This window comes from Kogia breviceps, chromosome 11 (assembly GCF_026419965.1).
Source record: "Kogia breviceps isolate mKogBre1 chromosome 11, mKogBre1 haplotype 1, whole genome shotgun sequence".
NCBI lineage: Eukaryota > Metazoa > Chordata > Mammalia > Artiodactyla > Physeteridae > Kogia > Kogia breviceps.
In genome coordinates, this window is record NC_081320.1 from 34,779,247 (window position 1) to 34,923,425 (window position 144,179).

Here is a 144,179-nt window from a genome sequence, read left to right on the forward strand (position 1 = left end):
TGCATGGGCTTCTCATTGCAGTGGCTTCTCTTGTTGTGGAGCACAGGCTCTAGGCACATGGGCTCAGTAGTTGTGGCTCACAGGCTCTAGAGAGCAGGCTCAGTAGTTGTGGAGCACGGGCTTAGTTGCTCTGCGGCATGTGGGATCTTCCCGGAGCAGGGCTCGAACCCATGTCCCCTGCACTGGCAGGTGGACTCTTAACCACTGTGCCACCATGGAAGTCCCAAGGTATAAGATTTATAACATCTTATTATTGGATTCTTTCTGAATTCTGATTTTATCATCCAACACATTATTCTCTCCCACTGAAAACTGATCTAGCATGTGTGTGTGTGTGTGTGTGTGTGTGTGTGTGTGTGTGTATTTTTGGGGGGCGGTGCTGTGTTGGGTCTTCGTTGCTTGTGTGTGGGCTTTCTCTAGTTGCGGCATGCAAGCTCTAGAGTGCAGGCTCAGTAGTTGTGGCACATGGGCTTAGTTGCCCCACGGCATGTGGGATCTTCCCAGTCCAGGGATCGAACCTGTGTTCCCTGCATTGGTAGGCGGATTCTTAACCACCGGACCACCAGGGAAGTCCCAAGCATGTATATTTTATCTTCACTCAAATCTTCCATTCATTTACAGGACTGAAGAATCTTGCAGCATACCTCACCTCTCTCTAAATTGACAGGCCTCAGGCACATAAGCGTTAACTTCCTAACCACGTGCTATCATCAAACTCACTTTCCTTTATTTTTCCCCACAAGACATAATTGATCAAACCTCTTGCTGAAATCCTGATACACTGGGTCTTTGTCAGACTCTGATCTACTAACCCTATAGAAGAAAAAAAAAGTTCAGTTTGCCAAGGACCAAAGCCTTCGTGGAGCAACACTATTACCAAATTACCTCTATTCCTGTTCAAAAATTACCTGTCTAATCATCAGTTCCAGAATTTTGTAGAAAACTGACATCAAGCTCACTATTCTATAACTGATTTTAAATTTGTGAGGGGATTAAAAAGTAACAAAATTATTCACTTACTTGAACATAATTGATAAAGTCTTCCTTAAAAAGAGTTCTTTGCTATATTCTGTATTCTAGATCTGAAGCCTTTTTAATGATAGCCCTTAGGAGAAAGCCATTTAAAATGTAACACTTGGGCTTCCCTGGTGGCGCAGTGGTTGAGAACCCACCTGCCGATGCAGGGGACACGGGTTCGTGCCCTGGTCTGGGAGGATCCCACATGCCGCGGAGCGGCTGGACCCGTGAGCCATGGCCACTGAGCCTGCGCGTCCGGAGCCTGTGCTCCGCAATGGGAGAGGCCCTAACAGTGAGGCCCGCATACCACAAAAGAAAAAAAAAAATGTAACACTTGAAACAAGAAGTTAAATAAATAACTTTGGAATTTTTAAAGTATTTTTAATATATTTGAAACATCTATTTGCCAAAATATATAATTCCCAAATAATTATCCTTCATAAGCAAGTACATATTCTTTTATTTTATAAATTTATTTTTATTTTTGGCTGCATTGGGTCTTCATTGCTGCCTGTGGGCTTTCTCTAGTTGTGGTGAGTGGAGTCTACTCTTCCTTGCTGTGCAGGGGCTTCTCATTGCGGTGGCTTCTCTTGTTGGGGAGCACGGGCTCTAGGCATGCAGGCTTCAGTAGTTGTGTCTCACAGACTCTAGAGCGCAGGCTCAGTAGTTGTTGCACATGGGCTTAGTTGCTTCACGGCATGTGGGATCTTCCCGGACCAGGGCTCGAACCCGTATCCCCTGCATTGGCAGGTGGATTCTTAACCACTGCACCACCAGGGAAGTCCCCATATTCTCTTACATAATTATCTCTGTGTTCTTTTTTATTATTATGAAAGTATAGTTGATTTACAATATACTAGTTTCAGGACTTCTGTGGTCTTAAGGGCATGAAGATGTACCTTAAAACTTTCATGAAAATCACCTTAATCGATTGCCAGGACCACTGACATTCCCACCAGCAAAGTAAATAATGTTAAGTAGTACTTTACATTATTTATATGTGGTATTAGTAGAGATTTCTTTTCCTCCAAATTCAAGTCACTTGGGTTTTAATAATCATCAAATTTCTTTCCTAAATCCTCTTATTTCTGAATTTTCAACAGGTAGATTTAAAAAAAAAAACCTACATTGTCTCTACCTCTATCACTACTGCAAAGGGCTTATGGGAGAAGACTCACTGTATTTAGCTAAGGAATGAACTAAATAGAGTCCACTCTTATTAAAGAGTCCACAATATGTTGCATTTCATAAACAAATGTTTACTTTAAGGTTCCCATAGCCAAAGTACAACATTCACAGTCATTGTAAAATGAAGAAATAGTCACAGTAAACCATTAAAAACTATTATACAAATTAATGAGTAACAACTATATACTAGTTGTTGGCTAAGCCCTGGGGTAAAATATAAAATCGAATTAAATGATCCCCATCTTCAAGTCTTGTTAGAATTATCTACTCCTCCTGGGCTCCCACGGCTCTCTGTTCACATCTCTAGGGCAGTACTCAACTACAATCAACTTTGAGTATGCTGCACTGTGATCAAAATGTTTCACTTGTCTGTCTCCCCCACAATACTGTGTCAGGGCAGCTAGCTCTTGATGGGCGGGTATCCTGGTTTTATCCCCTTTATAGCCTCAGAACCCTTCATGAAGAGCTGTCAATATGTTTGAGGGGTAAATGGATGGATCACCTTGCAATGAATGAGAAATTAGTTCTGGGCATCATCAGAATCTGGAAATGGGCTTCTACCACATTAAAAAAAAATAAACACAACCCAAGTGCCCCCTATCCCTGACCCCCGCCACACACACACCCCAGCCTCCCCCTACCCTCCCCAGCCCTTCCCCTTCCTCCGTTCTCTCACTTAATCTCCGCACAACTGAACAGTCCAATGCGCTCCAGCTGTTGCAATTCGGGGAGTCGATCCTCTATGCGTTCCTGAATTATCTCCGCCATGAGGTCGAACTCTACAACCTGGAAAAGACCTTCTCACAGCCAAGACGCGCAGGAAGCTCCCACTCCCTATTCCGGGGACCTGGCCTTGATGCTCGCACGTGTTGATGTAAGGTGCGCCCCAGGTCCCGCCTTTTCCGCTTCCGCCGCCTGGCCGTTGGACAGGGAACCCTGGCTCTCCCCCTGGAGGCTGACTGTGGGTTTGCAGCGAGCACCGCCCCCCTTCTCTGGAGGACAGGAATCGAGGGGTGGGGCTAGGATGGGGGCGGGGCTCAGTGCGCGGGATCTGGGATCGCGAAAATCACCTCGGGTCTAGAGGGGTTACCTGAAAGGGGCGTGAAATGCATTTTCTGCAAGATATTGTCTCCTTTTATTCTGCTTTCCAACACCAAGAACCAAAATACAACCAAACCGGGGCTTCCCTGGTGGCACAGTGGTTAAGACGCTGCGCTCCCAATGCAGGCGACCTAGGTTCCATCCCTGGTCAGGGAACTAGATCCCACATGCATGCCGCAACTAAGAGTTTGCATGCCACAACTAAAGAGCCCGCAAGCCACAACTAAGGAGGCTGCTTGCTGCAACAAAGACCCAGTACAACTAAACAAATACATAAATATTTTTTTTTAAATGCAAACAAACCGAAGGGAAAGGCTAGAGGATATCCTGAAATTATAGCAAACATTTCAATGAGGCATAATGAAAATTGTAGGGGGCGCTAAAACGGATCAGGCTGTCCCAAACACTATGTCTTTGCTTTCAACTAGATTTAGTAAACCAGTGTGATCCTGGTTTTCCATGTGCCAATTAGACGGCTGGTTAATTTTTAAATGGGGAGACATTTTTATTACTTAAAAACTATACTGGCTTTGTAGATGCAATCTTTCAAAATATGGCCCTGGGTGCGTATCAGAAACTGTATTTTTTCAGAAGAGGGAATCTTGGTATTGAAAAGTTTGGGAGTTACCCAAAGAAGAATCAATACGATATAGACCCTCCTTCAACCTTTGCCCAAGCAACTTAGCATTTCTAAGAGAAACGTCAGACAACCGAGCTTGAAAGCGACATTGCTGGTGTAATTACTAAACCTAAAATATTAACTACATGGCTCAGTTCTTTTTAAGTTCTGAAAGATGATTTAAAAAAACCACAGCTGGAGTTCTTGCTAGACCTGTTTACTTCAACATTGGCATTAGCACCTTGATCCTCCGTGTGATTTATTAAAGAGGAATATATGCTTAGCAAGAGTTCCACCCTTGACCCTTGTGCCTTTCCTTTCCACTGGTCTCAGAATTTAGGCTAAGGTTGGCTTGATTCTTGATTCCCTCAGCTCTAAGACATGAGGGAAGTGGATGTAAAACAAAGATGGAATTTCTTTGTAATAGGAAAGTCTTTAGGGGCCTGTGTTAACAGTAAGAGCAGGAATGCCACTAGAAAGTAAGGTCCATATGGGCAGGGGATTTGTGTTTGTTTTGTCTACTTCAATACCTGGGCACTTAGAACAATGCCTAAAATATAATAAGCACTCAATTAGTAAAATCATGACAGAATAAGAAAATGTACTAAATGTTCTTTAGGTCCAAAGGAGTCAGCAAGCTCTGAGAGATTGTAATCTTTCCTTTCAAGGCAAATTTGATGGATAACTACATCAAATCAACCCAACTATAAACACTTTCCTCCCTTATTTTCAAATTTAGCTTCTATGTTTATCTTGCTCTAGGAATTATCATAACGATAATGGCAAAAACTTCGTGCCTCTTCTGCATCTCATAATAATAGCTATCACTTATTTAGGACTTACTATGTGCCCAGCTCCTATATGCACTGTTCTAAGTTTCTTATATATTAACTCTTCTACTCCTATCACAAACATTTTAAAATATCAACACAAGAAGGAGCTCTTGAAGAGGTAAAAAGCACCTTATAGAGAAAGATCAATACAGCAGAAGAAACTGTCTTTGCATAATGGCCACTGGGTCTCAGAATACTTAGCTGAGCACACCTTCTAAGTAAGGAACCCAAGGGCCTGAGAAAAAGTGCTCTTGAGTCTGGAGTTCTAAGGTGTACCTCAGAAAGCTTGACATATCTTTACTCCTTTATTTGACCTTTAAAATTCACCATAGATGTCAGATTTGTAAGCAGGTATGGACTGGTAGGGGGCACAAGGGCGCCTTCTGGGTGCTGGAAATTTCTATATCTGATCTAGGTGGCCATTATATGAATGTATACGTATATGAAAATCCATCCATTGAGGTATACACTTCAGATTCATGCACTTGCAGCTTCCCTGGTGGCGCAGCAGTTAAGAATCCACTTGCCAATGCAGGGGATACGTGTTCGAGCCCTGGTCCGGGAAGATCCCAGATGCTGTGGAGCAACTAAGCCCGTGCGTCACAACTACTGAGCCTGCGCGCTACAGCCTGTGAGCCACAACTACTGAGGCCCACGTGCCACAGCTACTGAAGCCCGCACACCTAGAGCCCATGCTCCACATCAAGAGAAGCCACTGCAATGAGAAGCCCACGCACCGCAACAAAGAGTAGCCCCCGCTCGCTGCAACTAAAAGAAAGCCCGCGCACATCAACAAGGACCCAATGCAGCCAAAAATAAATTATTTATTTTTTAAAGTTATAAAAATTATTTTAAAAGATTCTTGCCTTTTATGAAAATTATACTTTAAAAGAAAAAAATTAATGACCAGCTCTCTCTTTGAGGATCTTCAAGAGCTTCAACTATTATTTTTAGGAGTGTGGCAGGGTCAAAATACTGAAACCCAAAAGACAAAAGCCTTCTCCCTCTCTGAAAGACTTCATTTGAATTTTGCATTCTAGCCCACGATAGATTAGTATTTGTTCGAATATAAATTATTGTGGGTTTTTTCCCAGCTTGTCAAGTAAGATTAATCCCAGAAGGATGTAACCTGCTCACCCCACGTTGGAGAAACACTTGGCCCCATTGCAATGCTCGCGAGACAGTTTGGAAAATAGTAAAGAGGGGTCTCAGTTAGGGTCCCAAGACAATCTTTTAAGGAGTCTGGCAGATGAACAGTACCCAGATGTTTGCAAATCAAGTTAAAATTTCTATTATGGCCTTCAAATTATTTAAATGTTAATTTCAAAGTAAACTTGAGCTCTTCCCTAGAGTATTCATTGTCACGTCTGAAGATTAAGTTCACCAACAGCTCAGTGGTTAAAAACAGCAGAAAAGGTAATTCCTTGGCAGTCCAGTGGTTAGGACTCGGCACTTTCACTGCTGGGGCCTGGGTTCAACACCTGGTTGGGAAACTAAGAACCCAGAAGCCGCGTGGTGCAGCCAAAAAAAAAAAAAAAAGAACAAAGCAACAACAGCAGAAAAAGAAGGGTTCCTCTCTTTTTTCCATTATTCCTATTGTTATTATTATTAGGTGAAGAGAAGTACCTAATTTCAGTGATAATGAGAGGAGAGACGCCTGGAATCCCATCCCCCTACCTTGTTCAAAGTCCCCTGCCTGCTTCTCCCACACAGAGAACCCTGGTAGACTTCAAAGTCAGAGCAGAAGTGATAGACAGAGTCTGGTCTTTGATGCCTAAGAACATCGTATCCCTCAGTTTGATGTGAATGCAAAGTATCTGTACCTTTCAAACCTTTCATGTTACCTCACAGCTGCTAACAACAAAGCTGAAAAGTTTGAGGTGACACACATCAAAATATTTGGAAACAGGAACTTTTCATTTCTTTTTCTATCATATATAGCTTCTTTTACTTTGTGAACCACACTGGATAGTAAATTACTTCTGGCATGCAGCCTTGTCAGCTTGCCAAATTTCAACTGGAGCAAGTTTTTACGGCCGGGCTAATAAGCCCTGAAAATTAGGAGGTAAGTATAATGGAAATAATGACATGGTCTTTAACTGCAGGAGCCTAGAATGACAACGTGAGAGTGTAATAGATTCTACTTTTCAAAGTTTTTTTTTTTAATTCTAGTGAAATCCTTTTAAAAAATTTTAGGTTCTTGTAGTTCAAAACACATGTAAATGGAAAGAGTGTCTTTTAATTGGTGAAAAGCATTTTTGAGGTTTTTTTCCCCTGTGGCTTAAGTTATTGCTTTTTGCAAACTCAAAACAAACAAAACCAAAAAGAAAACCAAGAATATGGTACTTTGAGGATAACAACCTACTATTAAAACAAACTAAGATCTTGAAAAAACATGTTTGGAAATGATTGGCTTCCAGGATGGGGCCTGGCAATTGTTTGTGTATGAATACATTTCATCAAAACCATAGCTCATTAGTTACATCAACTTGTTTTCAGTTTGCCCCCAATCCAGATAGAATCCCCAGTCCCTGCTAAGTAACTTTCAGGTCTTTATGGAACAAATCTTCAAAAGATGGAAAATTAATATCACACTTAATTGTTATCACTGAAAGAAACAGGTCGTATCTATTGCAAGGTAGTATCCATTTCTCTAAATTTAATTCTTACATCCATTCCCCTTGCACAGTTTACAAATGACAAGGAAAATTCTTTTTCCCCTTCTCGTTCTGCCCTCCAATTAGACCTGGACTGTTTAGCTTCAGCATCACATGCTCAGTCCCAAACTGTTTAAGCAAAGAAGAGGTTTGGAGTTGTGTTGTGTGTGTGTGTGTGTGTGTTTTTAACTATACTAAAATAATATGGCCTTGCTCCAAAACTGCCAGCTCTCTTATAGCTCCCCAACTATACTGTGCTGTTTTATACTTCTATTAACACTCACTATTCCCTGTGCCTGGGATGTCTTTGTCCCCTTATCCACTTGGCAAATTTAGCTCATGGGAAAAAAAAAGGAAGCCTGCCCTTAATGCCCCACTATCCCATCATCACCACCAATTTGTGTACTTATGTATATACATTTATATAATGGGCTCAGTCTTCCTGTTTTGTTTTGTTTCTGGCTGCACCATGAGGCTTGCGGGATCTTAGTTCCTTGACCAGGGATTGAACCCAGGCTCCAGCAGTGAAAGTGCCAAGTCCTCACCACTGGACCGCAGGGAATTCTACTAAAGGGTTCAGTCTTTGAACCTCTTTTACTCCGTTCTCACTAATTCTCTAGGTCCATAAAACAAGAAACTTATCTAGGTCCGTAACATCAGATGTCATCTTTCAGTGCTGTCCAATAGAATGCCAGTGATGATGGGAATGTTCCACATCTGCACTGTCCAATACAAGAGCCTCAAGCCTCATGCAGCTGTTAAGTATGTGAAATGTGGCTAGAGCAACTGAGAAACTGAATTTTTAATGTCATTTAATTTAAATTTAAATTGCCACATGCAGCTAGTGGCTGTCACATTGGACAGCATAGATCTATGTGACTTCCATATTTCTAACACCAGTTCATAACTGTCCCCTGAACTCCAGACTCATGCCAGTATACACAACTGCCTACTCAGTATCTCCACTTGCAGATCTTACAGGCATTTGAAAATTAGTACATTCAAAACCAAGCTACTGATGTTCTCCCCCAGTATCTGCTCTTGCTGTAATCTTCTCCATCTTGGTTAATGGCAATTCCATTCTTCTAGTTTCTCAGACCACAAACCTTGCAGTTGTCCCTGACTCCACATCTAATTTGTCAGCAATCCTCTCTGTTCTACAAAATATAGCCAGAATATGACCTCTCCCCAGCATTACTACTGCAATCATCCTAGTGTACACCACCATTATCCCTCACCTGGATTATTGCTAAAGCCTCCGACTCTTGTCTCCCTGCTTTCTTCCTGGCCCTCTTGAGTCTGTTCTTAACAGGAGTCTATTCTTAAGAACAGCCAAGGGGCTTACCTGGTGGTGCAGTGGTTGAGAGTCCACCTGCCGATTCAGGGGATACGGGCTCGTGCCCCGGTCCGGGAACATCCCACATGCCGTGGAGCAGCTAGGCCCTTGAGCCACGGCCGCTGAGCCTGCGCGTCCGGAGCCTGCACTCCGCAACGGGAGAGGACACAACAGGGAGAGGCCCGCGTACCGCAAAAAATACAAATAATTTTAGAAAGAACAGCCAATGTTATTTTGTTAGAATATAAGTTAGACCACATCACTCCTCTGCTCAAAGCTCTGCAGTGGCTTCATGACTCAGAGTAAAAACTAAAACTCTTCCACAAGCCTAGAAACTTCCTATGATCTGGAGCCCTGCCCCTCCCTTTCCTTTCTGACCTTATTTCTCACCTGCTCTAGTTTCCTCCACTGCAGATACATTAGATTCCTTGGTATCCCTCCACAGGGCAATGCAGGGCCTTTGCACTGGCTATTCTCACTGCCTGGAATTCTCTTATGCAGATAAATTCTTAGCTCATTCTTTCACCTCCTTCAATCTTTCTCAAATATCACTCTCTTGGGGAAGCTTTTCATATTTAAAATTGCAGCTCCTATCCTCAACAATCCTTAATTCTACTTTCTTGCTTTTTTTCCCTCCATATCACTGATCACCATCCAACATGTTACAGTAGTGTTTATTATTTGTGTCTCTTCAGGCTTACACTGAAACAGAAGCTCCATGGAGCTGACATTTTTTGCTGTTCAATCTCCAGAGTTAGGTGCATAGTAAGTGCTCATTACATATTTGTTGAATAAATGAATGAATATTTGTGCAGTTTACTACTTAGTGTGTGCTGTAACTTTTTTCTTTAATCTATGTCTACCCTGTATAATACTGTGACTTCCATGACAAAGAGAACAAATATTTTATTTATCTTTGAAGTCCCTAAAACCTAGTGTTGGAAAACATTAGGTACTCAATAAATATTCACTGAAAAGAAACAACTCTACTAACACATACTATCTAAGAGTCACTCGCAGAGTTTAATATGCCCAAAACCCTTCCTGCAGGAAACTGATCTACCCACAGCTACTTTTTTCTTACCACCTGACCCTGGGCAATTTGCCACTACTGCTCAGACCACAAGTAAGCTCTTGACTCAAGAACAACCCTTCCATTGGCTGGCCAAAAACCTATAATGTACCCTGGCATGAAAAGATGAAATGAACTAACTTAACTTTCCCTCTTTGGATTCTGAATTAAGAAGTAAAAAGAGAATTACGTGGGGCTTCCCTGGTGGCGCAGTGGTTGAGAGTCTGCCTGCCAATGCAGGGGACACGGGTTCGGGCCCTGGCCTGGGAGGATCCCACATGCTGCGGAGCAACTGGGCCCGTGAGCCACAACTACTGAGCCTGCTTATCTGGAGCCCGTGCTCCACAACAAGAGAGGCTGCAACAGTGAGAGGCCCGCGCACCATGATGAGGAGTGGCCCCCGCTCGCTGCAACTAGAGAAGGCCCTCACACAGAAATGAAACCCAACACAGCCAGAAATAAATAAATAAATAAATATTTTTAAAAAATTACGTGATGGGAACATGTGAGTTAAAACAAAAGAGAATCCAAGAATTAAAGATAGGAGCTTGAGGAGCCTGGCAAGGCAAAGTTTTAAGGTAGCAGAAACTACATTAAGTAGAAACTCCGAAATATAGAAAAGGTGTACAGAGTAAAAGGGGATGGGGGAAGGAACACAATACCTAAGAGAGAGTCACTGAATAACATTAATAAGCGTGCCCTGGAATGAGGATCCACAGACTCCGGCAATTGAAGTCCCATTTGAACTGTTTTGAATCCAGTACTCTTGAAATTCTGGGCCCCTTCTTGCTCTCTGTGTCACGATAATGCCCAGTTGCTTGAGGTGCCTTAAAGAGATTGTCCCTGTAATTTACAACCCTCAACCTAACTAAAACACCATTCTTGGTTCATACAGTTGCGGTCACCTGTCAAAGAGTGAGAGTATTGCATTTTCGTATTTTCTACCAAATGATACACTTGAGATGTTCTTCAGAGCCTTTGACAATTGACCCTTTGAGCTTTGAACCTTTATTGGGAGGCACAGGGACAAATGTTCTCTTCAGAGCTGTTTGGTTTCCCTTAAAGTCACCCTCCTGTGGCAAGCCAGGATCCACGTATACTGTGAATGTACCTTGCTTTAAACAGATTTGAAACTCTGGATTTACAGCAATAGATTATTATGGGGTCACTTTTAACAATCTTTAATTTATTTATTTAATCAGAAAAGTCACATACTGTTAGAAATTCAAAGCATATTCTTTTCAATAGTGAGGATTTATGAACCACAAGAGAGCCACAAACCTCAAGTTCCCTTGCTATGTTTCAGGGACTACCATTGGCTTGGGTAAACACAAAGCACCCAAGGAAAGGTGCTTTCTGCTTCAAAGACTTGGTCACAATCTTTCTCTTTTTCCTTCTCCATGAGTAGCCCTCCCCCATGGGTCCACACAGCTGCCACTACCCAAGGAAGCCAGCTATTTCAAAATGCATTCACTACTTTGCTCAAGGGGCAGTGGGGCATAACCGTTAACACAACCAGCTTTATTTTGAATACGTTTTGGCAGTATCTACCAACATTTTAAACATGCATGCTTAAGGCCCAGCCGTTGATGCCATTCTGACACCTACAAATCTATCCTACAGAAACACTAACGAAAATGCACGAACATATACATATAAGCAGGGTCACTGAAGCAATGTTTGTAATAGCAAAACCTTGGAAAGATCCTACATTGTCTATCAGGGAAGTGGTTAAATGAATTAGAATACGTCCATACAATGGTATACTAGGCAACTATTAAAGAGAATGAGGAGTGTGTTATGTAATGAAATGGAAATAGGCCTATGACACGTTGTTAAATCTAAAAAAGGCAAGTTGCAGAACAGCAGTTATTGTATAATCCATTTTAAATGTGTGTATGTGCGTGTTAGGAGCAAAATAAAAAGTTAGAAGGATTGTCCACCAAACCATTCACACATTGGTTACCTCTGAGAAGTGGAATGGTGACTTTCTACCTGACTATATTGTGGAGCAATATAGCAAAGGTGTATTATTTTTGTCATTTTTATTTAAATAAAACATTTCAATAAAGAGAAAAGAAAAATGAAGGAAGAGGCTTCAGAATCAAACTCTGGTTCAAATTCCAGCTGTGTCATCTTTTTCAGGTTATTTGGGATATTAAAACGAAAACGTGCTTTATCTTACCTTCTGACTGACTTCACAGCAATTGCTTGAAATACCTCAACTTTTACTGTGCACATTGTTTTTAAACACCAGAGAAGATTCTGCCTTAAGGGACTTAGGATCCGTGTTTCACGTGAGGAATACTTTTTGTAAGGTGAGTAATTTCATTCCTTAAGTTATCTGTTTGCTAATAAGGTATTCATAATAAAGAGGGCATATTCTGTTGCTTTCGAAAATCCAGCTCCCTTTTCTCCCCTTCTCACCCCAAGCCTCCACAACCTGGGAGCTGTCCAGGTACAAATTAACATGTACAAAGACCTCTAGGTGTTCACACAAGCAGCTCTATTATTGCTCTCTCCTTTACAGCCTTGGTCTGCTCAAAAACCCATATTCAAATAGGATCACATCCACTCCAGCCCTTCTGCACACAGGTATTGTGGCAGAGAGGCTGCTTTTGGCTGCAAACCCCTTTATTCACTCTAAAATAACTTCATTCATAAGGTTCATTGAACAACTAGCTTGTGCCCATCACTGAATCTGACAAAGCATTTTTGCCTACCTGTCACACTAATCCTTACTGAAACTCTGTGGGTGGGTGAAGCTTCATTTCACAGATGGGCAAACCAAGGTTCCAGAAGGTGAAGAGACTTGCCCAAGTTCACACAGCTAGTCAGTGGGGGAGTCTGCTGGGAAATCTAGGCTTACTGAAGGTCTCCAATGGTTCTTTATCTTTTTCCTTTTTTTGAACTAACTAGTTTTAAAAGTCAAATAGTACTCTAGAACATGTAAAGGAAAACAGCCTTCCCCTACCCCACACGTCCCCTCTCTCCTATTCTAACGTGCCTGTGCAACTACGTGCAAAGTTTTCAGCTCTGTCTACTGGTTTACCTCCAGATTTCTAGATAAACGCATGACCCGTGTGTTGCACAGATTTAACCACGGTATAACCAAAACACCACTCTACCGTCCACTCCCTTTGCTTGCTCTTGGTTCCTGGGGTCCCCCACCCCGCCCAGCTTGGAAACTCGATCGGGGCCCCTCTCTTCGCTCACATAGTCTCCAGCACCTCCGCTGCGGTAACTAGGCTGGCCAGGGCCAAGGGACCACCATCGGGACCCGGGCCGGGATGCGGGCTGAGCTGTCAGCCTCCTCTGGCCCGGCCAGGGCTCACCCCAGACCCCTCGAGGGCTGCGGACAGGGAGGGCTCCGGGCGGCGGTCGGTGTCTGTGAGCGAGGATTGGGCGGGGGCGAGAGGCTGGGGTCGCAGGAGAGGGTCAGGGTCGGAGGGTCGGAGGCCCAGGGCCTGGCCCGCGGGATGAAGATCCGTGTCAGCGGGAGAAGAAGGTCTGGGTGGGGGGCCGAGGGCCGGGGTCAGGGGACAAGGAACAGAGTCAGGGATAGAGGGCCCAGCGGGCGCAGCGGCGGAGATGGGCACTGGAAGGGAGGCGGAGCGGAGCGGAGCGGGCGCCTCCCCACCGGGCCGCGGTGGCCCTCGGGGGCCTCCTGCCGGCCGTCGATAGAGCGGCCTCAGCCCCGTGGACAGGGCGCTGCCCTCCGCTCCCGTCTGGTCCCCGCAGCTACTCGGCGCCGCAGCCCGGGCCCAACTCGCCAGCCCTCCCCTGCTGCCCGCAGGCCGTTGGCCTCCCAGGCCACGGATTCGCCGCAGGAGGCGGCCCGGGTCGCAGGTGGCGCGAGTCAGGCACCAGGGCTCCGGGTTTCCCGGCCCCTCGGCCCGAAAGCCGCCCCCGAGTTCGGGGTCGAGGGTTGCACCCCTGTCCCTTCCTCGGGGGACGAGAGGGTCCACAATCCCGCAGCCTTGCTCCAAAGAACTGCTGCAACCAAGCCCTCCATTTTTTCCTTCTGGCCCCGTTTGTATGTCCTTTCTCAGACTAAAGGGGTCCAAGACTTGAGCAGTTTCTGAGGGAAATGTCCTTTGTTTATGGAGGGGGCAGTCTGTTTCCCGTTCAATGTGGTATCCTCTTAGCAGTCTCTCACCAACTCTGTCCCCTTTTCTCCACACACACTCATCCTCCCCACACCGTGGGTTAAAACAATTTTAAATTTACATTATTATGCATTGAAAATACTTTTCACAGTGGGTCTGAGTAATACACTATGATTGTATCTCCTGTCTAGTCCCTAGAGTTAATCACTGTCTCAGTTCTTTGTTAAGCATTCTACATGCCGTATCTCACTCATTTTCCCCCAAACTGTAAATCTCCATTCATTCATCAGGTAAAATACATCTTATTTTGTTTTTTCTCGGGAATCTTCCCCCCATTCCAATCTTAACTGTTGCTCACTAAGCCAATTGCACAGCTGTTGTTCTGGGCTTTCCCTTCATCGTCATCCTGGGAATTTTCCTTACCTTTTTGTGTGAGTCCCCTGTGTCCTGGATCCCATGTCTCGTTTTTTCTCCCTCGTTTTGGTGCAGCACATCTTCTGCTAGCTTCCTGAGAAGGAGTGTAAAGGAGGTAATTTTATTTGGGATCTTGCATGTCTGAAAATATCTTTATTTTACCTCCTCACTTGATTGAAGTGATAATTTGTCTGGGTATATAATTCTAGTTTGGAATTCATTTTTCCTTACAACTATGAATTGTCTTCTAGCTTCCAGTTATCTCAACAGTTATTGTTGAGAAGTCTAATGAAATTCTTACTTTTGTACATGACCCATAGTCCTTTGTGTATTACTGTATTTTATTTCTGGAAACTTTGATTATCTTCTATCTTTGGTGTTCTGAAAATGCCCAATGATATACCTTGCTATACATCTTTTCATTCATTGTGTTAAACACTCAAGGGCCCTTTCAATTTAGAAATTCTTGCCCTTTAGTTCTGGAAAATTCCTCACTTTTCTTTTTTTCCTTGCATTACTCATTAGATCTCTCCCCTCCACACACACATACTCTGCTCCATTCCATCCGGATGTCTTCTCTGTTCTTACTTTCTCAAACTTCTCTTATCTGTACATCAGACTCTCCAAATAATTCTAATTCTCTCATCTTTTCTCTTCCACTTCTCATGTCTTTATTTTCCCTACTGTCTGCAGATTTCTTCATCTCTATTTTCCAAACTTTTCATTACCCCTTGGCCAATTTTGCCTTCTAAACAATGGTGTGCCAGTAAATGACTAACAACCAACTCTCCAAAGGCGGGGTGTGTGTGTGGGGGGGGTGTGGAGCCTTGATTGGTAGTGCTTGCCCATTTTCAAAGTGTAAATATTTGCACAGTGGCTGATTTTAAGCTACCAACATTATACCATTGAATGCAGAATTGGGAAGAGAAGCACAATAGTATACAATTTAGTATTTCTATAATATAGATACAAGAGACAATCTCAAGAGCATAGGTGATCATAAAATATCAATAATAAAATAATTTGGAAGTGATGGGTTTTGAGTATTACTTTTATTTTTAATATCCTTAATTTTAACCTTATATAACCTAATTTTAAATAACAACTGTGTTTAACAAATGGCTTACAAAATTCCTCAAGATCCACCAGTTGGCTCTTGCAAGCTGGTATGAGCCAGCTCCTGCAAATTATTGTTTCAAAATAAAAAAACCATGGTCTCGAATGTAATAAAATTAAATCAGAGTAATCCTCCATATGCAGTTCTGATCACATCATTCCCCTGAGTGAAACTCTTTATTGCTTCTCTGCCCTCTGAAACCCTCAATTCAAGGCTCAATTCACATTCTACCTTTCTTATTTGTTCATCCAAAAATATTGATCCGGTATCTGCTAAGTTCTAAATTAAAAGAGGCTGAGGATCCAAGGATGAATAATATAACACTACTATATTTAACATAGATAATTAATGAGAACCTTCTGTATAGCACAGGGAACTCTACTCAATGTTCTGTGGTCACCTAAATGGGAAGGAAATCTGAAAAAGAGTGGATATATGTATACGTATAACTGATTCACTTTGCTGTACAGCAGAAACTAACACAACATTGCAAAGCAACTATACTCCAAGAAAAATTAATTTTTAAAAAAGGATGAATAATATACATTTCCTTTCTTTGATGTAGTCCCAGTGTAGTAGGAGAAGCAGAAACCTAAATACATTCTATAGAATGTGGTAAGTACCTTTAAAAAGGTATGTACAAAGTACTATAGGAATGTCTAGCAAATGAATAATTCAGCCTGGGTGATCTACCAAGAAAAAACTCAGCATGTTTTTCCTTGTCTTCTAGGTCTACTAGTGGGTCAGGTTTTTAAATTTTATTCAGCATTATATATTTTTCTCATCACAAGCTCTAAGGGTAAAATGGAGTTTTGATTTTGAAAAGTGCTAGTGTATTTTTTTTTTAGCTACAAGAGATGTCCTCAGAATAAACTGCTGGTTAATCCAGTTAAGTGCACAAATTTTAGACTGAACTTACAGAGGATTTTTTAAAGCTATGTATGGGAAAGATAGGCATATTAAAGTATGTGGTGCTAAGTTTCTGGACCATATTTACATGTATGAATAGAAGAAATGTCATAGAAATAATGTAAAACATAAATGGAAGTAATAGAATATAAGGCAGTGGATGAAATACACTTAAAAGTTGTAACTGAGCTCTAAGAAGCTTTCAAGAAATCATACAGGTAGAATTTCATAGGACTAGCAATCTTCTTATCAGAGGATCACAGAGATTTTTCTGACCCAAAGTATTTGAGGCTATGATCTCATTCCAGACTGAGAATAACTGATCCAGCGGAATCTTCTAATTGTGTAAAGAAATAGGCCCAGAAAGTTGAAGCGACTTTTCTAAGGCTATGTAGATGTTGGTTGAGCTAGGATCCGAGAAGCTAGGTGACTTGGCTCCCACTTCAGTGTATCTTTCCCTTTAAATACTTTCAGTATTTACCTAGGGGCAAGCTCTGATGTCCACCAAGCAGCGCTGAAGCAACTTTATGTAGATATATTCATTTTTTGTTAATTAGTTCAACAAACATTTATTGAATGCCTTTTCGGCAATAGGCTTTAAAGATACACAGATGAATTAGATGTTAGCTAATAGGGTAGACAAGCACATACACTATGGGTAATTTATTCTATCTGGCAAGATTAGGCAGTATTTTCATGTCAGAGATGACATCTAAGTGAAAATGATAAATGTGCAGAACTTTGATGAGGGAAGGGGGGAAGGCATTCCAAGCACAGTAAGAAAGTATAGAAGTGCTCATGGAATAATGCTGAAACCAGTATGACTGGAGAGCAGGCAGTACAGCCAGGAATAGAAAGAGATGAAATATGAAAGTAGGAAGTGTTACAGACAAGGGTTCTTGGCCTACCCCAATCAACAGAAATTGACCAGAGGCCAGGCAAGAAATTCAGGCAAGGCTTTATTGGGGCCCCTGCTGCACCAGGGGGGAGTGAAAACAAGTAACAGGTTCCCTTGCTTGCTGGCTCCCTGAGGGGGAGCAAGCTTGTTCCTTATACCCGGTGAGGGTAGGGGTGTGTCCAGGGGTGGCTTAGGTGTTTTGCTCACTCCTTAAGTGGTGTTGTGTGCAGGGGGAGTGCGCAGTACCCTGCTTTTGCTCCAGGCTCTTCAAAATTGGCAGTTGGGTTTTTTTGGTCTCTTTGTATCTTTTGGATCCAGAATTTGCCCCAGCTGTGCCTGCATGCAGTCCCATATAGTTTCTTTGTATTTTATTGCTCGAGGAGAGGTGTGTCCATGTGCAAACACTGCAGCACTGCAGCAAAGGGTCCCAGGTCCCAGCCTGTCTCAGAAGGACTCTAATTTTGCAAGCCATTTTCCTGAGAAATTAGGGGTATTTATTAACTTTGCAAAAGGCCCGATCATAGTGTTGTTGGAAGCAGGATTCAGTAGCTTAGGCACTTGAAAAAGTCTTCAAGACTCATGACTTTCCAGACTACTCGCTATATGCCATACTCCTCGATGAGATACTCTTGAATTCACAGTGTCAGGAAACATTTATCCCAGAGTAAAACAAGTTCCCCAACTCTGTTTGGGGTTTCATGGTGAAGTTCCCTCTGTTCAGGATATATTCTGGGGCTTCCCTGGTGTCGCAGTGGTTAAGAATCTGCCTGCCGATGCAGGGGACACGGGTTCGTGCCCCGGTCCAGGAAGATCCCACATGCCGCGGAGCAGCTGGGCCCGTGAGCCATGGCCACTGAGCCTGTGCGTCCGAAAAAAAAAAGATATATTCTGTTCTCCCTTCTTCTGCTCAGACACGTCAGTAAAATTTTAAGATTTCCAAGAAATGAAAACTAGCTTCTAACGAGAAAGAAAAGGAACTCTTGAGTATATAATTGAGTGTATAAGAAACATAATTAGAATCAGAAAGATATAACTGATACTACAATTTTCCAGGAGCCCTTAACGTGAGAAACCTGAAACATGCCCCTTATGATGGGGACTCACGTTAAAGTAAAGAGGAAGCCCCCAGTCTGGAGAGTGAGCTCTGCCAGGAAAGAGGAAGGATAACTGAGAAGTAGACCTTCAACTAGTTTGCTGTCCCCATTGCCTGTTTCTCTCAGTGTTTGCTGGGAAGGGCAATGAGCTGTGCCACCCTTCCTTTTACTGGGGGATTTGGTTGTCACCTCTCTCCTCTGTAACATTTCAAGTTTCCTGGGAAAATGAAATTAGTTCTTTCTCCAGCATATGGCTGATTCACTTTGTTGTGCAACAGAAACTAACACAGTATTGTGAAGCAGTTATACTCCAAAAAAGATCTATTTAAAAAAATGAATATCATGTTATATGTCAATTATATCTCAATTTTAAAATAAATGAAAACCTGCATGTTGCAAAAAAGAAAAGGTGGTAGCACCTGTTAAACACACAAGTAATTATATTAACAGCACCATCTGGAGCTTCTTGGGGTAAGTGCTCAGGAAAGGGAGAGAGATTGAAAAGAACACGACTACTACTATTGAAAAGCAAACATTAAAATAAAAGAAATAGAGTCTGAGACATCAGTACAAACTCAAGTTTAGCTTAATGTAATAGAGATGACAGGCAGAAATAATGACATATTTGTGTGTATGCACATGCTAGAATACATACACATATATCCTATCCACTGAGAGGGCCTAGAAGAAATGACACCTCAGAAGCTATAAGCACACCCAGCACCCACATCTTGGTTTCTCCATCATTTTATCATAATGAAAGGAACCAGAGGTCCTTAGAGAAATGGCTGCTCTAGGACTGGGGTAGGGAATATACAAGATGAGGCTGGCACTTGTCATAGTACAAGAAAGTAAGAAATGGCTAAAAGCAAAACACAAATGATGGTGCTGTGTCAAAGGGGCACATCTCCCCAATGGCCAAAGCAGCAACGATCTGAACAACAAATTAAATGGTGTAGTACTGAATATAGCCCAAAGTATCCAAGTAAATATCCATAAATAAATGATTGCATAAATACAGAAACGAGGGAGAAAAGTCTTCTATACAGAGGAATTGTAAATAACTTACAAAGCTACTCCCCCATCAAGGAAGTGGAGCTTAATTCACCACCACAACCTCTATCACCACACCTGAGTGTGGGCTTCACGTGGGGACTTGCTTTCAAAGAGTAGAGTGGAGAAGACTGTGAAATACTTAGTTGTTCTGGTGGCTAAGGTTAACATCATCAATGACAATCATGTTGATAGCAGGTACCCTGGATATGAAGTGATGAAAATGGCAATTCGTCTCTGGGATCTTCCTCCCCAAGACCCATAACCCCACTCTATTAGAAAAACATCAGACAAATCCAAACTGAGGAATATTATACAAAATACCAGTACTCTTTAAAACTGTCAAGGTCATCAAAAACAAGGAAAGTCTGAGAGCTGTCACAGGCCACAGACCAGAGGAGACTAAGGAGCGTGAGGAACAAAAGTAATGTGGTATCTTGGATGATGACAGGTGGATTGATAGGTAGACAGATATAGATGATTGACTTTATTTGTGTATGTGTTTTCTTTTCTTTTTCTTTCTTTCTTTTCTTTTTTTTTTTTTTTTTTTTTTTTGCCGCGAGTGGCTTGCGTGGATCTTAGTTCCCCGACCAGGGATTGAACCCAGGCCCCTGCAGTGAAAGCGTTGAGTCCTAACCACTGGACAGCCAGGGAATTCCCTAGATGATTAACTTTGGACACAACAGAAAATATCCATATTATTGAAACATCCATGGAACATTAAAAATAATTGACCATTTGGGGCCCTGAAAAAAAGACTGGGGACTTCCCTGGTGGCACAGTGGTTAAGAATTTGCCTGCCAATGCAGGAGACATGTGTTCCATCCCTGGTCCGGGAAGATCGCACACGCCATCATGGGGCAACTAAGCCCACGTGCCCTAGAGCCCACGTGCCGCAACTACCGAGCTCATGTCCTGCAACTACTGAGGCCTGCGTGCTGCAACTACTGAAGCCTGTGCACCTGGAGCCCATGCTCTGCAACAAGAGAAGCCACTGCAATGAGAAGCCTGAGCACCACAACAAAGAGTAGCCCCCACTCGCCACAACTAGAGAGAGCTTGTGCGCAGCAACAAAGACCTAACACGGCCAAAAAATTAATTAATTAATTAATTAAAAAATAAAAAGAAGTAAAGGTAATTAAAAAAAAGACTGAACAAATTCCCAAAAGCAATTTATACAGGGCTTTTTTTTCTTCTTACCATAGTGTAACACAGAATTAATAGAAGATGGGTTATTGTGCAATTCACCTTCTTACCCGGCACTATTCTGCACCATTTGACATGTTTTGAGCTGAATTTGTTAACCCTTTTTTGCTCCATTGGAGAAAAGATAACACTATTTGCCTTTTGTTTATTGATCATTCAGGAACCAAAAGTAGAACCCAAGTTTTATGATTTTTACAGAAAAGGAACATTAGGATGAATTTAACTTTGTTATAGCACACTAGAAGGTGATTTCTGTGATTTTCTTAGAATTAAAGAACGGGGATAACTTTAACAATAACCTATATCAGTGTTTCTTGATTTTTTTCCCTCGATATCTAATTTGATTTTTGAAAACTTCCTATTCCCCTACCCCTGTAACCCATGTCTATCTTTATAGGGAGATGTGCCTTAAGAACACTGATATCTGGAAAACTGTCTATCTCTTCATGTACCCACTGATACAGAACTTTATTTTCACTGATTATAGGGTAAAAACTGCAGATAGCTTTGTTTTTGCTTTCCAAAAATAAAATTATAATGTTGAACATGATTTTCCACATTACACATGATCTACCTTCAACTTCCAGGGATTCTGTTATGGACAAAAATCACTGGTCTAAATCAATCCTTAATTTTATATTTGAGAAAAGAAAGACCAGAGAACGTAAATAACTTTCTCAAACTCACACTGTGAAATAATGACCAAGTCAAGTCTTGATTGATAGTATAATGTTCTTTCTCCTAAGTTTGTTGCAAAGTGGAACTTGAGGAAAAAAATAGATTTTAAAAATAGAAATAGAGCCAGAAGCATTTCTCTCCTAGTAAGAAAATTCTCCTCGAAGAGTACGCTCTGAAGACAGCTCAACCAAATTAAAATTCGCCTCTGCGTGTCAATTTTGATCCTGATACACTAAAAGTACAGAAACAATTTATCTTGATATCAAGTTGAAGTCACACTCCCCCAATCGCTCTCTCTCTCGTCACTTACAATGCCTCTGTGATAGAAAATGATTACAGAATTCTGAAATCTATTGTCAAATGCTTTTATGACCTCAATGAATTTTTTCCAGGCACGTAGAGTACTAACTATCCCAGTGGCAACAGGTAAGGTCTGTGCTGTTCTATCAAAAACAGCTGCTAAAGCACTCTGCGGTCTCTTCAGGACACCTCTCTTATTCAGCTCAACCATGAGGGTGGCAACTTTCGCAAATTAGTCACGTGAATAAGTTATTGTAGGAAGCCTTGAGTATGAAGAAAAAAAGTAGTTCAACCAGGAATAACAGCAATGTTTTCCCAGGGTCTAGTTCCACTGAATAGTGTGCAAGCAGAAATAAAATTCTGAGTCGAGTAAGGTGGATGAGGACTTTTTTTTAATGAAGTACATACCAAACATCCTAAAGAATACTGAATGTATAAGCTAAGAGGCAGCTTTTCCACAAATATTTAGCCCTATAGATTCTCTCTCGGCATATACTTAAACCTCCTGTGTGATCTTGGCAAATTAAACTGTGGAACTCAGTTTCCTCAGGTGTATAAAAAGAGGCTTAAGCTAGATACTATCTAAGTTTCCTCTAGCTATAAAATTTGTTTTCATCTAATAAATTAAGTTATAAACAGTAATTGCTAAATGTATCCTACAAGCAAAAACCATATCATGGAAAGAAGAACAATATTTGTAAAATGACAACTAGCTAAAACTAAAGACCTGTATCTCTTAATTTGTTCTGATTAAAAGTAGTAATCAGCAATTGTAAAATGAAGGTGAACTTATAAACTTTAAATGGAAATCCAGACTATACCATTATTATGGAAGTGGTATAATACCTAGTTTTGTTGATATTATTTATGAAGAATGGTGACATAGTAATGCTCTTTTTTTCCTCAGAAAATGAAGGAAACATTTAGTTTGGAAACAATCAGTTCACACAAAGATAAGGGGTAACAACAGCAAGACTGAATTTTTTTTTCTGGGCAGGGCATGCGTGAGATATACACAGATTTTTTTCATCTATATTTCATTACTATTAAAGTAACCTTCATTACTCTTAGCATACTCTTGTTTTTAATGGTGTCAAATTTTGAGGTGAGTATAGCCCAGAATGCATTATTAGTGTCATTTTAGCTCATTGTTTCTCATTATCAGGCTTGGGAAGGTAGCTGAGTGTAATGCGGTGGTTTTCAAAAAATATTTTTTCAGCAAGTAGATCCATTATCTTCAAACAAATTATACACACATAAAAGCAGAACAGATCTGATTGAAGATGAACAAAAGGGGAAGCAGAGTCCACACTGTTTCCCTTGAGGTAGATTTTTGAAACTCTGGGGCTTCCAAAATGCTTCCTAGATACCTTTGTTATACTGGAAAACACATGGGGTTTTGAGTTCCCTGTAACTGGGTTCAAATCTCAGCTCACCCACTTAAAAGCTGTGAGATGGGGAGAGAGTTACTGAGATTCAGTTACTCATGTGTAAGAGGCTAACAATAGTAAATAACATAACTGTTTATGATTGTTGTATGGATAGAATGCTCAATAAATATCAATTCACTCCTGCTTTTGTTTAAAATTAAAGATAAAACCACCTGTCCTATAGTTTTAAAAATGGGCATAGTAGCTATCTCCAGATGTAGGCCTCCCAAAATTCAGGTTTAGATATTTCCAATTTGTCTCAGGTGGTTTTTCCTCCCTCAAGTTATTAGTGTCAAGTTTCTTTTTGTCTCAGGGGTTCTAACTATGCCTTACTAGCACCCTTATTATATATAGTTAAAACTAGATAAACACACACACACACACACAAATCAGGGGTTTATTATGAAAACCCCATAATACACAGTGAACGTTCCATGGTTCTTATAGTTTTCTTTTCTAGACAAAGGAAACAAAAATGTGCAAGCTTTTGATTTTAAACTTCAAATAGAACTGTTAAAATTGTTCTTTCACACTAACTTGTATTAGGAGGTTATTAGTATTTTTACTTTGGAGGCCATTCCTTCTTAAAAATCAAATTTGATTATATCTCTCCAAGAATTTATCAGCAAATATAACTTCAGTTCACTCAAAGCAAGACTTAAACATATATATTTTTTTTCTGATATAGCTTTTGTTGGCTTAGATTCAGTGCTTAATCTTAAGGTGATGGGAGTGGATGGAGGACAGAAAGACACTATACAAGTAAAAAGGAAAACTGATACCTAGGTTATTTTTCAGCAAATGCATTCAATACTGAGGATCATTCATTCCAGTGCATCAGAGGCAATATTTACTAATTTTTCTTGACCTAGAAATGACACGTGCAATATTTTATATCTCTAAAGCTCTCCAGTTTCATGGCATGATGGTCAAGAGTGAGAGCTCTGGAAGCAGATTGTTTGGGTTAGAATACCAGCTCCATTAATTGTCTTGTGCAAGTTACTTAACAAGACTTGCCTTTGTTTCTTCAACTATAAAATGGGAAAAATAATAGTTACCAACATCAGAGGGTTGGTGGGAGGTCTGAATGAGTTGGAATTGTTAAAAGCTTAAAATACTGCCTGGCACATAGTAAGTACTTAATTATTATTATCAGTATTTATATTTATGCACTGGTGTCCATTCCTATTTATCAAAACTCATTGGATGAGCCCCTCTTCTATGCCAGGCACAGTGACAGACACCTCAGTTGCTAAAACAAATCACCCATCATCTCTGCCCCCAAGAGCTTACAGCCAAGTAGAAAGAAAAAGACTTGATGCTGTGACGCCAAGTTGTAAATCTGTATCAAATTCAGGGAGTCCCCGAATTTAGAGGAGAAAATAAATTACCTCTTTATGTACATTAACCTCTAACTGAAATTTAGCATTTCCTTCAACTACTAATATAGGTGACAAATCACAGTAGTGTTAGCAATGCCTGTGGCTTTGTTTCCAAGAGAAGTTACAGATATTTTCATATCACATTACACTTCTTGCAGGTATCTCAAAATATTATTTGCCCTCATCACTGCTTTGAAATTATGATAGTCATAAGACTGACCTGCTGCTAGATCTTATTTAGTAAATTTAAAAAGAAGCACCTATATTAACACATCACAACTTTGTTGGTTTCCCTTATAATCCAATACATTTTATATTTGTGCATTTACAAAAGAAGTTTTCATAGGCTCCATCAGACTGCCAAAGGGGTCCATGGAACAAGAAAGGTTAAAAATCCCAGCACAGAAGTCTCTGTAAGGCCAAGTGGGGACACTGATGAAAAAGGGCACAATAGGAAGGAGTATAAAATGATTTTTTTGGGTAAGAGAAGCTAAGTGGTCTTCAGTTTTTAAAACATACTTAAAAACCATCAACTTGAGATACTAAGGGTAACTTTATGCTGATTGCAAAAGTGCATAGAAATTGAATTTTAAAAACCTGGGTCCAGGGACTTCCCTGGTGGTCCAGGGAAGTGGTTAAGACTCCGTGCTCCCAATGCAAGGGGCAGGGAACTAAGATCCCCTTTGCTGCAGGGTGCAGCCAAAAAAAAAAAAACAAAAAAACAAAAAAACAAAAAAAAACCTGGGTCCAACTCACAGCTCTGCCACTAAATGAGCAAATCACTTAACGTCTCTGAGACTATTTTCTCTTCTGTAAAATGAAACTAGTACCAATTTCATAGGATCATTATGACAAAGTGAGGTAATATACATAAAAGCATACTCACAACTATAAAGGTCAAAATGATTGCTCTTCTTCTTTCCTTGCATGTATATCTAGTCCTGTGCTAGGAAATATAAAAGAAATGAACAGGGGCCTTTGCCTTTTAGGAGTTTACCAATTCCAAATATGCATGAAGGCAGAAACAAAGGAAACCCTGGAAAGCAATTCAAATTCAGTGTGAGTTAGGGGACTAAACATACACCTGTCTTTGACAGTGAATTGGCATCGAAAGTCTCAAAAACTGTTGCCACACCAACCTTCAAAATAACAACACAAAATAAATAAGCTGGCCACAGAAGTGACCAATACTGAGGTGATATACAGACATTTTACCTATAGGACAGAGTCTGATTAAGAGTACTGTAATGTAACCAAGAAAACCCCTCAATTAATTCTAACCTGTCCGAGGGTATAAGGATTTTTTTTAGTGTTCTACAAAGCAGACTACAAAAAGGGAGAATTTGTTACTATGCCCCTCCCATAGAATGGATGGCTTTGATTCTCATGACCAGTACTGGTAAGCGACTGTACGTTAAAACCATGTCCATGCTGAAGCCTAGAACGCTACCATGGCATTCCTAAAGGAAATACCCTTTAAGAACATCCCAACTCCTTTGGCCGCATTTTTCTGTTCATCAAAGATTTATAACCTGTGACTCGGTCTTTTTCTTTGACTGTACCTGTATCTCCACCCTCCCGTCATCCCAAAGAACCCTGTATAAATGACAAAGACTGGTAATTCTGCCAGTTACATTTACTGTTAATTCATAAATGAGCATTCTGGTTTATAATTTGATATCTTGCGATTTGCTTAGTGTGCTTTAGTTCTCCAGACCCTGACTGAATTGATGAAACTTCATTTTCTAACCCTGTAAAGCTAAAGATGAGCAGTTTAGCAAGATCTAAAACCCCACAAGCCTCTAGGGGTGGCACTAATCAGAGAAGGCTTATTTGAGAAATCTAAAGAACAAAACAAAACCTTTTTTTTTTCTTGGTAGGGGCGAACATTTTTTAAAATACTGAGTACAGAACAGCATAACAAAGAGAGCATTCTGAACTTTTTGTCTGACTAAAAATATAGACTGTACTTAAAAATCAGCAACAGGTATACATAATTTCAGATGTGTTCCTGAAATGCCAAATTTTATACTACAGGCATCATTTGTAGAGCTCACTTTCTTATGTAGCAAATGCATTGTAAAATCAGCACTTTGGTTATTTAAATAACCATTCCAAAGGTACTTGCTTTGTAAACAGCGTTTTGAAGTGAATTCTAAAGGGCTCAAAGCAGGCATTTAAAAATATTATTGAAAGTATGAAACGGCTCTGTGTTTACAGATTAGAATTTTTGAAGATAATGTTTCATTTTAATGTAACACAAGATTACAGGATTTGACTTGGAAGAACATCCTTAGAGATCATCTTGTCCGACTTGAAATTCAAATCTTGACGAGTATTAGCTCAACTCCAAACCCGTCCGGGCCTATGCATCTCTCTTTTTAAGCGAGACCGGCTGAACACCGGATCCCCTCTCCAGTTTTGGAGCGCAAAATGAGCAGGTTCTCAAAGATGGGTGTAGGTACTTCTAAGAAATCATCCAGTTTGTCCCTCTGGCCACTCCTGTGGTGTCCGGGAATCAAAAATCTAAGTGTTGCTTCCAACACGTTGAGAAGCCACGACCGCTCTCAGTAACGATCCTGGTGCCTCACCGCACCTACAGAAAATCCTTTTCCTCATTTGATAGGACATTCCTGCTCCCTAGAAATCGCTCCCTTTGGTGGAGCCCAGCGGTGTCCGAGAGCAGCAGCCGCAACCCCTTGGCTGCCCCCAGTCCTCTCCAGGGCTCGCTGGGTGGGATTCGGCCAAGGGTGGCTTGAGTCACGTGGTGGCGAGGGGACAGGGGAAGAGATCCTCGCCCTGCGAGCCCCTCAGACCAGAAGCGACCCGACCAACCCCAGGCAGGCCCCTTCCTGTGAAGTTAGAGACTCGATGATCCGGCATGGATCTCAGTTCATTTAATGAGCCCCTCGACCCCCCAGCACCCGCCCCGCCGTTCCTCAGAGGCCTGCCTCTCCTCAGGGGTCCTGTATCCTCCGGGGGTGGCGACTGACGACGCTCAGAAGGCGAGAAACGGCTCCCTAAGCCGCTCGCTGGGTCCCTCTCACCCCACAATGCACCGGGGCCAGCAGGAAGGCCGCTCCGACCCCTAATTTTCCCGCGAATTCAGTTCAAAGAGGCGGCAGGGCCCGGGGTCAGCAGCGCGCACGGGCCAACCAAGCTGCGCCTGCGCGAGAAGCGCCTCCGCGTGACTGACGGGGGAATGCGCGGGCCAACAGGCTGGGCGTCAGAGCGCCGGGCGGGGGAAGTGAGCGGTCTCCCGAGCGGAGCGGGGCTCTCAGGAGGAGACACTTTTTTTCCCCTCCCTCCTTTCCCTCTTCTCCTCCTCCCTTCCCTTCCCCTCCCCTCCCCTCGCCTCTCTCGTCCTTCCCCCCTCGGTCCGCCGGAGCCTTCTGGGGCGAGCGGTTGGTATTGCCGGCGCTTACTCTCTGGGGCCGCCCGGCGGGTAGCTGGCGTGGGGGAGGAGGCAGGAACCGCGAGGGCGCCTCAGGAGCACGGCGGTGGGGGAGGGGGCGGCTCGGGGCCCTGCGCGGCGTCCGGGGGAGGCGGCTTCGGGGGTTCAGTGGCGGCGGCGTCAGGCGGCAAATCCAGTGGTGGGGGCTGTGGAGGCGGCGGTAGTTACCTGGCCTCCTCCTCTTCCTCCGTGGCGGCAGCGGCGGGGGCCGCGGTGTTACCGGTGAAGAAGCCGAAAATGGAGCACGTCCAGGCTGACCACGAGCTTTTTCTCCAGGCCTTTGAGAGTGAGTGTGATGAAGGCTTTGAGGGCAGGAATCCCCACTCTTGCAGCGTTAGGGGGCCGGGACACTCGTGCTGGGACCCCCTTCCTCACCGGGAGTCGGTTTGATTCGGGAGTGGAGGGCGAAATAGAGGGGGCCATTCCGCCTTCCGGGGTTGTGGCTCGAGGGGGCCCGAAGTCTAGGGCCTTTGAGGGAGGTGGATTAGGGGGTCCAGGTGAGGTTCGTGCCTCCCCGAAGATTTACACGCGAGCTGAGGCATGGTGCCCCGCGTTGAGAGCAGGCTGCTTTTTAGGTGGGGAGGTCACAGTTGGACTGTACAGTTGGATCTACCGTCAGATCCCAGGACTAGTTCTTGCTTTCTTTCATGCCTTCCATACTCTAGAAGTACAAGGCTGTCGGTTGTAGGTTTAGAGGAGCAAAATTAAGCCTGTGAAGAGAGGAGTGCAGTAAAATCGACCAAATTGTCATTAGTCTGAAATGCCTTCGCACTAACTTGGTGCATTAACATGGCACCGTTTGATGCTCTACACCTTTCACATCTTTCCACCAGTTTCATGGGTACGTAAACTGAGACAGGCAGTGTTTAAGCATCTTATTTCTCTCTAGACGATCTCGGAATTCTGTCCGTTTGTAGTTGTCTTCATTTCGGGACATTTTCTGATGTCACTTTCTGTTTTTAAGGTCTGTTTCGAGGGCAGAGCTACGACTTAATTTGGGAAGGGGGCAAGGTGTCTGGAAAGAAGCAATAAAATATATAAGAAATGTCATGACTGTGAGTAATCTGAACTGTTCTTGAATGAATATTACATCCTGATGGTTTTCCTCTTTGCTTTTGTATGGATGTTGTAATTTGGATGACCTTTAATAGCTAGATATCTTAGAGAGACTTGAAAAAACTCAGCTCTACCACTCAGTGTCTTTATTTACAATTTTTTTTTGTGGCATATGTTAAGGGCTTGGTATCAGCTGTTCTTGGAAAGATGTATTACGTTGTTTAATACCCTTCTTTCATTCTCTCTCATTAGTGCTTCATGAAATTCTAATTGGATTTTAATACAAGGAATTTCGGTTTTTATTGAAATTCGTATGGAACCTGCTTGAGAAAGATTCACATTATTCTAGCGTTTGCTCAATATACTTTCAGAAATCTGGAGAGGCTTTCAGTTGGAAATATGGTGGAGAACTAAAGCACAGTGATGACAGTAAACATACATGTTTGCAGCCTTTCTAAAACATCTCATCTCCTTTTAGTTTATTTGAAACTAAAACTAAACTAACTGAAGATTAAGTGGAAATTTAAAAAATTCTTTCCAAATGTAGTGAGAAGACAAATCCTGCAAGAAAGCTTTAGCTGTTTTGCTTTTTTGATGAGTGTACTTCAGAGAGATGAACTGTCATTAAGAGTTAGATATGGTCACAAAACAACTTGATTGTTCTCTAATATTGATCTTAGTTTCTGAGAAGTTTATATGCTTTGATGTATTTACTAATATAGTTATATTAGGTCATTTTTATACCGCTTTATTTAAAGAAACATAATACTAACAGGTCATTAATGTAACTGCTATTATGGTACTTGTATATAAAATATTTTCTATCTGTAACCTAAGTCCTTTATAACAGATTTTAACTAAACAGCATTAAAAACACTGTGGGAATCTGGTACTTTAAAAATATGTGTTGAGGCAGTATTTACATACTGAGGTAATATTTACACTGAGCAAAATAGAAACCTGAACTATAACTAGCAATATTCATTGAAAATTTTAGCTAATTTATGTCTTGGATTTCACTTTGATTATATCTGTATTAGGACATCTATCCAGGTAACGGTTTTATTCCATTTCGGCTTACTACTGTACAGACTTTTGAAAAGACCAGTTAAAAAGTGAACATTTTATTTTCTTATTTGGCTTCAATAAAGAGTTCCTTTACTGAATCCAACTCGTTCACTTTAGCTACTTTTTAGAAGGAGATGGGTTATAAATAGTTTTAATTAAATAAATTAAATGAATATAACTACTTTTCAGTTCTTCATACAGCTAGTTTAAAAATAGCTACCTTAGAAATGCAAGGTTTAAGAACTAGATTGTAGAGAAACTTAAAGTAAATGTAGATGCATTTTGTGAATGTATGCTGTAGATTGAATGTCTTTTGATCTAATCGTGCTTACTTATTTTCTTGATGTAAATGTTCACTACATAGTTTCCATAATAGGTTATGGGTTTATATATTGGTTTATATAACATGGTCTGGGTTGGTATTTTCTTAACAATTTAAGTAATAAGTAAATTTAGATAACTTTGGATTTTGTTTCTGTTACCTAGAACCAACGCAGATCTATAGGTTTCTTCGAACGTGAAATCTTATAGCACGGTAAGTAATCAACAAAATTTACTGATATTATTTTTTTCCTAGAATTTCACCTATTTAATTTTAATATTTTAACTATTTTTATAGCCAGTATTTTTGCATAGAACTCTTACTTACATGTCTCATCGAAACTCCAGAACAAACATCAAAAGGTACATTTTATGAATCTTATTTCAAGTTGTTCAAACCATGTTAAAATTTTGTTTTAAAGTATGATTTCTAATGAAAGATTAAATAGGAAAACCGAGGTGAAAGAGTGAATTGGTTGCAAAGTGATTTTTAATAGTATCATTTCTGTAAATCCCAGTTGATTGCCAGTTTTTTCCTAACAAGTGATTTGGTAATGGAGTAAATGAAGTGATTTTACTGACTAATGTTTTTTACTCTGTGCTAATAGTTATTTTCAAGTTTGGTAGAAGTTGAGGATTTAAGTATTTACTAAAGGGCTCATGGGAACTATCTTTGATACATAAATTTAGCAGTTAATGTCTGAATATTTCTTATATGTTCTAACAATAAAGAATTCACTTCTATGAGGATAGGTTCAGAAAGTCTCATTTTATGTCTTTGGTGGTTGTCTTATTAAAAGGGAAATACTTTTGAAGTCAGTAGGAGGAATGTCTTTAAAAACTTCTTAATCTTAATCACCTAGTCTTAAAGTGGAATCTGAAGGTGTCAGAGAGCTTGTTTTTGCTATGTAACATTTAACCGTATATAATTATAGAATGGTAGTTTCTTGTTCTGCACCCATGACTGTTTACTGAGCATATCAAGTGAACAACTTTACATTTAAAGGAGGGAACCTCTACTAAGCATTTGGTATTGTCATAGTTTTGACTTAGTAAAACCATTAAGCTTTTCAATAAACTTTGAAACTAAACTCCTTTGGAGACTCCTACTGGTTATTAAATAAGCACCGCTTTTTTTACAGCAAGACATAGTTTAGCTTTGTAGATATATCTAGATGTATTTTGAAGGATTGAAACGTTAAAACTATTTGTCTTCTGGTAATCTTTCTGAATCGAGAGAGAGAGAGAGAGAGAGAGAGAGAGAGAGAGAGAGAGAGAGAGAGCGCGCGAGCGAGCAAGCGAGCGCGCATTGCATTTAAGGGGTGAAACCTGCCAGGTGCCTAAATAACTAGGAAGAAGGTGATGAATTAAGCAGCAGAATTATGTCAGCTCTTTACCTGTCTCCTCTATGCCAGGAATCAGGAAAATTTTTCTCTAAAGGACTAGATAGTAAATATTTCAGCCTTTGTGGTCCAGGAAACGGAATTGAGGATATTAGGTAGTATGTAGGTACTTACACAGAAAGAGAAAACGAATATCAACATTTTTTTTTAATTGATGAAATTCAAAACATAATAATTGAGTGCAGTGTTTTCTTTTTTTTTCCTTTTCTTTCTTGGGGGGTGGGGGTTGCTGCACGGCTTTCGGGATCTTAGTTCCCTGACCAGGGATTGAACCTCGGCCCTGGCAGTGAGAGCGCCAAGTCCTAACCACTGGAGCCAGGGAGTACAGTGTTTTATAATATGTGCCTACTAGTGAGAAATGTGGGATTCTTTTATTTTTGTGGGGTAGGGTGGGAGGGATAACATTTAGCTTAATTGGGATTTAGAGTTAGTATTCTCTGTTATCAAATCACTTGCAAATGTTTTATCTGTAAAAACCATTCTTAGCTCATGGGCTGTGCAGAAACAGACAACAGGCTGGATTTGACCAATGGTCCATAATTTGCAGACCCTTGATTTACTCTATAAAACTAGGTGAATTTGATTTAGTAGTAAACTTTTTCTTTAAGTATTTTTAATATGGAAGATCAGTTACCATCTAGAGGGCTTCCCTGGTGGTCCAGTGGTTAAGACTCTGTGCTTCCACTGCAGGGGGCACAGGTTCGATCCCTGGTCAGGGAACTCAGATCCTACATGCTGAGGTGTGGCCAAAAAAAATTGTTTTTTAAGTACTGCAGTTATCATCTAGAATGCTTCCTGATTTTAATTTTAAAATGATAAAGTGTTTTCAGAATAAATTTGAGTTTAATCCATAAGTGTATTAAAAATATACATCATGTTTGTTTATTAGACTATTTGACTGCCTCATTGTGGGATACATTTCTGTTGTCTGCTAATGAGTGGAGGCAATTTCAAAAGCATGGCAGTAGAAATGAACTTTCTTAATTTAGTACCCCTTAGGTAAAAAAATTTCCTTTGGGACAGTTTTGAAGCAGTTTGCCAGCCAAGAAACATACATTCCATTTAATTTACTTCCATGTAAAAATGCATTAGGAATCACTTAATTCTTTTGTTGTATGCCTGGCATATATAAGACAATAAGACTGATTTTTAACAAATTATACTACAACTTAATATCTTCAAATGAACGCTGTCCTTTTCAAAGTAAGTTGGTGAATTTGGAAGGTGATGAATTCAGCCCAGCGATTGTGGTCTTTGTTCCAAATGTTTTTGGAACTGCTTTTACAGAATTGCTTTTAGTACAATCCCTTTGCTCAGAATGTTTTTGGAACTCCTTTTGTACTGTTACACAACAACATCATATTCATTGTTGGAGTACACTTATCACTCCTTTTGAAGTTGTACAAGCAGGTGTAACATTAATCTGATATATTTGTTAAACTTGCCTTTTACTTTAGTTGCACTTCATAGAGGTATTCAGATTCTGTAGCCTGACACTACACTGGCACAGTGGAAATACTGGTGAGGACAATGGCGTCTTTTATTGAATCCATTTTAGTAGGTTTTATGTAAGCTGTTTCTGAATCCTCCCCCGAAAATGTCTTGAATTTTAAGAATATTCTCCTTTATGATGACCTTTTGATAACTATTTCCCTTGTTAAATCTGAGCTACAGTAGCAGTACCTTTCTAAAGAAACAGAAATACTTGGTGTTGGGAGGTGGGGCTGCTTTTGTATAGTTGCCTATACAGTTCGTTTTGTTTTTCCTAAGGAATGCTGGGTTACCTGTATGATCTATTCAAATGGTTGTTAATATTCAGTTTTCCTATGTACAGCTGCATAAAGTTGGAAGAGGTGAACCTTGTGACCTACAGTCTTAACTTTTCTTCCTACAGACAGGGTTTCTTCTTAGTCATTACACAAAGATAAACATATTATTCTAAAAAGTTTTCAGTAACTTTACAACCCTCCTCAGTAGTACATTTCAGTATTTATACTGAAAAGTTCTTTGTAACTAGCCTAAAAGAATCCTACATTTTTCTTCTTTCTTCTCTCTTATCTATGGAGATTGAAAATGTATTGCCTGCCATCCTCCTTAAAGAACTCCTTACTGTGCTTTATTGGGGGAAACTTTAATATTGAGGTTTTCAGTAACTCTAAAGGTAAAGAGAGAAGCTTTTTTTATAAAAAAGATCTTTTGTTAATGGAGGCTATTTATTCACCTGAAATATAGATCGTATCAATTCTGCTCTTCCTATCAGTGTTTTACTACAATATATTTACATTAACATTTCTCTACTGATAATTTTTATTATAGTAGTTGAGTACAATAGCTGTTTTTGAGGAATGAGCATATTAGTAATTTCTAATATCTGAATTCAAATTTTATAAGAATACATGAATCTTTCCAAGTTCTATATTTGAAGAAAATATATGAGTATAAATAGAAATATTTGTTTCCAATTAACATATATGGGTCTAATTTTTCAGCCTCTAGAAAATGTATATAGTAGAGCACCTTAAGAACTAAGATGAGGCTTGTTTTAGAATCCATTCATTCTTTTTTTTATTTCCAGTATGCGGGCCTCACACTGTTGTGGCCTCTCCTGTTGCAGAGCGCAGGCTCCGGAAGCACAGGCTCAGTGGCCATGGCTCACGGGCCCAGCCGCTCCGCGGCATGTGGGATCTTCCCAGACCGGGACACGAACCCGTGTCTCCTGCATCGGCAGGCGGACTCTCAACCACTGCGCCACCAGGGAAGCCCTAGAATCCATTCATTCTTAAATTGCTTGCTAAGGGTGTGGTTATTCTTAATATAAGCTTCTATTTTATTGGAAATTACTTTTTTCTCTTAAAGTTGTTAAGTTAAAAGCTGATAATTTTGTTATGATTTGATGGGTATGTCCTTTAAACTTCAAATTTTTTTTGTGATGGTGACAACCATCTCTTTAAAATGACATACTTAACTTTAGCCATTGCTGCTAATCTTTGAGGATGTTTTACTAACTTCATATTTGTTTTATGGAATATCCATATTTGTCAGGTTACTTAATGGAAATACAAGTGTTTCAAAATATACATAATTTGCATTTGTTTGGCTCAGTCCAACAAATGCTTGAACACCTACCAAGTATAAGGCAATATGCCAAGCACTATGTGGCTTTCCTTGAAGAAAACAAATCTCTGCCCTTCAGGAGCTAATAATCTAGTAGAAATAAAATATTTATGCAAGTTTCACGTTTAGGAGACTAAATGTCAAAATAAATGTAAACCAGGTGATATAGGTGGGGAAAAATCACTCTGGTTTGGGAATAATTACAAAAGGTTTCGTAGAAAAGTTAGCATTTGAGATGGGGCTTGAGGGCTTGTTTGCTGTATTACAACATAACACTGTCTCGATAGTATTCATTGTTACGGCTAACCATCCCATAATTTATCTTATTATAAATAAAATCAGATCTCCAACTTGCCTATTATAGTGACAGTAAAGTATAATCTGTTTGTTTTTCCCAGTTGAGAAGTGATTATTTTGTTTATCTGTCTCTTCCAGGAAAACATTTAAAGTTGATGATATGTTATCAAAAGTAGAGAAAATGAAAGGAGAGCAAAAATCTCATAGGTAAGATAACCTAAAAGTTTACATGAAGTGACATACTTGAGGAAAGAGGAAAAAGTACAGTGATCATTTTCCTAGTGATCACCTCAATATTGTAAGGAGTTAGAATGAACCTTAGATCTCACTTGGTCCAAACTCATACACAGATCAGGGATTACTTCTGTAGCATCCCTGGCAGAGAATCAGTTCTTAAGCCTCATCTTGAATATCTCTAATGCTGGGAACTCACTGTTTTCTAAGGCAGTTCTGTTCATTATTGTTTTTCTCTACTACCAATTTCTTGCATTCTGAATCAGAGTTTCTGTAACTTCTGTATTTAGTGTTAATCCTACTATCTCCTCTAAAGAATGATGGAGACTCATTTTTTATGGTATATGCTAGGTACTGTGCCAGCTGCTTCACAACATCACATGTCTTCTAAGTAATCATCTACAATTCTGAGAGAGGCTCTCTCTCTTTTTTTTCCCCATCTTGTCCTTGCTCTTATTTACAACTTTCAGGCAAAATATTCTTAACTTTAGTTTATATTTGAAATATGTTTATCACATGATAGTTTCAGAAACCTGGCCCTTTGGATGGAACCTTCTTATTGTCTGTTTTCACATGTGTTACCCAGAACTAATCCCTAAATGTTCTGACTAGCCTAATATCTGCCTAGGCTACACAGTATGCTTCCCTTCCTCGACAGTATGCTTCTATTTGTTCTTTCATATGAAAACTAAAGAAAGTTGAATATTATTCTAAAGAGAAACAGGGACTTGGGTGGTATTTGTTTATTCATTGACTACTTTTAGGAAGAATGTAGAACTAAAAATACTGGATTAAAAAAAATGGAATTGGGAAAATTGCCACATGGATTTTTCTTTTTCTCTTGAAGTTTTAAATCATATCTTGCCAGTTTAGATAGGATGTACACTGACTTAATGATGCTTCATTTATACTTTCTCATTTTTGTGGCTAGTATAAGATGTCATTTTTCAATTGCTTTTATTTTAAGTTTGCCTTTTCAATTAGGTTATTTTACTGGAATTTTTTATTGCATTTTAAAATTTTTGTATCAGTATCTTGCAGTCTTGTAGGACTGAAGTGTAATTTATATTTCCATATCTAGGCAATCTTGATTTGTAAATAGACTTTGATAGTCCATTCCCAAATCTTTACCTAATCTGTTATTGCCCAAGGAATACCTTACAATACAGGTTTATAAAGACTGAGAATATTCCCAGCGCATGCACTCTCTATTCTTTGCTTGAATTTCTATTCCAGATCGTTGGCTGTTTACCTACCCTGGACAGAGCTTTTGGGATCCTCAGGGCCTTTTTAACTTATAAAGTATAAAGCTGTAGTCAGAACCTAATGTGACATCCTCACTTCTTTTCTTCTAAACACCTTAATAGTTTGCCCTCCAGGTCTTTCAGGGCTCATGTGAGAAGGAAGAATGAACCAAGAGGAAGAAAACTTGACCCTTTTCTTCATCTTCCCCATCAGGGTTCTACCTTCATCACTGCTAAACCTTACTACTATCTCATTGTGACCCTGGCTTTGATAAATATTACAGAACTTCCTTGATAGTGTGTGTTGTGAGGAAGATAGATTATACTGGTCAGTTCTCTCTGAATAATCACTCACCCAATAATTATATTTCTTTCGACCCAATGGGTTCAATAGCTAGGCCAGTACTATAACAGGGGTATTGTTAACCACCTCACAGAAACATCAGAGAGTTGCATAGAATTCCTGCTTGTAATTTTGAAAAGCAACTTTTTCACTCTTTAGGATCTAGCTGGGACCAGTGAGTTGGTCATTTCAACACCCAAGATCTTTTTTATTTCAAACAGACCTAACTGTTAGAGCTGACCATGCTTATTTAATACCCAGTGAGGCACTTTAGGCCCAGGAGGTACTGAGTTACTGTACTAGGTGCTTCAACCGCCCCCCTGGCCGCCATCTTTATGAATGTCTCATTGTTGCTCCCCGAGTCACTAAAATTAATTGAGAAGTTGCTTCATTTTAAGTTTACCCCTAAGGCCCTGTATTATTAAATTTCTTCAGTGTATTTCTCATCTCAAATTAGGCATAATTGGTTTAGTAGACCAATAGGTCTACTAAACTTATCACATAGGATTGTAAGAAGTTCTCTAGATACCAGTATATAATGCCAGCATTGTAAAACTTTACTTGTAAAATCTATGGGCAAATTCCCTGAGAGAACAAAATAAGCCTTTGTTGTTAATTCGTAGATGTTAAAATCTTAAATCACATACACAAAGGTATTTCCATGTGTATGTTTATTCTTTACCATCTCAAACATAGAGATCTTGTTCAGTTTAATTGGATCCTGGGTCTGTTCAGTAGCTACTGTCTGGATGTCTCCCACTGGAACTCATGTTGTTTTAGTACTTCCACAGTTTTAATGTCTCCACTCTCAAACCCAATGTATTTCATTCTCAGAGTTCCAGGAGAATATCAAGATACCCCAAATTACTGTAGTACTACAGCCCAAAGCTTAGAACAGTCAAATGCCTGACCTGTTTATGACAGTTGTAGTGACTTACAAACAAACCCAAATTCCTGGCATTGTCTGTACAAAATAAAGTTGGTGTCCCAGGATCTCTTTTGTGTTTTATACTCTAGATCTATATTTGTCTTACTTGTCTCAGATAATGGCAGAAATTTATTAGGGGAAGGAGCTGATAGAAAAAAGAAACATGGGACATTTCATGGTTTTCACTTCTTTAAGGTAACCATTTGTGACAATAGACCAGAATTGCATTTGTAACCTTAAAACTCAACCATAACACCCACCAACTATGAAGATTTTTTCTTTTCTCGAACAGTGGCTTCTAAAAACTCCACAGCAATTAGCAAATTTTAGAAATTCATAGTGGTCAAACTACTTGACCAGGTTTTTCACATAGTCTAGTGACCAGACCTCTAGTCTCCAGGTTTTTCCTAATCTTTCTCCTTGCTCTTTTGGTGTGGTTATGTATATTTAAAATATCTTTATTTTCTTTTTAGAATTTCTGATGTAATGCCTTATATTCTGTCTTCTCCGTCTCTTGTTTCTGGCATGCCAGTATATTGTGGGTTTTGAGTTTATTTTGAGTTTTGACCAAGTGCCATGGTTTATTGGTATAAATCTCTGATCTTTCTGTAGTTTTCTGTTCTAGCAGGATCCCAGGGGGTCTCTTGGGCTATTAATCCTACCAGTTTTGGAATTCTCTAGTCATATCTCTTGTCTTCTAAGTGCATCTCCACTGACTGAAAGGTATCATGAAAAGATTTCCAAGTTGGAATTGCTTCCAGAAGTATTTCCTGTGGTCAGATTAGAAGCATTTCCACTTAATCATTTTCTGTTCCTGGTCTACTGTTAGTAGCTGGAGAAATCCCCTCCAAAGGTAACTGAACTAGAACATCTAGTAGATATATTTTCAAACCTATGTTTTTAGTAGGTTGATAAGGTAAAGTACCTTTCATCACTTTTTGTTGTTGTTATTACAACCTAAACTTCTGAATTAGTAATCTTCCTTTTATCATCTTTTTGTACTGTAACAAAGTCTGGGATTTTTTTCTGGGATTCCCATTTCCTCAGTGTACCATGTCCCAGACCCTATCCTAAGTCCTAGGGGATATAATAATGAGCAAAACAGATGAAGACCTTGCCTGTATGGAACTTATTGGCATTTAGGAGAAAAAGACGTCATTCCAGAATAATGGGCTTGATGCAGTCACCAATTCCTCAGCTTTATAATACATCACAGCATGACATGTAACAGTGTAGATGCCAAATAGCTTATCATCACACTTGGGCTATTTTGAGGTGATACAGCCGTGACCCTAGAAATGAAGCCTTACACCTGCCACTATCAGATTAATGTGTACAAATTCAAGGCCCTAATCTTGGTTTCTTTCCTGCATAAAAATGTTGGTCCTCCTGTGGCATCTGGCTGTTCTTAAAATTTGAGTTTCCTACATGAATCTCATCGCAAAATGTTAGTCCCTTATGAATTTAAATGTACTCAACCTTATTCTGCAGACTTCTTTAGAATTGTCAGGTACTTGTGTTTAGACTCTTATCCCCAAATTTCACATTCCCCCTCTAGTTTCCTGTTGCCATATTGCTTGCTTCCTAAGATACAGATAGGGAACACATCAGGAAGAGGAACCAAATCCTTATCTGATATCTTATCTTGATCACCTAAGCTAGATCCTTTGCTGCCTAAAACTAAAGAGGCCTGACCTTGTTTGTTTCTTCCCTTCTCATTCCCCTCTTCTGATCCAGTTTAACCTATTAAGATGTGGACACAGTAGCAACAAGAGAGGGAAGAGGGTAAATCAGAAAGGGAAAGAAAACTGCCCTTTTTCCTTGGACTCAGCCATCAACTAGGCCTCATTGTTACATTTTATTCTAGGTCCATATCAAGAGTGTTTACTTTTAGGAGGGGAAGGAGGAGGGGAAATTGTGCATAGCAAATCACATTCCCAAGTTTGTTTTTTAAGTTGGTTACTTGAAATTTGGAATTCCTTTTCTCAAAGAAATGTTGTAATGGTGGCTGAATGTCCTTGCCGTCTTTTTTTGTGTGTGTGCTTGCCATCTTATTTAACTTATAATGTAGCAATTAAAACTGTGTCTCAGACCATCCTTTGGTGACCTTTTTGTTTGTTTTTAATTTCCAGTCTTTTGTAGATGGATACTTTTGTAAATGTACTGATCACATACTTGGATGTTATGGCAATGTTAAATTTTTATGAAAGTGGTTAAAGTCTTATTCTCAACTTCTTGCCGTGTTGTGGAATGGTAACAGTATCCTGGATGACCTCAGTCTGCAGACCACGCTTTGAATAACACTAATTTAAAATATTTTCTGGGGTAGATCAATGCAAGGTATTTCTGTCATTTCACAGTTGGAACTTAGAATCGCATTCCCTATAAAAACAATGTAAATAATACTATAAGTACTACAGTATAATGGGTCCTGATCCCTGACCTTAGAAATCTTATTACTCTAGGGAGGACATCATTATCCTTTTGAAAATCATTTGTTGAGTGCCTTTCTGTAAGACACTGCTAGGTGCTAAGGACACTGATATGTCAAGAGAGAATGTGTGTGAAAAATTGTGACAAAAAAAGTGGTAAATACAGGTGCTTGTAAAGGAAATTAAGCTCTGGGATGTTTGGGGATGGGTCTTTGTAGAAGAGGGAGAGGGTATTTTGATGGATTGTTTAGTATTTTATCCAAGCCTCACAATCTTGAGAGAGGTTATCTCCTCATTTTATAGATATCAGGTCACAGCTAATAACTGGAGCCAGAATTCAAACTTGGATTTTGTCATCCTATTCTACTTTCCTATATATGGCTTTAGAGGTAAAAAGGAATGGGAACCATATTACAGACAGCGGTTAGACAAAAGATTTCACAGTTGGGGACCCATTAGAAAATTGGAGAAAGGAATGATTCATACAAAATCATTTTAAGAAAATTTACCTGGCCTTAGTAGGTAGGTTTAACTGAAGCAACTAAGAATAGGATAAACTGGTTGGGACTAATGGATTATCTTCTAGCAAGGAAACTGTAGAATATTTCTCTCTTTCAGTTTTGTTTTGGAGTTTCACCAATTCTGCATTGTTAGGTTACATTTATGGAACAGTTTTGATAGGAAAATGCTAATTATCTTTTAGTAAAATGGCACGTAGATTTCATAGATGGTAGATATACTTTTTAAAAATCAACTTTGGGTATAATTAATATTCAATAAAATACACTCACCCTAAGTATATAGTTTGAGTTTTGCCAAATGTATGCATTCGCACAAGCATAACCACAGTGAAGATATAGAACATTTTCATTACCTTGAAAAAGTCCTTTGAGCTCCTTTACAGTTGATCCCCTTAATGTACTTTTTTTTTGAGGTATAAATGATATGCAGTCCAGTTCACTCTTTGGTGTATAGTTCTGATGCATTCAGCCAGGTAACAACCACTACAATTAAGATAAACCCTACAGATTCCCTCATGCCCCGTTTATAGTCAACTCTCCACTTCCTCTGTGTTTTTGAAATGTATCTGATACGTGTTAGAAAGTAAGATACATGAATTAACTGTTTTCAAGAATCCCATTTTAGTTTCTTGATACTTAAGTTATAGTTGCTGTTCTTAGTTTTTCTTTTCTATGTTTATGCTTTCTAACTCTGCTTGGACCCTTACACTTCTACTCTACCATAGTCATTTTGTTCTCTACTGATATCCTAGCATACTTTTCTTAGTACTGTTCTAGAAATGCCCTTCAGGACCCCCACCTTGTAGTTTTTTTAAGCATACGCTTTCATGGATTACCTCACTAAGAAAATAGAGGTATCCTCACATCTTCTGTTGAAATATCTCACTTACCTCCTGTTTCTCTAAGAAGAAGAGTCCTGGGCAAAGTTACAGAGCTAACCTCTTTATAACATGTCCTCATTTCCAGTCATTACCTGTTCCTTAACACTCACTTGCCTCAAAGTCTTTACATAACTCTTCCCCTCTGATTATAAGGATGCGTAGATTGTCACCATCATTTAAAAAAAAACACAAAAACATACCCTTTATTGATCCTTATTGCCCTTTTACTGCTATTTACTTTGATTCTTTAGTAAGTTTCTTGAGTAAAAGTACTGCTTCCCTTTTCCCAACATCTGTTCTGGAAAGTTATGAATGGTTCCTGATCACGAGATAGATTGCTCTTTTTCCAGTTGAAAGGTACTATAAAAGCCTGTTGATGTTTTTGTTTATTCTATCCCAACTTACTAGTTTTTCCACTGGTAGTAAATATTTTTCAAAACAAAAGGATCATTATAGTTTATGCTTCCTTTTCATTGCTTCTAAAACTAAAAGTGAAAATGACAAGTTGAAACAGTAAATTACAAATCTATAGCAGATTTGTGATTGTAATATTTCATCCCTAATTGAAGTAGAAAGTGATGGTTCTGCATCATTTGTTAGGAGGTTGAAATTTCGTAGCTTGAAAATACTCAAAAACTTTTGCCTGGATTCAGCTACCGTTTTGACGGGTGGGAAGGGAAACCTGTCCCCATTTTATAGGTAGAACACTGAAGCACAGTAAATTATCTTGCCTCTTATTTGGTGGTTTATTTTTTTCTGCCTTGCTTCTTTGGTGTTTTTGTTTTTATTTGTGTGTGTGTGTGTGTGTGTGTGTGTTTAATGTGTATAGACACACTGTATTGGATGTCATACTTAACAGGGAGAGCATGGGGTCATGGGCTTGAACAGAGTTAAGAATTAGGCAGCCAAATATTTATATATTAGCTGAAGTAGCTTTGATTTCAGTGTTATATTTTAAAGTTTAGGTTATTTTTATTATAGAATATTAAAGTGATAAAATTTTTTTGTTCTGTTTGGCTTGTCAACTCATCTGCAGCTTACATTTACTGGTTTCTTCCACAAAAATGGTATGTACTTAAACATATTGGCATTCTAACAACAAAACACCTTTGTGACTGAAAAAAATTGCGTGTAAATTCAGAAAATTATATTTAATGGAAAAGATGTTGATGTTGATAATTTAATTTCTCTTTAGTGGATTTCTCCAACAGTTTCAATTATTGCTTTATTTGGTCAATGGTGGGATATGGAGGAGGTAACTTGCAACTCATTAAACTTTAAAAGTAGTAGTTCTTAAATTTTAGTGTGTGTAGAAGCATTTTGACAGTTTGTTTGAAATACATATACCTGGACCCTACAGGGACTCAGATCTAGCAGGGTTTTGGTGGAGCTTAGGAGTCTGCATTGTAATAAAGCACCAAGGTAATTCAGAAGTAGGTTGTCTGAGGAACAAGTTTTAGGAAACTCTGGCATTAAAAAAAATGTGTCAATATATATGTGTGTAACTGAGTCACTTTGCTGTGCAGCAGAGGTGGGCACAACGTTGTAAATCGACTACACTTCAATAAAAATAAATAAATAAGAAACTCTGCCTTAAAAGTTTTTTAAAAATTGTAGGTAGACTTTATACATAAGGTTGTGTTCATCGCCTTGTTTTCTTATTGCTGTCTTGCTGTCTATTTAAGTTTTAAGTAGATTTTTAAATTATTAAAATAATCAGTGCTGTGTGGGATCATTCTTGAAGGTAAATGTTAGCTTCATCTGGTTCATATCTAAATAGATGAAATCCCAGCTCTTACCGCTCAACCGTACCTTTTAGGGCTCTAAGTATCACAGTTTTAAAAATGCTGTGTAACATTATCTTACCCAACTCAGAGCCATCATCTTTCCAAAGATTGTAAGTAGAAAATAACGGGAAGGACTTGTAATGAAATTCAATTTCTTAGATTTTTGTCATTTTTTTATTTCCAACGTTTTTCAAACTTTAAATTATAAAGACTAATGATGAGAATTGTAATTAATTGCCTTAGAACCTGGAATAGGTGAAGAGTCTCCTGAGTAGAGCCCTTTCTGCATAAACATTTTGAGTATTTTTAATACAATAATAAAACAACTGAAACAACCACTGCTACCAATGGGATATATCAATGTGTTAGATATTATATAAAGAAAATTATATAGTCGTAAATGTTACTTCATTAAAAGAGGTGAAAGCATACTGGGTAAAGTTTCCGTTGGTTTCAGAATGAATAAAATGCCTCTAGGCTTGTCCATCTTAAATTTGTGTGTGTATCCTTTAATAATCAGGTAATGGAATAAAACCTTTATAAGAAACAGGTCAAGTTGGTCATCCTTGGTATTGTTTAGTAAGAAACAAAGTTTAATAATAAGCAGAATGGTTATATTAGAACAGTTTGATAACTAGTCAGGTTTTTAATGTAAGAAATTTGAAGTCTGGTCATATCTGTATTAGCAGCTAATGTAACTTTACTTATAGTTTTGCCTTACATCTGGTCTATTTAAGTAACCTCAGTAGCATTTTCATGTTTTTTTCCTCCTAAATCATTTATAATCATCTTGTAGAAATCATATTTCTAATCACTCATCATACTTTGTCTTCTGTGATACTTAAAAAGTACATGAACTCTAATACTTTAGAAGCTTATAATTTGAATTTTATAGGTTTGTTTGCCCTTTGTTCTCAGGGACTTCTATAAAACATATAAATTATTCATCACTGAAATCATTGATGGATATTAATTGAATAATATTTACTAATTAATATTATTTAATTAATAGTAATTGAATTTACTTAAATTAGTTAGTTGAAATTAACTGGAACATGGTAGGATAAACTTCTTTCCCATCTACATGGCAAAAAAGTTCAAAAATTGCACAAATTCACTTAAACTTTATTTTCTTGATATTACTGAAGTAAATGAGAAAGTAAACTCTGTTGATACTTCTATTTCCAGAAAATAATTTCCCATTGTAACTTTGAAATGAGTGGAAGTTGGAAAGAAGCAGATATATTGCCTCCTTTGTCTATTCAAGGTATATTTGTAGTTTTTTTTAAAGAAATAATATTTTTAAGAAATCAGGTTAGAAAAGCAACATCACAATCCCTAAAATATGATTATTTTTTCTTTTGTTTTTAAATGAAGACTTTTGTTTAGCAATTACTACTTGAGACTGCTTAGAATGAATACACAAAGATTATTAGGGTACTATTTTCATGGTGAGTATTGTTCAGAGAGTATTTTTGTTACTGCATTTTAGATATTCAGTTATTTTTTGGTATATTAAATTATTTTTATCCTGGCTGCAACTTTCAAGAGACTGATTGAAATGTATTTTATGTATATACCCTGAGTAAGAAGAATGTTTTCAAGTAGAAAGAAGTATTGTCCAAAATCTCAGAACAAAAATTATTTTATTTCTGTATATGTTTATAGATTTTTCTGTAATATATAGAGAACTATATAGAAGTGTACATAGTAGTTCAATATATTAGGAACTTAATGATGAATGAATGATTAAATATTAAAGTTTTTTGGACTATTAATGCCTTTGGGATTAAAGACAAGCTGTAGGGAAGTATTCTGGAACCTTAATTTGCAGAAACCTTTGTTAGAGTTCATTGATATAGAGAATATAGACTATTACTTTAAAATTAAATTTCCTAAACATTATAAACCAAGAGATTTCCCTAGGTAGTAAATAATATCTTAATTTTTGCTATCCCATTTAGGCATGTAAGTTTTATGTTTAATATTTTTTGAAAACTTTTTTTAATCCCTTTGGTTATAAGTTTCGATCAAATCAAAGAGCCTTTTAAGTTTAAATATCTGAGCATTCAAAATGAAATGAAATATGTAAAAATAGTAACCAGTTCAATTTAAATGTATCTTAAACTAAATAATTTTTCTGATAGATTTTAGAAGAAGGAAAAAAATTTTTAATGTTTATTTTGTGTGTTACCTCGCCTGAACTATTTCATTTGTGCTTTCTACTAAGAAGCCTTAACTGTATTTGTCAAATTTGAAACTGATTTTGGGAAACAGGAATGAGTAAACTTCTGAGAAGACTTCACTATAGGAAGTCTTTTTTGTAAATTCTCAGACTTCTTAGGAAAATGAATACTATTTTTTTAAAAATAGATTTTAATCATTTCTCGGCCTTTTGGCTAAGATCAAGTGTAAAATAGATTTTAAAGTATTGATTTTCTATTTAGATAAGCCATCACAAAATTCAGAAAATGAACAAAATTCTGTTACCCTGGAAGTCCTGCTTGTGAAAGTTTGCCACAAAAAAGGAAAGGTAATGTATAGGATGCTACTGGTAGATGAAATGGAATAATTTTTTTCATTGAATATGTTTATGCATATATATTGTTTATGCATATAAACCTTAAAAGCTTTTAAATATGTTGATGGCTGAATTGTAAAACTGATAAGCTCTTTTGCCAACCTCCCATATCTTCATGTTTTTTTCTAATCTGGCTATAGGTATCTGCATAGAACCTTCTGTTACAGGAGTATGACAGTGAAGGGAAGAAGCTATCTTTTAGCATCTTAGGACATAAATTCAGTTGCTTCCTGCCACTTCAGCCTCTTAGCTTATTTTTTGTAGCTATTTGTACACATTAATGTTTTAAATAAGGTCTAAGAGAGAGTTTTTCCCAAAAGGATTATATTGTAACACTACTCTCAGGCAAAGAAATTTCTGTTTCTAGAATTATCAGCCATTAACTTATAAATATATTGCTTCAAGTTTTTATTTATAAGATGAAATCATTTCACCGTCGAAACAAGTATTATGGTGGTTAAATTTCTGGGCAACCCACCAAAGCCAACAGAGATACTTTTAGTAGCCTTAAGTCCTTGGGTATTTTAAGAATGGGAGGGAATTCCCTGGCGGTCCAGTGGTTAGGACTTTATGCTCTCACTGCAGGGGGCCTGGGCTCCATCCCTCATCGGGGAAGTAAAAGCCCACAAGCCATGTGGTGAAACCAAAAAAACGAGGAATGACCTGTATAGAGGTTCTGATTGCTCATGCTCTTCCAAAATCAATCACAGTAAGGTGATATGGTGAAAACTGTGCTAGAGCATTGGTATGGAATAGACCAAGGTGATGGGAGACAGCAGTGTAAGTACATATTAAAAACTCTATAAAGTTAGCTAGTAATACTCCACGCTCTCACCCAACACCCATACACAACAAGTAGTGATGTGAAAATTCAAAATAATATTATTATTTAGACAAAAAAATGTGCCTGTAACTATAGTATGATCCTTTTTGTGTTTAAAAAAAAGTAATAGGCATACATATTTTCTTCAGAGGATAAATACAACCAATTGCTAATATTAGTCTTCTCTGGAGTATAAGACCCGGGGAGGGGGGTGGAGGCGACTTTTATTTTTCTCATTTTATATTCTTGTAGAGCAGACTTTTAAGACCATAAGCATGTATTCTGTTTGTTTTTAAAAAGAAGTTACCTAAAATATGTACTATATTTTCTTGTTAAAAAGGTCTTCTGCATCTTGCAATTTTTCAGCTTTGTTCTTTCGGCATAACTAGTTATATAATTACAGAACATTACTCATAAGATGATTAATGTTACTTCTTATAAACAATTATTTAAATATATGGATTTACTATTTCTCAGTGTTTTTGACAGTGGGGTTATTGTAATAATCTTTTTTCATTTCTAATAGTCCTATCAGTCATTTTGTTAAAATAGAATATTTAAGGGGAAAAGATTAATTTACATGAGTTGTAATATTTTAAGCATGGTTTTAGTTCTATATTTCTAACTTAAAACTTTCTGATGACCATCAGCTAAATATTAGATATACTATTATATCATTGTTTTCATTGTATTGAGGATATCCTCAATTGGGCTAATATTTGAAAGATAGTTGATCCAAATTTTCTTTTTGCTTCATCACAATTTTCAGATGTATGGTTAGAATTTTAGCATGCCATTTGGAAATCACGGCCTATACCATATTTCCTATAGCTGTGATTAGAGGTTTTATTGTAATTCTTACAATTGCATATGCATAAATAAATATAATAATCTTTGCCTTTGCAGGATGTACGTTGTCCAATAAGACAAGTTCCTACAGGTAAAAAGCAGGTGCCTTTGAATCCTGACCTCAATCAAACAAAACCTGGAAATTTCCCGTCCCTTGCAGTTTCCAGTAATGAATTTGAACCTAGTAACAGCCATATGGTGAAGTCTTACTCATTGCTATTTAGAGTGACTTGTCCAGGAAGAAGAGAGTTTAATGGAATGATTAATGGAGAAACCAATGAAAATATTGGTAATTTTTATTTTAATAATTTTACTAGAGTTTGTTGTTGGAGATTAAGGTGATCAGTGAAAATGATTGAACTAATCCATCTTCATAGTATTCGTAATTGTGTACAGAATATTTCTTTTTTTAGTTATTTTCATAATTATTTAGAAGGAAAAGTGGTACAGAACTAGAAATAAATGCATGTGTTCTAATAGCATGGCCTTTATTTATTTGCAAATCTCTTATAGTCTAATGAGATACTTAATTTTATGGTACATTGGCCTTGCTCTTAGACTTTTGGCTATTATGTTGTACTAGGTATTTAATCTGTAAAATTCTCATTGTTGTATGATGAAACATTTCATGCAGCAAAATGAAAATACACACACACATATATATATATATGTATATATAAAACACTGGATGGAAAAGACTGGTGTTTAAATTAGTCTCTCAGCAAACAATGAATTCATTCCCCCCTCAACATTTTATTGTGAAAAATTTCATACATATGGAACAGGCAAAAGAATTTGGTAGTGAGCACCTATCTACCCACCACTTAGAGTCTACAGTTAACATACATCTATCCTTGTATCCTCCCAACAGTTCTGAATCCACCTTTGAGGTAATCATTCAAACAACAACATATAGGTGTTGGGAACACAGAGATGATTAAAAAGTCCAGTCCCATCTTCCAAAGGCTCATAACCTAGAGTATGGAGATAAACATAAAATATAATTGCAGCTAAATGATATGTGGTATAATAGAGGTATTTGTGAAGTTCAGGGGAGAAGCAGCTTGGAAGAAATAATCTTTGAGTCTTGAAGTATCCTTTGAAGTTCCTGGAAAGTAACCATGAATGAGGAGGGTTTTTTCTCCTTGCCTAGCAATAAAGATCATTCTGAACAGAAAATAACATTTGCAAAAATGTGGAGTTAATAGTGTCAATGAATATCAGAAAGTAAGGACATACACATAAGGTTGAGACATAAAGTTGAAGAGTGTTTGGATATTATTATATTGCAACTTAAGTTTATTTGTACCTCATTTGGGATAAATGTAGTATGTTATGTGAAGGGACTATATATCATAAATCTGTTTTTGCTTGAATATTTGATTCATGAGAAATGTTTGTCAAATTCAGATGTCAATGAAGAACTTGCAGCTAGAAGAAAACGAAATCGTGAAGATGGGGAAAAACATTTGTTGCACAAATGACAGTATTTGATAAAAACAGGTAATGTTGATGGACAAGCAAGGCTCCCATGTTTTAGAAATGTTTTTATTTTGAAGCAGAATATAGTGATGATACTGTTTCTTTGCCTTTGTTTCTCTTTATTCTTATGGATGAAAAAACAAATTTGCAAATACTGAACTTTTGTCTTTATCACCTAGAAAGCAATAAACACAGACGAGGAACTATTTGAACGGCTCAGTTAAGATTGTTCATTCAGCCAGTATTTTCTGAGTGTGTCCTCTTTGTCAGACACTGTTTTAGGCAGTGAGAAGGCAACAAAACCCCTGCCCTCATGGAGCTTAACTTCTAGTGGAGGAAATAGACACCACCCCCCAAAATTGTATCAACTAATGTCACTTAGTGGGAATGCTGTGAAGAAAAATAAAGAGAATAAATGGTGGTTTTGTAGAGAAAGCCTCTGAGGAAGGGTCATATTTGAGCAGAGACCTGAATAAAGTGGGCCCCATGCAAATCTTGAGATTATGTATTTACTAGAGTTAAGGAAGAAAAGTGTGTGAGATCATCGTTTGGCTCTGTGTGCATTTGGCACAGGGTAGCAAGGAGCACTTGGATTTATAATCATCTCTGCAGTTTTCAGTTGGGAATGAAGCATCTTAGTGCCAGTAAAAGAACCTCTGGGAAGCAAATACAGTATTCTTTTTTGATAGGGTTGAAGGGTGAAACTTATAATATGTCATGATTTCTTGTCCTAGGCTGCTCACTGGTAGTTAACACAGTCCACCATCAGGTATAGGAGAAAGAGCCAAGAAAAGCAATGAGTGTGTTTCTCCTGCTCTTTAAAAAGTAACTTGTTGCTTTAATGTAATCCACTTATTAGCCACTAGGGTAAAGACAGGTTATAGGGCTTTTAATGGGAAAGCAAAGGTGATTAGGAATAATGCCATGGATTTTGCTACCATATTGTCTTAGAATATATCACTTAATGTCGCTTAATGTTACCAGCAGAAACCAATATAGTGTTTTTTTAAAGTCAGAAATTTGAATGTAGATCAAAAATTTAAATGGAGAACAACAGAAACATATATGCTAAGAGATAGGGGTTGTGTCTGTGGGAGAAGCAATTAGGCTGTTGTTGCACACTGGGCTTCATCAGTGTTGGTAAATGTTCTATATATTTTAGGCAGCGTGAGGGTAAGGGTACATTCTTTTAAGAATTCTTTCTACCTTCCTTGTATTAACATATTCCTTGTACGTTAAAACAAAGAAACTGCTTTTTAAAAAAGTACCAAGAGGAAATCATGGGAGAATTTTCCCCAAACTTCTTTTGAAAATTTCCAAACCTATAAACATGTTGAAAGAACAATGCAGGTAGTAATACCCATGTACCCTTCACCTAGATTCATCAGTTGTTAACATTTTACCACATTTGCTTTATTTGTGAGTGTATTTTTGTGACAAACCATTTGAGGGTTAGATCATGACGCTGGATTTCATTCCTTATTCATAAACACTTCATTCAGCGTGTATCTCCTAAGAGCAGGGACATTTCCCTCCATAACCACAGTACGCCTATCATATTCAGGAAATTTAACATGATACCAAAAATACAGTACTCTCTCCCCAGTTTCCTCGATAATGTCCTTTTCTGTTCCCTACTCACCCCAGTTAAGGATTGCGATCTGTCAGTTGCCATATCTTTTCAGTCTCCTTCAATTTGGAACCATTTTCCAGCCTTTTTTTTTTTTTTTTGCCTTTTGTAACAACACTTTAAATACAGGCGTGTAGTTTTGCAGAATGTTTTTCAGTTTGGACTTTTGTGATTGTTTCTTTATGTTTAGATTCAGGTTAAACATTTTGGGCAGGAACACTCATTGGTGATGTGTTCTTTGTGGACGTCACAGACACAGCTGATATTAGGTTTGATCGCTTGGCTAAAGTGGTGTTTACCATATTTCTCCATTGTAATGGTCCCTTTTCACTTTAATTAATTAATATGCAACCTCTGTAATAATACATGAAACTGGATAAATATCCTTTTTCTCCCAACAGTTATTTTTTAACGCAATAGTTTAGCATCCATTGATGATTCTTACTTGAATAAATTATTCTATGGCGGTGGCCACATGGTAACTTTCTATCAGTTCTTCCATGTTTGGTTTGTTGGCATTTTTCTGTGAAGAAGAACGTTCCTTTTCTCAACCTTTTTTTAAATCAGTATGGATTAACGAATTCCACTTTTATTCAGTCTGTTTTAATCTATTGATGTTGCTATATTAATGCTCAAATTGTCCCAAATTTGGTGAGGAGGAGCCCCTCCAAGCAGGCTCCTAAGTCCCTTTGACTTGTTTTTATTTATTTATTTTCTTGTTTTCTGCAATATTCTTCTAGATATTCCAGGCTTTACATTCTCCTTTTCCTACCTCTGCTCTGGAATTGGCTGTTTCTTCAAAGGGTCATAGTTCTTTTCAGTAGAGGAGAAGTATTTGCCAACCAAGATCTGAGGAGTTAGATGTTTTAAAAATTCTTTTTATAATCTCTTGAGAAGCTAAAGTCTCCTTAAAGAATGACTAAAATTCAAAAGCCATATTGAAAGAGTATGAAATATGGAGTGAAATAAAAAAAAAACCTTCTTCTGAAAACAAAAACACCATCATAAGCCAAGTCAAAATAAAGATAACAAGTCAGGAGAAGATTAATTTCAACTCATAATGTATAGATAGATGCCTCATTCCTTTAATATAAAAAGATTATACTAAGTAAAAAGAAAAACACCACAGGCCAGTAGAAGAATGAGGAAGGGATATCGTGAAAATGTTTACAAGAAAAGAGAATATATATGGTTTTTAAACAACTAAAAGGTAAAACATCTGAATATAAAAGTACACTGAGATGTCATTTTTTCACTTAGCAGTTTGACAGATATCAAAAAACTTGATAAAGCACTGTTGATGAGGCTGTGGGGGAAAAGGCCCTCTTCATAGACTACAGGTAGGAGAGTACATTGGATTGTAGCTATCACATGTTCAGCCATAAAATAGAATATTATGTAGCCATGTAAACATGCAGGAGGAAAAAGTCCTTTCCATTTTAGAAGTATACTAATGTATTACCTATTCAAATTAGTAAATAAAATTATCTTCTAAATTATTAAGTTGAACAGCCTTGTTGATAAATTATTGAAGTAGAATAAATTCAGTAGCACAGCATAAAGACAAGAATTCTTTTTTTCTTTTTTCTTTTTTTTTGCGGTACGCGGGCCTCGCACTGTTGTGGCCTCTCCCGTTGCGGAGCACAGGCTCCGGACGCGCAGGCTCAGCAGCCATGGCTCACGGGCCCAGCCGCTCTGGCGGCATGTGGGATCTTCCCAGAGCAGGGCACAAACCCGTGTCCCCTGCGTCGGCAGGCGGACTCTCAACCACTGCGCCACCAGGGAAGCCCAAGACAAGAATTCTTAAGGCTCAAAATCATGCGGTGTTAAGAGCCAGACTTTGGAGACAGATTGCCTAGATTCTGTTGCTAGCTCTGGCTACTTACTGTGTCATCTTAAGGCAAGTTATTTAACCCTCTCTATGCCTCAGTTTCTTCTGAACAATGGAGTAATAACATCTACTTCATAGAGGTGTTGGGAAGATTAAATGAACTCTGTAAAGTCTTTAAAATAGTGCCTGGCATATAGTAAGCACTCAATAAATGTCAGCTAATACCACCTAACAGAATTTCTCTAAGACTGATGAAGAGATGCCAGATTCTTGATATACAATTAATTATTGAGTATGGTTGAAGAATGGTATTTAGGTTAGTAGTGTTTAATTGTATGGAGAAAATAACATAAACTATGTATACACACACAGATATGTACACACACATTAAAAGTATACTGTGAGTATGGGTAGAATTTCATCGATTCTTTGATTCAACCAGTATTCCATTTATTCATTCACCTATGAAATGTTTATTGAGCACCTGTATGTGCCAGGTGCCCCCCAGGATCTTACAGTTAATTAGTTTACTGGTCAAGTATAAAAGTCAAGAATTCTAGTTCAAGTACTTACAGTAGTTAAAGATAACAGAGACCTAATTCTTAGCTGTTCCCTAAAGCAAGTATTATAACACCGTTGTTACCTTGTTTTTAAAAGTATAAAGCCTGCGCACATGCTTTATACTTAACGTTTAAAACTTAGCAAGTTTTAAGACCTTAGGCCTATTATACTTTAAATGTTTAAAGTTATATCTGAGTAGCTACAGTAATGAAATAATTCTCTAGTAATAATTATCAGTACAAATCATTAAAATTTCTTTTGTCAGGAATGGAGTGTAGGTATATCTTTAAGTCTTGTTGGGCATGTAAGCTAGTTTATAAATTTAATAAGTGCTTTTTAGTATAAATCTAAAGATGTAGAATTTGTGTACTTACAATAATAGTCAGGTTACTTTAAAGTGTATGTGTTTGTGTAACAGGCGCTTACAGCTTTTAGATGGGGAATATGAAGTAGCCATGCAGGAAATGGAAGAATGTCCAAGAAGCAAGAAAAGAGCAACATGGGAGACTATTTATGATGGGAAGGTATGGACTACTTAGAAGACTGAGCACGTTATAGTTATGAACTCCCATTTTTTATTGATGTTTTGTTCCCCAAATGCAAATTCACATTGGAAGGAATTCAGATTGGAAGGAAGAAGTCCTTTTTTTTATACTTTGAAAAACACAAGTCAAAATTATCTAGTTCAGAGTATTTAATGGAAGGCATCATCCTTGGAACCAGGTTGCCAGCTTCAAATCTCCACTCCTAGCTATGTGGCATCTGGCAAATTACTTAATCCCCTGTGTGTCTCGGTGTTCTCATTTGTGAAACAAGGCATAGAATTGATGAATTAAATGAAATAATTAAAGATGCTTAGCACCGTGCCTGGCATAAAATAAGTGCTCAATAAATGTTAACTGATATTTTCAATTCCATTCATAGTAACAGCAGGTAACATATGACTAATTTATCAAGAAATCTTCAAATCTTAGATGAAGCAGGCTTAAAATAAGTCTTCTAAGAGACTTAAAAAATAAATAGGCATACATACATTTCTTGGATAGGCAGACTCATCAGAATACTAATGTCATTTATTTCTAAATATATTAGATCAGTGTACCAGCACAAGCAAAATCCTGATTTTTTTAAGCCTTAAATTAGTCTCAAGTTAACCTAGAACAATATGTAATAATACTAAGGAAAATTATGGAAAAGTTTTTTGAGAACCTTTACTTACCAGATAACAGAACATAGTATAAAGTTAAAAGAACTTAAATTTATGGTAAAATCTTAGCAATAGATAAGCCCATCACTGAAGCGTAGTCTTGAAATAGACCTGTATATTTTGAATTTAATCTATGATAAAATTGGTGTTAGATCTGTGTGGGAAAGATAAACTGTTCATTATCCATGTGACAGAATTGGTCTCTAGCCATCTGGAAATAAACTTAGACCTAATAAATTCCAGAAGGCTCATAAATGTAAATGTGAAAATTAACACTCTATAACTTGGGAAAAAATATAGCTGAATATTAATGTAATCTTGCTATGAGGAAAGCCCTTCTAGGTATGCTACAAAAGCTAGAAAGCATAAAATAAAAATGACTAATTAAAGTGAATCATATACTGCACAAAGCTAAAATTGAAAGCAAATGATGGACTGGGGCTAATATTTGTAACATACAGAAGGCTAATATGAATATGCAGTTAATAAAAACATAAGCAATCTAATTAGAAAAAATGGGTAAAAGTCTGACAGTTCTTAAAGCAGCAAATATAGATGACCAGTAAGCTTTTTAAAAGATATTCAATGTTACTACTATTCAAAAATACGCAAACAAAATCAGAGATACTACTTTTGACTAGTAGTTTGACAACAGTTACAAAGGGTTGAGAGTTTCTAGTTGGAGACGTGAGGGCACATGCTCTCAAATAATGCTTTAATGTAAGAATAAGTTGGTATAACCTTATTGGAGTGCAGACTGGCGATACAAATAAAAATTTTAATTTTGTATATAATTATTAACAGTTTTATGTAACAGTTAATTTTCATTCTACAGTTTTGTTACAAGGTAGCAACTGTTTAACTGAAAAGATGTAGATAACAAGTCTTGCCTGAATTTTTTTTTTTTTTTTTTTTTTTTTTTTGCGGTACACAAGCTTTTCCCTGTCGTGGCCTCTCCCGTTGCGAAGCACAGGCTCCGGACGCGCAGGCTCAGTGGCCATGGCTTGAGGGCCCAGCCGCTCCGCGGCACATGGGATCTTCCCGGACCGGGGCACGAACCTGTGTCCCCGGCATTGGCAGGCGGATTCTCAGCCACTGCGCCACCAGGGAAGCCCCTAGGTGATGGGACTTTAAATAATTTTTATTTCTTTATACGTATCTACAGTGCTTGAATTTTCTGCAGGTATTATCTTTCTGTTTTAAATTTGTTTGTTAAAGTTTGTTACGTTTATCCATGGGAGAGTAAGGATTGTTATATGAGTTGTTGGGTTTTCCCAAGAAATTGAGGCAATATAAAATGGGTATCCTTGTAAGTCAGGTCATATAGATTTGCTTCTTTTCAACAGCTCTGTGTTATTGTTTTAAATAAATGTCCCATAATTTACTAAACCAATGTCACTTCAATGGATAATTTATTTTACTTTTTTTACATTTCACAAATGTTGTAGTGAGTATACTTGTATTGGATTGACCACAAAGTTCGTTCAGATTTTTCCATAAGATCTTAATGGAACACCCAAACGAACTTTATGGCCAACCCATACGTGTATCTTTTTGCATTGCAAGTATTTTTATAAGATAAATTCCTAGATATGGATTCACTGTGTCAAAATTGGTTTATATGATTACACTTTCACTTCATTCCGGTCTAAAATTATAGTTTTAAGAGGGTTATTTGTAATAAAGATGTAGAGGGAGATTGGACTTGTGTGGCAGTAAAAATAAACAGGAGCCCATCGAAGGATTTCTGTGAAAGGGAATAGCATGAAAGCAGTCTTTGAGAAGATTATTTGGTCTCCTGGATATGGATTGGGAAGTAAAAATTAGAACCTGGGAGAGCAGCAAAGATACTGGACTAATAAGATAGTAAGGATCTATATACTTGATGATGATGTAAGAAAAGCAGAAGCAAGAATAGGGGTCAAATGTAATTCTGAAATTTTTAGTTTAGGGTCACTAGTAGACTGATAATGCTTGGAACAAAAATAATAGCACCTTAGAAGGAAAGAAAAGATAATACATTCAGGTCTAAAAACATATTTTATTTATTTATTTATTTTTCTCAGAACGCAGGCCTCTCGCTGTTGTGGCCTCTCCAGTAGCGGAGCACAGGCTCCGGGCTCGCAGGCTCAGCAGCCATGGCTCACGGGCCCAGCCGTTCTGCGGCACATGGGAACTTCCCGGACCGGGCCACGAACCCGAGTCCCCTGGATCGGCAGGCGGACTCTCAACCACCGCGCCACCAGGGAAGCCCTAAGCTGCACTTTTTAAATAAGCTTCCTGGGCAGTCGCACAACAGTGGTCCATGTATAGAGTGACCAAATTATTGTGTCTTCTCGGTTGCTTTGGGGAGTCAAAGTGGGCAATATTTAAAACTGCAGCAGGCATATGTAGAAGCAGGGAATATTCAAGGCAAACAGAGGTGTATAGTAATTGTATGCATGAATCAGATTTGAGAAAAGCTAGCCTGGTGGTTAAAGAACACAACGCTTAGGACAGACAGACCAGAATCTATCCTACTTACTTGTGTGAGTTGGACCAAGTTCTTTTATCTTTCTGACTGTTTGCTCATATGGAAAAGAGGTATGGCTGTACATAGAGCACAATATTCTATTTTGGCAAAAGTTGCTCGGGGTCCATTTGTGTTCTCTGCAACTTAACCCTTTCCAGTGTACAAGCATTTTTAAGTCGTTTGATGAAGTATTACATTTGACTTTCAGCTGTTCATTACTTTGGGCAAAGCTTCTATAGTGCTGCAGAGGTCAGAACCTATGCAGAGATAGTGAGAGGATGCTATAAGCTTCTTCTGCCGGTTTTGTAAAAATGTTTAAGCTTTTCTCCACTTCCTCCACCTGCCACCAAGAGATGAGAAAGAAGGCAGAGGCTGGAAATGCACACCAGGCAATACTGTGTCAGTTTGCCTTTTCTTCCGCTGCCAGTACTTCCCAGAGAGATTTCACCAAAAGTGCCTAAGCTTGCCATGGCCATTGTTGTGCAGGAATTTTCTATCTCTTGCTAGTCACATCCCCTTTTCCTTCTCCTGGGGCTTAATGGATGTTTGGGGGCAGGGAATAAAATGCAATACAGTGAAGTGTATATTCTGATTTAATAGGCTTGGGTTGAGGTCGGGCCATTGGTAGTTTTTAAAATCTCTCCAGATGATTCTAATGTACAGCGAGGTTTCAGAATAACAGTTATACATGAAGCACTTTGGGAATTGCAAAGGCATTGCAGAAATAAAAAGTGGCTATTGGTATTCCTTCACTATTTCTGCATTTTCCTTCCTGCATCAGGACTGTTGTGCAGGTGCTGATCATTTTCTTTTCAGCCCTTTTCGCTGTTTGCCTAGACCCTTCATCCCTCTCTCTAACCTCACACCCTACCTCCTTCTTGTCATTCACCCTGTAGTCCATCATCTATTTGGGATTTATCCTAAACTTGGTGGGAAGCCATTGCAGGGTATAAAGAGAGAAGTGGGGTTGGCAGAGATGCCTTTTTCAGACACCATACTGGCTAGTGTAAGAGAATGGCTAGGAGGGGGCAGGACTGGCATTGGGGAGACTCATTAGGAGACTGGCTTTGTGCACAGTGGTGGCCTTGGAGGTGGAGTAAAGCAGGCAGGTTAGAGTCCTATTTGGAAGGTTAGTGATGGCTTGGAGGTGAATAGGAGTTAGTGATGAATTGGATGTGGGGAATGTGGGTTAAGGATGTGGAATTGGGTAAATGGAGGTGCTACTTACTGAAATGGGAAACGTTTTCTGCCCCTATACTGGCCTGATAAACACCTTCTCACCCTTTAGACCTTGAATCAGAGATGCTTTCTTGTTTTATTTAGTTGTATTTTATTTTATTGCATTTTTGTTTGGGCTGTGATGCCAGCTTGCAGGATCTCAGTTCCTCAACCAGGGATTGAACCCAGGCCCCCTGAAGTGGAGGCACGGGGTCATGACCACTGGACCACCGGGGAATTCCAGCAGATATTATTGCTTTTCATTTTTTTCTTTTTGTAATATAAGTTTTCATTAATTGATTAATGAATTAATTCATTAATTAATTTTTGGTGGCCATGGGGCTTCGTTGCCGGGCGTGGGCTTTTTGTAGTTGCGGCGAGCCGGGGCTTCTCTTCATTGCCGTGCACGGGCTTCTCAGTGCAGTGGCTTCTCATGTTGCGGTGCATGGGCTCTATGCACGTGGTCCTCAGTAGTTGTGGCGCGTGCGCTCGGTAGTGGTGTCTCGCGAGCTTACTTGCTCCGTTGCATGTGAGACCTTCCCAGACCAGGTTGAAAACCCGTGTCCCCTGCCTTGCCAAGCGGATTGTATTTTTTGTTTTTGTTTTTAAACATCTTTGTTGCAGTATAATTGCTTTACACTGGTGTGTTAGTTTCTGCTGTATAACAAAGTGAATCAGCTGCATGCATACGTATATCCCCACATCCCCTCCCTCCTGCGTCTCCCTCCCACCCTCCTGATCCCACCCCTCTAGGTGGTCGCAAGGCACTGAGCTGATCTACCTGAGCTGTGTAGCTGCTTCCCACTAGCTAGCTATTGTACATTTGGTGTTGTATAGTTGTCAATGCTACTCTCTTACTACCTCCCGGCTTACCCTTCCCCCTCCCTGAGTCCCCAAGTCCATTCTCTATGTCTGTGTCTTTATTCCTGCCCTGCCCCTAGGTTCATTAGAACCTTTTTTTAAGATTTCATATATATTTATTAGCATGCGGTATTTGTTTTTCTCTTTCTGACTTTCTTCACTCTGTATGACAGACTCTAGGTCTAGCCACCTCACTGCAAATAACTCAGTTTCATTTCTTTTTATGGCTGAGTAGTCGTCCATTGTATACATGTGCCACGTCTTCTTTATCTATTCGTCTGTCGATGGACACATAGGGTCCTTCCCTGTCCTGCCTATTGTAAATAGTGCTGGCAGACGGATTCTGACCCACTGTGCCACCAGGGAAGTCCCCAGAGATTATTTCTTTAGGGAGGCCCTCCTTAAGCCCCATCAGTCTCTTCCCTGCTGCCATAGTCTCCCACAGCATTACATAACTGTTCCTTCTTAGCACCATACACAGTTTTAATTTCATACATATTTGTAAGTTCCCTTTTTGTAACCCTGTGTTCTAAAGGACCTTTCCCTCCTGCCTCATCATTTTATGTCTAGTGCCTACCAGTGCTTGGCATATCTTTGGGTCTCAGTAAGTGTCTGTTGAACAAAGAAATGGAGACAGAGGACAGGACTTTGGAGGGAAGATCAAGGCTTTGTTTACTATATGTTGAGTAGAAGATGCCCTTAAGACATCCGAGTGGGGATGTGTTTTGCGCAATTGTTGTGAGATTGGGATGCCTTTGGAGATGGTCATGGCCAATATTTTAAACCATGGGTGTGAATAAATTTGTGAGGGAGGATGTGTGAAATTAGAAGGGAAGAGGGTCCCCGACTAAGGTGCACCCTCAACATGTGAGAAGAAGAGGTGAGACCAGCAAGAGTGTGAAAAGCAGGGGTAGGGAGAAAAACTGGGAGAGTGTGCGGTCGACGAACCCAGGGAGGAGAGAGATCAAGGAAGAGGGGAGGCTCAACCATGCCATGTGCTGCCAGCCAAACAAGATTGAGGACAGACAGGTCAGTGTCTCATAGGTTGAGCAACTTCGAGGGAATTGGTGACTTTAATCAGAGCAGTTTTGGGAGAGTGGCAGAGGGGGAGGCCAGGCTGGAGTAGGGTGAGGAGTAAAGAGTTAGTACCTCTGAGAAGAGTATCCTTGGCAAGCTTTGTGGTTTTTAGAGGGGACCATGTTTGCTTAGAATAAATAAAGTAACAGTTATCTCTGGAACATGGGATTTTGATTTTCTTCGTTTTACTCCTGTTGCTCTACCTTCAAAATATCTTTAGAATGTGCCCACTTCTCACCACCTCCCCTACTGTCTCTCCATCCTGAGCCACCATCATCTCTGACATCGGTGACTGAAGAGCCTTCTCCTAACTGATCTGGCTGTGTCTACCGTGGCCCCCACAGTCTGTTTTTCATCCAGCAGTCACCGTGATCATGGGGAATGTGATCAGTCATGCCACTCCTCTCCTTAAAAGCCTTCACTTTGTTAGCTTGTGAAGAGCTAACAAAGCCCGCAGAGCATCGTTCAAGGCCATTCGGGGTCTGAGGACGAGATGGAAAAGAGATGAGGTGTGCCGTGGGGTGTACCATTCCAGAAGGCAGACTGGGACTGATGCCTGCCAGGGAGTCAGATTCTGAATTTGATATAGACTGCTCTAGCAACTAGCAGTGCTTAGATCTGTCTAGAGAGTGCTGGGTGGTCTGTCACTGCAAAGTTTCTGTATAGACTGATGACCACTGATTGGTGATATGATAGAGGGAGGCTGATATAAAGGATGCTCTAAGATATTGTGATTCTACACTACTTTTACGATTCTATCCCAGACCTCAGAGCTCCTCATTTGTGAGCTACAGAGCTCCTTGGATGTCTGCTCTGACATGTTTCATCCATTGACATGTGCCACTCATTTTTCAGGTACAGAGCAAAGAATCGCTTTGCAAAAGCCCGAAGGGATACACTGAAAGAGTGATCGGAAAAGAATAATACATAGGTATGTATTTGAATTGACTTTCTGCAAATATTTGAGACAGGGTAGCTGGTTAGTGGCTGCTTTCTCATGCTCGAGCCCTTAGAATGTGATCACCTCAGAATGTCATAGGGACTGGAGCCAGTCAGAGCCTGTCTGTCTCTGCGCACGGCCCCTAGTTTCTTCTTGTCATTGCTTTCGATACTGTGTAAGGCCCTTGTCTTTTCCTCCTGCTCACAGCAGACATTGAGTAACCTCTAGTTGTTACTGAGATGCATATTTCACAGTATAGTACTTTAGAAATGAGAAAGGTTTACTTATTGTGGAAACCAATGTCGGCTCTTGGGAGTGTTAGTGTCACTTGGTAATGTTTTTCCTAGGGCTGCCATGGTAACTGACGTTGCCTGGTTACTCCCTAAGGTTTGAAAAGAATTCTTCCTTGGATCTCAGGTGATAGTGGTACATTCCTTCATTCATTTATTCATTCAGGAAATATTTTCTGAGCACTATGTATGTGCCAGGTACGTTTCATATGGACAGTGAACGAAATAGAATTCCTGCCGCAGTGAACTGTATATTCTGATTTCATTGGTTTGGGGTGAGGCCTGGCCATTGGTAGCGTTTAAAATCTCTCCATATGTTTCGAATGTACACCGAGGTTTGAGAATCACAGCTATAAATGAAGCACTTTGGGAATTGCAAAGGCATTGCAGAAATAAAAAGTGGCTATTGGTATTCCTTCACTATTCCTGCATTTTTCCTGCCTGCATCAGGACTACTGCACAAGTGCTGATCATTTCCTTTTCAGCCCTGTTCGCTGTTTGCCTATACACTTCATCCCTCTTTCTAACCTGACACCCTGCCTCTTTCTTGTCTTTCAAGGTCCAGTCCATCATGTGTTTGGGATTTGTTTAAATGTAAGTTTTGATTAATTGGTTAATGAATGAATGTATTTATTTATTTATTTATTTTTGGTTGCGTTGGGTCTTTGATGCCGGGCATGGGCTTTCTGTAGTTGCGGCGAGACGGGGCTACTCTTCATTGCGGTGAACGGGCTTCTCAGTGCAGTGGCTTCTCATGTTGTGGAGCAAGGGCTCTCTGCACGCGGTCCTCAGTAATTGTGGCACGTGGGCTCGGTAGTGGTGGCTCGCGGGCTTACTTGCTCTGCGGCCTGTGGGAGCTTCCCGGACCAGGGAGCAAACCCCTGTCCCCTGCCTTGGCAGGCGGATTGTTTTTTTGTTTTTGTTTTTAAACGTCTTTGTTGGACTATAATTGCTTTACGCTGGTGTGTCAGTTTCTGCTGTATAACAAAGTGAATCAGCTGCATGCATTCATATATCCCCACATCCCCTCCCTCCTGCGTCTCCCTCCCACCCTACTGATCCCACCCCTCTAGGTGGTTGCAAGGCACTGAGCTGATCTTCCTGTGCTGTGCAACTGCTTCCCACTAGCCAGGTATTTTACCTTTGGTATTGTATATTTGTCAATGCTACTCTCTTAACTGCCTCCCAGCTTCCCCTTCCCCTTCACCGAGTCCTCAAGTCTATTCTCTATGTCTGCGTCTTTATTCTTGCCCTGCACCTAGGTTCATTAGAACCTTTTTCTTTGGATTCCATATATATGTATTAGCATACGGTATTTGTTTTACTCTTTGTGACTTACTTCACTCTGCATGACAGACTCTGGGTCTATCCACCTCACTACAAATAACTCAGTTTCATTTCCTTTTATGGCGGAGTAAGAGTCCATTGTATATATGTGCCACATCTTCTTTATCTGTTCGTCTCTCGATGGACACTTCGGTTGCTTCCCTGTCCTGGCCACCGTAAATAGTGTTGGCAGGCGGATTCTGAACCACTGCGCCACCAGTGTAGTCCCCAGAGTTTATTTCTTAAGGAAGGCCCTCCTCAAGCTGCATCCGTCTCTTTCCTGCTGACGTAGACTCCCACAGCCTTACATAACTGCTCCTTCATAGCACCATACACAGTTTGAATTTCTCACATATTTTTAAGTGCCTTTTTTATAACCCTGTGTTCTACTGAACCTTTCCCTCCTGTCTCATCAGGTTATGTCCAGTGCCTACCAGTGCTTGACATATCTTAGGGGCTCAGTAAGTGTCTGTTGAATCCATAATTAGAGATAGAGGACAAGGCTTAGGAGGGCAGATCAAGGCTTTGTTTTCTACATGTTGAGTAGAAGATGGTTCAAAGCAGGAGCCCTTGAACCTGAGCCTCTTCCCCGGTGAGCGGGGATCCAACCCGAGCCCCCTGCAGTGGAAGCATGGAGTCCTAACCTCTGGACTACCAGGGAAGTCCCCTGGTAGCAGAATAGGAGGCACACGTGAGGCGGATGAGGTCGATTTGCTCCGGGGTGAGGTGCTCAGCATCCAATTGGTGGGTCTGGTGTGGGACGTAGGCTGACCAGAAGTGAGGGAAGGCCAGGGCTTGGTTTGGGGCTTGGAAATCCTTGGGCTTCTCATCGCCTCCTCAGCTCACTGTGCCCAGAAGTCACCTGTAACGCGTTGTTTTTTTCTGTGGTACTTGGATGCCCGTCAGGGTGGCTCACGGTGACCCCTGTAGCCCCCAGCATCCATGGCATGGCACTTTCTAGGTCACTATGGTAACATAGTTCCAATGTGACTAACCTGTGGTCTCAGAGGCCCCCAAAGTACCCCACTATTCCCCAGCAGCCACGGGGACACCTTGTGTGTCCCCTTGGTGCCTGCGCACCCACGAGACCGTCTTTCAGCCCGTCAAAGCTGGTGTGGCAGTGGCTGAACTTGCGCAGATTAACAGCCTGGAGCCCAGCCCATTGTGGTGCAACTGCCTCAGGACCAAGGGCATGTTGTTGTGGCTGGAGGGAGGTCAAGGCAAGTGGGTGGGCCCCTTAGGTCTTGGGATCAGGCAGGATACATTGCCTGGCCTGGGGCAGCCTGAGGGAGCCTCACACCACGCTTGTGTGGGCACCTCCGAACCTCCTCCACTGCCCAGGGCGACGCTAGGCCCCCAACGGCCCCAAGCAGCCCGCACACACTGCAGCCACCCATCCACAAGCGGGAAGTCCCGCATCAGGGCCCGCGTGCGCTCCCGCGGACTTGGGGTGCTGGAGGTGGCCGGCGTGCTGTGCACACGGGTTACCGGCCGCAGTAGCAGACCCAGCAGGAGCAGCAGACCCAGCAGAGGCCACTGGCGGAGTGCGCGGGGACCCTCGAGGCCCACCGGGTCGCAAGCTGCACAGGGCCAGGCAGGCGGGCAGAGGCGGCGGGTCTGAGAGGGGCGGGTGATGGGGTTGTGCCCGTCGACACAGGCCACCCAGCGGCGCGGCCTCGCGAGGGGCCCTGGGTGACGGAGGGGATACAGGGTCAGAGGACCCTACGACCCGTGTGCGGAGAGCTGTGATCCACGAAGCCCGGAAGCCACAGGGCAGCACTGCCCTCCCGGCCCCTGCTCAGAGGCAGGTCGCGTGGGCTCAGCTGGCCTCTGCTGAGAGCCCAGTGGCCTCCCATCGTGGGTGCCCTCTGCCCCCGGCCCTCTTCCCACTCCCACTGCTCCGAGGGGGCGCCCTAGGTTGCTCTCCCCCGCCTCTAAACTTCCTGTCCAAGCTGGGGTGCTTCTCTCAGGGGGCCACCTGCAGCCCGAGGCCTCCCGGGAGCACACCTGGTCCCCATGCGCCTGCAGCAGGCCCCGCCCACACCAAGAGCTGGGTGCGAGTGTCTCTGTGGCCGCAAGGGCTCTGGGCTCCCGGTTTCCCGGTACCGGGCCATTTGGGCTGGCATGGGGGAAGAAATAGTTTCTGGAAATGGTGGGGGATAACCTTGTGAGCTCTGAATTCAGGTAGGGGCCCTCTGCCCCCGGCCTTCTCTCTCCACCTACTTGACTCTCCAGCCTTCATGACCATTCTCTGGGGACTTCAACCAGCACCTGGGAACTATCAGGAACCACTCCCACTTCGGTCAGCCAGCCTCAGGAAAGAGCGCCCTCAGGAGTTGCTACATCCCCCCAGCGCCCGAATAGAGTGACTTTGGGGATGTAAACTGAACAACCTTCTGGGGAGAGTCAGCGACCCTTGTACTCACCAGAGCAGGAACCCAGTCCATACGGTATTTGAGTGGAAGGAAATGAAGTCATTTCCATGGCAGCAGAGCCCCCAGTGCAGCACCCTTCCTCCCAGAGCTGCCGCTGGCTGTCCTTCTGGCCAGGATCGCTCCTACCTCAGCGTGGAAGGCCCGCCCTCATGGATAAGTATAGGTTCTGGGGAGAGATCTGGCACCTGGCTTCTGCTGCTCCACTTGCCTTCTCTCGTGGCCCTTGTGGCTCTAGCTTTCCCAGAAACCTCAAGGGCTAAGTGCCTGTGCTCGCTCAGAGGCCGCACGCCATTCCCCATTTCCAGCCTCAGGCCCTCCCCCTAGCTGCCTCCTCTAGGGACCCCTTCCCCCCACCACCTCCCCACACAGTGGGGATGTGCCTTCTCACAGAAGCTCAACCACTGAGATGCTTTAGGGACTGTGCCCAAACTCCTTCATCCCCAGCCTCTCAAGTTTTTGCTCTGATCCCTGGCACCCCCTGGAGCTGCTCCACCTTTGGAACCTTTCCCAGGTGGCAGGAGTGCCTAGCACAGGGGTAGTGACCTAAGTCTGAGCTGTGGTGAACTTTAGAAATCTGTTACAGAAAAACACTTTGCCGAGCAGTAGGGGACGCCACTGGGGACAGAAGGGGCTGGGAATAAAGGAGCATGTGAACCTCGGGGCAGGGTGCGTGCTGCTTGACTCTCCATCCTGTTCTTGCTTCGGGGAGCAGGAAATGGGGCGTTGTGGGGGGGGTCGGGTGGTAACCTTGTGAGCTTTGCCATGGCCCTCTCTTGAGAATGGCTCAGCCAGCAAGATTCTGTGGAGTCCGCCTCCTGGCACCATGCTACAATCGCCGGATTTGGGGTCGGGAGCAAAGATCTTCGTCCGAGTCTTGCGGAGCGCGCTTTCTCTTGGGCGCACGTCTGGCGACTGGCTCCTGCTCCGCTTCCACCTTTGCTGGCGTGGCCGAAGGAACATCCCCGTAGGCCCGGTAGCCACCAGCCCGGCAGTATGTCTCCCCATGGCAGCCCAACTGCGTTTCCCACACCCTCGGTTGAGGACGTGGCAGTGACCAGCTGTACGAGGAGAAACGGGAGCCGCTGCTGCTGCAAAGAAAATCAAAAGTGATCAGTCCCTTCTGCTGTGCACAGTCTCCTGGCCGAATCTCCCTCTCTCATGTCTCTCCCAGTTTCTGGCCAGAGACCTTTCATCTCCTGGACATCCAAAACACAGCCTTGGCCCATCACCTCTCGGAGTCCCTGGAGAAGGGACCCTGGCTGCAAAAGCGATTCCTAGGGCCTACGGCTGCAGCAGATGAGGGAGTCCCTTCACCGTTTCCAGGGAAAACAGTAGAACCCGAAAGTCATTGCAAGCATGATCCTCTCCATCTCTCCCTTCCACAACAGAGAAAACATTTCTTGCAGTCTGTCACTTGTGAGGCTTTAATGGAAATATCGTTCAAGTTTTGGAAAAAGATAATCTAATATAAATTGGTTCAGAACCCCTCCCACCTTGGCAACCCCTCTTGGGTCCCATTTTTACAGTGCCTGTTTCAACCACAGGGAACTCTAGTCCTCTGATCCTTTTATCTCGATAAGAACAAGGCCACATACTGAGGCAGAGTGATCGGGAGACTCAGAACTGGGTTCTGGGTACCATGTCTAGGCTCACATCAACCCAGCCTCCTGGGACACCATCTCCTCAGCCCTCCGGTCTCACTAGCACTTCATCACGACCCGCCCCTTGGTTCTTCCGTCCTTCCCATGACTATGGCACAACCCTCTCCCCTAGTACTCAGCCGCTCAGTATGGGATGTGTCTGAAGGGACCGATCTAGATGTCTACACGACAGCACAGAGGTGCCTGGGTTTGAAGGTGCGGTTCAAGGGTGGCCCTCTTCCTCAAACTGCTCCATTGACCATTCGCCAACAACAACGCACTTGTCTTTTGCTAAGAGGCCCATCAGGAAAGGGTCTGAATGGAAGCATCCTGTAGCCCAAAGGGGAAGGCTCCTTTGATAAAGATCAGAAACTTCTTGCACACTTGTCCAGGGATGACCTTTCATTTGTCCTCAGCAGTGAGCACTGTGGGTACTTGAAGGTGCCGCGGGTCACTGGTATTCGTTACAGCTGGGAAAGTGCTCAGGTGTATGTGCTGGGCAAGCCCCAGGGAACATGTGGCAGGAAGTTGTGGGTACACCATGCCTCTTGGACAGATGCCCGGTGTCGGTGTACCTCGTGCACTGCCCTCTCAGGGAACGTAGGACAGGTTAGAGTAAATGCAGAAGGTCTGGTGAGGGATTCTCTCTCAGACAACCAAAGAGATTGGTCTCTGGTGGAGAACCGGTAGGGAAGTAGCTCTGAGGGCAGCAGCACGTTTGCATCGTTACCCTGCCATGGAAACTGTGAGAAGGCCTGTGAGGTCATCACTAGCCAGTGAGGTCCTATAAGGAACGTGTGAGTTGAGGGGCAGGCTTCAGGAGGAGGGGCAGTTCTGTGGAGGAGAGCAGGGTGGAGGCAGTGGTACTCTGCCTGGGCCCTCACACCGGGGCCTCCCCACCCATGCCCTAGTCTGGTAGACACCCCACGTGGGGCGTGCCAGTGGGCTGGCACAGCCCCAGGGGCCACAGGAGGGCAAGAGAGACCCACATCCTGAGATCGGCTTGAGAGGCAAGATGAACGTTAGGAGGCAGGTAGGTTGTCCGGCCCTGACCCTAAGAGGCAGAGATTTGTGTGGACTGGGGAATCAGGGAAGGCTCCTTGGCAGTGGGCCTGAAGGACAAGTGACATGTGAACCCATGGGGAAGAGAGGGCAGACATTCCACTTTGGAAGAAGAATAGCAGAGACACACTCTTCTCGACCTTGTCCTGCCCCAAATATAAATTCATAGAACCCTCCCATTTTAACACCCGAGGGCTTCAAAAACCCTAGAGGTGAAGGGGCCTCCCCAGTGTTAACACAGGTCGTGGAGAGGTCTTGCACTCAATGGTTAGGTTCATGTTGGGCCCCCGGATTCACAGCTGATAGGAACGTGAGGAAGAGCTCATGCCATTTCAAACATTTCCAAGGTGATACTGAGAGAGATGTTAAAGGTGCAAAATGAGGGTGCTGAATGACCCCACCAAGTGGGAATGGTGGGCCCACGTTAACGTGAAAGTCCAAACAAATTCCTGTCGAAAGGACATCATACCGAATGATCACATAATCATGACACTCGCCCTCTCCCCTAGAGGTAAATATCATTAGAATCCTCTCTCTCCGTCTCTCCACCATGAAAGGATGAGAGAAAGGCTCAGCTGCAGCCCCCGTGAAAGACATGGTCAACACCGTGAAGAGGTGTTACTAAGACGATTTGGTCCGACTCAGAGAAGGAAAGAGATGACTCTGCCCTTAGCCTGAGCAGTCCCACAGGAAGGAAGCACAATTGGGGCAGCCTTGGATAGTGTGGCAATGAGAGAGAACCTTCTTTAGGAAGGGACTCCCTGTTGCCGACCTTGCAAAAGCCAAAATGGGACATTCGTGTACTTGGGCTGTTGCAGAGGGGATGTGCCCAGAGGTGGGGCCACTCTGCTTGAGAATCACAGCACCTTGTAATCCTAGTAAGCTGCTTGACTCCTGCAATCGCCGGATTTTTGGTCTGGAGCAGCGGAGATCTTCGTCCAACTCCTCCGGAGCACGCTTTCTCTTCAGAGCTCGTCTGGGGACTGGCTTCTCGGCTTCCACCTTTGCTGGTGTGGCCAAAGGAACGTCCCCGTAGGCCCGGTAGCCACCAGCCAGGCAGTAGGTCTCTCCGTGCCAGCCCAACTGCGTTTCTTCACATCCCCGGTAGAGGACGTGGTAGTGACCAGGTGTCGGAGGAGAAACGGGAGCCGCTGCTGCTGCAAAGAAAATCAGAAGTGATCAGTCACTTTGGCTGTACACAGTCTCCTGGCAGGATTTCCCTCTCTCAAGTCTCTCCCAGTTTCTGGCCGAAGACCTTCCATCTACTGGACATCCAAAACACAGCCTTGGCCCATCACCTCTCTGAGTCCCTGGAGAAGGGAAACTGGCTGCAAAGGCAATTCCTGGAGCCTACGGCTGCAGCACATGAGGAAGTGTCTTCACCGTTTCCAGGGAAAACAGTAGAACCCGAAAGTCATTGCACTCATGATCCTCTCCATCTGTCCCTTCCACAACAGAGAAACCAACCATTTCTTGCTGTCTGTCATTTCTGAGGCTTTCATGGAAATGCCTTTCAAGATTTCGAAAACAATCATCTAATATAACTTGGTTCAGGACCACTCCCACCTTGGCCACCCCTCTTGGGCCCCATGTATACTGCCTGTTTCAAACACACTGAACTCTCACCCTGGGATCCTTGTCTCTAGAGTAGCACGAGGTCCACTACTGAGGCAGAGTGAACAGGAGACTCAGAACCCGGCTTCTGGGTACCATATCTAGGCTCACATCAACCCAGCCTCCTGGGGCACCATCTCCTCAGCCCTCCGGTCTCACTAGCACTTCATCACCCCCCGCCCCTTGGTTCTTCCATCCTTCCCATGACTATGGCACCACCCTCTCCCCTAGTACTCAGCAGCTCAGTATGGGATGTGTCTGAGGGGACCGATCTCGATGTCTCCGTGCCAGCACAGAGGTGCCTGGGTTTGAAGGTGTGGTTCAGGAGTGGCCCTCTTCCTCAAACTGCTCCATTTACCACTTTCCCACAACAACGCACTTGTCTTTTGCTAAGAGGCCCATCAGGAAAGGGTCTGAATGGAAGCATCCTGTAGCCCAAAGCGGAAGGCTATATTTATAAAGATCAGAAGCTTCCTGCACACTAGTCCGGGGCTGACCTTTCACTTGTCCTCAGCAGTGAGCACTGTGGGACCCTGAAGGTGTCCCAGGTCACTGGTATTACTTACATCTGGGAAAGGACTCGGGTGTACGTAGTGGGCAAGAGCCACAGAAACACGTGGCAGCCAGGTGAGGTTGTGTGTACCCCACGCCTGTTGCGCAGATGCCCGGTCTCGCTGTTCCTCCTGCACCGCCCAGCCAGGGAACAGAGCACAGGTTGGAATATGTGTAGAGGATCCGGTCACACATTCTGTCTCAGACAACCAAAGAGATTGGTCTCTGGTGGAGAACCAGTAGGGAAGTTTCTCTGAGGGCAGCAAACTTTGTTTGCACAGTTACACTGTCATGGAAACTGTGGAATGCCGGTGAGGTGCTCACTAGCCAGTGAGGTCATCGTATGGAACCTGTGACTTGGGGGTCAGGCTTGAGGAGGAGGGGCAGTTCTGTGGAGGAGAGCAGGGTGGAGGCAGAGGTACTCTGCCTGGGCCCTCACACCGGGGCCACCCCACCCATGCCCTAGTCTAGTAGACACCCCACGTGGGGCGTGCCGGTGGGCTGGCACAGCCCCAGGGGCCACAGGAGGGCAAGAGAGACCCACATCTTGAGATCGGCTTGAGAGGCAAGATGAACGTTAGGAGGCAGCTAGGTTGTACGGCCCTGACCCTAAGAGGCAGAGATTTGTGTGGACTGGGGAATCAGGGAAGGCTCCTTGGCAGTGGGCCTGAAGGACAAGTGACATGTGGACCCATGGGGAAGAGAGGGCAGACATTCCATTTTGGAAGAATAAAAGCAGAGACACACTCTTCTCGACCTTGTCCTGCCCCAAATATAGATTCATAGAACCCTCCCATTTTTACACCCGAGGGCTTCAAAAACCCGAGAGGTGAAGGGGCCTACCCAGTGTTACACAGGTCGTGGAGAGGTGTTGCGCTCAATGGTTAGGTTCATGTTGGGGCCCCGGATTCCCAGCTGATAGGAACGTGAGGACAAACTCATGCCGTTTCAAACATTTCCAAGGTGATACTGAGAGAGATGTTAAAGGTGCAAAATGAGGGTGCTGAATGACCTCACAAAGTGGGAATGGTGGGCCCACTTGAACGTGAAAGTCCAAACAAATTCCTGTCGAAAGGACATCGTACCGAATGATCACATAATCATGACACTCGCCCTCTCCCCTAGAGGTAAGAATCATTAGAATCCCCTCTCTCTCTCCACCATGAAAGGATGAGAGAAAGGCTCAGCAGCAGCCCCCGTGAAAGACATGGTCAACACCGTGAAGAGGTGTTACTAAGACGATTTGGTCCGACTCAGAGACGAAAGAGATGACTCTGCCCTTAGCCTGAGCAGGCCCACAGGGAGGAAGCACATTTGGGGCAGCCTTGGATAGTGTGGCAATGAGAGAGAACCTTCTTTAGGAGGGGACTCCCTGTTGCCGACCTTGAGAAAGCAAAGATGGGACATTCGTGTACTTGGGCTGTTGCAGAGGGGATGTGCCCAGGAGGTAGAGACTGCTTGGACTACCATTTTAGAGGTTGGGCCACCCTGGTTGAGAAGCACAGCACCTTGTTCTCCTAAAGTGCTTGAATCAGCGGGTACCCGTTAGGACAGACGAAGTCAGGCCTCATTGGAGCAGACTGCCTTTGGGAGTGGTGGAAGGTGAAGTGTGAAGGGGAATGCTCTGGAGGAGGTTTGTCGTGGCAGGTGGGCCAGCATGAGACCATTCAGCTTCTCCAAGGCTCCAGAGATGACTTGGCTGGGAGCATCCCTGTGATGTGGTGCGGGGACTCCAACCTTAACAGGACCTGGCTGGGCACCTGGGGGAGGCCGAATAAACGGTTTCTTAACTTAGGAGAGTGAGAGACTCACCTGGGGAGTTCCACAAAAGCACTTAAAAAGACTTGTACCTGGATTCTTGAGACAACCCTCAGAAAACTTATCTAGATGTGGAGTAGGGCTCAGGAAGCTGCAACTTGTGTGTGTGTGTCTGTGTGTGTGTGTGTGTGTGTGTGTGTGTGTGTGTGTGTGTGTGTATGTGGTGCGTGGGCCTCTCAGTGTTGTGGTCTTTCCCGTTGCGGAGTGCAGGCTCAGCGGCCATGGCCCACGGAGCCAGCTGCTCCGCGGCATGTGGGATCTTCCCGGACCGGGGCATGAACCCGTGTGCCCTGCATCGGCAGGCGGACTCTGAACCACTGCGCCACCAGGGAAGCCCTAAGCTGCACTTTTTAAATAAGCTTCCTGGGCAGCCCCACCACAGTGGTCCATGTATAGAGTGACCAAATGATTGTGTCTTCTCGGTTGCTTTGGGGAGTCCAAGTGGGCCGTATTTAAAACGGCAGCAGGCATACGTATAAACAGGGAAGTTTCGAGGCAAACAGAGGTATATGGTTACAGTATGCATGAATCAGATCTGAGAAAAGCTAGCCTGGTGGTTAAAGAACACAACGCTTAGGACAGACAGACCAGATTCTGTCCTACTTACTTGTGTGAGTTTGACCAAGTTCTTTATCCTCCTGACTGTTTGCTCATTTGGAAAAGAGCTATGGCTGTACATTGAGCACACTATTCTCTTTTGGCAAAGGTTGCTCTGGGTCCATTTGTGTTCTCTGCAATTCTTTCCAGTGTGCAAGCATTTTTAAGTCGTCTGATAAAGTATTACATTTGACTTTGAACTGTTCATTACTTTGGGCAAAGCTTCTGTAGTGCTGCAGAGACTAGAACCTATGCAGAGATAGTGAGAGGATGCTATGACCTTCTGCCGGTTTATAAAGAAGTTTCACCTTTTCTCCACTTCCTCCACCTGCCACCAAGAGATGAGAAAGAAGGCAGAGGCTGGAAATGCACACCAGGCAATACTTGTGTGTCAGTTTGGCTTTTTCTTCCACTGCCAGTTCTTCCCAGAGAGATTTCACCCAAAGCGCCTAAGCTTGCCATGGCCATTGTTGTGCAGAAAATTTCTCTCTATTGCTAGTCACATCCCCTTTTCCTTCTCCTGGGTCTAAATGGATGTTTGGGGGCAGGGAATAAAATGCAATACAGTGAAATGTGTATGCTGATTTAATTGGCTTGGGGTGAGGCCTGGCCATTGGTAGCGTTTAAAATCTCTCCAGATGATTCTCATGTACAGCGAGGTTTGGGAATCACAGTTATCGATGAAGCACTTTGGGAATTGCAAAGGCATTGCAGAAATAAAAAGTGGCTATTGGTATTCCTTCACTCTTCCTGCATTTTCTTTCCTGCCTGCATCAGGACTGTTGTGCAAGTGCTGATCATTTTCTTTTCAGCCCTTTTCGCTGTTTGCCTAGACCGTTCATCCCTCTTTCAAACCTGACACCCTCCCTACCTCCTTCTTGTCTTTCAGCCTCCAGTCCATCATCAGTTTGGGATTGATCGTAAACTTGGTGGGAAGCCATTGCAGGGTATAAAGAGAGAAGTGGTGTTGGCAGAGATGCCTTTTTCAGACACCGCACTGGCTACTGTAAGAGAATGGCTAGGAGAGGGCAGGAGTAGATTTGGGGAGACTCATTAGGAGACTGACTTTGTGCACAGTGGTGGCCTTGGAGGTGGAGTAAAGCAGGCAGGTTAGAGTCCTATTTGGTAGGTTACTGATGGCTTGGAGGTGAATAGGAGTTAGTGATGAATTGGATGTGGGGAATGTGGGTTAAGGATGTGGAATTGGGTAAATGGAGGTGCTACTTACTGAAATGGGAAACGTTTTCTGCCCACATACTGGCCCGATAAACACCTTCTCACCCTTTACACCTTGAATCAGAGATGCTTTCTTGTTTTATTTAGTTATATTTTATTTTATTGCATTTTTATTTGGGCTGCGATGCCAGCTTGCAGGATCTCAGTTCCCCAACCAGGGATTGAACCCGGGCCCCCTGAAGTGGAGGCACGGGGTCCTAACCACTGGACCACCGGGGAATTCCCAGCAGAGATTTTTACTTTTCGTTTCTTTCTTTTTTAATATAAGTTTTGATTAATTGGTTAATGAATGAATGAATGAATGAATTTTGGGTCGCATTGGTTCTTCATTGCCGCGCATGGGCTTTCGGTAGTTGCGGCGAGCAGGGGCTACTCTTCGTTGTGGTGCCCGGGCTTCTCAGTGCAGTGGCTTCTCGTGTTGCGGAGCATGGGCTCTATGATGCACGCGGTCCTCAGTAGTTCTGGCGCGTGGGCTCGGTAGAGGTGGCGCGCAGGCTTACTGGCTCCGCGGCATGTGGGGCCTTCCCAGACCAGGGTGCAAACCCGTGTCCCCTGCCTTGGCAGGCGGATTGTTTGTTTTTGTTTTTGTTTTTAAACATCTTTGTTGGAGTGTAATTGCTTTACCCTGGTGTGTCAGTTTCTGCTGTGTAACAAAGTGAATCAGCTCTATGCATGCCTATATCCCCATATCCCCTCCCTCCTGCGTCTCTCTCTCTCACCCTCCTGTGCCCAACCCTCTAGGTGGTCGTAAGGCACTGAGCTGAACTCCCTGTGCTGTGCAGCTGCTTCCCGCTAGCTAGGTATTTTACATTTGGTATTGTATATATGTCAATGCTACTGTTCTTTCGTCCCAGCTTACCCTTCCCCCTCCCCGTGTCTTCAAGTTCATTTTCTATCTGCGTCTTTATTCCTGCCCTGCCCTTAGGTTCATGAGAACCTTTATATACATACATATATATATATATATATATATGTTCCATATATATGTGGTAGCATACGATATTTGTTTTTCTCTTCCTGACTTACTTCACTCTGTATGACAGACTCGAGGTCTATCCACCTCACTACAAATAGCTCAGTTTCATTTCTTTTATGACTGAGTCATATTCTATGGTATGTATGTGTCACATCGTCTTTATCTATTTGTCTGTCGATGGACACTTAGGTTGCTTCCCGGTCCTGGCTACTGTAAATTGTGCTGGCAGGTGGATTCTGAACCACTGCACCACCAGGGAAGTCCCCAGAGATTATTTCTTAAGGGAGGCCCTCCTCAAGCCCCACCAGTCTCTTCCCTGCTGACACAGACTCCCACAGCCTTATGTAACTGCTCCTTTCGAGTACCATACACAGTTTTAATTTCACAGACATTTGTAAGCTCCCTTTTTATAACCCTCTGTTCTACTGATCCTTTCCCTCCTGCCTCATCATTTTTTCTCCAGTGCCTGCCAGTGCTTGGCATATCTTAGGGCTCAGTAAGTGTCTGTTGAATCCCTAATTGGAGACAGAGGACAAGGCTTAGGAGGGAAGATCAAGGCTTTATTTTTGTTTTCTACATGTTGAGAATTGGTCCTCGTGGGCGCGGCGATTCTTCCAGCCGCGCGAAGTCAGTGGCGCGGGCTGACAAGGGCCCAGCGTGAGGCGTACCGGCTGGTTCAACTGGGGCCGCCACGCGGAGATCAGCAGCGGCCCGGGTCGCACCAGCACCGGTCGCGGGGGGCTCCGCTGCCCGCTCTGCTGCTCTTCCTGCTGCCACTGTAGAGCCCGCGGGATGCGCACCACGGGCCGGGGCTCGTTTGGACCGCAGACCGTGAGGTCCCGGTGAAGCGCCAGAAGCAACCGAGCCACAAGAGACAAGAGCCGCAGCCAGGGTGCCAGAGCCCTATTCCCCTTGCTGCGGGAGAGGCGCAGGACAGTGACTTCACGGGCACGCCAAGTTCTGGCGGTCGGTGGCTGGCGCGGCTCAGTCAGGGCCGCGGAATTGGCGAAGCGTGTGGAAGGAGCGGGATGTGTAGAGCTCAGCAGCGGCGAAGTGGTTAGGTCCGAACAGGGGCTGGTGACTCCAGGTCCCGGCCAACCTTGGGGAAGGGTGCGCGTTGGAGGCAGGACGGGGGTCCGAGGATACACGGTGATGGGGCCCTGGCATTAGGAGCCAGGAGGGCGGAGGGCTTGTGGTGATCCGATGTCGCATCCCTGCAATGCTCTTTTGTCACCCTCACAGCTCCTGTCATGGCTTGGCCAGTTCGGGTCTCCCCCTGTAACTTATGAGGGTGTGGCGATGTTTTCCCAGATGGGGTCCCCGTGCAAGGTCTTTGAATACAAGTTATTTATTGAGAGTCTGAGTGAATGGTCAGGCCTGGGGGCCGACACCAGGAGTCCGGAGTCCTAGATCCAGGCTCACCCTTCCCTTAGAGCTCCCCAGAGAGCTGAGGGTGGCCCCGAGGGCAAGCTGATGGCCTTCAGCGTATCTTCTCTTCAGTCAAGAGAACTCATCGCTTGGTACTTTTCCCCTTTCTTTTCAGCTGAGGCTCATTCTCCCCTCCCTTGTCACCCTTTCCAGCTTCTCATGCTGAGCCCACTGCTTTCTTGGCTTGTTCACCTCCACCGGCTTTCCAGTCAGCTACCTCGATTCCGTAAATAGCAGCGAGGAGGGTCCTGCTACAGGTTTGCGGCTTGTCTCACAAAGCCAGGGTCAGGCAGGATATTCTACGTGAGTTCGGTTGTTCAGGTTGCCAGAAAGCCTTACACTACTGGTACTTCTTGAACGGATCCCGAAAATGGGTGTCAGATCATTTCTGTCATTTCCAGTGCCTGGGGTAGGAGATAAGGTAAATGCGGATTAAGCACCTGGGAGGTTCTTAACCTCTGGAGAAAGAGTATTCCTTTGGTGTCAGGAGATACCGTTATAGAGATAAATACTATTCAATTTCCTATAGCATTTTGATACACGATAGACTTTCTGGAGGGTTAGCTGTTAAGCCAGCAGAGGAGAGCGTTTTGAGTACTCATGGGTGAACAGCGCCATGGGATAGAGCAGTGGCTCTTGAGTGAGGGTGATTTTGCCCTCACCCTTCCCCCAGCACGTTTGACAATGGCTGGAGACATTTTCCTTGGTTCACATCTGGTCGGGGCGGTGCTGCAGGCATCTAGTGGGTAGAGGCCAGGATGGTACCACATATCGTACAAGGCACAGGACAGCCTTTCCCCACCACCCCAAAAGAATGAGCTGGCCCAAAATGTCAATAGTGTGCTATGGAGAAACCTTGGATAGAGGCTGAGGACTGAAGAGAGGCTGAGGTTGTCCGATGTACTCTCACGTCAGGTAGTCAGTCACATTTGCCAGACTGTTGTGTGGCCCTGCCCCTTTCCCAGAATCTGTAGCAGGCACGTTGATGCCAATGCTTGTCATGTCCTTGGGGTGCGAAACCCTTGGGGGCTCCTGAAAGTCCTAAACACAGGAAGGAGTGATTTAGGAGGGTGACGTGGGAGCAGAGATCTTTAGGAAGAATAACATTGTCCTCATGTGTTTGGGAAATGTGCCAGATGGAAAAGAGATGAGGTGTGCCCTGGGGTGTCCCATTCCAGAAGGCAGCCTGGGAGTGATTGGTGCCAGGGAGTCAGATTGTGAATTTGATATAGACTGCTGTAGCAACGAGCAATGCCTTGATCTGTCTAGAGAGTGCTGGGTTGTCTGTCACTGCAGAGTTCAAGAGTTCCTGTATAGGCTGATGCCCACTGATTGGTGATATGATAGAGGGGGGGAGGCTGATATAAAGGATGCTCTAAGATCTTGTGATTCTACACTACTTTCACGATTCTTTCCCAGGACTCGGAGCTCCTCGTTCGTGAGCTGCAGAGCTCCTTGGAGGTCTGCTCTGACATGTTTCATCCGTTGACACGTGCCACTCACTTTTCAGGTACCAAGGAAAGAATTGCTTTGCACAAAGCCCGAAAGGATACACTGAAAGAATGATCAGAAAGGAATAATGCATAGGTATGTATTTGCATTGACTTTCTCCAAATATCTGAGACAGGGTAGCTGGTTAGTGGCTGCTTTCTCGTGCTCGAGCCCTTCCAATGGGATCACCTCGGAATGTCACAGGGATTGGAGCCTGTCGGAGCCTGTCTGTCTCTGCCCGTGGCCCCTAGTTTCTTCCTGTCCTGGCTTTCGATAGTGTGTAAGGCCCTTGTCTTTTCCTCCTGCTCACCTCAGACATTGAGTAACCTCAAGCTGTTACTGAGATGCGTATTTCCCAGTATAGTCCTTTAGAAACGAGAAAGGTTTACTTACTGTGGAAACCAGTGTGGGTTCCTGGGAGTGTTAGTGTCACTTGGTATTGTGTTTCCCACGGCTGCCATGGTAACTGTCATTGCCAGGTGACTCCCTAAGGTTTGAAAAGAATTCTTCCTTGGATCTCAGGTGATAGTGGTGCCTTCCTTTCTTCCTTCCTTCCTTCATTCATTCAGGAACTATTTTCTGAGCAGCATGTATGTGCCACTTACTTTTCATATGTCCAGTGAACGACACAGACAGAATTCCTGCCCCAGTGAACTGTATATTGTGATGTAATTGGCTTAGGGTGAGGCCTGGCCATTGGTAGATTTTCAAATGTCCCCAGATGATTCTAATGTACAGCTAGGTTTGAGAATCACAGTTATCAATGAAGCACGTGGGGAACTGCAAAGGGCATTGCAGAAATCAAAAGTGGCTATTGGTATGCCTTCACTATTGCTGCATTTTTCCTGCCTGCATCAGGACTGTTGTGCAAGTGCTGCTCATTTTCTTTTCAGCCCTTTTCGCTGTTTGTCCAGACCCTTCATCCCTCTTTCTAACCTGACACCCTCCCTACCTCCTTGTTGTCTTTCAGCCTGCAGTCCATCATCTGTTTGGGATTGATTGTAAACTTGGTGGGAAGCCATTGCAGGGTATAAAGAGAGAAGTGGGGTTGGCAGAGATGCCTTTTTCAGACACCATACTGGCTAGTGTAAGAGAATGGCTAGGAGGGGGCAGGACTGGAATTGGGGAGACTCATTAGGAGACTGGCTTTGTGCACAGTGGTGGCCTTGGAGGTGGAGTAAAGCAGGCAAGTTAGAGTCCTATTTGGAAGGTTAGTGATGGCTTGGAGGTGAATAGGAGTTAGTGATGAATTGGATGTGGGGAATGTGGGTTAAGGATGTGGAATTGGGTAAATGGAGGTGCTACTTACTGAAATGGGAAACGTTTTCTGCCCACATACTGGCCCGATAAACACCTTCTCACCCTTTACACCTTGAATCAGAGATGCTTTCTTGTTTTATTTAGTTATATTTTATTTTATTGCATTTTTAATTGGGCTGCGATGCCAGCTTGCATGATCTCAGTTCCCCAACCAGGGATTGAATCCGGGCCCCCTGAAGTGGAGGCACAGGGTCCTAACCACTAGACCACCGGAGCACCGGGGAATTCCCAGCAGAGATTTTTGCTTTTCGTTTGTTTCTTTTTTTAATATAACTTTTGATTATTTGGTTAATGAATGAATTTATTTATTTATTTATTTATTGTTGCGTTGGGTTTTCGTTGCCGGGCGCGGGCTTTCTGTAGTTGCGGTGAGCCGGGGCTACTCTTCGTTGTGGTGCATGGGCTTCTCAGTGCAGTGGCTTCTCATGTTGCGGAGCACGGGCTCTGCGCACGCGGTCCTCACTAATTGTGGCACGTGGGCTCGGTTGTGGTGGCTCGCGGGCTTACTGGCTCCGCGGCACGTGGGAGCTTCCTGGACCAGGGAGCCAACCCATGTCCCGTGCCTTGGCAGGTGGATTGTTTCTTTGTTTTCGTTTTTAAAGTCTTTGTTGGAGTATAATTGCTCTATGCTGGTGTGTCAGTTTCTGCTGTATAACAAAGGGAATCAGCTGCATGCATACGTATATCCCCACATCCCCTCCCTCCTGCATCTCCCTCCCACCCTCCTGATCCCACCCCTCTAGGTGGTTGCAAGGCACTGAGCTGATCTTCCTGTGCTGTGCAGCTGCTTCCCACTAGCCAGGTATTTTACATTTGGTATTGTATATTTGTCAATGCTACTCTCTTACTGCCTCCCAGCTTACCCTTCCCCTTCCCCGAGTCCTCAAGTCCATTCTCTATGTCTGCGTCTTTATTCTTGCCCTGCCCCTAGGTTCATTAGAACCTTTTTTTTTTTTTTAGATTCCATATATATGTATTAGCATACGGTATTTGATTTCCTCTTTGTGACTTACTTCACTCTGTATGACAGACTCTAGGTCCATCCACCTCACTACAAATAACTCAGTTTCATTTCCTTTTATGGCAGAGTAAGAGTCCATTGTATATATGTGCCACATCTTCTTTATCTGTTCGTCTCTCGATGGACACTTCGGTTGCTTCCCTGTCCTGGCCACCGTAAATAGTGTTGGCAGGCGGATTCTGTACCACTGCACCACCAGGGTAGTCCCCAGAGTTTATTTCTTAAGGGAGGCCCTCCTCAAGCTGCATCAGTCTCTTTCCTGCTGACGTAGACTCCCACAGCCTTACATAACTGCTCCTTCATAGCACCATACACAGTTTGAATTTCTCACATATTTTAAGTGCCTTTTCTATAACCCTGTGTTCTACTGAACCTTTCCCTCCTGTCTCATCAGGTTATGTCCAGTGCCTACCAGTGCTTGACATATCTTAGGGGCTCAGTAAGTGTCTGTTGAATCCATAATTGGAGAGAGAGGACAAGGCTTAGGAGGGCAGATCAAGGCTTTGTTTTCTTCATGTTGAGTAGAAGATGGTTCAAAGCAGGAGCCCTTGAACCTGAGCCTCTTCCCCGGTGAGCGGGGATCCAACCCGAGCCCCCTGCAGTGGAAGCGTGGAGTCCTAACCTCTGGACTACCAGGGAAGTCCCCCGTGTACCTTTAACTGAGGTCAGAAGCTCCAGCGCAGAATAGGAGGCACACAAGAGGCGGATGAGGTTGATTTGCTCCGAGGTGAGGCGCACGGCATCCCGTTGGTGGGTCTGGCGTGGGACGTAGGCTGACCAGAAGTGAGGGAAGGCCAGGGCTTGGTTTGGGGCTTGGAACTCCTTGGGCTTCTCATCGCCTCCTCAGCTGGCACAGTGCTCACTGTGCCCAGAAGTCACCTGTAACGCATTGTTTTTTTCTGTGGTACTTGGATGCCCATCAGGGTGGCTCACGGTGACCCCTGTAGCCCCCAGCATCCATGGCATGGCACTTTCTAGGTCACTATGGTAACATAGTTCCAATGTGACTAACCTGTGGTCTCGGAGGCCCCCAAACTACCCCACTATTCCCCAGCAGCCACGGGGACACCTTATGTGTCCCCTTGGTGCCTGCGCACCCACGAGACCGTCTTTCAGCCCGTCCAAACTGGTGTGGCCGTGGCTGAACTTGCGCAGATTAACAGCCTGGAGCCCATTGTGGTGCAACAGCCTCAGGACCAGGGGCATGTCGTTGTGGCTGGAGGGAGGTCAAGACAAGTGGGTGGGCCCCTTAGGTCTTGGGATCAGGCAGGATACATTGCCTGGCCTGGGGCAGCCTGAGGTAGCCTCACACCACGCTTGTGTGGGCACCTCCGGACCTCCTCCGCTGCCCAGGGCCAGGCTAGGCCCCCAACGGCCCCAAGCATCCTTCACACACTGCAGCCACCCGTCCACAAGCGGGAAGTCCCGCATCAGGGCCCGCGTGCGCTCCCGCGGACTTTGGGTACTGGAGGTGGCCGGCGTGGTGTGCACACGGGTTACCGGCCACAGCAGCAGACCCAGCAGGAGCAGCAGACCCAGTAGAGGCCGCTGGTGGAGTGCACGGGGACCCTCGAGGCCCCCCAGATCACAAGCTGCACAGGGCCAGGCAGGCGGGCAGAGGCGGCGGGTCTGAGAGGGGCGGGTGATGGGGTTGTGCCCGTCGACACAGGCCACCCAGCGGCACGGCCTCGCGAGGGGCCCTGGGTGAGGGAGGCGATACAGGGTCAGAGGACCCTACGACCCGTGTGCGGAGAGCCGTGATCCACGAAGCTCGGAAGCCACAGGGCAGCACTGCCCTCCCGGCCCCTGCTCAGAGGCAGGTCCCGCGGTCTCAGCTGGCCTCTGCTGAGAGCCCACTGGCCTCCCATCGTGGGTGCCCTCTGCCCCCGGCCCTCTTCCCACTCCCACTGCTCCGAGGGGGCGCCCTAGGTTGCTGTCCCCTGCCTCTAAACTTCCTGTCCAAGCTGGGGTGCTTCTCTCAGGGGGCCACTTTCAGCCCAAGGCCTCCCGGGAGCACACCTCGTCCCCATCCGCCTGCAGCAGGCCCCGCCCACGCCGAGGGCTGCGTGCGAGTGTCTCTGTGGCCACAAGTGCTCTGGGCTCCCGGTTTCCCGGTACCGGGCCATTGGGGCTGGTATGGGGGAAGAGATAGTTTCTGGAAATGGTGGCGGGTAATAACCTTGTGAGCTCTGGATTCAGGTAGGGGCCCTCTGCCCCCGGCCTTCTCTCTCCACCTACTTGACTCTCCAGCCTTCATGACCATTCTCTGGGGACTTCAACCAGCACCTGGGACCTATCAGGAACCTCCCCCACTTCGGTCAGCCAGCCTCAGGAAAGAGCGCCCTCAGGAGTTGCTACACCCCCCCAGGGCCCGAATAGAGGGACTTTGGGGATGTGAACTGAACAACCTTCTGGGGAGAGTCAGCGACCCTTTTACTCACCAGAGCAGGAACCCAGTCCATACGGTATTTGAGTGGAAGGAAATGAAGTCATTTCCATGGCAGCAGAGCCCCCAGTGCAGCACCCTTCCTCCCAGAGCTGCCGCTGGCTGTCCTTCTGGCCAGGATCGCTCCTACCTCAGTGTGGAAGGCCCGGCCTCGTGGAGAAGTATAGGTTCTGAGGAGAGATCTGGCACCTGGCTTCTGCTGCTCCACTTGCCTTCTCTCGTGGCCCTTGTGGCTCTAGCTTTCCCAGAAACCTCAAGGGCTAAGTGCCTGTGCTCGCTCAGAGGCTGCACGCCATTCCCCATTTCCAGCCTCAGGCCCTCCCCCTAGCTGCCTCCTCTAGGGACCCCTTCCCCCCACCACCTCCCCACACAGTGGGGATGTGCCTTCTCACAGAAGCTCAACCACTGAGATGCTTTAGGGACTGTGCCCAAACTCCTTCATCCCCAGCCTCTCAAGTTTTTGCTCTGATCCCTGGCACCCCCTGGAGCTGCTCCACCTTTGGAACCTTTCCCGGGTGGCAGGAGTGCCTAGCACAGGTGTAGTGACCTAAGTCTGAGCTGTGGCGACCTTTAGAAATCTGTAACAGAAAAACACTTTGCCGAGCAGTAGGGAACGCCACTGGGGACAGAAGGGGCTGGGAATAAAGGAGCATGTGAACCTCGGGGCAGGGTGCGTGCTGCTTGACTCTCCATCCTGTTCTTGCTTCGGGGAGCAGGAAATGGGGGGTTGTGGGGGGGGGTCGGGTGGGAACCTTGTGAGCTTTGCCATGACCCTCTCTTGAGAATGGCTCAGCCAGCAAGATTCTGTGGAGTCCGCCTCCTGGCACCATGCTACAATCGCCGGATTTGGGGTCGGGAGCAAAGATCTTCGTCTGACTCTTGCGGAGCGCGCTTTCTCTTGGGCGCACGTCTGGCGACTGGCTCCTGCTCCACTTCCACCTTTGCTGGCGTGGCCGAAGGAACATCCCCGTAGGCCCAGTAGCCACCAGCGCGGCAGTATGTCTCCCCATGGCAGCCCAACTGCGTTTCCCCACACCCTCGGTTGAGGACGTGGCAGTGACCAGCTGTACGAGGAGAAACGGGAGCCGCTGCTGCAGCAAAGAAAATCAAAAGTGATCAGTCCCTTCTGCTGTGCACAGTCTCCTGGCCGAATCTCCCTCTCTCATGTCTCTCCCAGTTTCTGGCCAGAGACCTTTCATCTCCTGGACATCCAAAACACAGCCTTGGCCCATCACCTCTCGGAGTCCCTGGAGAAGGGACCCTGGCTGCAAAAGCGATTCCTAGGGCCTACGGCTGCAGCAGATGAGGGAGTCCCTTCACCGTTTCCAGGGAAAACAGTAGAACCCGAAAGTCATTGCAAGCATGATCCTCTCCATCTCTCCCTTCCACAACAGAGAAAACATTTCTTGCAGTCTGTCACTTGTGAGGCTTTAATGGAAATATCGTTCAAGTTTTGGAAAAAGGTAATCTAATATAAGTTGGTTCAGAACCCCTCCCACCTTGGCAACCCCTCTTGGGTCCCATTTTTACAGTGTCTGTTTCAACCACACGGAACTCTAGTCCTCTGATCCTTTTATCTCGATAAGAACAAGGCCACATACTGAGGCAGAGTGATCGGGAGACTCAGAACCGGGTTCTGGGTACCATGTCTAGGCTCACATCAACCCAGCCTCCTGGGACACCATCTCCTCAGCCCTCCAGTCTCACTAGCACTTCATCACGCCCCCTTGGTTCTTCCGTTCCTGCCATCAATAGGGCACCACCGTCGGCCCTAGTACTCAGCCGCTCAGTATGGGATGTGTCTGACGGGACCGAGCTAGATGTCTACACGACAGCACAGAGGTGCCTGGGTTTGAAGGTGCGGTTCAAGGGTGGCCCTCTTCCTCAAACTGCTCCATTGACCATTCGCCAACAACAATGCACTTGTCTTTTGCTAAGAGGCCCATCAGGAAAGGGTCTGAATGGAAGCATCCTGTAGCCCAAAGGGGAAGGCTCCTTTGATAAAGATCAGAACCTTCCCGCACACTTGTCCAGGGATGACCTTTCACTTGTCCTCAGCAGTGAGCACTGTGGGTCCTTGAAGGTGCCGCGGGTCACTGGTATTCGTTACAGCTGGGAAAGTGCTCAGGTGTTATGTGCTGGGCAAGCCCCAGGGAACATGTGGCAGCCAGGGGAAGTTGTGCGTACACCATGCCTCTTGGACAGATGCCCGGTCTCGGTGTACCTCGTGCACTGCCCTCTCAGGGAACGTAGGACAGGTTAGAGTAAATGCAGAAGGTCTGGTGAGGGATTCTCTCTCAGACAACCAAAGAGATTGGTCTCTGGTGGAGAACCGGTAGGGAAGTATCTCTGAGGGCAGCAGCACGTTTGCATCGTTACCCTGCCATGGAAACTGTGAGAAGGCCTGTGAGGTCATCACTAGCCAGTGAGGTCCTATAAGGAACGTGTGAGTTGAGGGGCAGGCTTCAGGAGGAGGGGCAGTTCTGTGGAGGAGAGCAGGGTGGAGGCAGTGGTACTCTGCCTGGGCCCTCACACCGGGGCCTCCCCACCCATGCCCTAGTCTAGTAGACACCCCACGTGGGGCGTGCCAGTGGGCTGGCACAGCCCCAGGGGCCACAGGAGGGCAAGAGAGACCCACATCCTGAGATCGGCTTGAGAGGCAAGATGAACGTTAGGAGGCAGCTAGGTTGTACGGCCCTGACCCTAAGAGGCAGAGATTTGTGTGGACTGGGGAATCAGGGAAGGCTCCTTGGCAGTGGGCCTGAAGGACAAGTGACATGTGGACCCATGGGGAAGAGAGGGCAGACATTCCACTTTGGAAGAAGAATAGCAGAGACACACTCTTCTCGACCTTGTCCTGCCCCAAATATAGATTCATAGAACCCTCCCATTTTTACACCCGAGGGCTTAAAAACCCTGAGATGTGAAGGGGCCTACCCAGTGTTACACACGTCGTGGAGAGGTGTTGTGCTCAATGGTTACGTTCATGTTGGGGCCCCGGATTCCCAGCTGATAGGTACGTGAGGACGAGCTCATGCCGTTTCAAACATTTCCAAGGTGATACTGAGAGAGATGTTAAAGGTGCAAAATGAGGGTGCTGAATGACCTCACAAAGTGGGAATGGTGGGCCCACTTTAACGTGAAAGTCCAAACAAATTCCTGTCGAAAGGACATCGTACCGAATGATCACATAATCATGACACTCGCCCTCTCCCCTAGAGGTAAATATCATTAGAATCCTCTCTCTCCCTCTCTCCACCATGAAAGGATGAGAGAAAGGCTCAGCAGCAGCCCCCGTGAAAGACATGGTCAACACCGTGAAGAAGTGTTACTAAGACGATTTGGTCCGTCTCAGAGAAGGAAAGAGACGATTCTGCCCTTAGCCTGAGCAGGCCAACAGGAAGGAAGCACATTTGGGGCAGCCTTGGATAGTGTGGAAATGAAAGAGAACCTTCTTTAGGCGGGGACTCCCTGTTGCCGACCTTGGAAAAGCAAAGATGGGACATTCGTGTACTTGGGCTGTTGCAGAGGGGATGTGCCCAGGAGGTAGAGACTGCTTGGACTACCATTTTAGAGGTTGGGCCACCCTGGTTGAGAAGCACAGCACCTTGTTCTCCTAAAGTGCTTGAATCAGCGGGTGCCCCTTAGGACAGACAAAGTCAGGCCTCATTGGAGCAGACTGCCTTTGGGAGTGGTAGAAGGTGAAGTGTGAAGGGGAATGCTCTGGAGGAGGTTTGTCGTGGCAGGTGGGCCAGCATGAGACCATTCAGATTCTCCAAGGCTCCAGAGATGACTTGGCCGGGAGCATCCCTGTGATGTGGTGCGGGGACTCCAACCTTAACAGGACCTGGCTGGGCATCTGGGGAAGGCCCAATAAACAGTTTCTTAACTTCGGAGAGTGAGAGACTCACCTGGGGACTTCCACAAAAGCACTTTAAAAGACTTGTACCTGGATTCTTGAGACAACCCTCAGAAAACTTATCTAGATTTGGAGTAGGGCTCAGGAAGTTGCCACTTGTGTGTGTGTGTGTGTGTGTGTGTGTGTGTGTGTGGTGCGTGGGCCTCTCACTCTTGTGGCCTTTCCTGTTGCGGAGTGCAGGCTCAGCGGCCATGGCCTACAGAGCCAGCCGCTCTGCGGCATGTGGGATCTTCAGGACCGGGGCATGAACCCGTGTCCCCTGCATCGGCAGGCGGACTCTCAACCACTGCGCCACCAGGGAAGCCCTAAGTTGCACTATTTAAATAAGCTTCCTGGGTAGTCCCAGCACAGTGGTCCATGTATATCGTGACCAAATGATTGTGCCTTCTCGGTTGCTTTGTGGAGTCAGAGTGGGCCGTATTTAAAACGGCAGCAGGCATACGTATAAACAGGGAAAATTCAAGGCAAACAGAGCTATATGGTTACAGTATGCATGAATCAGATCTGAGAAAAGCTAGCCTGGTGGTTAAAGAACACAACGCTTAGGACAGACAGACCAGATTCTGTCCTACTTACTTGTGTGAGTTTGACCAAGTTCTTTTATCCTCCTGACTGTTTGCTCATATGGAAAAGAGCTATGGCTGTACATTGAGCACACTATTCTCTTTTGGCAAAGGTTGCTCTGGGTCTATTTGTGTTCTCTACAATCCTTGCCAGCGTGCAAGCATTTGTACGTCGTCTGATGAAGTATTACATTTGACTTTCAACTGTTCATTACTTTGGGCAAAGACTGCAGGGCCCCATCGGGGGTCCTCGAGGTGCAGCCCGGCCTGGGCCCCCGGCCACTGTGGCCACTGCCCAGGCCCTTTTCCTGGAATCCTACACAAAATTGTTAGAAAGATACACAGTCTATTGTAAATATTCACAAATGATTGTTGTTGCTTGCTTACTATCCTATTAAACGTGTAAAATCCATAAAACACTTTTCATTCACAGTTAAATATGAATTTTTACGTTTCTAATTATGTCTCTGCTCTTCACAATTGTCCTTAATGAATCAGAGACTGTGACATCACTAGTTAAAATTGAGCTTGTTAAAAAAATAAAACTCACGCCCACCGAACCTACTGAAACACAATCTGCACTTTTTCAACCTCCCTGGTGTACTTGTATACCCATGAGGAGTTGAAAGTTACATTTCTACCTCGACATGTGTTCTCTGTCTGAGAAATACACACATTTTATCCACTTTGATATAAATAAAAGACTCAAAAATGCATATGCCTCTTTTGAAACCATCATTTTATCATTTCTTTTCCAGATAAGTATAGTCTCTATACTGGTTTTGTGGATCACATGCCATACTCTTTTCTTGTACTTAGAAATAAGGTAGAGAAAGTTACTTTGTAAAAAATATATATATATTATATATATGTATACATATCTATATATATATATATATTATTGAATAATGGAAGACACTCTTCTAAATCAAAACCAGTTCTCTTAACTTGCTGTTTTCTTCTTAGGTCACATTATGAACTCTTTCCGTGGCCACAGGGCACGTGTACTTTTAATTTCAAGGACTGCTGATATTCCAGGACGTGGCCATTGATTTCTTTCAAGAGAGGTGAGAAAGCCTGGACCAAGATCAGGAGGAATTATACAGGGATGTGATGTGAGAGAAGTATAAGAACCTTCTCTCCTTGGGTGAGGATACCTTCCTTCCAGAATTCCTTCTCCAACCAGAGGGTTTAGAGTCCTTCATTGGCAGAATGTCTCCTGGAATCTTCTGCTTCCTACAATAGGGTTTCAGATTGCAACGTTTTAGGACAGTTTGGGAGTTTGTGGGTATAATTCATCTTCCTTTTAAATTGCAGCCTCCATTTTAATATACTTTGGAACTGCTTGGGATGTGTCTCTATGAGCTGAGTACTATTGCTTCTCATTTTCTGTAACAGTTTTCCATGGATTCTTTCGGTTTAAGGTATATTAGAAGGGAAACTTCGATTCTGGGAATTTCCTGGTGATGCAGTGGTTAAGAATCTGCCTGCCAAGGCAGGGGACATGGGTTCAAGCCCTGGTCTGGGAAGATCCCACATGCCGCAGAGCAGCTAAGCCCATTCGCCACAATTACTGAGCCTGCAGACCACAACTCCTGAAGCCCACACCTCTAAAACCAGTGCTCTAAAACAAGTGCAACAAGAGAATCCACCGCAGTGAGAAACCCACACACCACAACAAGGAGTAGCCCCCACTCGCTGCAACTAGAGAAATCCCGTACGTAGCAATGAAGACCCAACGCAGACAAAAATTAATTTATTAATTAATTATTTTTTAAAAGAATTATATCCTTCTATACAACTTCTCTGGGAAGAACAGAGAGATGCCGTGGGAGAGTGAGAAAGACCGATATTTCGTGCACATCTCTCATGCAGGTGCTCTGCTGGCTCAGGTAGATTTATCCCCACCTTACAAATGAGGAAATAAGCTCAGAGAGGTTTAGTAATTTTCCCACAGCCAAACAGCTCTTCAGTGACAGAACCGAGTTATGAACCAAGTCTGTTACCTTCATAGCCTAAGTCCTCATCACAACAAAACTCAACTAATATCTACATTTATCCAATTACATTGCAACCTGGGGAGTTCTTGGCCCAATCCTGAATAAGAGTGAGAAAGAAAGAAACAGCAATGTTCCTACAGTCAACAGAAATTTTTGGAGCAGCCGCTAGATGCCTGGCCCATTTGGGGGTTCAGCAGTGATCAAGATAGGAAGAGTCCTGCTTTCATGAACCAGGTAGTGGGGAGGAGAGACGGGTGAAACTTGGGTGAGGCATTTCACCTTGCTGGACCTCTGTTTGCCCATCTGGAAAATGGGATGGGTGTTCCTCATTTCCTGGGATTGTCCAGCGCTCACATTCTCTGATTCCATAAGAAGCATTTCTTTTCCTGTTTCTGTAAAATTCATTCAGGCCATGAGCTGTGATGAATGTGGTTAGCTGCTCCCCAAATCACTCTGTTCCCACCCTTTTCCTGTGATCAGGTCTTTCCCGAAACATGACTCACAATCAATCGAGTCACAGAACCTGAGGGGCACCCAGCAGAAAACTTCCAACCCTGACTTCTCAGGAGCTCTGCAGCCTACCTGCCAGGTAAACTTAACTCACCTGGCACAAGGTGGCCATCCTTGGTTTCACATCAACATGATCACAGGCACAAACCTCCTTGTTTTTCCATTTTGTCTTTCAGTTACTTGTTGAAACAACTGCACAAATATGCCTTGGATATAAATTCAGGCATCTTCTGGCCCCAGTGCCTACTAATAAATGATTTTCTGCCACTTGAATGATAAAGATAGAACATTTTATCATTCTGCTACCCTTACTATTTGTCATTTTTGTTGATATTTCTATTGAATACATCTTTCACTATTTTAACAATGGAACATTTATTTACATTGTTCCAGACCCAGCCTTTAGTGGTAAAGCTTTCGTTGTTATATTTCTATTGGGTTTCCTTTAAAAATTATTATCTTATCTAACTGGATTAAGTCAATTCTATAAGCGTTTATCTTAGGATATTGCTGAAATTAATACCTAGAGGGCAGGCGTACAAGGTGATTGGACTTGAGAAACTCTATTAGCACAATTAAGTATAAATATTACCTATATGTAAACCAAAGTACATGCCGAGTGAGACTCTCTGACTCTTTTTTACTGTCTGCCCCTCAAGCCTGTGAGAAAGGGAATATTCCCTGCCATCTCAGTAAACAAAGGACCTCACAGTCATCAGCACTTGCAGCCCTCCAATGGGAGCTGGCTGGCCCTGAGGAACTCAGCATATGCAAATACAGAATACTGGCCCCAGAGAGCTGAGGTGCATATCAAAGGAAGGATTTCAGTGAGCCCAGACTCTGGCATCTTCCCATACAAAGAAAAGCGCTGCATTCCTCACCTTGGGAGAGCTGGTTTTCCTTAGTTAACAATCACCTTTGGATGTTCCCTATTACTTGTGCCAGTCCCCCGCCCTGCCTGCTCCCCAGGGTACTTTAGCTCAGGGAGGAAGGAGTGCAGAGGGGCTCCGCTGAATAAGGGGCCTGTGAGCCTCGGGAGGAGTTTTCGGCCGCAGCCGGAACCTGCACCTCCCTTACCCCGTTTCCCCTCAGGACACTCAGGCCGAGCCCCTCCCCACGTCCCCAAGACCCCGTGAGCCAGGCCGAGGGTGGGGGCGAGAGGAGGGACCAAAGTTTCCTGGGACCAGACGCTGGGGTCAGCTCTTTCTGCACAGCAGCGGTGGGTGGCAGCAAAACCCTGCCCCTCAGAAACTGGTCTTGCGCGGCATCCCGGGCACTGGACCAGGCAGAGGGTCCGCGCCCACTTACCCGGCCCGCCGTCCCCACGACTGTCGCGACTTCATCTGCCAGGGCCCCTTCAGAGCCAGCAGCCTCAGTGAGGCCGCACTCCCCTCAGGCTCCAGGGCAGTTCCCTGACGGCTGAGGGAAGACACCCCGAGCAGGGAGTTCCAGCTCTGCGGAAACGCGGGCTCTGTTCTGGGCGCAGGGGATGGGGCCCTCCGACCTGATGCCTTCCGGGAGGGAGGGCGGCGCCCAGGGCAGGAGCCACCAGGACTGCGGGGCCCCATCCGGGGTCCTGGAGGTGCCCGGCCTGGGGCCCCGCCCACTGTGGCCACAGCCCAGGCCTTTTTCCTGGAATCCTACACAAAAATGTTAGAAAGATACAGTCTATAGTAAATATTCACAAATGATTGTTGTTGCTGTGCTTACTATCCTATTAAATGTGTAAAATCCATAAAACTCTTTCAGTTCAAAGTTAAATATGAATTTTTACGTTTCTAATTATGTCTCTGCTCTTCACAATTGTCCTTAATGAATCAGAGACTGTGACATCACTAGTTTAAATTGAGCTTGTTAAAAAAATAAAACTCAGGCCCACTGAACCTACTGAAACACAATCTGCACTTTTACAATCTCTCCAGTGAACTTGTATACCCGTGAAGAGTTGAAAGGTACATTTCTACCTCGACATGTGTTCTCTGTCTGAGAAATACACACATTTTATCCACTTTGATATAAATAAAAGACTCAAAAATGCATATGCCTCTTTTGAAACCATCATTTTATCATTTCTTTTCCAGATAAGTATAGTCTCTATACTGGTTTTGTGGATCACATGCCATACTCTTTTCTTGTACTTAGAAATAAGGTAGAGAAAGTTACTTTGTAAAAATATATATATATATTATATATGTATACATATATATATATATATATATATATATATATATATAAAATTGAATAATGGAAGACACTCTTCTAAATCAAAACCAGTTTTCTTAACTTGCTGTTTTCTTCTTGGGTCACATTATGAACTCTTTCCGTGGCCACAGGGCATGTGTACTTTTAATTTCAAGGACTGCTGATATTCCAGGATGTGGCCATCGATTTCTCTCAAGAGGAGTGAGAAAGCCTGGACCAAGATCAGGAGGAATTTTACAGGGATATGATGTGAGAGAAGTATAGCAACCTGCTCTCCTTGGGTGAGGATACCTTCCTTCCAGAATTCCTTCTCCAACCAGAGGGTTTAGAGTCCTTCATTGGCAGAATGTCTCCTGGAATCTTCTGCTTCCTACAATAGGGTTTCAGATTGCAACGTTTCAGGACAGATTGGGAGTTTGTGGGTATAATTCATCTTCCTTTTAAATTGCAGCCTCCATTTTAATATACTTCGGAACTGCTTGGGATGTGTCTATATGAACTGAGTACTATTGCTTCTGTTAGAGTCCTTACAATATTTTATTGTCTTATTTTCTGTAACAGTTTTCCATGGATTCTTTGGGCTTAAGGTATATTAGAAGGGTGACTGCGATTCTGGTACTTCCCTGGTCTTGCAGTTGTTAAGAATTCATCTGCCAGTGCAGGGCACTCGAGTTCGATCGCCAGTCCGGGAAGATCCCACGTGCCACCGAGCTACTAAGCCTGTGGGCCACAACTACTTAGCCAGAGTGCCACAACTACTGAACCCGGTGTGTCTTGAGCCCGTGCGCCATTTATTTTTTGGAGAATAAACCCACCTCTGAGTGATTAAAATGTAGACCAACTAGTCAAAATGGTTTATCACCTGTTCTTCTAAAACACTGATCAATGGAACAAGTTGTACTAGGGATAACAGTGGAATTGTATTCTGGAGTTCTTATCGGCAATACGGTTTATGTCCTTGATGCTGGATCACGACATTTCAATTGTATAACTGCTATTAATTTTCTCTTTGTTCAACGATTAAATTCTCACGTGATCTGAGTTCACACTGGAGTCATCCTTGTTGGTTTCTGTCTATTGCAGATTTCTTCCAGTATGAAAGGACAAGAGCAATTCGGCTTACTTTACAAAATGTCTTCAAACTAAATGATGATATAATCTACATTCAATTAATTTATACATACCTTACTGTAGATCAGGGTTTGTTATGATGGCAGAGCCCGACACTTATGTAATACGGAAACCTTTATGTGCACTGGTTCAAGTCCTCTTCTTAAGAATATGTGTATAATCAACATTCTTTCACAAATTACCCAATTTAATTCACCATAGCATTACTCATATTAACTAAATGGAAAATCCTTGGCTATATACAGATCCAGAAAGGGCCAAAAATCATCAGCCCCCATGGATTATTACAACCCATTGCTGAGGTATTCAAATTACTTTTTAAAGAACCACTATGTCCATCAACATCATCTATTTATATATTATTGCTCCAATGCTAGCCTTAACCCTGGCTCTCACAAAATGAATTCCTCTTCCCATATTTTATCCACTAATTAATATGAATGTAGTCATATTATTTATATTAGTCATATCACACCTAGCCATTTATTCCATCCTCAGATCTGGATGAGCTTCACATTTAAAATACTCACTCACTGGAGCTCTAGGGACAATAGCACAGACAATCTCATACGAAGTAATGTAGCAGTTATCCTATTCTCAGTCTTTCTAATAAATGGATCATTTACACTTTCAACAGTAATTATTACACAAGAACACCTATAGCTAATTTTATCCTGACCCCTACCCCGAATTTGATTATCTCTGCAGTAGCAGAAATCCAATGAAGCCCCACTTGATTTAACAGAAGTAGAATCAAAACCTGTATATGTCTTCAATGTAGAAAATGTAGCAGGCCCATTCACGCCATCCTTCCTAGAGAATATGTCAATTTCCTTATAATAAACATTTCCACAACAATCCATTTTTAGGAGCATTTGACAATCCCTAGGTGCCAGAACTATAGATTCTTTCATCTGTGACTATAGTTTTTTTTCAAAAATAATTTTTATAGTTTTACTACCTTTAAACAAAATGTACTGCATTGCTGTGGAGTATCCCTTCATAGGGGCGTGCATGGTTCATTTCTGCATCCGCTTGTGGTGGCCTTCAGGTTCTTTCAGGTTTGGCTCCTGTGGCTGCGGAGTCCATGTCCATGTGTTCTGGTGCAGGGCTGGTGGGTTTGTGTTCAGCTGGGAGGAGCACTGCGGGTCTGTGTTGTGCAGGGACTTCGCTATCTGAGGCCCGATTGTCTCAGAAGTGGTTGCGTTCCCCCGCTGCGTACCAGGCTTTCCATTGGTCCACATCCTGCTGATATTTGATACTATGTCTTTCATGTCTGCCATTCTGGTAGGTGTATGCACAGTATTTTTCTTATGGTTTTAATCCCTCAGGTGTTAGAGAAGTTGTGCATCTTGTAGTATTCATGGACTATTTCATGTAGTTTTATAAAAGTTTTAAAAATTGTGGTCCAATACACATAACGTAAACTTTACTATCTCAACCATTTTTAAGTGCACATTTCAGGGTCAAGAAGTAATTCGCACTGTTGTGCAAACCTGACCGCCTCGTCCTCCAGCTTTTTCATTTGGCAAAATTGAAACAGTCCCCCTTAAACACACACTCCCCATCATCCCTCCCTCAGCCCCTAGAACTCAACATCCTACTTTCTGTCTCTATGTTTCCAACTGCTCTAGGGGCCTTGTATGAGTGGATCAAGCACTGTTTCTTTTTGTGTGTGTCTATCTTCCATCACTGAGCATAATGCCTGCAAGGCTCATCCCTGCTGCAGCCTGTGTCAGAATTGCCTTCCTTTTTAGGATGAATAACATTCCCTTGTATTGATAGACCATGTTTTTCTTCTCCATTCATCCATTAGTGGACACATGTAATATCTATATTCATTTCTCCTGTCATAATATTTGTGGAATAACGTCAGAAAGTCCTATGAATCAAAAGTCATTTGTGGGCTTCCTTGGTGACGCAGTGGTTGGGAGTCTGCCTGTGGATGCAGAGGACACGGGTTTGTGCCCCGGTCTGGGAAGATCCCACATGCCACGGAGTGGCTGGACCTGTGAACAATGGCCACTAAGCCTGCGCATCCGGAGCCTGTGCTCTGAAACGGAGAGGCCACGGCAGTGAGAGGCCCGTGTACCGCAAAAAAAAAGTCATTTGCCATTAACTTTTTTCTTAAACATTTTTTTTTGTGGTACGTGGGCCTGTCACTGTTGTGGCCTCTCCTGTTGCAGAGCACAGGCTCTGGACGCACAGGCTCAGTGGCCATGGCACACAGGCCCAGCTGCTCTGTGGCATATGGCTCCTCCCGGACTGGGGCACGAACCCATGTCCCCTGCATCAGCAGGCGGATTCTCAACCACTGCACCACCAGGGAAGCCCCTTTCATAAACTTTTTATTGTGAAAAACATCAAAGCTAAGAAAAGGCAAAAATACATGTCAGCTTCACTTGTGTCCAGGAATGAATGCTTTACCGATTCACTTTATTCCCTGTGTGTGTGCTATGCGTGTGCATGTGACTGTTTGCATATATATGCTGTGCATGTGCATAGTTATGTGCACTTGCACACATTAGTGTGTGTATGGGCATATGCATGCATGTGTGTTCATATGCTAGTGTGTGAATATATTTGTGCTGTGCACGTGCATATGTTTGTGTGTTGCGCTTGCCTGGGTGCACACCTTTGTGTTTGCTGGAACCACTTGCAAGTTGGTTGCAGACTGAATTGTGCTCCAGATATGTCCACACGTACCTGCTCTAACAATCCTGCATAGCCACGTAAAGGTCACAGATCTCAGGGATTTAAATGGATGGAGCAGGATGGCCTGACACAGAGTTAGTCTTCCAATGACTGTCACTACCTCAGTAACATCCTTCATACCTTCTTTAAGCCCCATTCAGGGTCCAGTTTAGACCCCCATTACATTCACTCACTTGCTCCAGGTCCCCTAAAGCTACAATGTCACAGTTGGAGAGCCCAGCCAAGGCTGGGGGTGCCCCTCCAGTTAGCCTGGCCTCCAGGCCCTGCAGTTGGCTCCTGTGTTCCCATCTCTCAGCCAGGCCCCGACTTGGATGGGGCCACCACCTCTTTCCTCACAGGGTCCCATCGCCCAGTCAAAGGGGTTCATTCTCCCCAAACACAGTATCAGGAGTGGGGCAGTGACAGTGACAGTCCCCACTGGGTCTCCTTCATGTGAGACCCTGTGCTGTGGGAAGAGCAGGTGCCCTGCCCTCAGGAGTGGGGGGCTGGGGTGTGACCTGCTGCCCACGATGGGCAGGCGGGTCCCCGGGTGGGGCGAGCCAGTGTGCAAGGAGTTCCATGGTGGGTTCTCCTCTCCAATGGCTTCTGTGTCCCTACTTCTCCCAGTGCCTCCCCTCGAAGACAGCTCAGTGTCCATGCTGGCTGTCAGCCCCAGGGCATGAGGTCACCTGACCGGAAGCCATGGGAGCCATCAGCCACCGCCTCCTCTACACACACACACAGACGCACACGCTGCAGGGAAGCAGGACCTGAGTGCAGGGCTCTCAGCGGCCCTGAGCGCCCTGCCTGGAATCGGCCAGCGGAATGGACAGACCGGATCTCCCGGCCCGGAACATGCAGGACTGTCCTGCCTGGGCTTCCAGTGTGGCCACCTCCTTCTGGAAGCCTGGGAGTCTGGAATCAGGCCACTTGTTGTCTGTCCTTGCAGCAGACTGGGCTGCACTATAAGAAGAAGTTCACGGCTCACCCGTGGATCCTGACCATCAGGTGGCCAGAGAAATTGGTAACATTTCTGTTTTGCCTGTTGAAATGATTAATGACAAAGATTTTGTTCAGTTTCCTGATGTGGGTGTCCAAAGATGAGAGACCCATGTGTATGATCTGTACCTCCTATGAGATCAGCCCTAAGCTAGTTTAAACATGATCAAGTTTTGTCTATGTGGTACATTTAGACCTCTGCATGTCCCGTCTACTGATTATGTTTAGAGCTAACCATGTGTTGTCTATGATAAGAACATTTCGACCTGACCATGTCTGTGCTAGGACTATAGGGACCTGGGTAGAGACCCGGCCTGGCCTCAGCACTGGGAAGCTCCATGCCTGCATCTGAAGGTCAGTGCTTAGATGTCCGGGGTCTGGAGCTGAGGTGGGCTTGTCTACATAACAGCTTCTCTTCTGAGTGTGGTGACCTGGTCCTCCCAAGGGTCAGTGCTATGGTCAGGGCCTTCGTCTTAATCCCTGCAAGGCTCACCTTCCCTGGGGCTCATGGAGAATCCTCAGGAGGGCTACCTGGCAATAATTCCAATTCACCAGCATGTACATGGTGCATAGAGAGGCAGGTTTAGCTGGTGAATTGATTGCCGGATACCTCAGAGTGGGCAAAAGGCCGATGGGTAACAGCTGAGGCTGCTGCTGACCTCTCCTTCCAGTCTACTGTCCCTACTCAGCAGTGTCCAGAGCTGCCCCTTGGCTTTCAGCCCTGCTGCCCTGTGAGTTTTCTCAATATGTAGGTGAGACGAGAAAGGACTGAGCCTGCCAGCACCAAGGTCGTGTGTTCAACTCTAGCATGAAAGCTTTAAAAACAGTTAAAATCACACAGAACCAAAGGGAAAAGAGGAGTTCTCTGGGACAAGTGTGGTGAGAGGAGACCCACCTGACACTTTTTCCCATCCCAGGAGGTCCCAGGAACCCAGCTTGTTTCCACATTAGGGGAGCCACCAGCAGAGCCATGGTGTCCTGACCAAGGGGACGTGTGACCCCAGGTGCAGGGTCTGCGGAGGTGAGGTCACCCTGGGACTATGGACATGTGACCCAGGTGGAGGTGTCTGGGGAGGAGGGGTCACCTGTTGAGAGAGAAGGTGTGACTTTAGGTGCAGGGTCTGGGGAGGTGTGTCACCCTGGTGAGTGTGGATGTGTGACCCCAGGTATAGGGTGCGGGGACTGTGTGCGTCTTACCACATCTTCATGGGTCAGGATCACATGTACGGGGAGACTGCATATGTGCTCTTTGCCTGCACTGCGTCCTGTCCCCTTTGAGATTTCCAAACTGCATTAACGGTGTTGCCCTAGTTAACCTGTGGTTCCTTTACTTCTCTTAATCTGGTCACAATCATATGAGGTCAGTCATGTTTGAGTGTGCTGCTACTCTGTGTTCTGGTGAGTGACAACACTTGGTGGTATCCTATTAATATCATAGCATATCATATGCCTAATCTATGGGGGTCACCACGGCCTGGGTCCCCCTGGACAGAGGTCAGCTGAGCACAGACTAGCGCCCCCCCCCAAGAATGGTCTCCCACATGCTCTGTGAGGGTACCGTGATGGCCCCTAAGGTAGGAGACTGTGTCTGGGCCTCCAACATCTGTGATGAAGAGGAGTCAAAATGGAATCTCAATTAACAAGACATAATTTTAAGTATTTATTTTAAGTGAAATAAAACACGTCACGTACCCTTTACCATCATCACCATTTTAAGTGCACGTTTCTGAGGCATCAGATCTATTCACTTTCTCGTGGAGCCATCACCACCACCCCTAGAACTTTTCATCTTGCAAAACCCAAATTCCACAACCATGAGAGTCTCCCTCTCCATTCCCTCCCGCTGCCCTGGCCCCCATATCCACTTCAGTCCCTGAGTTGTCGACTCCAGGGCACCCACTGGAGTGGAATCCTGCAGTGTTTGCTCACGGGTCATTTTGGAAGAGCTGACTTTCAGTCTGAAGCTCTGCCTGTTTGCATCTGAAGAATTTGCATTTAAGGAGAGGGTGTATGAGGAAGGGGGTGTATGAGGGACAAAGGTGTCCGGGGTGCAGATGAGCCAGGACCTGACCAGCTGCCTTTTGGGTCCTCTGGTCCCATCTCTTGGTCTGTGCCTCATCTGCATCATCACTGCCCCCACTGGCACCGCTGGGCTGTTGTTGTCTGAGTGAGATTCCCCTGGTGCCCTTGCTCTCCTCCCCTCCTCCTGCTGGTTGGGGCGGGAACTGCTTGCTCTGTGGTCTCTACTCCTGAGGCACGAAGGACCCTGTAGCATGGACCTGAAGAGTGTGGGGTGTGGTCCCAAGAGCATGGGGCCCACATAGGACACAACATCAGGGCGTGACAAGTGCTAGGGCTGCCTCATCACTGACAGAGAATGTTGCCAAGATCCTGCTTGGGAGGGCATGGTGGGTGGCGTGGCACCCTAGAGGCCCCATTCCTATCCTGGAGCTTGCAAAGTGCATCCCCATGGGCTCCAGATTCACTCCATATCTCAGCCATATCACTCTGTCCAGTCTTGAACTCACAAAAACGAGCTCCCTTGTCCACAACATAGGCCTGGTCCTGTTGGTATTAGGATTCTTTAATTTAGGCGTCCTGGGATAGCAGCTCTTTTTAGGCCTGAGAAGGAACAGCTCAGGAGCGTACAACAATTTCAGATGAAACTAATATTCAATGACTATCTCTAACTACTCGGTTGTTGACTTCTATCAGTATTTATTCTCCTGGTTTTAGCTCTGATGTGGGGATTACAGAGAAGTCAACATTTAAATCTTCATTATCTGTGTATTTGTAGCTTCAGTATCATTACTGACCCATAGTTTTTTATGGTTTGAAAGAGTTATTCATTTCATGTATCATGTAGAGGATTTACAATGATGATAGGGCAATTAAGATTACAATAATGGCTAGTAAATTGTTCACATTTTCTCTACCTGTGCATCTATTGTATGTATATGAGTTAGTTTAGATGTCAATATTAGTGAAATAATATAGAGGACTAGAGAACTTATTTTAAAAATCACTATTAATGTGTGATGATGAAAATGTAAAAGTTCTTCCATAATCGGTGATGTTGTATCTTGAGAACCTAGATGAAATTTATATGCCATAGTGATATACAGGATTTTAGCCTATGATTTAACTTTGACCAATCTACATTACTTTTTACTTTTATCTCATTTATTGAGAAAGGCATAATTGTTATGGTGTTGGCTTGAAACTGGTTGAAAAGGACTTGAGTCCTTCCTTATTTTACACTTACATAGATAGGATTCTTGAAACATAGGAAATGGTGGAGAGCATTTGTGTAACCATTCTAGGTTAGGAGTAGGAGTTTCCACTGCTAAGACTTCTTGTTTAGATGCAAATGCTTTTCAAAATATGAAGAGTATTAGCATTACTGCTGCTACTGAGATGAATGAGCCTAAAGACAAAATATTTCATGTTGTGTGTGCCTCAGGGCACACAGACTAATGTAGTGACATCCCTGAGAGGCCAAGAAAGTGCTGCAGGAAGTCATATTTACTACTACAAATATACTTGTGAAGTGAATTTTTGCTCATGCTGAGTTAACTGTAAAACCTGAGAATAGTGGGAATCCGTGTAGGAGCCTCCCATAATAGTGAAGACTGCTCCCATGGACATTAGGTCATGGAAGTGTGCTACTACATAGCATGTATCCTGGAGCACAATGTCTGGGGTTGAGTTGGCTAAGATGATTCCTGTCACGTCCCCGGACATGTTCCGGGGCCACATCCCTGTGAGAGACGAGCGGGATCTGGGGCGGGGCGCCAAGCGCCAAAGGGTTTGCTGGGTCCCTCCCGCCCTGGGCTGGGAGGTCTCCAACCCCTCCACCACCCCGCGGTACCCGAGACCTCCATCCCCCTGGCTGGGCGGGCAGCGGGGCCCTGCCGGGGCGGGCTGGCCGCGGGGCTGGCGGTAAGGCGCACGCGCCAGAGAAGCTGGGCCTCAAGAGGCAGCCCGCGGTCCCCAACCCTGCGTACGGCCATACCACCCTGAACGCGCCTGATCTCGGAAGCTAAGCAGGGTCGGGCTTGGTTAGTACTTGGATGGGAGACCACCTGAGAATACTGGGTGCTGTACGCTTTTTGCCTCCCGCCCCGCCTTCTCCTTTAGTCGCCCGGGGATGAGGCCGCCTCCGCCCCGGCCGGGCACCTCTGCAGGCCCCCACCTCCTCAGGCCCCTCCCACCACAGCGCGCGCCAGAGGGGGCGCTCCCCGCCGGCCTGGCCGGGGCTAGGGCGGCCAGAAGGCGGCTCTGGAAGGCAGCGGCACACCAGACGCTCTGGCGGTGGCTGGCCCGGATCCAGACTCCGCCGCAGGGTCGGGGCTAAGATACACGCCCATGAGTGGAAGTGCCTTATGCGCTGTAGCTCTGTTTTTTAGATGTCTTAGGAAACACCATACACTTCTCCAGAGTGGCCGTTTGCAATTTACATCCCTTCCACCAGCATAACAAGGCTCCCTTTTCTCCATGGCTTATCCTGCATTTCTGGGTTTTACACTTTTTCACGATGGCCGTTTGACCGATGCGAAGTGAGACTTCTTCGTAGTACTGATGTGCATTGCCCGCTTGTTTCGTTGGCCAAAAAGGGCTTATGCGTTTTTTCCCTGAATATATTCAGGAAAAAACCGCATACGCCCTTTTGGGCCAACTGCATCATTGTTGAAATTCTGCCGCTTTTCAGGTGCTTTAAAGGCGGCTCCAATCTACCTCTTGAAAACTGTTTCCTCCAATACTGCCTTGATCTCAAATCCTCTTCATTTCCTTACCTCAGTATATTTTTGGACAATTGTTATCATTTATAACACTGCAGGTTTGTGAATTGCAGTGCCCCTGAGCTCCATTTTTCAACTCGCCTTTTTGGAGTTGGCCGCAAAACCACAGGATTGCTTCAGGCCCTTTTCTGGTTCCAGGGGGCAGGCTGAGCCTTTGGTTAATTCTTCTTCCTGATTGGAAATTAGAGTGACATGTGCCTGTCCAAACACCTAGAGCTGGTCTCTCATTGGTTCCCCCTCTTCCCGTTCATCCTCTGGACAAATTGCAAACTGTACGAAACAGGAGGTTAAATAAAGGTGCTGATTCTCCAAGTGCGGAGATTGTTAGTAAAGCGGCTGGAATGGCAAACCCGAGCACCAGGGATGAAAAATGAGATGTGTTTTAGAAACATTTCCCGATCACACAATGTACCATCCTATGAGTTTCCCATGCATGTTTTAGCTGTAGGAAGATTCCCTTGAACCTGGAGAGTTGGGACCCATGGAATGGGTACCACGCAGTATTACTTTAAAGGGTCTGCATTTGCTCACCCAACCTCACCAATCCTCTTGGCCCCAAGAGTGTCCAGCCTTATGTCTCATCCAGTTGTGTGTCTAGATGTGGTCAATCAGGGTTTCATCACAGCCCCTGAAAGAATTTTGTAAGAATGTTTCTCTCTTTCACTGTTTGTTTTTTTAATTTTTATTTTTTTATAATTTATTTTTTAATGGGGTTCAGCTGATTTTCAATGCTGTGTTTATGCCGTTTTACACCCAGCTGATTCACTTACAGAGAGATATCAATAAATACTTTTTTTTTTTTCGTTACGCAGGCCTCTCACTGTTGTGGCCTCTCCCGTAGCGGAGCACAGGCTCCAGACGTGCAGGCTCAGCGGCCATGGCTCACAGGCCCAGCCGCTCCATGTCATGTGGGATCTTCCCGGACCAGGGCATGAACCCATGTCCCCTGCATCGGCAGGCAGACTCTCAACCACTGCGCCACCAGGGAAGCCCAATAAATACTTTTTAAGATTCTTACTAGGCAGATGTATTCTTCTGCAGTGAATAGGATGTGTTGAGTCCAGTTCATTGAGCAATGAGTAGGTCATGTCTATTACATATTTGGTTTATGGAACGGTATCTGTGCTCACTTGAAACTCTCGTTTTATGCATCACCCCACCTCACCTTTCCCCTTAAGCAGCCATAAGTGTGTTTTCTAAATGTGTGACTCTGTGTTCTGTTTTGTAATTCAGTTCATGTGTAGCAATTTTTCGAAACCCCCGGTAAGTGATATGTTATCATAAGTTTCTTTTTCTGTCTGACTTATTTTACTTAACATCATCGTTCCTAAATATACTCATTATGCTGTTAGTAGCCTTATGATATTGATTTCATGGCTGAGTTATATTCCATTGTACATAAGTACCACAACTTGTTTACCCATTTTTCTCTTTCCTAGGATATTTTCAGTGTACCCAAGCCGAGGTCCTTGCAAACCAAGCAGCCCTAAACTTTGAGGTGCCCGTGTTCTGTCGATTTTTGGTTCTCTGAATATATACGCCAATGAGTGGAAGTGCCCTATGCATTGTAGCTCTGTTTTTTAGATGTTTTAGGAAACACCATACACTACTCCAGAGTGGCCGTTGGCATTTTACATCCCGCTCATCAGTGTCACAAGACTCCCTTTTCTCCATGGCCTGTCCTGCATTTCTGGTTTTTACACTTTTCCAGGATAGCCCTTTTGACAGATGGGAAGTGAGACTTCTTTGTAGTGCTGATTTGCATGTCTTGCTTGTTTGGTTGGCCAAAAAGAGTGTATGCATTTTTGCTAAATATATTTAGGAAAAATACATGTTTTGGCCAACTGCATCATTTGCGAAGTTCTGCCACTTTTCATGTGCTTTAAAGGCGACTCCAACGTACCTCTTGAAAACTTTTTCCTGAAATTTTGCCTTGCTTTCGAATCTTTTTTGTTGCCTTACCTCAGTGTATTTTTGGAAGATCGTTATCATTTATAACCCTGCAGGTTTGTGAATTGCAGTGCCCCTGAGCTCCATTTTTAAGTCCTCTTTTGGGAACTGGCCACAAAACCACAGGATTGCTACAGGCCCTATTGTGGTTCCAGGGGGCAGGCTGAGCCTTTGGTTAATTCTTCTTCCTGATTGGAAATTAGAGTGGCATGTGCCTGTCCAAACACCTAGAGCTGGTCTCTCATTAGTTCCCCCTCTTCCCGTTCATCCTCCTTACAAATTCCTAACTGTACAAAACAGGAGGTTAAATGTGCTGATTCTTCAAGTGGGGAGCTTGTTAGAAAAAAGGCTGCAGGGGTGAAGCCGACTACCAGGAGCTGAGGAGATGACGTGTCATTTCCAAACTCTTCCCGATCAAACGGTGTACCATCTTCTGGGTGTCAGGCATGTTTTAGCTGTAGGTAGAGCCCCTTTCATGTAAGGAGAACACCAGGGATTTTTCCAAATCAGTGTCTCCCCGAACCCCAAATTGGGAAATTTTTAAGCTACGGGTACATGTATGATCATTAAGGGCCTTGGGCAGTAGGCAGAGTCCGAGCTTTAGATGATTGAAATCTTCAGGGCAGAAGAGCTCACCATCGACCTCCTTTAGGTTACATTTTATCTATCGTTGATAGATGATGTAGATATAGTTATGTATTCTTTTGCAGATTTTTTCCCCTTATAGGTTATTACACAATATTGAATGTTGTTCCCCGTGTTATACAGAAGTTCCTTGTTGAGGATCTATTTTATACATCACAGTTTGTATGTGTTAATCCTAAACTCTTAATTTATCCCTCCTCCCGCGTTTCCCCTTTGGTAATAATACGTTCTAAGATTTTATACTTCTCAGACATGGGAGAGTTGAAGGAGAGGTATCATTTTCAATGGAAAAGCAATCAAAACAAGATTGAAGCTTCAGCCAAGATTATCAGATGTATTGTACATCGTTGGAAAGAAATCACGTCATTTCTCTAATGTTGACCTGACAAATAAGACAAAGCCCTCCACTGAACTTGCTTATAATAAAGTGATGGAAATATCAAATGGAAGTGTTAGAAACATCTTATTTTACACGAGCCTTACACACTGCTCTATGTTAATTACAGTTTGGCTCACACATCTGTTCATTGAAGGTACAATGTTCTCAATTTCTGTTACTGATCCTACAGAGTGGTCCCAACAAGGGTCCCCCTGCCCAGGGTCACTGGAGCCAAAAGAATGAGACTGAGTTTGCTTCAGAAGCAAAGGAAACTTTATATTTTGATCAGAGAATGGAGAGGTGAGAGCGTGCGCTCCCCCGTGGGCTGTGGGACAGGCTGCTGGGTAGGGATCCCGGCAGCGTCAGCGGGAGGGAGGGGGCAGAGCTCTCCACGGCCCGGGTTGGCTGGAGCTCAGGCTCTATGTCGCCGAGTCTGCACGGGGCCCCGAGAGCTGAGGTGTCGGCCCAGCCATTTTGCAGTAGGAAATCGGGTCTGAAGTGCCGGGTGTGGGACCTCTGCATGTGGAAACCTAGGAGCATGTGAAATTAGACAAAGCACAAAGGGAAAAAAAGGTTAGATTTTATTTTATTGCCCAGATTCTATTTTTATCTCCCAGGAATTTTTAGTGGGCTTTGCCGGCGACAAACCCCTCCTCTGCCTTTTGTCCCGTTCCTCATTCTTGTGGGGCTGAGGGTGCAGACCCCTCTTCTGTAACTGCTTCGTGCTGAGTTGGGAGTCCTCATACCTGTGGGGGAGGGGCAGAACTGCTCCCTGGCAGCCTCCAGGTGAGGTTGATTGTCCCCAGGCCTCCTCTCTCACTGCTTGTCTGCCTGAGCACCAGCATTGGAAGTGCTTAGATTCTAATGACTTTTAAGGGTCCAGGAAAGAGATGTGCAAAGTTGCTGGGGGGCGGCAGCTTTACCCCACCCCACATTTGTTTGGCCACATTAGGCTGAGGGTTTCTGCCAGCCTAGATGCTCTGACCAGTAGTCTGCGCTTTCTTCAATTAGGCCCCTGAATTAACGTACAAACAGCACCAGGTGTCAGAGCCCTGCCTGCTCAACTCCCAGACAGTCCAGGGCCGGTGATGATCCAGGACCATGACGGCCACTGAGTCAACGGCGTTTTGAAGTAGCCAGGAGTCCAGCCGGTCTCATTGGCTGCCGTCACCGCGGTGTCTGTAGGCTTTTCTATGGTGACAGCGTTATTTACGGTTTCCCCGCCAAGCTTATTAGCTCCGCTCTGGGTGCAGTAAGTCCTGCAAGCAGTAGTCTGCTCTTTTGGGGCACACTCTTGTTGTTTTCTGAGAGAAGCTCCAGGTCAAGTGATGGTCACACGAGTCGTCTTGGGGGTCTGTTGCCCCCGGTTGTCTCTCTGGAGGCTGGAGTTGGAGGGCCTCCTCACTCGAGGTCAGTGTGCCCACGGAGCAATCCCTGCAACTTCAGGGCCTGGTGGGTGGTTAGGATCACCACGTGGGGTCCTTTTCTCTTGGGAGGGACCTGGCCTTGCAGGCTGCTGATTTCCAGGTTTTTCGATACCCTCAGTATCCTGGCCGGATGAGGTGGCGGGCCAAGCCCTTGGTGACCGTAGTTTCTCCTACCTGGAGGGCATTCTTGCGTTGTTCCATTTCAAGTGGTCCCAGTTTTTGCACTGATACTCCAAGGGCGATTCACCTTCGACTGGGAATGTAAAGGTCAAAGGGTTTAGTTAAATTAGGGAGTTCCAGGGCAAGGGTCTGAATTGACTGCTCTTTCCATTCTTCAATGGCCACTTCTGGATTCTATTCAAAAGGATCATCATCTTTTCCTTTCAGTGTTTCATATCGAGGCACAGCTATTAGACTGTAGTTAGGATCCAGATGCAGTAAACCCCGGCCTCCCCAGGAACCCCTAAGCTGTCTTCTAGTTTTAGAAGGGGTACGGCTGCAAATGGCTTCTTCCCTTTCCTGGGGTGGCCTTCTCTGACCTTCTGTGAGAGTGAAGCCCAGGCAGGTCACCTTGGTCTGTGATATTTTAGCCTTTTTCTTGGACACCTTCTATCCTTTATTGGCTAAGTAGTTCAAAGACCTCCTTAGTAGGGCTGGCGATCAGAATGTCATCTGCCTATTGAAGGAGGGTTCCCTTTTCCAGAGGTAGAACTTTTAGGTCTTTAGCTAACGTTTCCCCAAAGATGGTGTGGGAATTTTTGAACCCTTGGGGCAGGACGCCTCAGCGGTATTGTTTCTGTTGTATGTTGAGTCCTGCCACTCACAAGCCAAAACTTCTTGTGACTCTGGGATAATGGAATACAGAAGAAGGCATCATTGAAGTCTAATACAGAATAGCATGTTCTGGTGGATGGTAGAATGACCAGCAGTGTGTAGGAATTAGGAACTACTGGATATATATCCTCGGTGGCTTCACTGACTGTCCTGACATCCTGTACCAGGTCGCCAGCAGCCCATGGGGCTCTCGTGGTCAGGCCAATCTCAGGATATGGAGCTCACCTGGGCAGGTACCCTGCAGCCCACGGGGCTCTTGTGGTCAGGCCCCTCCCAGGATACGGAGCTCACCTTTGCAGGTATCCAGCAGCCCTCGGGGCTCTAGTGGTCAGGCCCCTCCCAGGATTTGGAGCTCCCCTGGGCAGGTACACCGGCAGGGCTGGGCACACAGGAACTGTGCCCATAGCCCTCATTGCAGAGCACCCCCAGCTCACCTGTTGGTCAGAGCTGCCCCAGAGCACCTCAGAGCAGAACTTGAACTAACAAACAGCGGCTCCGACAGGTCTGTGACCCTGACCTTCACTCTGAGCGGCCTCCCTCTGCCAGGTCTTCCAGAAGCTTCCACTGCAACCTGGGCACCAGGCCTTTGTCTCCACCCACCACCCCTCCTCTCCCTGACTCCTGGGTTCCTCTCATTAAGAGAGGGTCTTCTTGAAGTTGTCTCCCACTCATGGACCAGATAAAATGATTAGAAAACAAGCTAGAGCTGCAGCCCCTTGTCTATCCTGACCCTCAGGATGCCACACCTGTTCCTTGGACCTGGCCGGTGCAGCAAGGCCCATTTTCTGCAACTGTGAGCCCCTGAGAGGTGACGATTGGCTGACCTGGGCAGCCTGACCTGGCCGGCCAGCCCTTCTAAGCTGTGCCTGGGCTGAGGTCAATATAAACACCCCTCCAGGCAGCAAGAGTCCCTGCAGCTGTACCTGACGTCATATTCTCTGCCCTGTCAGCAGTCTCGGGGCTGGGCTTGTGGGAGGGAATAGGGCCTGCGGCTCTGTGGGTGCCCCAGTGTGAGTGGGGCTCTGCTGGACTTTCTGAAGGAGTTGCCAGGCTCCCACCTGCTAAAGAACAGGATGTATTACCCATACCTGCCGCTGGAATTTCTCCCCGGGCAAAGGTGAGGAAGGAAAAAAAAACAGTGAGGGCTGGGACAGGAGGGGTACGTCAGGCAGGGAAATAGAAAGCTTCCATAAGAGTGCCTGGGGCCAGGACCAGCCTGGCTGACCTCCAGGCACCAAGTCGGCCTGTGTACTGTGGCTGTTGTGGCTCCACGGCCCTTCCTCTAGGCTTTCAAGTACTTGCACACATTTTTACCTGGGAAGAGTGGGAACAGTTCAGTAGCAGCTAGCCTGGGGCTCAGCTCACGTTTACTCAGAGATGCCTCGGCACTGTCCCCCAACTTTGCAATGAGGATGCTCCTTGCGGGGGCGCTGCTGGCTGCATGGGAGACGATTCCCCACCTCTGACCAACTTCAGAATTGTTCACCACTGGAGCAAGTGCCCTGATAGGGTTTTCCTCTGTATGACCAGTGGGTTATGTTTTTCTTCTTTTTTGGTTCAAGGTAGGTTTTATTCCTCTTCTTGCATTTATAGATATAAACATGGAAATAATTCATTCATATAAATATGTCTATGGGAAGGAAAATGCTTTTTTCTCTTTTTTAAATATTATTGTTTTAATTTTTGAATTTAATTTAATTTATTTTTTATACATCAGGTTCTTATTGGTTATCTATTTTATACATATGTGTGTATATGTCAATCCCAGTCTCACAATTCATCCCACCACCACCACCCCTCCACTTTCCCCCCTTGGTGTCCATACATTTGTTCTCTACATTTGTGTCTCTATTTCTGCCTTGCAAACCGGTTCATCTGTATCGTTTTTCTAGGTTCCACATGTATGCGTTAATATTTGTTAATATTTGTTTTTTCTGTTTCTGACTTACTTCACTCTGTATGAGAGTATGTAGATCTATCCACGTCTCTACAAATAACCCAATTTCATTCCTTTATATGGCTGAGTAATATTCCATTTTATATATGTACCACTTCTTTTCCATTCGTCTGTCTATGGGCGTTTAGGTTGTTTCCATGACCTGGCTATTGTAAATAGTGCTGCAATGAACATTGTGGTGAATGTGTCTTTTTGAATTATGGTTTTCTCTTGGTATATGCCCAGTAGTGGGATTGCTGGGTCATATGGGAATTCTATTTTTAGATTTTTAAGGAACCTCCGTACTGTTCTCCATAGTGACTGTATCAATTTACATTCCCACAAATAGTGCAAGAGGGTTCCCTTTTCTCCACACCACCTCCAGCATTTGTTGTTTGTAGATTTTCTGATGATGTCCGTTCTAACTGGTGTGAGGTGATACCTCATTGTAGTTCTGGTTTATATTTCTCTAATAATTAGTGATGTAGAACAGCTTTTAATGTGCTTCTTGGCCATCTGTATGTCTTCTTGGGACAAATGTCTGTTTAAGTCATCTGCCCATTTTGGGATTGGGTTGTTTGCTTTTTTTTACTGTTGAGTTCCATGAGCTGTTTATATATATTGGAGATTAATCCTTTGTCTGTTGATTCGTTTGCAAATATTTTCTCCCATTCTGAGGATTGTCTTTTCATCTTGTTTGTAGTTTGCTTTGCTTTGCAAAAGCTTTTAAGTTTCATTTGGTCCCATTTGTTTGTTTTTTATTCCATTACTCTAGGAGGTGGATCAAAAAAGATCTTGCTGTGATTTATGTCAAAGAGTATTCTTCCTATGTTTTCCTCTAAGAGTTTTATAGTGTCTGGTCTTACATTTCAGTCTCTAATCCATTTTGAGTTTATTTTTGCCTATGGTGTTAGGGAGTGTTCTAATTGCATTCTTTTACATGTAGCTGTCCATTTTTCCTAGCACCACTTATAAAGAGACTGTCTTTTCTCCATTGTATATCCTTGCCTCCTTTGTCATAGTTTAGTGGACCATAAGTGTGTAGGTTTATCTCTGGGCTTTTTTTTTCTTTTACATCTTTATTGGAGTATAATTGCTTTACAATTGTGTTAGTATCTGCTGTATAAAAAAATCAGCTATACGTATACATATAACACCATATCCCCTCCCTCTTGCACCTCCCTCTCACCCCCTTATCCCACCCCTTTAGGTGGACACAAATTGCCGAGCTGATCTTCCTGTGCTATGTGGCTGCTTCCCAGTAGCTATCGATTTTACATTTGGTAGTGTATATATGTCCATGCCACTGTCTCACTTTGTCCCAGCTTTCCCTTCCCCCTCCCCGTATCCTCAAGTCCTTTCTCTACGTTTGTGTCCTTAATCCTTTCCTGCCCCTAGGTTCTTCATGAACTTTGTTTTAGATTCCATATATATGTGTTAGCATACGGTATTTGTTTTCCTCTTTCTGACTTACTTCACTCTGTAGGACAGACTCTAGATCCATCCACCTCGCTACAAATAACTCAATTTCGTTTCTCTTTATGGCTGAGTAATATTCCATTATATATATGTGCCACAACTTCTTTACCCACTTATCTGTCGATGAACACTTGGGTTGCCTCTATGTCCTGGCTATTGTAAGTAGAGCTACAATGAACATTGTGGTACATGACTCTTTTTGAATTATGGTTTTCTCAGGGTAAATGTCCAGTAGTGGGATTGCTGGGTCGTGTGGTAGTTCTATTTTTAGTTTTTAAGGAACGTCCATACCGTTTTCCCTAGTGGCTATATCAATTTACATTCCCACCAACAGTGCAAGAGGGTTCCCTTTTATCCAATAAATGTCTCTCCAGTATTTATTGTTTGTAGATTTCTGGATGATGGCCATTCTGACTTGTTGTGAGGTGATACCTCACTGTAGTTTTCATTTGCATTTCTCTAATGATTAGTGATGTTCAGCATCCTTTCATGTGTTTGTTGGCAACCTGTATGTCTTTTTTGGAGAAATGTCTATTTAGGTCTTCCACCCATTTTTGGATTCGGTTGTTTGTTTTTGTGATATTGAGCTACATGAGCTGCTTTTTGGAGATTAATCCTTTGCCATTTGCTTCATTTGAAAATATTTGCTCCCATTCTGATGGTTGTCTTTTCATCTTGTTTATGTTTTCCTTTGCTGTGCAAAAGATTTTGTTTCATTAGGTCCCTTTTTTTGTTTTTGTTTTTGCAGTACACGGGCCTCTCACTCTTGTGGCCTCTCCCGTGGTGGAGCACAGGCTCCGGACACACAGGCTCAGTGGCCATGGCTCACGTGCCGTGCCGCTCCGGGCATGTGGGATGTTCCCGGACTGGGGCACGAACCTGTGTCTGCTGCATTGGCAGGTAGGCTCACAACCACTGCGCCACCAGGGAAGCCCCATAGGTCCCATTTTTTAATTTTTGTTTTCATTTCCATTTCTCTAGGAGGTGGGTTTAAGAGGATCTTGCTGTGATTTATGTCATAGAGTGTTCTGCTTAAGTTTTCCTCTAAGGGCTTTATAGTGTCTGGTTTTACATTTCAGTCTCTAATCCATTTTGAGTTTATTTTTGTGTAGGTGTTAGGGAGTGTTCTAATTTCCTTCTTTTACATGTAGCTGTCCAGTTTTCCCAGCATCACTTACTGAAGACACTGTCTTTTCTCCATTGTATACCCTTGCCTCTTTTGTCATAGATTAGTTAACCATAGGTACGTGTGTTTCTCTGTGCTTTCCATCCTGTTCTATTGATCTATATTTCTGTTTTTGTGTCAGTACCATATTGTCTTGATTACTGTAGCTTTGTAGTATAGTCTGAAGTCTGGAAGTCTCAATCCTCCAGCTCTTTTTTTTTTTTTTTCCTCTAAAGACTGCTTTGGCTATCCAGGGTCTTTTGTGTCTCCCTACAAATTTTAAGATTTTTTGTTCTAGTTCTGTAGAAGATGCCGCCGGTAATTTGATAGGGATTGCATTGAATCTGTAGATTGCTTTGGGTAGTATAGTCATTCTCACAATATTGATTCTTCTAATCCAAGAACATGGTATATGTCTCCATTTGTTTATATCATCTTTGATTTCTTTCATCAGTGTCTTATAGTTTTCTGAGTACAGGTCTTTTACTTCCTTTGGTAGGTTTATTCCTAGGTATTTTATTCTTCTTGTTGCAGTGGTAATGGGATATTTCCTTAATTTCTTTTTCTGATCTTTCATTGTTAGTGTATAGGAATGCAAGAGATTTCTGTGCATTCATTTTGTATCCTGCAACTTTATCAAATTCATTGATTAGCTCTAGTAGTTTTCTGGTGGCATCTTTAGGATTCTCTATCTATGGTATCATGTCATCTGCAAACAGTGACAATTTTACTTCTTATTTTCCAATTTGTATTTCTTTTTCTTCTCTGATTGCTGTGGTTAGGACTTCCAAAACTATGTTGAATAATAGTGATGAGAGTGGACATCCTCGTCTGGTTCCTGATCTTAGAGGAAATGCTTTCAGTTTTCCACCATTGAGAATGATATTTGCTGTGGGTTTATCATATATGGCCTTTATTATGTTGAGGTAGTTTCCCTCTATGCCCACACTCTGCAGAGTTTTTTTTTTATCATAAATGGGTGTTGAATTTTCTCAAAATCTTTTCCTGCATCTATTGAGATGATCATATGGTTTTTATTCTACAATTTGTTAATATGGTGTATCACATTGATGGATTTGTGTATATTGAAGAATCCTTGCATCTCTGGGATAAACCCCACTTGATCATGGTGTATGATCCTTTTAGTGTTGTTCGATTCTGTTTGCTAGTATTTTATTGAGGATTTTTATATCTATATTCATCAGTGATATTGGCTTCTAATTTTCTTTCCTTGTAGTATCTTTGTCTGGTTTTGGTGTCAGGGTGATGATGGCCTCATAGAATGAGTTTGGCAGTGTTCCTTCCCCTGCAATTTTTTGGAAGAGTTTGAGAAGGTTGAGTGTTAGCTCTTCTCTAAATGTTTGGTAGAATTCACATGTGATGCCCTCTGGTTCTGGGCCTTTGTTTGTTGGAAGATTTTTAATCACAGTTTCAATTTCATTGCTTGGGATAAGTTTGTTCTTATTTTCTATTTCTTCCTGGTTCAGTCTTGGAAGGTTATCCCTTTTGAAGAATGTGGCCATGTCTTCCAGGTTGTCCATCTTAGTGGCATAAAGTTGCATGTAGTAGTCTCTCATGATGCTTTGTATTTTTGTGGTGTCTGTTGTAACTTCTCCTTTTTCATTTCTAATTTTATTGATTTGAGTCCTCTCCCTCTTTTTCTTGAGTCTGGCTAAAGGTTTATCATTTTTGTTTATCTTCTCAAAGAACCAGCTTTTAGTTTTACTGATCTTTCCTGTGGTTTTCTTTGTTTCTATTTCATTTATTTCTGCTCTGATCTTTATGAGTTCTCTCCTTCTACTAACTGAGGGTTTTGTTCTTCTTTCTCTACTTCCTCTAGGTGTAAGTTTAGATTGTTTATTTGAGATTTTTCTTGTTTCTTGAGGTAGGTTTGTATCGCTATAAACTTTCCTCTTAGAACTGCTTTTGCTGAATCCCAAAGGTTTTGGATCATCGTGTTTTTGTTGCCATTTGTCTCTAGGTAGTTTTTGATTTCCTCTTTTATTTCTTCAGTGATCTCTTGGTTATTTAGTGACGTATTATTTAGCCTCCACGTGTTTGTGTGTTTTTACGTTTTTTTTTTCCCCTGGAATTGATTTCTAATCTCATAGCATTGTGGTCGGAACAGCTGATTGATATGATTTCAGTTTCCTTAAACTTACTGAGGCTTTATTTGTGACCCAAGATGTGATCTATCCTGGAGAATGTTCCATGTGCAGTTGAGAAGAACGTATAATCTGCTGTTTGGGGATGGAATGTCCTATAAATATCAATTAAATCTATCTGGTCTATTGTGTCATTTAAAGCTTGTGTTTCCTTATCAATTTTCTGTCTGGATGATCTCCATTGATGTAAGTGAAGTGTTCAAGTCCCCTGCTATTATTGTGTTACTGTCGATTTCCTCTTTTATAGCTGTTAGCAGTTGCCTTATATATTGAGGTGCTCCTATGTTGGGTACATATATATTTATAATTGTTACGTCTTCTTCTTGGATTGATCCCTTGATCATTTTGTAGTGTCCTTCCTTGTCCCTTGTAACATTCCTTATTTTAAAGTCTATTTTATCTGATATGAGTATTGCTACTCCAGCTTTCTTTTGATTTTCATTTGCATGGAATATATTTTTTCATTCCCGCACTTTCAGTCTGTTTGTGTCCCTAGGTCTGAAATGGGTCTCCTGTAGACAGAATATATATGGGTCTTGTTTTTGTATCCATTCAGTGAGCCTGTGTCTTTTGGTTGGAGCATTTAATCCATTCACGTTTAGAGTAATTATCAATATGTATGTTCCTATTACTATTTTCATAATTATTATGGTTTTGTCTCGGTGGGTCATCTTCTTCTCTTGTGTTTCCCACTTAGAGAAGTTCCTTTAGCATTTGTTGTAGAGCTGGTTTCGTGGTGCTGAATTCTCTTAGATTTTGCTTGTCTGTAAACCTTTTGATTTCTCTGTCAAATCTGAATGAGATCCTTGCTGGGTGGAGTACTCTTGGTTGTAGGTTCTTCCCTTTCATCACTTTAAATTTATCATGCCACTCCCTTCTGGCTTCTAGAGTTTCCGCTGAGAAATCAGCTGTTAACCTTATGGGAGTTCCCTTGTATGTTATTTGCCATTTTCCCCTTTCAATCATTTTCAATCATTTTTCTTTGTCTTTAATTTTTGTCAATTTGATTACTATGTGTCTCGGCATTTTTCTCCTTTGGTTTATCCTGCCTGGGACTCTCTGTGCTTCCTGGACTTGGGTGGCTATTTCTTTCCCCATGCTAGGGAAGGTTTTGACTATAATCTCTTCAAATATTTTCTCGGGTCCTTTCTCTCTCTCTTCTCCTTCTGGGACCCCTATAATGCGAATGTTGTTGCGTTTAACATTGTCCCAGAGGTCTCTTAGGGTGTCTTCTTTTATTTTCATTCTTTTTCTTTATTCTGTTCCATGGCAGTGATTTCCACCTTTCTGTCTTCCAGGTCACTTATCCATTCTTTTCCCACAGTTATTCTGCTACTCATTCCTTCTAGTGTATTTTTCATTTCAGTTATTGTATTGTCTGGTCATTCGCCTACAGGGTCACTGCTCCTTCCCCTGGGTCCTGACGTGCACACTACTTTGAGTGTGCCCTCCAAGAGTGGAGTCTCTGAGTGCAGTTGAGACTCTGAGACTCTGAGTGGAGTCGAACAGACTCTGGGTCCTGTAAAGCTTTGATGCTTTGTGGTTCTAGAAATCCTATAGGAGAAGGTCCACAGCAGGTGAAGCTAATGCTGTCAGTAGAGGTGGTGAAGCCAAAGACCTGAATTTCCGACTAGAGGTGCCGATGTACATACAGGACAAAATCATTTCGTGTCAATGTAGTTCAGGCACGTTTAAGATGAATGCAGTCACGTTAATGCCTAATGTATTCTATCCTGTGTGTCTCCTCAGGGACCCCCTCCTCAGTTCCCGAGGCTCCTGTAAGTCATGTACAGGGGAATGGAGAGTGGGCTCTGTCCAGTCTGAGCCCTGAGTTACCCTGTGTGTATCTTAGGATACTTTGTATTTCTGTGGTGTCTGTTGTAACATCATCTGTTTCATTTCTGACTTATTTGGGCTCTCTTTTTTAAAAAAAGAAAAAAAAATTGGTTGTGTTGGGTCTTCGTTTCTGTGCAAGGGTTTTCTCTAGTTGCGGCAAGCGGGGACCACTCATCGCGGTGTGCGGGCCTCTCACATCGTGGCCTCTCTTGCTGTAGAGCACAGGCTCCAGATGCATAGGCTCAGTAGTTGTGGCTCACGGGTCTAGTTGCTCTGCTGCATGTGGGATCCTCCCAGACCAGGGCTCAAACCCATGTCCCCTGCATTAGTAGGCAGATTCTCAACCACTGTGCCACCAGGGAAGCCCTAATTTTTATTTTTTATCAGAGCAAATTTGATTAAAATGTTTTGTTTGTTCTAGGTGTGCAAGATGTGGTTCTTTTACACATATACATATATCTATACTACTTCGGATCGTTTTCTCATGTAGGTTATGACACAATGTTGAGTAGGCTTCTCTTGGTATGCTGTAGGTCTTTGGTGATTATACATTTCACATGTGTTTGTATATCTATGATAACCCCAATATCCTAACATATCCAATCCTCACACCTTTCCATTTGGTAAACCGTAAGTTTGTTTAATGAATCTGTGATTGACTTTCTCTGTGGAAATATCTTCATTGGTATCAATTTTTAGCTAACACCTATAAGTGATATTATAGGATATGTGTCTTTTGCTGTCTAACTTGGTACAATTTGCCTGATTACCTCTAGAATCATCTACGGTGCTGAAAATGGCATTTTTTCACTTTTTTCCCTAGCGAATATTCCATCTGTGCATGTATCAGTTCTTCTTTGTCCACTCAACTCTTGATGTACTTTATGGTTGCCTCCATGTCTTAGCTATTGTAACACCGCTGCGATGCACATTTGCCTGCCTGTGTCTTTCCAATATTGTCTTCTTATGTTATAGGCCCAGGAGTGGGCCTCCTGTATCATATGGTAGCTCAGTGTTTACCTTTTAAAGGCACCACCATTCTGTTCTCATTAGTGGCTCTTTCCAGGTTACATCCCACTTAAAGTTGAGGGTATGCATTTCTGCAAAACACCTTCAGCATTTATTGTTTGTAGATTTCTTGCTGATGGTTATTCTTCCTGGTGTGAGTTGATACCTCTTTGTGGTTGAATTTGCATGTGTCTCATAATCCGTTGAAATTGAGCTTTAAGGCATGTCCTTTTTCTTTTTTAAAGTGTGATTACAGCTTAGTTCTTCAAAGTGTTTTTTTAAAGTATGTGTCACATTTTAAATTCTTTGGCCATTACCTCCCTCAAGATATCTTGAGGGCAGGTTTCATTAACAGCCCTGCAGTGCTTATTCATATGAAGTGACCATTAGCACAGGCTTTAAATTGCGTTTGCAGGTAACGGCCAGAGGGTGGCAGCCTTTCTCCATTCCCCACGCTGTTACTAGGGAAACAGACCTTGTGGCCAGTGGTGTTCCTTGGTTATAAATTAGAGTGGAATGTGCACGGATAAAACCACAAAAGCTGATGTCTCTTTACTTCTGTTTGTTTTTTAAATTTAATTTATATTTTTATTGGAGTAATATTCCATTGTGTACATGGACCATTTCTTCTTGGTGCATTCCTCTGTTGATGGACTTATTCATTGCTTCCAAGTGTTGGCTATGTTAAATATTGCTGGAGTGCGGTATTGCCAGCCTGTGACTTTTTGTTTCTCATTTTCTGAGGTGATAGGTCCAGCAGTGGGTGTGACTGATTGACTAATCGCTCAATGTGTACCTTTTCAAAGCACCTCCATTGTGTTTTCATTAGTGGCTCTTGCCACGTCCCCCTCAGAACCTAGGTTACGCATTTCTCCACAATCCCTTTAACATTTATTGTTTGCAGCATTTTTGCTTATGGCCATTCTGACTGCTGTGAGCTGATATGTTTTGTAGTTTGGGTTTGCATGCCTTTAAAAATTCCTAAAATTCATCATTTTCCACACCTTTTTCTTTTCTGTTAAGAAAAAAAAAAGTGTGAGTATAATATACCTCTTGAAATTGTCTTCTTGGAAGGTTGCTCTGTTTTGAATTTTTGGTCGATTTTCGACCTCAGGAGATTTTTGGAGGGAAGGTGTCATTTACAGGCCTACAATGATTGTGAATATTTAGTGACCATTAGCACTGGGTTTAAAGCTGCTGTTGTGGGAAACGGCCAAAAAGAGGCAGCATTTCTCCATTCCCAAATCTGGGTACTAGGGCAGCAGAGTTTTTCTGAAAGTCGTGTTCCTAATTTGTAAATTAGAATGGAATGTGCTAGGAGAAACGTCCATAAGTTTATGACTCATTACTTGTTGGTTGTATTAATTTTTGTAATCGGGGTAATGATTAGAATATTGTTGGTCCTAGGTGTACACAATCATTTGTACATTTTATATGTCTATTCACGTACAGATCCTCTTCCCATGTAAAATATTAGAGTGTTCCGTAGACCTCCCTTGCTAGATGGTTGGTCTTTTGACATATGTATATAGTAGTTATTGTTATATGTATAGTAACACTAATCTTAATTTATCCATTCCCCCCACCCTTTCCTTTTAGACAAGCATAGAATTTTCTAAGTCTGTGAGTGTCTTTCTCTGTGGAAATATATTCATTTGTTTCAGTTATTAGATAATGCCTATAACTGATACCATAGGATATAGGTCTTTGCTTTCTGACTTACTCACGTTCTGTGATTATCTCCAAGCTCACTTATGGTGCCTCAAAGAGCACTGTTTCATTGTTTTCCATGGCTAATATTCCATTGTGTACATGGACCACTTCTTTATCCATTCATCTGTTGATGGACTTTTTCGCTGCTTCACACTCTTGGCTATTGTGAATAACGCTGCAGGACAGCTTTTGCAACCCGGGTTTTCTCGATTCTGCTCTTCTCAAGTGAGAGGCCCAGTGGTGTGACTGCTGGATCGAATGGTACCTCCATTTTTACTTTTAAGCGCAGCTCCTTTGTGTTCTCATTATCGACTGTTACCACTTTACATCTCACCAGCAGCGAGAAGTTACACAGTTCTCTAAAAACGCTTCAGCATTTATTGTTTGTAGCCTTTTTGCTGATGGTCAGTCGACTGGTATGAGTTGAAACCTTTTTGTAGATTAGATTTGCATGAGTCTAATAATTCCTGAGGTCGAGCTTTTATCCATTTTCCTTTTTTTAAAAAAGAGAGTGAGTAAAACTTACCTCTTCAAACTATCTTCTTGAAAAATTGGCCTGTTATGAATTTTTTGGTCCATTCCCTACCTCAGCAAAATTTTTTAGGGCTAGTGTCCTTTACAGCCCTGAGTCCTTCTGAATGTTAGGTGACCATTAGCTGTGGGCTTAAAGCTGCTCTTGTGGGAAACAGCCACAAGGCAGCAGCATGTCTACATTTCCAATCTGGGTTTTTAGGCAACAGAGCCTTCCTGGAAATTCTGTTAGTAGGCTGCAAATTAGAGTGGAATGTGCCAGGGCACACACCCATGAGCTTATGTCTCCTTATCTCTTGTTTGTTTTTTAAATTTAATTTTATATATTTTCAGAGCAAATTGGATAAAAATATTGTGTTTGTTCTAGGTATACAGAATCTGGTTCATTATATCTATGTATCTATCTATTCATCTTTGGTTCCTTTCCTGTGTAGGCTATTATAGAGTGTTTAGTAGACCTCTCTTGATATTCCATAGGCATTTTGTGATTATATATTTCATGTGTTAGTACATGTCTGTTAACCCCTATATCCTAATTCATTCATTCCTTATGCTTTTCCATTTGGTTAAACGTAATTTTGTTTTCTTAATCCATGCGTGTCCTTGTCTTGGAAATATGTCCGTGGGTATCAATTTTTAGGTAACACCTAGAAGTGATGTCATAGGATATCTGTCTTTCAGTTTCTTTCTTACTTCAAGTTGGATGATTATGTCTAGGTCCTTCTATGGTGGTACAAATGGCACTGTTTCCTTCTTTCCATGGCTAATATTCCATTGTGTACATGGACCACTTCTTCTTTGTGCATTCATTTGTTGATGGACATTTTGGTTGCTTCCAAGTCTCGGCTATGGGAAATATTGCTGTAGTGCAGGATTCCCAACCTGTGTCTTTTTGACTCACGTGCTCTCAGGTGATAAGACCAGCAGTTGGGCTACCAGATCGTATGGTAGCTCAATTTTTAACTGTAAACGCAGCGCCATTCTCTTCTCACTACTGGCTCTTATCAGTTTACGTCACACCAGCAGCTAGAGGGTTCACAGTTCTCTAAAAGCCTTTCAGCATTCATTCTTTGTAGACTATTTTGCTGATGATATCTCTGATGGCTGTGAGGTGAACGTTTTTATAGATTGGGTTTGCATGGTTTTATTAGTTCCTGATATTGACCATTTTTCCATGCACTTCTTTTAAACAAAAAGAAAAATAAAAAGAGAGAAAAGACAAAATGTGCATAAAATATGTCTCTTGATATTGTCTTTTTGAAATTTTGACGTCTTTTGAATTTTCTGCTCGATTTATGACCTCAGGATTTTTTTTTTTTTTTTTGAGTCCCGGTTTCCTTTAGAGTCCTGCAAATATTTTGAATGTTCAGTGACCATTAACGCTGGGTTTAAAGCTGCATTTGTGTGTAACGGCCACAGGGAGGCAGCATTTCTCCATTACCAAATCTGGGCACTAGGGCAGGAGAGCCATAATGGAAGTTGTGTTGTAGGTTGTAAATTAGAATGGAATGTACCTGGAAAAAGCCCCTTAAGTCTATGTCTCATTACTTGCTCTTTGTTTTTTTAATTTAATTTTTATTTTGTATTGGACCAAATTTGATTACAATGTTTTCTTTGTTCTAGGTGTGTAAGATGTGATTCTTTTACACATATACATATATCTATTCTTCTTCGGATCCTTTTCCCATGTAGGTTATGACACAATGTTGAGTAGGCTTCTCTTGGTATGCCATAGGTCTTTGGTGATTATATATTTCACATGTGTTTGTATGTCTCTGTTAACCCCAATATCGTAATGTATCCAATGCTCACACCTTTAAATTTGTTAAACCATAAGTTTGCTTAATGAATCTGTGATTCCATTTCTCTGTGGAAATATCTTCATTGTATCAATTTTTAGGTAACACCTATAAGTCAGATCATAAGATATGTGTCTTTTGCTTTCTCACTCACTATGAGTTGCATGATTACCTCTAGACTAATCTATGGTGCTGCAAATGTCACTGTTTCATTTTTTTCCTTGGCTAATATTCCATCTGCACATGTACCAGTTATTATTCGTCCACTCATCTCTTGATGGACTTTTTGGTTGCTTCCATGTCTTGGTTATTGTAATACTGCTGCAGTACCGATTTGGCTGTCTGTTTCTTTCTAATTCTCTCTTCTTAGGTTTTAGGCCGAGGAGTGGACCTGCTGGATCATCTAATAGCTCAATGTTTACCTTTTAAAGGCACCTCCATTCTGTTCCCATTAGTGGCTCTTACTAGGTTACGTCCCACTTCAAATTAGGGTATGCATTTCTCCACAACCTCTTCAGCATTGATCGTTTGTAGTTTTTGTGCTGATGGTTATTCTGAGTGGTGTGAGCTGATACCTCTTTGTGGTTGGATTTGCATGTGTCTCATAATCATTTGAAATTGAGCTTTCAGGCATGTCCTTTTATTTTTCAAACTGTTATTACAGCTTACTTCTTCAAATTGTTTTCTTGAATTCTGTGCCACATTTTGAAATTTTTTGGCCTTTACATGCATCAAGGCATTTTGAGGGCAGTTTTCATTTGCAGCCCTGCAGTACTTGTGAATATGAAGTGACCATTAGCACAGATTGCATAGCTGCTGTTGTAAGTATCGGCCAGAGGGCAGCAGCATTTCTACGTTCCCCACGGTGGTACCTAGGTAAACAGACCTTCCTGCCAGTGGCGTTCCTCAGTTATAAATTAGAGGGCAATGTGCCCTGATTGACCCCCAAAATGTTATGTCTCCTTACTTATGTTTGTTTTTTAAATTTAACTTATCATTTTTATTGGAATAATATTTCATTGTGACATGGACCACTTCTTTGTTCATTCCTCTGTTGATGGACATTTTCGTTGCTTCCAAGTGTTGGCTATGGTAAATATTGCTGGAGTACAGTGTTGCCAGCCTGTGACTTTTGCTTCTCATTTTCTCAGGTGAAAGGCCCAGCAGTGGGTGTGCTTCATTGACTGGTAGCTGAATGTTTACCTTTTCAAAGCACCTCCATTGGGTTTTCATTAGTGGCTCTTACCACGTCCCACTTAGCACCGAGGGTACGCATTTCTCCACAACCCCTTCATCATTTATTGTTTGCAGAATGTTTGCTCATGACCATTCTGACTGGTGTGAGCTGATAGGTTTTTGTAGTTTGGATTTGTATGTTTTTAATATTTTCTAATGTTCAGAATTTTTCCATACCTTTTTCTTTTTTATTAAAAATAAAAGGAAAAAAATGGGAGTACAATATACCTCTTGAAATTGTCTTCTTGGAAGGTTGTCCTCCTTTGAATTTCTTGGTCGATTTTTGACCACAGGACTTTTTTTGAGAGCAGGTGTTATTTACATGCCTGCAATGATTGTGAATATTTAGGGACCATTAGCACTGGGTTTAAAGCTGCTGTTGTGGGAAAGGCCACAAGGCGGCAGCATTTCTCCATTCCCAACTATGGTTACTAGGGCAGCAGAGCCTTTGTGGAAGTCATGTTCCTAGGTTGTAAATTAGAATGGAATGTGCCAGGAAATACCCCATGAAGTTTGTGTCTCCTTACTTCTTGTTTGTTGTTTTAATTGTTTTAATCGGGGTAATGATTAGAATACAGTTTGTCCTAGGTGTACACATTCTGGTTTATTTCTACATCATATGTATCTATTCATGTACAGATCCTTTTCCCATGTAAAAGATTACAGAGCGTTCCATAGACCTCCCTTGCTATGTGCTCGGTCTTTTTGATATATGTACTTAATCTGTATTTGTATAGGTATGGTAAACCTAATCTTCATTTATCCATTGCCACCAACTTTCCTTTTAGATACACAGTGTGTTCTTTAAGTCTGTGTGTGTCTTTCTCTGTGGAAATATGTCCATGTTTGTTAGTTGTTAGGTAACACCTATAAGTGATATCATAGGATATATGTCTTTTGCTTTCCAACTTGCCTCATGTTCTGTGATTATCTCTAGGCTCATCTATGGTGCCTCAAAGAGCAGTGTTTCATTGTTTTCCATGGCTAATATTCCATTGTGCACATGGACCACTTCTTCTTTATCCATTTATCTGTTGGTGGACATTTAGGTTGCTTCCATGTCTTGGCTATTGTGTATAAGGCTTCAGTGCAGCTTTTGCAGCCTGTGTCTTCTCGATTCTGGTCTTCTCAGGTGAGAGGCCCAGCGGTGGGCCTGCTGCATCGAATGATACCTCAATTTTTACTTTTAAACACAGCTCCTTTCTGTTCTCATTGTTGCCTGTTACCACTTTACATCTTACCTGCAGCTAGATGGTAAACAGTTCTCTAAAACCCCTTCAGCATTTATTGTTTGTAGACATTTTGCTGATGGTCAGTCGACTGGTGTGAGTTGAAACCTTTTTGTAGATTAGATTTGCATGTGTCTAATAATTCCTGAGGTCGAGCTTTTATCCATTTTCCTTTTTTTAAAAAAGAGAGTGAGTAAAACTTACCTCTTCATATTTTCTTCTTGAAAATTTGCCTGGTTTGAATTTTTTTGGCCATTCCATACCTCAGGACATTTTTTGAGGCCAGGTGTCCTTTACAGCCCTGAGTCCTTTTTAATGTTCAGTGACCATTAGCTGTTGGTTTAAAGCCCCTCTTGTGGGAATAGGCCACAAGGCAGCAGCATGTCTACATTTCCAGTCTGGGTTTTTAGGCAACAGAGCCTTCCTGGAAATTCTGTTAGTAGGCTGCAAATTAGAGTGGAATGTGCCAGGGCACACACCCATGAGCTTATGTCTCCTTATCTCTTGTTTGTTTTTTAAATTTAATTTTATATATTTTCAGAGCAAATTGGATAAAAATATTGTGTTTGTTCTAGGTATACAGAATCTGGTTCATTATATCTATGTATCTATCTATTCATCTTTGGTTCCTTTTCTGTGTAGGCTATTACAGAGTGTTTAGTAGACCTCTCTTGATATTCCATAGGCATTTTGTGATTATATATTTCATGTGTTAGTACATGTCTGTTAACCCCTATATCCTAATTCATTCATTCCTTATGCTTTTCCATTTGGTTAAACGTAATTTTGTTTTCTTAATCCATGCGTGTCCTTGTCTTGGAAATATGTCCGTGGGTATCAATTTTTAGGTAACACCTAGAAGTGATGTCATAGGATATCTGTCTTTCAGTTTCTTTCTTACTTCAAGTTGGATGATTATGTCTAGGTCCTTCTATGGTGGTACAAATGGCACTGTTTCCTTCTTTCCATGGCTAATATTCCATTGTGTACCTGGACCACTTCTTCTTTGTGCATTCATTTGTTGATGGACATTTTGGTTGCTTCCAAGTCTCGGCTATGGGAAATATTGCTGTAGTGCAGGATTCCCAGCCTGTGTCTTTTTGACTCACGTGCTCTCAGGTGATAAGACCAGCAGTTGGGCTACCAGATCGTATGGTAGCTCAATTTTTAACTGTAAACGCAGCGCCATTCTCTTCTCACTACTGGCTCTTATCAGTTTACGTCACACCAGCAGCTAGAGGGTTCACAGTTCTCTAAAAGCCTTTCAGCATTCATCCTTTGTAGACTATTTTGCTGAAGATCATTCTGACGGCTGTGAGGTGAACGTTTTTATAGATTGGATTTGCATGGCTTTATTAGGTCCTGATATTGACCATTTTTCCATGCATTTTTTTAAACAAAAAGAAAAAGAAAAAGAGAAAATGTGCGTAAAATATGCCACTTCATATTGTCTTTTTGAAATGTTGACGTCATTTGAATTTTCTGGTCGATATCTGACCTCAGAATTTTTTCTGGGGCCCAGTGTCCTTTACAGTCCTGCAAATATTTTGAATATTCAGTGACCTTTAATGCTGGGTTCAAAGCTGCATTTGTGTGAAACGGCCACAAGAAGGCAGCATTTCGCCATTACCAAATCTGTTTACTAGGGCAATAGAGCCTTAATAAGGTCCTGTTCTAGGCTAGGTTGCAAATTAGAATGGAAAGTGCCAGGAAAATCCCTTTAGGTTTATGTCTCATTACTTCTTGTTCGTATTCTTAATTTAATTTTTATTTTTTATTGACGGCAAATTTGATTACAGTGTTTTGTGTGTTCTTGGTGTGCAAGATGTGGTTCTTTCACACATACACATATATCTATTCTTCTTCAGATCCTTTTCCCATGTAGGTTATGACACAATGTTGAGTAGTTTTCTCTTGGTCTTTGGTGATTATATATTTCACATTTGTCTGTATATCTCTGTTAATCCCAATATCTTAATGTATCCAATCCTCACACCTTTCCATTTGGTGAACCATAAGTTTGTTTAATGAATCTGTGATTGCTTTTCTCTGTGGAAATGTCTTCATCAGTACCAATTTTTAGCTAACACCTATACGTGAAATGATAGGGCATGTGTCTTTCCCGTTGTCACTTACTACAAGTTATGTGATTACTTCTAGACTCATCTATGGTGTTGCAAATGGCATTGTTTCATTTTTTCCCTAGCTAATATTCCATCTCTACAAGTAGCAGTTCTTCTCTGTCCACCCATCTGCTGGTGGACTTTTTGGTTACTTCCATATCTGGACTATTGTAATACTGTGCAATGCAGATTTACATGCCTGTGTCTTTCCAATTCTGTCATAGATTATAGGTCCAGGAATGGACCTTCTGGATCATATGGTACGTCAGTGTTTACCTTTTAAATGCACCTCCATTCTGTTCTCATTATTAGCTCTTTCCAGGTTACACCCCCCTTAAATTTGAGGGTATGCATTTCTCCACAACACCACCAGCATTTATTGTTTATAGTTCTCTTGATGATGGTTATTCTGAATGGTGTGAGCTGATACCTCTTTGTGGTTGAATTTGCATGTGTCTCATACTCTGTTTAAATTGAGCTTTAAGGCATGTCCTTTTTCTTTTTCAAACTGTGATTACAGCTTAGTTCTTCCAAGTGTTTCCTTAAAGTATGTGTCACATTTTGCAATTTTTTGGCCATTACCTCCCTCAAGACATATTGAGGGTAGTTTTCATTTACAACCCTGCAGTTCTTGTTCATATGAAGTGACCATTAACACAGGCTTTAAAGCTGCTTTTGCAGCTAACGGCCAGAGGGCGGCAGCCTTTCTATGTTGCCCACACTGGTACTAGGGAAACAGACCTTCTGGCCAGTGGTGTTCCACAGTTATAAATTAGAGTGGAATGTGCCTGGATAAACCCACAAATGCTGATGTTTCCTTACTTTTGTTTGTTTCTTAAATTTAATTATATTTTTTATTGGAGTAATATTCCATTGTGTACACGGACCACTTCTTCTTTGTGCATTCCTCTGTTGATGGACTTTTTCGTTGCTTCCAAGTGTTGGCTATGGTAAATATTGCTGGAGTGCAGGATTGCCAGCCTGTGACTTTTTGATTCTCATTTTCTCAGGTGATAGGCCCAGAAGTGGGTATGCTTCATTAAATGGTAGCTCAATGTGTACCTTTTCAAAGCACCTCCGTTGTGTTTTCATTAGTGGCTCTTACCACGTCCCCCTTAGAACAGAGTTTACGCATTTCTCCACAATCCCTTCAGCACTTAGTGTTTGAAGCATTTCTGCTGAAGGCCATTCTGACTGGTGTGAGCTGATAGGATTTTGTAATTTGGGTTTGCATGTCTTTCAAAATTCCTAAAATTCATCAGTTTGAGACGCTTTTTTCTTTTCTGCTAAAAAAAGAGAAAAAAGTGTGAGTACAACATACCTCTTGAAATTGTCTTCTTGGAAGGTTGCCCTCTTTTGAATTTTTGTCCAATTTTCGACCCCAGGAATTTTTTGGAGGGCAGGTGTGATTTACAGGCCTGCAAGTTTGGTGAATATTTAGTGACCTGTAGCACTAGGTTTAAACCTGCTGTTGTGGGAAACGGCCCCAAGGAGGCAGCATTTCTCCATTCCCAAATCTGGGTCCTAGGGCAACAGAGCCTTTCTGGACGTCGTGTTCCTAGCTTGAAAATTGGAATGGAATGTGCCAGGAAAACCCCCCATAAGTTTATGTCTCATTACTTCTTCTTGGTTTTTAATTTTTTTTTAATTGGGGTAATTATTAGAATAGTGTTTGTCTTAGGTGAAAACAGCCTGGTTCATTTGTACATTATATATGTCTATGCATGTACAGATCCTCTTCCCATGTAAAATATTACAGAGTGTTCTGTATACCTCCCTTGCTGTATGGTCAGTCTTTTTGATATATGTATAAAATATGTATTTGTATACGTATAGTAACACTAATCTTAATTTATCCATTTTTTTTAACATCTTTATTTGAGTATAACTGTTTTACAATAGTGTGTTAGTTTCTCCTTTACAACAAAGTGAATCAGTTATACATATACATATGTTCCCATAACTCTTCCCTCTTGTGTCACCCTCCCTCCCACCCTCCCTATCCCACCCCTCTAGGTGGTCACAAAGCACAGAGGTGAACTCCCTGTGCTATGCTGCAGCTTCCCACTAGCTATCTATTTTACATTTGGTAGTGTGTATATGTCCCTGCCACTCTGTCACATCGTCACAGCTTACCCTTCCCCCTCCCCATATCCTCAAGTCCATGCTCTAGTAGGTCTGTGTTTTATTCCCATCCTGCCACTAATCTCTTCATGACTTTTTTTTTTAGATTCCATATATATGTGTTAGCATACGGTATTTGTTTTTATCCTTCTGACTTACTTCACTCTGTATGACAGACTCCAGGTCTATCCACCTCATTACAAATAACTCCGTTTCATTTCTTTTTATGGCTGAGTAATATTCCATTGTATATATGTGCCACATCTTCCTTATCAATTCATCTGTTGATGGACAGTTAGGTTGCTTCCATGTCCTGGCTATCGTAAATAGAGCTGCAATAAACATTCCCCACACCTTTCTGTCTAGATAAGCATAGTTGTTTTCTAAGTCTGTGAGTGTCTTTCTTTGTGGAAATATGTACATTTGTGTCAGTTATTAGATAACGCCTATAAGTGATATCATAGGATAGGTGTCTTTTGCTTTCTCACTTTCTACTATTTGCGTGATTACTTCTGGACTCATCTGTGGTGCTGCAAATGGCATTGTTTCATTTTTTTCTTTGGCTAATACTCCATCTGTACATGTACCAATTCTTCTTTGTCCACTCATCTGTTGATGGACGTTTTGGTTGCTTCCATGTCCTGGCTATTGTAATACTGCTGCAATGCAGATTTGCCTGCCTGGGTCTTTCCAATTCTGTCTTCTTAGGTTATAGGCCCAGAGATGGGGCTGCTGGATCATATAGTAGCTCAATGTTTACCTTTAACAGTCACCTCCATTGTGTTCCCATTAGTGGCTCTTACCAGGTTATGTCCCACTTCAAATTGAGGGTATGGGGGCTTCCCTTGTGGCACAGTGGTTGAGAACCTGCCTGCCGATGCAGGGGACACGGGTTCGAGCCCCGGTCCGGGAGGATCCCACATGCCGCGGAGCAGCTGGGCCCATAGGCCATGGCCACTGAGCCTGCGCGTCTGGAGCCTGTGCTCTGCAACGGGAGAGGCCACAGCGGTGAGAGGCCCGCGTACCACACACACACAAAAAAAACAAACAAATTGAGGGTATGGATTTCTCCACAACCCCATCAGCATTGATTGTTTGTAGTTTTTTGGCTGATGGTTATTCTGAGTGGTGTGAACTGATACCATTTTGTGGTTGGATTTGCATGTGTCTCATAAGCCCTTGAAACTGAGCTTTCAGGCATGTCCTTTTATTTTTTAAACTCTGAATACAGCTTACTTCTTCAAATTGTTTTCTTGAATTATGTGCCACATTTTGAAAATGTTTGGCCTTTACCTGCGTCAAGACATTTTGAGGGCAGGTTTCATTTACAGCCCTGTAGTACTTGTGCATATGAAGTGACCATTAGCACAGATTTTAAAGCTGCTGTTGCAGGTAACAGCCAGAGGGCGACAGCATTTCTACCTTCCCCACCCTGGTACATAGGGAAACAGACCTTCCTGCCAGTGGTGTGCCGCGGTTATAAATTAGACTGGAATGTGCCCTGATAAACCCCCCCGAAATTATATCTCCTTACATTTGTTTGTTTTTTAAATTTAATTTATGTTTTTTATTGGAGTAATATTCCATTGGGTACATGGACCACTTCTTCTTTGTACATTCCTCTGTTGATGGACATTTTCATTGCTTCCAAGTGTTGGCTATGGTAAATATTGCTGGAGTGCCAGATTGCTAGCCTGTGACTTTCTGATTCTCATTTTCTCAGGTGATAGGCGCAGCAGTGGGTATGCTTTATTAACTGGTAGCTCAATGTTTACCTTTTCAAAGCACCTCCATTGTGTTTTCATTAGTGGCTCTTACCACCTCGCTTCTCCACAACCCCTTCAACCTTTATTGTTTGCGGAATTTTTGCTTATGGCCTTTCTGACTGGTGTGAGCTGAGAGGTTTTTGTAATTTGGATTTGCGTGTCTTTTAAAATTCCTAATGTTCAGCATTTTTCCATGCCTTTCTCTTTTCTTTAAAAAAGGAAAAAAGTGTGAATACAATATACCTCTTTTTTAACATCTTTATTTGAGTATAACTGTTTTACAATAGTGTGTTAGTTTCTCCTTTACAACAAAGTGAATCAGTTATACATATACATATGTTCCCATAACTCTTCCCTCTTGTGTCACCCTCCCTCCCACCCTCCCTATCCCACCCCTCTAGGTGGTCACAAAGCACAGAGGTGAACTCCCTGTGCTATGCTGCAGCTTCCCACTAGCGATCTAATTTACATTTGGTAGTGTGTATATGTCCCTGCCACTCTCTCACATCGTCACAGCTTACCCTACCCCCTCCCCATATCCTCAAGCCCATGCTCTACTAGGTCTGTGTTTTATTCCCATCCTACCACTAATCTCTTCATGACATTTTTTTTTAGATTCCATATATATGTGTTAGCATACGGTATTTGTTTTTATCCTTCTGACTTACTTCACTCTGTATGACAGGCTCCAGGTCTATCCACCTCATTACAAATAACTCAGTTTCATTTCTTTTTATGGCTGAGTAATATTCCATTGTATATATATGTGCCACATCTTCCTTATCCATTCATCTGTTGATGGACACTTAGGTTGCTTCCATGTCCTGGCTATCGTAAATATAGCTGCAATAAACATTTTGGTACATGACTCTTTTTGAATTATGGTTTTCTCAGGGTATATGCCCAGTAGTGGGATTGCTGGGTCATATGGTAGTTCTATTTGTAGTTTTTTAAGGAACCTCCATACTGTTCTCCATAGAGGCTGTATCATTTTACATTCCCACCAACAGTGCAAGAGTGTTCCCTTTTCTCCACACCCTGTCCAGCATTTATTGTTTCTAGAGTTTTTGATGATGGCCAATCTGACCAGTGTGAGATGATATCTCATTGTAGTTTTGATTTGCATTTCTCTAGTGATTAATGATGTTGAGCATTCTTTCATGTGTTTGTTGGCGACCTGTATATCTTCTTTGGAGAAATGTCTATTTAGTTCTTCTGCCCATTTTTGGATTGGGTTGTTTGTTTTTTTGTTATTGAGCTGCCTGAGTTGCTTATAAATTTTGGATATTAATCCTTTGTCAGTTGCTTCATTTGCAAATATTTTCTCCCATTCTGAGGGTTGTCTTTTGGTCTTGTTTATGGTATCCTTTGCTGTGCAAAAGCTTTTAAGTTTCATTAGATCCCATTTGTTTATTTTTGTTTTGATTTCCATTTCTCTAGGAGATGGGTCAAAAAGGATCTTGCTGTGATTTTTGTCATAGCGTGTTCTGCCTATGTTTTCTTCTAAGAGTTTGATAGTGTCTGGCCTTACATTTAGGTCTTTAACCCATTTTGAGTTTATTTTTGTGTATGGTGTTAGGGAGTGTTCTAATTTCATACTTCTACAGGTAGCTGTCCAGTTTTCCCAGCACCACTTATTGAAGAGGCTGTCTTTTCTCCACTGTGTTTCCTTCCCTCCTTTATCAAAGATAAGGTGACAATATGTGTGTGGGTTTATCTCTGGCCTTTCTATCCTGTTCCATTGATCTATATTTCTGTTTTTGTGCCAGTACCATACTGTCTTGATTACTGTGGCCTTGTAGTATAGTCTGAAGTCAGGGAGCCTGATTCCTCCAGCTCCATTTTTCGTTCTCAAGATTGTTTTGGCTATTCGGGGTCTTTTGTGTTTCCATACAAATTGTGAAATTCTTTGTTCTAGTTCTGTAAAAAATGCCAGTGGTAATTTGATAGGGATTGCATTGAATCTGTAGATTGCTTTGGGTAATAGAGTCATTTTCACAATGTTGATTCTTCCAATCCAGGGACATGGTATATCTCTCCACCTATTTGTATCATCTTTAATTTCTTTCATCAGTGTCTTATAGTTTTCTGCATACAAGTCTTTTGTCTCCTTAGGTAGGTTTATTCCTAGATATTTTATTCTTTTTGTTGCAATGGTAAATGGGAGTGTTTTCTTAATTTCACTCTCAGATTTTTCATCATTAGTGTATAAGAATGCCAGAGATTTCTGTGCATTAATTTTGTATCCTGCTACTTTACCAAATTCATTGATTAGTTCTAGTAGTTTTCTGGTAGCATCCTTAGTATTCTCTATGTATAGTATCATGTCATCTGCAAACAGTGACAGCTTTACTTCTTCTTTTCCTATTTGGATTCCTTGTATTTCTTTATTTTCTCTGATTGCTGTGGCTAGAACTTCCAAAACTAGCTTGAATAATAGTGGTGAGAGTGGGCAACCTTGTCTTGTTCCTGATCTTAGTGGAAATGGTTTCAGTTTTTCACCATTGAGAACAATGCTGGCTGTGGGTTTGTCATATATGGCCTTTATTATGTTGAGGAAAGTTCCCTGTATGCCTACTTTCTGCAGGGTTTTTATCATAAATGAGTGTTGAATTTTGTCAATAGCTTTCTCTGCATCTATTGAGATGATCATATGGTTTTTCTCCTTCAGTTTGTTGATATGGTGTATCACGTTGATTGATTTGCATATATTGAAGACTCCTTGCATTCCTGGAACAAACCCCACTTGATCATGGTGTATGATCCTTTTAATGTGCTGTTGGATTCTGTTTGCTAGTATTTTGTTGAGGATTTTTGCATCTATGTTCATCAGTGATATTGGCCTATAGTTTTCTTTCTTTGTGACGTCTTTGTCTGGTTTTGGTATCAGGGTGATGGTGGCCTCATAGAATGAGTTTGGGAGTGTTCCTCCCTCTGCTATCTTTTGGAAGAGTTTGAGAAGGATAGGTGTTAGCTCTTCTCTAAATGTTTGATAGAATTCGCCTGTGAAGCCATCTGGTCCTGGGCTTTTGTTTGTTGGAAGATTTTGAATCACAGTTTCAATTTCAGTGCTTGTGATTGGTCTGTTCATATTTTCTCTTTCTTCCTGGTTCAGTCTTGGCAGGTTGTGCATTTCTAAGAATTTGTCCATTTCTTCCAGGTTGTCCATTTTATTGCCATACAGTTGCTTGTAGTAATCTCTAATAATCTTTTGTATTTCTGCAGAGTCAGTTGTTTCATCTCCTTTTTCATTTCTAATTCTATTGATTTGAGTCTCCTCCCTTTTTTTCTTGATGAGTCTGGCTAATGGTTTATCAATTTTATTTATCTTCTCAAAGAACCAGCTTTTAGTTTTATTGATCTTTGCTATTGTTTCCTTCATTTCTTTATCATTTATTTCTGATCTGATCTTTATGATTTCTTTCCTTCTGCTAAATTTGGGGTTTTTTTGTTCTTCCTTCTCTAATTGCTTTAGGTGCAAAGTTAAGTTGTTTATTCGAGATGCTTCCTGTTTCTTAAGGTATGATTGTATTGCTATAAACTTCCCTCTTAGAACTGCTTTTGCTGTATCCCATAGGTTTTGGGTCATCGTTTCTCCATTGTCATTTGTTTCTAAGTACTTTTTGATTTCCTCTTTGATTTCTTCAGTGATCATTTCGTTATTAAGTAGTGTATTGTTTAGCCTCCATGTGTTTGTATTTTTTACAGATCTTTTCCTGTAATTGATATCTAGTCTCATAGCGTTGTGGTCAGAAAAGATACTTGATACGATTTCAATTTTCTTAAATTTGCCAAGGCTAGATTTGTGACCCAAGATATGATCTATCCTGGAGAATGTTCCATGGGCACTTGAGAAAAATGTGTATTCTGTTGTTTTTGGATGGAATGTCCTATAAATGTCAAGTAAATCCATCTTGTATAATGTATCATTTAAAGCTTGTGTTTCCTTATTTAGTTTCATTTTGGATGATCTGTCCATTGGTGACAGTGGGGTGTTAAAGTCCCCTACTATGATTGTGTTACTGTTGATTTCCCCTTTTATGGCTGTTAGTATTTGCCTTGTGTATTGAGGTGCGCCTATGTTGGGTGCATAAATATTTACAATTGTTATATCTTCTTCATGGATCGATCCCTTGATCATTATGTAGTGTCCTTCTTTGTCTCTTGTAATAGTTTTTATTTTAAAGTCTATTTTGTCTGATATGAGAATTGCTACTCCAGCTTTCTTCTGATTTCCATTTGCATGGAATATCTTTTTCCATCCCCTCACTTTCAGCCTGTAAGTTTCCCTAGGTCTGAAGTGGGTCTCTTGTAGACAGCATATATATGGGTCCTGTTTTTGTATCCATTCAGCCAGTCTGTGTCTTTGGTGGGAGCATTTAATCCATTTACATTTAAGGTAATTATTGATATGTGTGTTCCTATTACCATTTACTTAATTGTTTCGGGTTGTTCTTGTAGGTCTTTTCCTTCTCTATGTTTCTTGCTTAGAGAAGTTCCTTTAGCATTTGTTGTAAAGCTGGTTTGGTGGTGCTGAACTCTCTCAGCTTTTGCTTGTCTGTAAAGGTTTTAATTTTCCATCAAATCTGAATGAGATCCCTGCTAGGTAGAGTAATCTTGGTTGTAGGTTTTTTTCCTTCATCACTTTAAATATGTCCTGCCACTCCCTTCTGGCTTGTAGAGTTTCTGCTGAAAGATCAGATGTTAGCCTTATGGGAATTCCCTTGTGTGTTATTTGTTGTTTTTCCCTTGCTGCTTTTAATATGTTTTCTTTGTATTTAATTTTTGACAGTTTGATTATTATGTGCCTTGGCGTGTTTATCCTTGGGTTTATCCTGTATGGGACTCTCTGTGCTTCCTGGAATTGATTAACTATTTCCTTTCCTATATTAGGGAAGTTTTCAACTATAATCTCTTCAACTATTTTCTTAGTCCCTTTCTTTTTCTCTTCTTCTTCTGGGACCCCTATGATTCGAATGTTGGTGCATTTAATGTTGTCCCAGAGATCTCTGAGACTGTCCACAGTTCTTTTCATTCTTTTTTCTTTCTTCTGCTCTGCAGTAGTTATTTCCACTATTTTATCTTCCAGGTCACTTATCCGTCCTTCTGCCTCAGTTATTCTGCTACTGATCCCATCTAGAGTATTTTTCATTTCATTTATTGTGTTGCTCATTGTTACTTGCTTCCTCTTTATTTCTTCTAGGTCCTTGTTAACTGTTTCTTGCAAGTTGTCTATTCTATTTCCAAGATTTTGAATCCTCTTCACCATCATTATTCTGAATTCTCTTTCAGGTAGACTGGCTATTACCTCTTCATTTGTTAGGTCTGGTGTGTTTTTATCTTGCTCCTTCATCTGCTGTGTGTTTTTCTGTCTTCTCATTTTGCTTATCTTACTATGTTTGGGGTCTCCCTTTTGCAGGCTGCAGGTTCGTAGTTCTATCTATTTTTGGTGGGTCCTGTTTTTGTATCCATTCAGCCAGTCTGTGTCTTTTGGTGGGAGCATTTAATCCATTTACATTTAAGGTAATTATTGATATGTGGCTGAGTTTGGTTCAGTGGGTTGAGCAGGTTTCCTGGTTGGGGGGACCAGTGCCCCTGTTCTGGTGGATGAGGCTGGATCCCATCTCCCTGGCGGGCAGGTCCACATCTGGTGTCGTGTATGGGGATGTCGGTAGCCTTACTATGATTCTAGGCAGCCTCTCTGCTAATGGATTGGGCTGTAGACATGTCTCGCTCTTTGTTGGGTATAGGGTGTCCAGCACTGTTCGTTGCTGGTCCTTGAGTGAAGCTGGGTCTTGGTGTTGAGATGGAGATCTCTGGGAGATTTTCGCCGTTTGATATTACATGGAGCTGAGAGGTCTCTTGTGGACCAGTGTCCTGTGGTTAGTTCTCCCACCTCAGAGACACAGCCTTGACACCTGGCTGGAGTGCCATGAGCCTTTAATCCACACGGCTCAAAACAAAAGGGAGAAAAAAATAGAAAGGCAAGGAAGGAAGGAAGGAAGGAAGGAGGAAGGCAGGGAAGGAAGGAAGAAAGGAAGGGAGGGAGGAAGAAAGGAAGGGAGGAAGGAAGGAGGGAATAAAGGAAGGAAGGAAGGGAGGAGGGAAATAGGAAAGAAAGGAGGGAAGAAAGGAAGAAAGAAAGGGGAGAAGACAAAATAAAGTAGGGTAAAATACAGTTATTAAAATAAAAAAATAATTATTAAGAAGAAAAATTTCTATTAAAGACAAAGAAGAACCCCCCCCCCAAAAAAAAAGGGTCAGTCTAACCCCAGGACAAATGGTGAAAACAAAGCTACACAGACAAAAATCTCACACAGCAGCACCCACATACACACTCACAAAAAGAAAAAAGGGGAAAATAATAGTATATCTTGCTCCCAAAGTCCACCTCCTCAACCTGGGATATTTCGCTGTCTATTCAGGTTTTCCACAGATGCAGGGCACTTCAAGCTGACTGTGGAGCTTTAAACCCGCTGTTTCTGAGGCTGCTGGGAGGGACCTCCCCCTCTCTTTTTTTGCAGAGCTCCTGGGGCTCAGCCCTGGACCCGGCCCCGCCTCTGTGCGCAGGTCATCCGAGGGCGTCTGCCTTCGCTCAGACAGGGCGGGGTCAAAGGAGCAGCATTAACGGTGCAGCTGATTCGTGGTCTCTGGCTCACTCAGGCGGGGGGCAGGGCACGGATGTGGGGCGAGTCCGCGGCGGCAGAGGCCGGCGTGACGCTGCACCGGCCCGAGGCGCACCGCGCGTTTTCCCGGGGAAGCAGTCCCTGGATCCCGGGACCCTGGCGGTGGCGGGCTGCACAGGCTCCCGGGAGGGGTGGTGTGGAGAGTGACCTGTGCTCGCACACAGGCCTCTTGGTGGCGGCAGTAGCAACCCTAGCGTCCCACATCCGTCTCTGTTGTGCGTGCTGACAGCCGCAGCTCGAGCCCGTTTCTGGAGCTCCTTTATGTGGTGCCCTTAATTCCCTTTCCTTGCGCCCCAGGAAGCGAAGAGGCAAGAAAAAGTCTCTTGTCTCTTCGGCAGCTCCGCGCCCGTTTCTGTAGCTCCTTTAAGTGGCGCGCTTAAACCCCTCTCCTCGCGCAGCAGGAGGTAAAGAGGGAAGAAAAGGTCTCTTGCCTCTTCGGCAGCTCCAGACTTCTCCCGAACTCCCTCCCTGCCAGCTGTGGTGCACTAACCCCTTCAGGCTGTTTTCGCTCTGCCAACTCCAGACCTTTCCCTGGGATCCACCCGAGGCTCAGTTCCCAGCCCGCGGGTGAGCAGACAAGGCTCTCGGGCTGGCGAGTGCTGGTCGGCACCGATCCTCTGTGGAATCTCTCCGCTTTGCCTTCCGCACCCTGTTGCTGCGCTCTCTTCCGGGGCTCTGAAGCTTCCCCCTCCGCCACCCGCAGTCTCCGCCTGCGAAGGGGCTTCTAGTGTGTGGGAACCTTTCCTCCTTCACGGCTCCCTCCCACTGGTGCAGGTCCCGTCCCTATTCTTTTGTCTCTGTTTTTTCTTTTTTCTTTTGCCCTACCCAGGTACGTGGGGAGTTTCTTGCCTTTTGGGAGGTCTGAGGTCTTCTGCCAGCATTCGGTGGGTGTTCTATAGGAGAAGTTCCACATGTAGATGTATTTCTGATGTATCTGTGAGGAGGAAGGTGATCCCCGCGTCTTACTCTTCCGCCATCTTCTCAATATACCTCTTGAAATTGTCTCCTTGGAAGGTTGCCCTGTTTTGAATTTTGTGGTCTATTTTCAACCCCAGGATTTATTTTTGAGAGCAGGTGTCAGTTACTTGCCTGCAATGACTGTGAATCTTTAGTGACCATTAGCACTGGGTTCAAAGCTGCTGTTGTGGGAAACGGCCACAAGGCAGCAGCATTTCTCCATTCACAAAACTTGTTACTAGGGCAGCAGAGCCTTTCTGGAAGTCTTGTTCCTGGGTTGTAAATTACAATGGGATGTGCCAGGAAAAAGCCCCTGAAGTTTATGTCTCATTCCTTCTTCGGTTTTTTCATTTAATTTTTAAAATTGGGGTAATGATTAGAATATTTTGTCTAGGTGTACACATTCCGTTTCATTTGTACATTATATATATCTCTTGATGTAGAGATCAACTTCCCATGTAAATTATTACAGAGTGTTCCATACACCTCCATTTCTATATGGTCGGTCTTTTTGATATATGTATTTAATATGTATTTGTATACGTATGCTCACTGTAATCTTAATTTATCCATTGCTTCCACGTTTTCCTTTACATAAGCATAGCTTGTCTTCTAACTCTGTGAGTGTTTTTCTCTGTGGAAATATGTTCATTTGTGTCAGTTGTTAGATAACAGCTATAAGTGATATCACAGTATATTTTTCTTTAGCTTTCTGACTTACCTCATGTTCTGTGATTACATCTAGGCTCATCTACGGTGCTGCCAAGAGCAGTGTTTCATTGTTTTCCATGGCAAAAATCCCATTGTGTACCCTGACCCCTTCTTCTTTGTCTATTCATGTTGATGGACATTTTGGTTGCTTCCTTATCTTGCCTATTGTGAATATTGCTGCAGTGCAGCTTTGCCAGCCTGTGCCTTCTCGATTCTGGTCTTCTCAGATGATAGGCCCAGCTGTTGCCCTTCTGGATCAAATGGTAGCTCAATTTTTACTTTTAAACACAGCTTCTGTCTGTTTTCATTATTGTCTCTTACCACTTTACATCTCACCAGCTGCTACAGGGCACACAGTTCTCTAAAACCCCTTCAGCATTTATTATTTCTAGACGTTTTGCTGATGGTCATTCAAGTGGTGTGAGTTGAAACCTTTTGTAGATTAGATTTGCATTAGTCTAATAATTCCTGATGTTTAGCTTATATCCATTTTCCTTTTTTAAAAAAAAAAAGAGTAAAACTTACCCCCTTTTAAAAAATGAGTAAATCTTACCCCTGATTTTCTTGAAAAATTTGATGTGTGTTGAGTTTTTTGACCATTCCCTACCTCAGGACTTTTTTTGAGGGCAGGTGACCTTTACAGCCCTGAGTCCTTGTGAATATTAAGTGACCATTAGCTGTGGGGTTAAAGCTGCTCTTGCGTTCAATGGCCACAAGGCGGCAGCATTTCTACATTTCCAACTCTGGGTACTTGGGCAGCAGAGCCTTCCTGGAAATCATGTTAGTAGGCTGAAAATTAGAGTGGAATGTGCCAAGGCAACCCCCCAACAGCTTATATCTCCTTACCTCTTGTTTGTTTCTTAAATTTATTTTTTATTAGAGCAGATTCGATACAAATGTTGTGTTTGTTCTAGGTGTACAAAATCTGGTTCATTATATATATGTATCTATTGATCTTTGGATCCTTTCCCACATAGGTTATTACAGAGTGTTGAGTAGACCTCTGTTGGTATTCCCTAGGTTTTGGTGATTTATATTTTTCATATGTATCACTATAGGTCTGTCAACCCGCATATCCTGATTTATACATTCCTCACACCTTTTCATTTGGTTAAACATAATTTTGTTTTTTTCATCCTTGAGGGTCCTTCTCTTGGAAATAAGTTCATGTGTATCAATTTTTAGGTAAAACCTAAAAGTGATATCATAGGATATGTCTTTCAGTTTCCTTGTTACTTCAGGTTGTGTGATTATCTCTAGCTCCTTCTATGGTGTTGCAAACGGCACTGTTTCATTCTTTTCCATGGCTAATATTCCATTGTGTACAAGGAACACTTCTCCTTTGTGCATTCATCTGCTGATGGACATTTTGGTTGTTTCCAGCTCTTGGCTATGGTAAATATGGCTGCAGTGCAGGATTGCCAGCCATTGTCTTTTTGATTCTGGTCTTCTCAGGTGACAGTCCCAGCAGTGGGCCTTCCAGATCGTCTGGTAGCTCAATTTTTACCTTATGTTCTCACTACTGGCTGTTACCAGTTTACATCCCACCAGAAGCTAGAGGGTACACAGTTCTCTAATACCCGTTCAGCATTTATCGTTTGTAGATTTTTTGGTGATGATCATTCTGACTGTTGTGAGGTGAACGTTTTTGTAGATTGGATTTGCATGTCTTTATTAATTCATGATGTTGAGCATTTTCCCATGCCCACTGCTGGGGCTATCACCTGAGGAGATGAGGATCAAAAAGACACAGGTTGGCCATGCTGCACTCCAGTAATATTCACCATAGCCAACATTTGGAAGCAACGAAAATGTGCATCACCAGAGGAATGAACAAGAAGATGTGGTCCATGTACACAATGGAATATTACTCCAATAAAAAATAAAAATTAAATTTCAAAAACAAACATACGTAAGGAGACATAAGCTTTTGAGTATTTATCCAGGCACATTCCACTCTAAGTTATGACCGAGTAACACCACTGGGAGGAAGGTATGTTTCCCTAGTTACCAGAGTGGGGAACGTAGAAATGCTGCCACCCTCTGGCCGTTAACAGCAAGAGCAGCTTTAAAACCTGTGCTAAAGGTGACTTTATATGCACAACTACTGCAATGCTGTAAATGAAACCTGCCCTCAAAATGTCTTGAGGGAGGTAATGGCCAAAAACTTTCAAAATATGGCACATGCTTCAAGAAAACAATTTGAAGAGGTAAGCTGTATTCAGAGTTTGAAAAATAAAAAGACATTCCTGAGAGCTCAATTTCAAGGGCTTATGAGACACATGCAAATCCAACCACAAAGAGGTATCAGCTCACATCAGTCAGAATAACCATAAGCAAAAAAAAACTACAAACGATCAATGCTGAAGGAGTTGTGGAGAAATGCATACCCTCAATTTGAAGTGGGACATAACCTGGTGAGAGCCAGTAATGGGAACAGAATGGAGATGCCTTTAAATGGTAAACATTGAGCTACGATATGACCCAGAGGCCCAGTCCTGGACCTATAACCTAAGAAGAGAGAATTGGAAAGATCCAGGCAGGGAAATCTGCATTGCACAATATTACAATAGCCAAGATATGGAAGCAACAAAAAAGTCCATCAACAAATGGGTGGACAAAGAAGAACTGGTACATTTACAGATGGAATATTAGTTATGCGAAAAGTGAAACAATGCCATTTGCAGCACCATAGATGAGTCTAGAGGTAATCACGCAACTTGTAGTAAGTGAGAAAGCAAAAGACACATATCCTATCATATCACTTATAGGTGTTAGCTAAAATTGATACAAATGAAGATATTTCCACAGAGAAAGGCAATCACAGATTCATTAAACAAGCTTATGGTTCACCAAATGGAAAGCTGTGAGGATTAGATACATTACGATATTGGGGTTAACAGAGATATACAAACAAATGTGAAATATATAATCACCAAAGTCCTACGGCATACCAAGAGAAGACTACTCAACATTGTGTCATAACCTACATGGGAAAAGGATCCGAAGAAAAATAGACACATGTATATGTGTAAAACAACCACATCTTGCACACCTAGAACAAACAAAACATTGTAATAAAATTTGCTGTGATGAAAAATAGAAATTAAATTTAAAAAATGAACAAGAAGTAATGAGACATAAACTTAAGGGACTTTTTCCTGGCACATTCCATTCTAATTTACAACCTGGGAACAGGACTACCAGAAACGCTCTGCTGCCCTAGCAACCAGATTTGAGAATGGAGAAATGCTGCCGCCTTGTGGCAGTTTCCCACAACAGCAGCTTTAAACCCAGTGCTAAATAGTCAAGTAATATTCAAAATAATTGCAAGCCTGTAAATAACACCTGACGTCAAAAAACAATCCTGACATCGTATATAGACCAGAAAATTCAAAAGCCATCAACATTTCAGGAAGACAATTTCAACAGGCATATTTTATGTACACATTGTCTTTTTGTTGTTGTTGTTTAAAAAAAGAAGTATGAAAAAAGCTCAACATCAAGAATTAATAAAGCCATGCAAATCCAATCTACAGAAATCTTCACCTCACAGCTGTCACAATGATCATCAGAAAAAATTTACAAACAATAAATGCTGGAGAGGTTTCAGAGAACTGTGTACCCTTTAGCTGCTGGGGGGACGTAAACTAGTAACAGCCAGTAGTGAGAACAGAATGGATGTTTGTTTAAATGTAAAAGATGAAGTTCTATGTGATCTTGTATGCCCTTTGATGGGCCTATCACCTGAGCAGAGCAGAATCAAAAAGACATAGGCTGGCAATCCTGCACTGCAGGAACATTTACCATAGCCAAGATGTGGAAGAAACCGAAATGTAAATCAACAGAACAATGCACAAAGAAGAAGAGGTCCACGTATGCAATGGCATATTAGCCATGAAAATGAAAAAGTGCTGTTTGCACAACCATAGAAGGACATAAAGATCATCACCCAACGTGAAGTAAGAAAGATACCAAAAGACAGATATCCTATGACATCACTTCTAGGTGTTACCTAAAAATTGATACCCAAGAGCTTATTTCCAAGAGAGGGACACGCATGGATTAAGAAAACAAAATTATGTTTAACCAAATGGAAAGGTGTAAGGAATGGATGAATTACGATATGGTGCTTTACAGACATGTACTAATATATATGAAATATATAATCACAAAATACCTATGGAATACCAAGAGACATCTACTCAACACTCTATAATAACCTACATAGGAAATGATCCAAAGATGAATAGACAGATACATTGATATGATGCACCAGATTCTGTACACCTAGGAGAAACAACATCTTTTATCACATTTACTCTGATAAATAATAGAAATTAAATTTAAAAAACAAACAAGAAGTAGGAAATATAAGCACTTTGGGGTTTGCTCTGGCACATTCCACTCTAATTTGCAGCCGACTAAGATGATTTCCAGGAAAGCTGTGTTGCCCAAGAACCCAGAGTTGGAAATGTAGAAATGCTGCAGCCTTGTGGCCGTTTCCCACAAGAGCGGCGTTAAGCCCACAGCTAATGGTCACTTAACATTCACAACGACTCAGGGCTGTAAAGGACGCCTGCACGAAAAAATTGTGCTGAGGTAGGGAATGGACAAAAAAATTCGAAACAGGCAAATTTTTCAAGAAGATAGTATGAAGAGGTAAGTTTGACTTACTCTCTGTTAAAATCAAGGAAAATGGATAAAATCTCAACCTCAGGAATTATTAGACTCATGCAATCTAATATACAAAAAGGTTTCAACTCATATCAGTAGACTGACCATCAGCAAAAAGGCTACAAATAATAAATGCTGAAGGGGTTTTAGAGAACTCTGTACCCTCTAGCTGCTGGTGAGATGTAAAGTGGTAATAGCCAATAATGAGAACAGAAAGGAGTTGCGTTTAAAAGTAAAAATGGAGGTACCATTCAATCCAGCAGGTGCACCACTGAGAATCTCACATGAGAAGACAAGCATCGAGAAGACACAGGCTGCAAAACTGCACTGCAGATGTATTCACAATAGCCAAGACAGTGAAGCAACCAAAATGGCCATCAACAGGTGAATGGATAAAGAAGTGGTCCATGAGCACAATGGAATATTAGCCATGGAAAACAATGAAACACTGCTCTTTGAGGCACCACAGGTGAGCCTGAAGATAATCACAAAACATGAGGTAAGTCGGAAAGCAAAAGATCTATATACTATGATATCACTTATAGGCGTTATCTACTAACTGACACAAATGAACATATTTCCACAGAGAAAGACACTCACAGACGTAGAAAGCAAACTATGCTCATCTAAAAGGAAAGGTGAGGGTAATGGATAAATTAAGATTAGTGTTACTATATGTATACAACTACATATTATATACATATATCAGAAAGACCGACCATATAGCAAGGGAGGTCTATGGAACACTCTGTAATATTTTACATGGGAAGAGGCTCTGTACATGAATAGACATATATAATGTACAAATGAACCAGATTGTGTACACCTAGGACTAACAATATTCTAATCATTACCCTGATTAAAAAAATAAAACAACTAACAAGTAGTAATGAGATATAAACTTATGGGCTTTTCTTCTAACATATTCCATTCTAATATACAAGCTAGGAACACGATGTCCAGAAAGTCTCTGCGGCCCTAGAACCCAGATGGGGGAATGGAAAAATGCTGCCTCCTTGTGGCCATTTCACACAACAGCAGCTTTAAAGCCATTGCTAAAGGTCACTAAGTATTCACCAAACTTGCAGCTCTGTAAATGACACCTGCCCTCCAAAAAAATCCTGGGGTCAAAAATCGACCAAAAAATTCAAAATAGGTTAACATTCCAAGAAGATAATTTCAAGAGGTATATTGTACTCACACTTTTTTCTTTTTTTAGAGAAAGAAAGAGGCGTGGAAAAATGTTGAATGTTAGGAATTTTTAAAGACATGCAAACCCAAATTACAAAACCCTATCAGCTCACACCCGTCAGAATGGCCATCCGCAAAAATGCTGAAAACAATAAATGCTGAAGGGATTGGGGAGAAATGCGTAAACTCTGTTCTAACGGGGACAGGACGTGGTAAGAGCCACTAATGAAAACACAACGGAGGTGCTTTGAAAAGGTAAACATTGAACTACCAGTTAATGAAGCATACCCACTGCTGGGCCTATCACCTGAGAAAATGAGAATCAAAAAGTCACAGGCTGGCAATCCTGCACTCCAGCAATATTTACCATAGCCAACACTTGGAAGCAACAAAAACGTCCATCAACAGAGGAATGCACAAAGAAGAAGTGGTCCATGTACACAATGGAATATTATTCCACTAAAAAATAAAAATTAAATTTAACAAACAAACAAAAGTAAGGAGACATCAGCTTTTGTGGGTTTATCCAGGCATACTGCACTCTAATTTATAACCGAGAAACACCACTGGCCGGAAGGTCTGTTTCCCTAATACCAGCATGGGGAACATAGAAAGGCTGCTGCCCTCTGTCCCTTACCTGCAACAGCAGCTGTGAAGCCTGTGCTAATAGGGCTGTAAATGAAACCTTCCCTCAAAATGTCTTGAGGGAGGTAATGGCCAAAAAATTTCAAAATGTGACACATACTTCAAGAAAAAAAATTGAAGAAGTAAGCTGTAATAACAGTTTGAAAAACAGAAGGACATGCCTTAAAGCTCAATTTCAATGGATTATGATTCACATGCAAATCCAACCACAAATAGGTATCAGCTCACACCACTCAGAATAACCATCAGCAAGAAAACTACAAACAATACATGCTGAAGCTGTTGTGGAGAAAGGCACATCCTCAACTTTAAGTGGGACGTAACCTGGAAAGAGCCACTAATGAGGACAGAATGGATGTGCCTTTAAAAGGTAAACATTGAGCTATGATATGATCCAGAAGGCCCATTCCTGGGCGTATAACCTAAGAAGACACAATTGGAAAGACACAGGCAGGCAAATCTGCATTGCACAGTATTACAATAACCAAGATATAGAAGTAACCAAAAAGTCCACCAACAGATGGGTGGACAAAGAGGAAGTGCTACATGTAGAGATGGAATATTAGCTGGGGAAAAAAATAAACAATGCCATTTGCAGCAACATAGATGATTCTAGAGTTAATCAGGCAAATTGTACTAAGTCAGAAAGCAAAAAACACATATCCTATAATATCACTTATAGGTGTTAGCTAAAAGTTGATACCAATGAAGATATTTCCACAGAGAAATGCAATCACAGATTTATTAAACAAACTTATGGTTCACCAAATTGAAAGGTGTGAGGATTGGATACATTAGGATATTGGGGTTAAAATATATAGAGAAAT

At 42.7% G+C, this 144,179-nt stretch overlaps 1 protein-coding gene and 1 pseudogene across 1 annotated transcript; both read left to right on the top strand.

Moving 5' to 3' along the window:
* Nucleotides 1-27,294: 27,294 nt before the first annotated feature.
* Nucleotides 27,295-90,728, top strand: LOC131765157 (polycomb protein SUZ12-like). The gene is given in 13 exon segments (XM_067006906.1): nt 27,295-27,381; nt 27,523-27,660; nt 27,802-28,153; nt 30,478-30,530; nt 30,611-30,675; nt 35,265-35,332; nt 42,726-42,776; nt 45,944-46,029; nt 47,807-48,038; nt 49,160-49,207; nt 49,210-49,252; nt 53,672-53,777; nt 90,405-90,728. Coding segments are annotated over 13 exon segments (1,653 nt in total).
* Nucleotides 90,729-100,339: 9,611 nt separating this feature from the next.
* LOC131765993 (5S ribosomal RNA) lies at nt 100,340-100,448 on the top strand (annotated as a pseudogene).
* The last annotated feature ends 43,731 nt before the right edge of the window (nt 100,449-144,179 follow it).